This window comes from Acanthopagrus latus, chromosome 18, assembly GCF_904848185.1.
Source record: "Acanthopagrus latus isolate v.2019 chromosome 18, fAcaLat1.1, whole genome shotgun sequence".
NCBI classification, from domain to species: domain Eukaryota; kingdom Metazoa; phylum Chordata; class Actinopteri; order Spariformes; family Sparidae; genus Acanthopagrus; species Acanthopagrus latus.
Genome location: NC_051056.1, coordinates 4,032,210 through 4,155,029, shown reverse-complemented (window position 1 = coordinate 4,155,029; position 122,820 = coordinate 4,032,210). Strand labels below are relative to the sequence as shown.

The 122,820-nt window shown below is 40.2% G+C and overlaps 5 protein-coding genes and 1 long non-coding RNA gene across 8 annotated transcripts in view; 3 read left to right on the top strand and 3 right to left on the bottom strand.

Moving 5' to 3' along the window:
• Positions 1–11,010: 11,010 nt before the first annotated feature.
• Positions 11,011–12,262, bottom strand: LOC119007692 (insertion element IS630 uncharacterized 39 kDa protein-like). Its single transcript, XM_037077545.1, has 2 exons — positions 11,731–12,262; positions 11,011–11,623 (listed from the first exon to the last, which is right to left on the bottom strand). Exons 1-2 carry the CDS (start codon positions 11,803–11,805, stop codon positions 11,063–11,065), a joined length of 636 nt encoding a protein of 211 aa, XP_036933440.1. The 5' UTR covers positions 11,806–12,262; the 3' UTR covers positions 11,011–11,062.
• Positions 12,263–21,647: 9,385 nt separating this feature from the next.
• On the bottom strand, positions 21,648–69,778 carry slc36a1 (solute carrier family 36 member 1). The gene is made up of 12 exons (XM_037076641.1): positions 69,595–69,778; positions 63,191–63,327; positions 60,586–60,700; positions 60,389–60,479; positions 58,731–58,819; positions 55,963–56,052; positions 55,148–55,232; positions 53,118–53,345; positions 48,305–48,403; positions 47,405–47,571; positions 44,398–44,567; positions 21,648–24,104 (listed from the first exon to the last, which is right to left on the bottom strand). The coding sequence occupies exons 2-12, from the start codon at positions 63,225–63,227 to the stop codon at positions 23,830–23,832; spliced, it is 1,446 nt and encodes a 481-aa protein (XP_036932536.1). The 5' UTR covers positions 63,228–63,327; positions 69,595–69,778; the 3' UTR covers positions 21,648–23,829.
• A 1,001-nt stretch (positions 69,779–70,779) lies between these two features.
• On the top strand, positions 70,780–74,057 carry atox1 (antioxidant 1 copper chaperone). Its single transcript, XM_037076642.1, has 4 exons — positions 70,780–70,938; positions 71,438–71,513; positions 72,842–72,990; positions 73,223–74,057. The coding sequence occupies exons 1-3, from the start codon at positions 70,933–70,935 to the stop codon at positions 72,964–72,966; spliced, it is 207 nt and encodes a 68-aa protein (XP_036932537.1). The 5' UTR covers positions 70,780–70,932; the 3' UTR covers positions 72,967–72,990; positions 73,223–74,057.
• A 7,746-nt stretch (positions 74,058–81,803) lies between these two features.
• LOC119007188 lies at positions 81,804–82,342 on the bottom strand. Its single transcript, XR_005071058.1, has 2 exons — positions 82,127–82,342; positions 81,804–81,950 (listed from the first exon to the last, which is right to left on the bottom strand). It is a non-coding gene; the product is annotated as an uncharacterized LOC119007188 (long non-coding RNA).
• Positions 82,343–92,808: 10,466 nt separating this feature from the next.
• On the top strand, positions 92,809–112,117 carry sparc (secreted protein, acidic, cysteine-rich (osteonectin)). The gene is made up of 10 exons (XM_037078087.1): positions 92,809–92,947; positions 102,819–102,884; positions 103,337–103,390; positions 104,730–104,829; positions 106,305–106,426; positions 106,678–106,798; positions 108,835–108,968; positions 109,750–109,898; positions 110,433–110,581; positions 111,661–112,117. The coding sequence occupies exons 2-10, from the start codon at positions 102,828–102,830 to the stop codon at positions 111,687–111,689; spliced, it is 915 nt and encodes a 304-aa protein (XP_036933982.1). The 5' UTR covers positions 92,809–92,947; positions 102,819–102,827; the 3' UTR covers positions 111,690–112,117.
• Positions 112,118–115,722: 3,605 nt separating this feature from the next.
• Positions 115,723–122,820, top strand: part of g3bp1 (GTPase activating protein (SH3 domain) binding protein 1) — a 9,314-nt gene continuing 2,216 nt past the window's right edge. Inside the window, exons 1-9 of one of the 3 annotated variants that reach the window (XM_037077603.1) lie at positions 115,723–115,879; positions 119,073–119,189; positions 119,382–119,463; positions 120,351–120,524; positions 120,628–120,718; positions 121,275–121,368; positions 121,552–121,801; positions 121,936–122,040; positions 122,448–122,565. In XM_037077603.1, coding sequence (XP_036933498.1) covers positions 119,095–119,189; positions 119,382–119,463; positions 120,351–120,524; positions 120,628–120,718; positions 121,275–121,368; positions 121,552–121,801; positions 121,936–122,040; positions 122,448–122,565 — 1,009 coding nt within the window. In that variant the 5' untranslated portion in view covers positions 115,723–115,879; positions 119,073–119,094. Of the gene's footprint in view, positions 115,880–116,166; positions 116,350–119,072; positions 119,190–119,381; positions 119,464–120,350; positions 120,525–120,627; positions 120,719–121,274; positions 121,369–121,551; positions 121,802–121,935; positions 122,041–122,447; positions 122,566–122,820 lie in introns of those variants that run through there. The other 2 variants (XM_037077605.1, XM_037077604.1) reach the window with 2 other exon arrangements.

Here is a 122,820-nt window from a genome sequence, read left to right as displayed (position 1 = left end):
CATCACTGTGTTTCACACTCCTGCACAGTGGAAGATGAATGTTGCATATGAATGAATAAGCGGGGTGTTGCTGCTGTGATAATCTGCCTGTGCTTCAGTCCCATTTGAATGATTTTGTGTGTGTGTGTGAGAGAGAGAGAGAAAGAGAGTGTAAGTCTTTGTTTCATTTTTGTGCCAAATTGTTGCCGGTTCCAAACCCAGGGAAGTGTCTTTAAAGTGAAATGCTCTTTCATGGTTCAGGACCCAGTAGACATCAACTGGATAATCTGCAGGTCAAACATTTAGACATCCAATCAGAATTTGTTAAATAGATAGCTTAACTTAGCATTAAGACAGTGGAAACTAAAGTAAACTGATCTCTAATTTCTAAGTGGCAGCTGCGTGGCTGCCAGACATGACAGATCAATCTAAACATCTGACTCTTGGCAAGAAGGAGAATAATCGTTTTTCCCAAAGTGTAGATCGATACCACTCCCACGTCTGTATGTGAAGGCTCGTACAGACGTACGTGAAGGCTCGTTTACAGATTGTTGTTGTGAAAAGAAAAATATGTGTGTAAGTACGTTGGCGTGAAATACAACATGCTTATCATTGAGCTTTAGAGGTGCTTCTAAGCTCATTCATCAAGCTAGCTGTAACCCCCTGATAAATTAAGCTAATCTCCTCATCTCAAGAATTCTGTTTCAATATCACTTTATTGCTTTATTGTTATATCAACTTTGTCAATCCTTGCAAGTACTTTAGCAAAGTAAAGACGTTCTGCCATTAGATCTTGATTATTTTTTCTTTTATTTCTTTCAAAAATATATGTAATATTGTAGAGGGCAAATGATTTATAAATATAAGCAAAATAATATATTTGTCTTCTAGCTGGAGGCACTTTGATAAATAAAAATGACTGTGGGTTATATAGGTCATTATGAAACGCTGGGCTAAAATCTAAGTATCTTTGTTAACCCAGGGCTAAATGTGTAACATATAAACTTTTAATTAATTAATTAATTAATTAATTACCATATTTCTGTGTGTAGCAGATTCTACATACTGAAATAGACTCATTGAAATAATGTTAAAACAAAAGGTAAAATGTAGTAACAGTAATCCTGTTTTGAAAGAAATTGAAAATTTGCTGGGCTTTGACCTGCTTATTAAAAACCGTGTCTACTGGTTGTGAAGTGTAAATCCTCCAACTCTCAAATGGATGAAAAACAAGTGGACGTCACACAGATTCACTTAAAAAACTAATTTTCCTGATCAGTTCATCTTCCTTCAAGAGTTAAAAAGTTAAATAAATTAAAGAATAAAAGAATTAGTCTGAAGAGTAAAATCTTGCCTCCCCAGTGGAGATGGAGGTTAATTTACATCTATATGAGCTGGAGTGAGTAAATCAACCCCATGTGTCGGCTACAAGGAAAACCTGGTGAGAACAGCAGCAGATTTAACTGGCCTACTGAGGGCTTTAAAAAATACAGTACCGGCATTTTTACTTGTAGTGGTGTAAATCAAAGGTTTCTTTTTCTTTGTCCTCTAAGCGCTAAAAATAAATGCAATTACCTGAGCTTGTCGTTGTCTGTGTGTTTGGAAAAAAAAAAGAATATATAAAAAATAAAGTGTCTGTGTCTCTGGCTGAAGACCAGCTGGTCGCATTGGTAGCCAACAGTGAATGAGAATGTACCCGTTTTCCTTTCATACGCCGTTTTGCACATCGCCGTGGAAGATGTTTCCTCTGAATGTCTGTAATGTTGATGAGACAAAAGAAACCAACCATGCCCTGGAAAACATGTCTTAATAAAAGAACGTTCACTGTGAACTGCCGCCTCTGTCTGTCACTTGATTTACCGCGATTCCAACTTCTGTTCAGTCTCTATTTACTGTAACACTGATCATGAGGAACAGCATTATTTTGTTGATCAATATTTAATGTTGTTGCAGGTTGAAAGAATGTTTAGGTTTTTTTTGTTTTGTTTTGTTTTTTGTTATCAAAGAAAAACTCCCAGAAATCCCACAACTTCCTTTTAGCTTACTTTGGATGTGTTTGAAAACACACATTGCTGATGTGATTTTATGCTAAAAAGCAAATTGTGTAAGTGTCAAACTGTTCCTTTAACTGGGCTGAATAACATAAAAATCCCACAACACGTTTGTCATTACTTTAATTAAAAGCTTTAATTAAATGTCAACAGTTAAAAAAAAAAAATCTTTGTTTTAATTATTCATTTTAAAAGGAATTGAATCAAAATCAATGCCAGTGCCTTCCTGTACTAGTTAAATGAGACATTCATTTTTTATTGAATTTAAGTGTTTTTTAACAATATTTTTAATAATAATATAACAATATCCATCCATCATCTGTACACCGCTTAATCCTCTGCAGGGTCGCAGGGGGGCTGGAGCCTATCCCAGCTGATTTAGGGCGAAGGCAGGGGACACCCTGGACAGGTGAAAACCCACGCTTGCACAGGGAGAACATACAAACTCCACACAGAAAGATCCCAGGCGTCCCAACCGGGACGCGAACCGGGGATCTTCTAGCTGTGAGGCGGCAGTGCTAACCACTGGGCCACTGTGCAGCCCATATAACAATATTTAATTGAAAAAACTTCTTTTTCCAATAGTTTCCAGGTTATATGGCCCCTTGACTCAAAATGAATGCCAAATGTCTTCCTTTACTAGTTGAATGAGACGCATCTCTTTTCACTGGATTTTAATGCTTTTTCAGTTAACCCATAATAAGCTAAAAAGGAGGCAATGTGTCAGTTTGTCCTGCCCACCAAACCAAAAGCATTTGTCCGATTGCTAGATTGCTAGAGGCACATGTGTGTTACCAAAACAAATTTTCCTTCAAGCTGATGTTTGAATTATGAAGGTGAAGGACATTCAGGGATGCAATTAGAGCTAAATATCAAAATGGGGAAGTGTATTTTTATAAAAAAAACACTAAGTGATACAAAGATCAATACCCAGTGTCTGTGCATTAAGTGCAGAGCTGGAGTCAGACAATTAAACTTGCCTTTAAATTGTTACTGGACAGAGTTAGATGTGTATATTTTTGATCCGTGCAGAGTTAGCTGTTTACTGCTGTCAGTCTTCAGACTGGTGTTTTAGTGTTTTTATCATATGTCTTCCTCCATATCTAACCTATATGCCAGTCTCAGACCCAGCAATGGCCAAAAACAGTAATTTTATGGGTAGTCTTGATGGAAAATGATAAGATATGTTGATGACTAATGCTTTGTTCATTTCTATGATGCTGCCAAGGGTAGCATCATGGGACTGGACCGAAAACATCACTGCACAAAAACTAAAGTTTAGAACTTTTTTCACAGTTAATTTGGGTACATGGCATATTGGGTTATGCCACTGGATATTGCATTATGCCATGCAATTATATACTGTAAATGCCAATCAATATCTGCTATTAGTCCCTCCATACCTAGACAAACTCGTGTAACTATTACTGAGCACTCTCCTACCTGTTTAATGGAGATAAGTAAATTACCCAAAAATGTTGAACTATATTTTTAGCATAGTGCATATTCACATTTCAGTTTTATTAATTATTATTATTATTATATATTAATTGATATAATGTCACAAGAAAGAAGCTGCAACCTATCACAGTTGATAAAGTAAGAAACAAAATATAGAAACAATAATGCTATGCAGGGTCAAGGTCTGAACAAGTGAGTCTTGGGTCTTGAGTCTTTTGTGGAAGATGATGAGTGACTCGGCTGTCCTGACATTGGTCAGGAGTTCGTTCCACCACTGAGGCGCCAGAACAGAGAAGAGCTATTTGCTCTCAATGGTGTGCACCAGCTGGCCAGCTGATGTAATGGAGCAAAGTGCTCTCACTGGGGCGTGTGGTCTGACCAGTGTTCAGAGGTAGACGGGTGCAGTTCTGTTTATGGCCTTGAATGTTCTTGAATTGGATGCTGGCCGCAACAGGAAGCCAGTGGAGATCACAGAAGAGAGGGGTTACATGAGAGAATTTGAGTAGACTGAAAAAGAGGGGTGCTGCAGAATTCTGGATATGCTGCAACGGTTTAGTCGCAAAGGCTGGGAGTCCAGCCAATAGCGAGTTGCAGTAGTCCAGGCAGGAAGTGACAAGTGCTTGAACCAGGAGTTGTGTTGAGTCTGTTGTGAGGAAAGACCAGATCCTGCAGATGATGTAGATCTGGATGATCTGCAGGATCTGGCCACAGCAGTGATGTTTGGGGTGCAGGATAATCGGTCATAGAGGATTAGCAGCAGCAACGTCTGCCAAACATTCTGGTGTGCGTGTTGCAAAGTGGGTGTCGGAGTAAAAGGGAAAAGAGAAGACTAGTTGGGTATGCAGATCTGCATAACAGTGGTAAAAGAATCCATGCGATGTGATTGCAGAGCCTAGTGATCTAGTGTATAGTGAAAACAGAAGTGGTCCTGGTACTGAGCCTTGAGGGACACCAGTTTCCAGAAAGCAGGGTTTGGACAAGGAGCCATTCCATGTGACCTGAGAGGTACTTTTTGTCAGGTATGATATGAACCAGGTTAGAGCGGAGCCAGTGATGCCAAGTTCAGCCAGAGTGGAGAGGATGAGGACGATAGGTCCAAGAGAATAAGGACTGAGGAGCAGGATGAGGCTCTGGTGGAGCGGAGGGACTCTGTCACTGTGAGGAGGGCTGTCACAGTGGAGTGACAGTCCTGAGGTCTGACTGATTGGGGTCAAGGAGGTCGTTTTGTTAAAGATAGGAGGACAGTTGGTTGTGGATGCCGCACTGTTGCTGCGGTAACAGGAGTTAGATCTGATGGGGCTTCATGCCAGTTTATGGAGTTGTCGCTGCGAGCAAAGCCGCCAGTGTGTCTCCAAACTGTTTACACTGGAAGGAGAGGAGGATGGAAAAACAGGAGACTGAGGAGCATTTGGGAGAGGAAGGAGGAGGAAAAAAAGGAGGAGCGGGAAGGGAGATAAAACGACAGGAGTGATGGGATGAAGGGCTTAAGATAAGAAAAGAGAGGTGATGGGAAAGTAGAGCTGAGGGAAAAAGATAAGATTTCATCTACCTACTTTCCGCAGGAGTTATACACTTGATTTACATTCAAATGTAACTTGAATTAGTTTGAAAAACTCAAGTCACAAACCAAATAATAACAAATTTCAGTGACAAGGTGGAAAAATTACATGTATGTTTCTATAATCAGAATCAGAATCAGAAAAAGCTTTATTGCCAAGTACGATTTTACACATACGAGGAATTTGTTGTGGTGATGTTGGTGCATGCATCAAATAACTATTAAGTGAAAATATAACAAATTAACAATATAAACTATTTTAAAAAGTAGAAAATATAACTATACAATATAAATATATATACACAATCTGTTTTTTGGGTAAAAGGATAAAAGGAGCATACCAGCTGGCAGTGAACAATTACAAGAATGATGTGCAAATGAAAATGTGCAAATGAATAGGAAGTTCAAGCTGAGCGTTAATGTAACGCATAAAGTTATGGTGCTGTCAGTGTGACAGTAGAGTCAGTGGTAGAGGTGGAGTGTGAGGAGTGTCAGGGGGGATTCAGGCCTTGTTGATAAGGCTGACAGCAGACGGGAAGAAACTAGCGTGAGGTTTTGGTCCTGATGGACCGCAGCCTCCTGCCAGAGGGGAGTGTCTCAAAGAGTTTGTGACCAGGATGGGAGGGATCAGCAACAATCTTTCCTGCACGCCTCAGGGTCCTGGAGGTTTACAGGTCCTGAAGAGACGGGAGGTTGCGGCCAATCACCTTCGCTGCTGACCGGATGACACGCTGCAGCCTGCCCTTGTCCTTGGCGGTGGCAGCAGCGTACCAGATGTTACGCTGTGTAATAATGTGAGGAAGGTTACAGTTGTCTCTTTAATTCAGACAGGTTTGTTGCTTTGTTTTATCATTGACTGTTGAAGTCACATGTTTCATGTACATCATCAGGGGTGTCGCTAGGAGTGCAAAACATTCTAACCCAGTGGAATCCCCAGGGAAATTTTTAAAACTGGGCTGTTAAAGGTGCAATTTCCAAGTAGTTTGAGAAGGAAAAGAAGGCCAATCGTTGGGGTCCTCATTGTCATATTTTAATCACAAATAAAGCTAATTTTCCTTCACCATAGGACTACTGAGTAATGTTGACATTTAAGATATTATAGCCTCTAATAAGACCTGTGCTGTGTGCATAGGTTATTAGAGCAGGTAGAACAGTCCCTACTATAATCCCTTCACTTCATTGTCTGTCTGCATTAGGCCTACAGTAGGCGTTGTATGGCCAATTAACAGAGACTACACACCCAGACTACACCAACCACCACAATTCCGATTTAATTTTCCACAGAGGGCAAAATTAGAAATTAAAATTAGAATAATTAACACATGCACCTACCCGGTGTCAAGGTGACCATACAGCGGTTGAATTCCTGGCAGGACTGCTCAATCAGTGCAAGCAAGCTATCCCTGCTCCTCCTCAGGGGTTGGGGGAGATGATGTTTCATTCTCCACATCTTCTTGCTCTGGCTGCAAGTTTTTGTTTCCAAAGAACCTCCATATATCTAGAATAACTAACTGCTGTATATGCTGCTATTGTACTAAACAGTAGGCTAATGGACAGGCTCTGGTACTATCAGTGACACATAGAGGGGGAAAGAATAACACTGATGTTGAATTTGCAACAGATGATTCTGACTCTGCCCATATATGGGCATATGCCATAAGGAAGGCCAGGTCAGCTTCTGCACAATTTGAGCTGGTGATAATGTTGCGTTTGTGACTGCTGGACGTTCAATATGCAACCACACAAAAAACCTCTGGGGCTATTTTCATCATTAGGCAATTACATTTGATTTGTTTATTTTTTTCTTTCTTAAGGCACAGATATCTGGGGCTATTCCCAAACATCCAGGGCAATAGCCCCGAATGCCCAGGTCTAACGACGCGCCTGTACATCATAATGATGTGAATCTGTTTGCGATGCACTCTGTGCCATTTTCTTTATCGATACACAAATGTTCAGACATAGGCGCTGTAGAGGCGAAAGAACAGTTCATAGTGATAAATACAGTTAAAAAATGTTAAAAAACTCATGTTTTATGAATTTGGTACATGCTGATAAAAAAGTGTACTTTCCCTTTAAGACAATATACATGCGCTAGATATTACGTTGATTTTGATAACGCTGAGTCAGTGCTTGAGAGCTATGGAAGCAAACGGTTTTCTTACCTTCTTTTCAGTGATTAGTAATTAGTTACAACATTACAACACGTGTATTAGCCAGCCACGTTCATGTAAGTCAGTGGAATTATAATTTTGAAACAGGGTAATAAACAGAGAATTTTGATATTTTTCTTTATTACAACAACATTTTTGAAGTGGACTTTTGTTGAACTGCATAGCTGGGCTGGCTGCGGACACTGCCTGTGGAACATAACTTCTTGCTAGCAATAGACAACCAATTGCAAGCCATTGCAATATCTCAATACAATTCAAACATCTATAGATGCATTTCCACGGTAACGGACACGTTTCCATGGTTCAGGCGCATTTCCATGGTCACTGATGGGTTTCCATAGTTACTGATGAGTTCCTATGGTTACCTCCTCGTCTCCACAGTAACGTGCATTTCAATTGTTGCTGACAGGTTGCCATGGTTACTGACGCTTTTCCATGTTCATCAATATATTTCCATGGTAACATGTGCGTTTCCCTGGTTACCAACGCATTTTACACGTTTACAGACACATCTCCATGGTTACAGATGGGTTTCCATGGTAACAGATACATATCCAGGTGACAGACTCATTTCTACGGTAACAGACTTGTTTCCGAGTTATCAATATTCTTGTATGACACATAATAGAAACTTTATTTTTTAATAGGTGAATGTATATTATTTGAATGTAGCTCATTTGCAAAACAGAATTTTCTAAAAAAAGAGGTAAGGATGGATATATTTCCATGGTTACTAATGTGTTCCCATGGTTACCTACTCGTCTCCACGGTAAAATGTGCAAGCCATGGATGTCATCATACAGAGAGGAGGTGGAACAGCTACCTGGGGCAAAGTCAACAACCTGTTCCTGAATATGGACAAAACCGAAGAGATGGTTGTTGACTTCAGGAGAACACAGAGGGACCACAAGCTACTGGACATCCACGGCTCCCCGTTGGAGTTTGTGAAGAACACCAAATTCCTTGGTGTCCACCTGGCAGAGAACACAACCTGGTCCCTAAACACTGGCTCCACCGTGAAGAAATCCCAGCAGCGTCTCCATGTCCTGAGAAGGCTCCCACCTCTCACCCCCTATTCTCATCACTTTCTGCAGAGGGACTATAGAGAGCATCCTGGGTAGCTGGTTTGGGAACTGCACCCAAGTGGACCGCAAGAACCTGCAGCGAGTGGTGAGGACGGCTAAACAGATCATCGGAGTCACTCTCCCCTCCATCTCAGACATTTACACCACACGCTGCATCCACAATGCAACCAGCATTGTGGAAGACCCCACCCACCCCTCACATAGACTCTTCTGCCCCTTTCCATCTGGCAGAAGGTACTATAGCATACGGTCTGTCACTACCAGACTACAAAACAGCTTCTTCCCCAAGGCCACACGACTCCTCGACGCTCAGGGGCTGATCTGATCACCTCTGTTGCCCTGCTGTATGCTGACCTGCGTCACCTTTTTGTATTTGTCTGTTGCACTATTGCACCTCATGTAAATAACAGTAATAATCATACAGTTGCTTTTCAAGTATTTTTGCACTACACTATGTGTTATATGTAGCATTTGATATTGTTGTTGTTGTTCTATGTTGTCTGTTTGCACAAAGCTTCTTGGGAAACATTATTTCATTCCACTGTGTACTGTGTATATGGCTCGAATGACAATTAAACCCCTCTTGAATCTCTTGAATCTTGAATATTCATTTAGTTTATGACACATCTGTTATGTTCATGATATATTCATATGTTCACTATGCAGGATACAAAAAGTATGGAAGAAACGACGACATGTGCATGCAGTTGTGAAATCACTATGTGGGAGGATGAACTTTGCAAACCCCCAGACAGATATGGGCACAATGAGTGTCCAAAAAAGACATAAACAAAGTCATTAAGAAGAGGGAAGAGATGAGAACGCTCCGACTTTTTCTCCAGTTAATCTTTGTTGAATACACGACTTTAATAAATCTTTCTAAAAGAAGAGATACAGTGAGGAGTTTCTCAAACTTGACCATAAAAGTTGAACTTGTTAAATAAAAAGATTTCATCTAAATATTCCTGCTGCTGTTACGCATTCATATATTTCACCTTTTCAACAATATATGAATGCACTGTATAATGTATGTTATTCTCTTTGCTTCCAGAGCAGAGACACATTTTAATGTCAGGATCTTTGACTTTTCATGCAGACATTTCTCAGCTGAAATATTAAAAGCATCTGTGTGCGGGAGTAAAGTTTTCTAAACTTTAAGAAGTACAGTTTTAAAAATGCAAAGTTATCTTTGTCTGACCTCTATCAGGAAGTTAAATCTGTGAATCCCCCTCACAAATTATCATTAGATTATAGATCTGAACAGGGACCAAGCTGTCATTGATACATGTAAAAAAAAAAAAAGATTTAAAATATTCCAATTTCCCTCCAAGAGGTTTATGTAATTTTTCCTTTTTTTCAAAGAATTACCATTGAAAATCTTCAAGATGATTTCGTTTTAGTTGTCATAGCTTTTAATGGTACTATAATGACACAATCTTTTGATGTTATTCAAAATTTACATTTTGCAGATCAAATGACTCAGTCTTGTCAGTACTTTTTGCTATCTACTTCACATTGTAGACTAACAGATGCATTTATTTAGGTTTTGATCGCGGACACACAAACAGAGCCCTGCATTATGAACAAGAGTGATTTCAGTGAGATACATCAGCTGATACAGCACACTACAACAAGGTGAAGGTGGCAGCCACAGATCAGTCATTCTCTGGTAACGTGCAGAATCACACTGCAGGACAATATGAATCCTTGCAGGCAGCACTTGTTGTGATGCTGTTGCAGCCAGCGGGGTGAGAGGAAACAAACAGCGGAGATTAAAATAAAGAGGAGCAGGTGGAGGCCGAGAGGTGAGAGAGGAACGCAGAAGAGGTGAGGGGATAATGGCTACGGAGTAAGACTACAGGAGTGACAGGGGAGGCAGGAGGTGTGAGGGGGGTGACTCAAACATGGAGGAGGAGGAGGAGGGACAAGAAGTACAGGGTGAGAGCAAAGGTTATGAAGGAGAGGTGATAATCAAATGAGGCGTGGCTGAGTTGAGGGGAGAGGAGGAGATTATGAAGTTAGTCTCACTGAGTTTGTCAGGTTTTTTTGATGAGTGGAAGTGAAGCATTTTCTTTTAAAATATGAAGTTTAAGGCTGCATTACAGTTTTTTTCAATTGCTTAAGCACGATTTTGAATATAGGGCCCGGTTTTTCAAAACACTACACACAATTAGCCCAACCATACACACAATTAGCAGAACACCTCACATCCTTTGCAAAATGAAACACTCTTGTAAAAACTATACAATACTTTATAAAAATGATATTTTGTTACCATATGAAAACATACACATGTTTCATATGACTTAATTCTGTCTGAACCAGTTACACACTGATGCGCTTATCCTAAAACACTATTAGCAATTCTACTCCTCAGTTAATTGAGTAATGTAAGTGAAGTACACAGAGAAAAGTGCAAATATACAATACTAAAAATTCACCAAATACAACACAAGACCAGTGCTGAAGAGTGATGAAAATATCATTTATTTATCTAAAGCAGTCAAAATTTCAACAAAAGATGTCCATGCTACAACGGTACTGTGCGTAACACCAAAATAAAAATAGAAATAAAAAAATTACACGCCCAATCCAAAAAAAAAAAAAAAAAAAAAAAACATTAAAAAATTTGGGGGGGGGGGGGGGAGGGACAAAAAAGAAAAGAAAATACAGCAGGGAAAGTATTAGGGATTATCTCTTCGCCGAGCTGGATCAGGCCAGAGAATTTCATCAACATCACAGGCGATATCTTCATCATAACCGCCGTGCATGTCGAACCCATCCTTGAATGGCTATGGCGTCAATTAGGTCAAAGGCCTCCTCCGTGGCCTCAATGAGGGGCACTTGAGCCTGGGGCTGCAGATCATACACCTTCCACCGCCATGTTGAGAAGAACTCCTCGATTGGATTTAGAAATGGAGAGTATGGTGGAAGGTATAGCACAGAAAATTGAGGATTTTGCTGAAACCAGTTATGGACCTGTGCAGAGCAGTGGAATGATACATTGTCCCAGATGACAATGTATTGCATCTGTTGTATTTGGTTCACTGTGAGGATGTTGTGCAGTTGGTCCAGAAATGTCAGAATGTGAGCTGTGTTATAAGGGCCCATACTGGCATGACGGAGGAGGACCCCATTCTGTGTAATGGCAGCGCAGAGGGTGATGTTACCCCCACGCTGTCCTGGGACGTCGATTATAGCCCTGTGGCCAATGATGTTTCTGCCTCTCCTTCTTGATTTTGAGAGGTTAAACTCTGCCTCATCGATGTAGATAAACTCATGTGGGATTTCTTCAGCATCCATCTGTAAAACTCTCTGTAATACAGTGAAAGACAAGACTGTGTAGTTTAGCATGGATCTAATACACAGTAAATTTAGCTTGCAGTGTGTAACATCACAGTGCTAAAGTGAACAATACATACCTCCACATATGCATGCCGCAGTTGTTTGACCCTCTCCGAATTCCGCTCAAAAGGCACTCGATACTGTTGTTTCATTTGAAGTTGATTTTTTTTCAGGATGCGTGCCAGTGTTGAGAGAGAGACCTGATGAACTTTACTGAAAATGCCATCGTCGCCAATGATGTTGACTTGAATTTCTCTGAGAAATATTTTATCATTGGCCAGAACCTGATGTTTATTATTGCTCTTTCTTGTTCTTGTGTGAAAATAGGCCCCCTCCCTCCTTGTCGCTCTCGCCCCTGAATCCTATGTGGAAAGAAATACATAGGATCTCACAGGAACCAGTATGAGCAGTGCTGATATGGTACATACTAAGCAGTTGATAACTTTTGTAGAAAGATTTATTTTTACCTGTTTTCTTGTCGAAATGTCCTGATCACAGATGCCACTGTATATCTGCTAAGATTTGGCTGAACTCTCAGTCCAGCCTCCCTCAGCATCAGTCTGTGGTTCACCACATGGTCAACTAATGTTGCCCGAATTTCATTAGATAAATTTGGACCTCTCCTTCTCAGGGCATGCATTCCTGCTTCTGGTCTTCCTCTGCCTCTGCCTCTTCCTCTTCCTCTTCCTCTTCCTCGTCCGCGTCCTCTACCTCCACCTCCGCCTTGACATCTGGCATGGCCTCTGCCTTCACCTTCTTCTGCCTCTCTTTGAATTCCTCCTCTCATTCTGACTCTTCCTCATCTTACTCATTCCATTGTGGTAGAAGACAGGTGAACTCACCTGCTGCCTTTTTGTAGTGCTTGAACCTGATTGGTGTGTCTACAATTAAGCAATTATGTGTTGGTGCACCTGAGTGTTGTGTTTAACCAATTAGATAATGAGTGTGGTCACTAGAAAGTCAGTGCTTTGGAATTTGCAAGGAAGTGACATCATGATATGCATCTGTGTCTAATGTATACAAATGTGTTTAGTGTTTTGCAAATTACTGTGTGCAGTCATTTGCAAAAAGTGTGAAGCTGACATTGTGCTTATAGTTGTGCTAATCTGGTCCGGAGTTTTGCTCCTTGAATGTAAGGTTTCTATAATTGTGTACAACTTTTGATTTTAGTGTTAATGCAATCCAAAAAAACTGTAATAGGCCAACTTTGCTCAACCAACTGGTAAGCAGGAGACATACTTAACCTTAACAAAAAGGTCTTTGAGCTTCTTTCTTGTTCTGATGCTTTCCATCTCTCCCCTACACTTGCATTCATGTCACACCACAGCTGTTGTTCAAACCATCTGCCCCTTCAAGTGGTTGCCAGCTTGTTGTAGTCAACGTCACAAATGACAGCAAGCTAACATTAGGGCAGTACAGTATCTTAGGCATATACTGACACTGAAGTGTAATGTAATAGCAAATAACGCGCCACAAACTGGCAGCTACGAAGACGTGCGTGCTGCTGACGAAAACACGGATACTTTGTCATACCATCAGTGTTTGATTATTGTCAGAACCTTGGTAGAAGCTAAAACCAACCACCAACATTTTGCCACCGTGATAAACAACACAATCATTTTGGACCTGACAAACAAGTGCCATGTTCCAACATCCATACTTCCTACTTACTATACTTAGTTTGAGTATGTAGGGTGTTCCAATATCGATCGTGGCAAAAAGAAGTGTACATAAGGACCCGGATGTTGCCCTCATAACGGCAAAAACATTGAGTGTGCAACAATGTACACTTTACGCACTCAGCGGCCACCATCTTGTCTATGTAGCGGAAGAAGCGGAGCCAAGCAGAGGTGCTTTTTTTAAAATAGCTACTGAGACAACAGCACCTGCAGCGCAGCCTATTGCAGGATTGTATGATTGTAATTGTTAAAAAGTGAAGCCGTAGATGTCTTTCGTGGCAGCTGTCACGATCGTAATTTCCGGTAAGGGCACCACGGAGTATTACATTTGGAACAACACTCACCGGCTGAAATCTGCGTACTGAGTAAGTGCGGATAGTGTACTGTATGTTTAAGTGTACTCATGGAAGTATGAATTTAGGAACACAGTGATGGTAAAATTTGGGAATGCACAATATATATGGGACCGTTATTGGAAAATGCTGGCTACTGTTAGCTATTTAGATCGGTTAGCGATGGAGCTCAGTTGCTCTATTAGCTGACTAAAGTACCGGTCAGTAAGTAAGTTTGTTCGCGTTCTAGTGATTCATTTACTTATGACTAGTCCTCAGGGTTAGTGTATGAGAAAAAAACTAAAGGAGGAAAGAAATAAGCTTAGGTTGAACTGGTTTTCAGTCAGTCAGTCAGTCAGCCTGAAGCCTGGACGGAGCTGGTCTTCGCCTGGTGAAAGTGCTCTGTTTCTTCTAGTTCATAGTAATAAACAAACTGATGCTCCACAAAGTTCAGAAGTTGTAGATGTGTTCAGCTGCAATGGAGTCCCACCACATGTCTCTATACAGTAATGACTCATATTCACACTGACCGACTTTCACGCCTGACTTCCATTAAATTACAGAGACATCACACTGATGCCTAATGAATAGAGTTGAACCACAACCATTGTTTCTCAATGAAAACCACTGTTTTCCTTTGTTTATATGTGGCGGACCCTGCCACTTTTCTAGCTTTGAATGGTTTTCTGGGGACCTTATTTTCCACTGAAAACAGCTTGTTTCATCACTTATGGAAGAAATAAATATTTCAGAGTTTGTATTATTACCTCACTTTGAATGTCTTCACCCAAACTACACCGTGCTCCTTTAAGGATAGCTGCTCCAGCACCTGTGCCAATCAAATCCTTCCAGTGACATGATCTGGGGCCCTCCTGTGGGTCAGAGAGATATTGATTGGCTTAACATGATCAATCGATTGATCATGACCTAACAGTCTTTAACTCTAACCTCAGTCTGACTGACTGCTTGCATCACAATGCAGCAAGTCTCTCACAGAACCTAAAGCTCTGACAGAATTGATTGGACGTGTCATTTCCAAGCCAGCACAATATTGTGATTTTGTACAATTAACCATTGATGTACTAATTACACAAAAAAAAAAGAAAAAAAAAACACACACATGTTAAGCTCTCCCTGTGGTCAGGAGCCCTAAGCAGGCACTTGTGCAATGGAGCAAGTGATTAAGGATTAACACTGTTGATACAGTTTCCAGAATGATAAATTGTGTGTTTTACCAAAATCATAACTTGATGCAAAGAGAAAAGAAAAAAAAAATAAAAGAAGACAATAAAATTGTGCCCTTGGGCAGAAGATAGGAAAGCAGACGAATGAAGAAGGAGAAGAGAATATGTAAGAAAAGAAGAGTTGATCTGAGATTAGAGTAGAGGAGGTGACAGAGTCTCAGGATTGATTGACAATTTCTCTCGGATGGAATGACGGAGAACTGTGTCATTGCTTTCATAATATATTCAATTTATTCATGCATCCTGAGAGGAACATCTTAAATTGGAAGTGAGTATCACATTTTGTGTTCTCCTTCGTTTTTTCATTCAGTCATCTCCTCAGTTTCCTCCTCCTGTCATCTTCCTTTCTCACTTCTCCGTCTCTTTTTAAACAAAAATAAATAATCCAAAGACAGACTTGCTTTACATCTGCCTGCAGAATAAGACACAGGTGTCACACATCCTTCTGGAATCCATCCTGTTCTGGAAAGATCCATTAGCCTTATCCATTATCCTTGTATTTAAAAAAAAAAAAACATATTGAAAATTGATTCCACAGCACTGAAATTAAAACATGTCACACCTCTGAGGTCTGAGTTCAGCGCGAGAGATATGACCCCCGTGATGAAAAGCACCTCTCAGGTCTGCAGGTCAGATTAATACTGGAGTCATTGGAGAGTTCAATGAATTGGCCTCCACACGGCTGGAGCTGGAGAACCCTTGGTTGAAGGGCCCTCACCTGTCGGTACGAACAACAACCGACCTCGCCGCAAACCCGCCGACTTCATGTGCTCAATCGTTCGTTTTCTCTGGCATTAAATTCAGCAGAGAGCAGGGCAGCAGGCTGATTAGTGCCTGCTCCTCCTCATCATGTGAGGGCCTTTACATGTTATCTGTGGCTACAGGCAGCTCATGAAGCTTTTGATTAGATGTCAACTAAAGCAAACCTTCAAGACATATAATCACAGTAACTAATCTGATGATGACGTATTCTGAACGTTCTGTACTTGTTGCTTCAACCTGATCAACGCCGGGTGGAACGGACTCCAGATTTGATTAGCACACTTGATGCCTCCAAAAGTGCCTCTTCCTCTTCATTTGTGGGTAGGTCTCATTCACAATTCACATCCACAAGTCCTACTTCCACCAATTACTGACAAAAGGGTAGCAACAGTGCCGGTAACGTTGCTTGATACTAATGGCATCCCTTCATCCCGAGGACGATAGAAGATGAGTTTGGGATGAATGGAGATCTTCCCCAGGAAGCCTGCGAGGGGAGTTTCTTTCCTCTTTGTATGTTTAACCATTGCTTGAGCATGCATGAGCATACAAAGTGACACTAAAAATACATAGTTGTTGTGCCAGTGTCATAAAGTACGAGGTCGTGTGACGGCTAACGCACTTAACTGGGAAAGGAAGCTGAGGCCAGTCGTCTCTATCGGCTAGAAACAAACTGGTGTCAGTGATTCAATAAAATCATTGTCAGGCCTACCGTGAGGCCTTTTCCGGTTGGTACGAATTTCCTGACCCATTCAGACACACATAGCTCAACATGTCCAATGGTTAATCAGCAGAGAGAAGACTGGTTCCGGTACTTTCACGTAACAGATCCATGTAATAACGCAACAGCTGAATAATTACTGGAGAAACTCCTGATGCCGAAAATGTTCATAGCGTTCAATCATCACTGTTTGGCTGCTGCTTTTCAATTAGAGGCTGACTGGCTGTTTTGCTCGTGGCAAGCCACCAACCAAAGAGAAGATCATCCTCTTAAACAGAAAATTCTCATTATTCTCTCCTTGGCTCGGCTCTCTCACAGTTTTGAAATGGAAAACATCTTTCTAAAGACGAGAAATAAGAGCAGAGAATCCTTTAAGCCCATAGTCCACAGGGAGGCTCTGCTTATCTCCCTGTTCTCAGTGAACGGTGGTGCAGCTGCACATCCCCGACAGCGTCAAGGAAGCCGCCGACTCTCCAAAACTTCAAAATGTTTTATGCTTCATCCAGGACAGCTCTAACAGGCAAGAGCTGCACTCGTTCACACAGTCATCAGTTCAGTTTGACAGGCCTCAGGTGAAACACCACGACAGGTCTGTTCTGAGATGTATTTTAAATGTTTGTGTTTTATCACAAATTATTCCAAATAGTTTGTATGAATAAATAAAGCACATACTTGAACCAGGCTAAATTTAGCTGAGAAGTGAACATTTAATCAAGGATTCATTTGAGTGTTTCCGACTGCTACAAGGTATTACACAGAACAAGGAATTTACCATCTTGTGTACAGTTCATGGCACAATGAAAGTCGGGTTAAAAAATGACTTGACTCTCTCTATTCACTGCCAGACAAAGATTTTTTTCCTGATAAGAAGGTCCCATGGGCTCCAGGGGAAGAGGCGTGACAATGAGGAGGGACAAGTTGTTTGATCCTGCTTGAGTTGTGTGATGAATCACACACACGTTGTTTGTCGATTTAAAGGATAATATCTCAAGTGATAAAGTGTCGGTTTGTCAGAATTAAAGTAAAATATCATGTCTTTTTTTTTTAGTAAAGCGCTCAGTGAACTACATCGTCTTGCACAACACACGTCACCAACAGCAACATGGCTGCCAACTCAGTACTAAAAAAGATGAAAATCACAGTAAATCTGCTCATATTGACTACTGCAGTTGAGTTGGTCAGGTCTGCGAGCTGCTTATACACAGGAGCGGCTCTGCGATGTTTAAGATTTAGAGACCTTTCAACCTTTGATAGCAACGGCACCAGTTACAGGTCGTCACACGGCGCCACAGTCTGACTATGATTTGCTGCAACGGTTCAGTTTTTTAAGTACTTGCATATTCTGGAACTGAAAATATAAACAAAAACAAACATCTACTATCTCGTCCCATCAGAATAAAAGCTTTTCAGACTGACTCTATACACTATACACCACACGTGGCATAAAGCTGCCACTGCTCCACACCAACATCATTGCTACCACTTGCTATTTACTAAAATAGCTAAAATGAATACTGGTAACTCTGCTTTACTGGACAAATGCGACTGAGCGGTCATGAGCACCGAAACATGACAGACACAAATGAATCGAATGTGTCGAATCACGTCTGTATTCCTTGCCGCGTCAGATGAGAGTCAATAGGACTCAGTTTGCTACAAATTAGGAAGAGCTGAATAGGTGTCATCAAGGTGTTTTCTTGGCTCTTGAGCAGACGATAACAAGGTATAAAAGAGGAGTAATTTGAGCAGGAAAAAGAGCTGGAAACTATTTGTCCTTCTATTGATCCTCTGCTGCCCAAGCGTCTGATTCTGACAGGATAATGAACCCCTGCAGCAAGAACTCAGTGGAAACATGAACCTATAAAACAATGCCTGTTCATTCAGTCTGTATGATACTCTCAACAGCGCAAGGCTAAATGCAGGCATGTACTCGGTCTATAATAACAAGCTCATCTAAAATGCATGGTGCTCTTTTCGGAATACATCGGTCTACATTAGAGACTCCCCTGTTCCCACTCGGGTTAATGTAATTCCATCTCTGGCTGACCGTAAGTGCAGCGTGGAGCTTTATGTTGAAAAATTAGCCCCAGGAGATGTTTTTCTCCCCTTCCCAATCCAATCGGCCTCCCTCTCATTTGTATCAATTAGGCAGCAAACAGGATTACTCGGACTGCTTGTGCAGCGAATGCTGAAAAGCGTTTGTACTACAGGGACACGGAGAAGAAGACTACGAAGCCTCAGAGCTCCAAGGTCCTTTGATTGGCTTGTATTTACATTCTAAGGAGTGCTGATACGCCGATTTACAAGCTTGAAGACTAACAGCTAGAGCTGATAACAGTCTGCCCTTAAGTGGTGAGCTGCTATTGTTATTGAGAGCATTAAAGATCCATACACATTTTTACTCAAAACACTTAAACTGCTACCAGAAATTTACAAATGTACACACTTCACAGACATGTTCAAGTTTTATCAGAGCTTCACATTTAAAACAAAAATGAATTATTTTCCATACACAACCGTCAAGAATCCAGTCCGAAACGCTCATTTTCTAAGAGAAAATCCATTAAATTTGTGGCTGGTTGAAATAATTGGAAAAACTGAAATCAGCAGCAAGTTGAAGTGACCATTTAATTCACAGTGGCCTTCCTCCAGTCCATTAAACCAGCGTGTTAACCTCGGGGATGTTATTAAAATCAGTGTCGTCATGAATTCATCCTGCAGCATTAAGATTGCTAACATCACGTCCATTGTGATTGAGAGAGTTTTAAAAACATGAATATGATTTTCAGCTCACGCATAAATAAGTGCAAGTGGTCTTTTCTTTCTATCTGAAGTGGGTAAAATGTGACATGGTTTTAATGGTGAGGCAACTCAAAAGGTCACTGAAGAACTTGATATATTCCCTCAAGTTTATAGCTACACGCACAGCAATTAGACCCTGAAATGCTTATGCTATATATTTATATATATATACGAATATATAGCTGGGTGAGATCCATGTATGAAGCAATACCAATAAAGAAATGTGAAACAATTATGTTAATATCAGGTATAAACTCACTGAAATTGGATTTAGATGTGTAGAGAAGACATGACAGTTAAAAAAAACAAAAAAAAAACAAACCATAAATGCCCCTCTTTAAGACCCTGTTGTCATGGCAGCGTGGGCATAACTACAACAGTGGAAGAGGGGATGTGAAGCAGACCCGATGCAGCCACTGATGTGCGACTTCTTGGTGCCAGAACTGCAATAAAGCCAGTAATAAAGAATATAAGACAACAGAGACTGACTGCACCGCGTCTTTATTCATTACCAAATGTGAGGCTGGAAATGTGCTCATCAGGGCGAATGCAGAGTGAGACCTTCAACTGGCGCCGTTAATTAACTTTTACATGTCAGTTTATGTTTCAAGGTCACTTGCCCCCTGCTTCTGTAGCTTGAGGCAAATAAACGACCCTGAAGCAGAAACGTAAAGTATCCATATTTATGTGTCTTCTTATTCGGTGAGAATCTACGAAGAGCTGTCTGATTACTGATGGTTCTGATTACAGACCGATCTGTAGCTGAGCTTTACTTTAACCTCACTGTGTCCTTGTATAGCTTGACAGCAGTGGGAATACGAATGGAGATAGAGCTGATTTATATTAACGGGTGGAACAGCTGCCAAACCAAACTGAAGCACAGGAAGAGCTGGGGCAGGAATTCCATCAGTTCTGATGTACCAGCCCTTTTTTCATCAGGAAAACAACCATATAAGTCAACAGTGAAAGCTGCTTATTACGAATCAGAATCGATGTCATTAGGTGGCCTCTAACCTCTGTAGTTATAGGAACAGAAGGAAGACGTCGGGCAAAGTTGCATGAAGAGCGAAAAACACTGTTGTTCATGACGAGCATCAAATCAAAACTAAATAGTGATCATGTCAGTAACATAACTTAAATTACGTATGTAACACTGGTATGATCTTAATGGAATTATCTGATGTAGTTATCCTAACCCAAACTGCAATGTTTTCCTGTATCTAACCAACAGTTAGTGTACAATGAAGATCTGCAAACAGTGGTCCTGTTGTTTTGGGAGACGCTGGCAGTCAACCTATTGAATGATTTGGAATAGGATGCATTGGATGTTGGATTTCTGTGCGTCTTTAAATTGAGTGATTTATGGACAGGTGTGCTGACAGGGTTAGGAAGTAACAGATTACTTCTAAATGGGTTTATGTAGTCAGATTACAAATAAAGGCAACTATAATCAGGCTAAATTACAAATTAAAAAATAGTTACATGACTAAATTTTTGAGTTTAACGAATATGAACATGCCAGATATGTTATTCTATATCACAGTAAGTTATTCCTCTCAGGTTGTAGAGTTTTTATTACTTTTTTTCCCCCAATAATAATCAAAGATTTGCTTGGTTCCGTGTTGTCTATGGAACATCATCCCATATGTTGTAGAATACACACGGTACACTTGTAGCTTTTGCCATTAATGTTTTTGCAAGAATAATTTGATTTGACCAAAATGTAAATGCTGAATGATTTTTTATACGCTGAGAAAAGTTTTGATATGCTTTAATAAAAAAACTGAACATTTAGGATATGTTCAGTGTTTGATGTCAAGGGAATCCTAACGTATTTAGATTATTACATCAGAGTAGTTTGTTTCTTTTTCAACTCGAAGAATTACGTAACTAATTTTTAAAATTTGTTGCTATGAAGAGTTATACCGATTATAACGATGACGTCCGGCTTTTAAAAAGAAAATAAATCAACTGATTTTTACTGTTGGTCCTTGTTAAAAGTGTAATTTGTCAAATATGGCCAGAACTCAAAGGTAGCTAAAAAATAAAGAGGGGGCTACCTTTAGTCAGTTAGCTTAACTAGCTGTCGCGTAAGTAGCCCTATTAACTGACTGGAGCTTGCTGGGCTGAGGCATCTGTTAACTGGAAAGTCAACCATTACATCCTGGACATCTGTGCACTGGACTTGGAATGAACTCAGCCTTCAAAACTTGGAAGTCAGTTTGAAGACAGGTTAGAGTACAGAGGTGATTTACAACGTATAAATATCTAGAGCTTACACATCGTTCTCCAAGCAAAATAAGTTGTCATGCTCTGGTATAACTTCTCAGTGGCTTGAAGGAAATGTATCCCCAAAGACTAAAGACAAGCTGATCAAAAGCTTTTTGTATTTCATGTACCCATCAGAGAAAAAGAAAGTTTTAGCAACCACCTTAAAAAGACAGTAGAACACATGTGAATACTGTAAATGTTATTTATTCTGAGCAAGAAATATAGAAATGAAAGACTGCTGACATTAAAACCTGGTGAAGGTGATTTATCAATTAAAAATCCCAAACATTTGTTGGTTTCAGCATGTCCAATCTGAGGATTTGGAGCCTATTTTAGCTGTTATATATAACAATAGCTTAACCAGGGGAAGATGGTTTGGGCTTGTTCTGGTGAACTAAACTACTGTTAATTTGAATAATGAAGAACTGATAAAGTGACAAGTTAAAATTATTATTAGATGCAGCCGGAAAAGAGAAATTAGTCTTCTTTGGGTAGCTGCATCATCATCATCATCATCATCATCATCATTGTTCGCCTTTCAAAGTATCCAGTGATAAATTCAGAGAGAATCTCACCCAAACTGTTTGAGCAGATAACTTCCATCCACAGGAGATGGAGAATAATGGGCGTTCCGTCATGTAAAACTAGATCAAAACATTTTTGCGTGACATGTACATGTGCAACAAATGGGTATATACATAAAAGCAACTTCAAACCAACACCTGTTACAAATCCTTTACACATAAGGCTCATAACTTTGTATCAATGTACACTGACAAATACCTCCATTTCTTTTGACAGATGAAAAGCTTTGTTCTACTGCCACATCAACACTGAAGACATACAACAGTACAGAAGCTTTAGAGTGAACTTACAGTACAATTGTTGGTATTTGTCTGTTTACTGAAGTGGATGGGGTTTATCTGATGGATAGAATACCTACAGCTTGTAACTGAAACTTGTGTCTTATATTACTTTACATATTACATTATAATACATGCAGAGCCTCCCTGTGATTAAACAAACAAAAAAAAAAAATGTCAAGGTTAGTTGTAAGTCTTAAAAATGCATGCTGTTGAATAAAAAAACTATTAAATTTAATTTAGTACATACATTTAAACATAAAAACACATTTCAAAAAAGAATCAGATCAAAAAATAAAAGTTTTAAAGACAAGAGGAAGATGTTAAAAGAGCTCTTACACAAACAGAACAACTACATTTCTTAAGTTGGATATATTAGATTAGAGGGTTGAGTATCAGATTGATTTGACTGATTCTTGCTGTGCTTGTCAATCACCGTTCTTACAAAATCCTGAAATGGTAGTTGTAGTCCCTTTATGCTACTCACAAAAAAGAACATACCATTATATAAATGGATGCCAATGTAGCGCCTGATATGAGTTGTGTGCAGGATTACAGCAGGAAAGAAAAGCCAGTCCCATTCACGTTTTAAATAACCTGAACACAACACTACTAAAATAATACGCTTCATGAAGATCTGTATTATTGTAATTATAACAGAAGAAGAAAGTCTTGTAATTATGAGAGACTGACGACATACCTACACGAGAAGGACCTGCACTTCTGTACTTTCAACCATTATACATTTCTATCTGGTGATGTAGACAGGTGGGCAGCAGGTCGATAAATGATACTGAAAAGCACAGTTCGTAAAGAACCCATAGTTCTTGTCAATCTGAAACAAATCATTTGGATACTCATCCCTTTTATGTTCTAGATTAGTCATTACAGCTACATGATTTAAAGTGTATGTGATGTGTTGTCTATGACAGAATAGTGCCACTTCAATGAATAAGGCATTAAAACAAAGTGCAAGAAAAGATGTATTTACTTTTTGTCCTTTTTTTTGTGGTGCGTGGTTAATCTCTAAAAGCTCTAAATGTAAAAAGTTTGAAAGACCAAATCGTACCAGTTTGTGAGGTAGTTTGATTTTTGACTGAAATATTAAACACCAATATATTCAGACTGTCGAAAATTACCTCTAAAAACCTGCTAAAATCTGTTGAATCTATCTCATTGCTAAAGGAATGATCTAGCTTTTATCATAATTCTGTTGTCATTAGATTGCACTCCATGGCTGAACTTGGATGAAATGGTACTGCTAGTAGTCATGTATGTCAGATACAACAGGACACGGCAGCGGAGACATAATGAACCACAACACCAAGCACCACGAATCCTTACAGCTTCAAAATGCTTAAACACGTGTCGGATGAATCCTTAAATGTCTGCCGAATCCAGCAAATTGACAGCAGCAAATCAAAGACGAAAAAAATAAAAATGTGCCCACAAATGGTTTCTAAGATGGCCTGGGTGTGTTACTTCCAAACAGTCATTTTGCTCCTTCACTGGACCATGTATGTGGAGAACGTCTCTTCGTGTTTGAGCGCATTACGGGCGATAATCTGCTCGATGGCGATGTAGGTTCCTGTCAGGAACCCCACAATTCCAATCAGGCTGATGATGATGTTCTTGAGCGTCGCAAGCGGCGACAGGCCCTCCGAGTGAAACGTTACAATCTGGAGGAGAGGGGGAAAGATCAGTGCCAGGAAGCTGCTGCTGAGTGAGCCGACCAATGAGATGACAAGGTCCAGCTCAGGGATCAGGATAGCAAGAGCACCTGGAGGACGAAGACAGAGAAAGACGAAGCTTAGTGATTGAAGAAAACTCACTGAATGTGACTTTATAATGTTCATTGCTGGTTCTTTTTTCTTTTTTTGTTTTGCATTATGTTTTTATCAGACCCTCACCTTTAGGAAGTTCAGGAGTTTACTGAGCTTAATACAGGGCTTCATGATTATTTGAAATTAGGAATGTTAATTCATCACTGTTAAGAACTGAACCCATTAAATTTATTTTTTAATAATACTAACATACAGTTATTTCATGTGTCAGCAATCACAGATGGTCACAAATACATCAAAAAGTATCTTGTCACAAATCCCATATACTTGCTTATGAAATACATAATACTGATAAGAGAAAATGTATTGGATTAAAATAATAATTAATTAAAAGTTATATGCATGAAAAACAAAAGAAAATATTTTATAAAAATAACATGATTTAGCCACCCATTAGCCTGGGCTGGATTTGTTGGGACACTTTAAAGATGACAGATGGGAAATTAACATAACTTTTTGTTCACTTTATATGTTCTTTTAACTCCTGATTAACAATACTTTTTTTAAAAAATATAATTTTGCAAAGTATGTAGATCATGTTAATGGTAGAAACAGTTTTCTAATGGAAAAATGTGCAAAATGTTTCATGTATTTTATGATTAAAGGAAGGGAAGGCAATTGTGGAGAAAATTAGTTCATCGTTGAATCTCATTTCCAGGTCTTGAAACACAGATGCTTTGGGTGGGCTCGGTTTCCAAGAAATGTTATATGGCCATCCAAAAGCCACTTATATGGAAGCCAACAGAGTCCCACTTAAACATTTTGATTGCACATGATAACACTCTCTTTTGCACAACATCCCAACATTTTATACTCAGGGTTTTACTATTGGATGCTCATCCACGCATCTAACATGTACAACATGCTGATGAAATAGACAACAGGAAGTAATCTCCTTTATACAGCCGAGCGGTGTCCTTGCTTTTGACAACTGAGCCTTTCAAGGATGCCCCTATACTACCCAATCATGATACCACCACCTGTTACCAATTAACCTGTTTACCTATGGAATGTTTACTGTTTACCTATGAAAAGACAGGTGTTTTTGGAGCATTACACAACTTAAGTTGGCTACATCACCGCTGATATTGTCTCTGTACTGATTTCAGCTGAGTATTTGTCAAAAAGGATGAGCAAAGTATCATATTCTGATTTATTTATGTTTTATAGTGCCCTTACGAACCATGGTACATTTTCCCATTTCAAAATCCGCTGGTGACCCTCGCTCCCGACACTTTCTTGTGTTTTAAGTGCCACCTTGGCCTCTTTACTTGACATTTTTCTTTTGCTTTTGTTGACTGAAATATTTTACTATGACCACCTCTTTTGCCCTTCCATAACACTGTCACGCAAAAATGATCAAGTGTTATAGAAAAGCTAGAAGAGGAAATGATTGAAGAGGAAAAAAAGAAAAGACCTGTTTCTTCAATATCATCAGCACAGATCTGGTCAGAAAATTAGACCTACTGTATAAAACAAGACAGAGCGAGGGATGGATGAGTGATGAGGTAAATCCTACAAAGGAACATCTGGAGGATGAGAGGAGTACAAAAAGATGTATGGGGTCAATGCGAGGGAAAAACAAGGGAGAGAACGTCAAATTGAGAAGGAGAGAACAGAAACCTGCTGTGAGAAAAAAAACCTAAAACGTGCCTGTTGGTTTTGTTTTCATGTGTTGGCGGGAGCACTCGCCACACTGCTACGGTCACCTGGAACCTGTGTCACCTTCCCCCGTTGCCGTGGAGACGGGCGTAAACAGTGACAGGCAGCTGTGCTTGGACAAAACGAGCTCTTGACGCCACGTTGCATTAGGACAACTGAGGTGCGTGTCTGTCCCTGCTGACACACTCCATGGCAAGGGTTACACCTTCAGATGGGCACACGGGCAATTGTTACATGCATGGATGCACTGGAAAATAGTCCTGCTTGCTTTGCTACGCAGACGCAACCCCCACCCCCACCCCCCAAACACACACACACACACACACACACACACACACACACACACACTTCATCTCTTGCTCAGTCTGTTGGCATCTTCTCCGCAGTGAGCGGAGAGGACGAGTCGGGTGTTCTCTCAGTGCGTCAGACACCCATTACCAGCGGCTGATAAAAGACTCTTTGAACCTTAATCAATCGCGCGCTGCTGCGTGTTCACAAAGTCTGTCAAATTAACCTATGGGGTGATGGCAAGGTCGAGCTTTAATGTGACAAGTACGGCGAAAGCACCTCGCCGCCACACGCTCGTGGGGAGTAAACCTGTCACTTCTGGGAAAAGGCCCTCGCTGTTGAAGGGTGCTCTTCAAACTACATTTGAAGGTTTCCGAGCCGTCAAACAAGGCAGGCATGGCTGTGGAGGAGGGCGGGGAAGGGGATGAGTCCAGGAGGGGCAGGGAATACCTTAAGAACGCTCTGAGCTTTCATAGCAAATAAACCGCAAGGCTGTAGTTAAAAGGATATCTGGTGTCCCCTGAGATGGAGGAGGAACGAGGATCATCTGGCGGCATCAAAGAGTGTAGAGAGGAACGCTCTGAGCACACTAATTTGGTCGTACAACCTCCAATCTTACAGAAACAAAGAGAAAATAGAACACTTTCTTCCCATCAGCCTGCTGGGCTTTTGTACGTGTGCACAGAAAAGGAATTTGACTGAAGTTTTTCATTCTCTCAATGTACTTACACAGGAATGGGCATAAAGCTAAGCACGGATTTGGCAAATAAAGGTGAAGCGTTGAAGAGAATAAAGTAGAGCTGCAACTAATGGTTTGTTTTTATTGACTAACCTGCTGATTGTTTTCATGACAAATCAATTAATCACTGAATCTATAAAATGTCAGAAAAATTGTGAGAGACCAAAAGGACATTTTCAAATATATTGTCATTTTCCTAACCAAATGAAGGAGCTTAAACTTACAAAAACAACTGAAAAGAACATTAAAAAAAACATGAAAAGACTCCATACAACTCATACAGCGTGATCAAAGTCTGCAGCAGCCCTGAGATCCAAAATTGATTGGAAAAATATATTATGTATAATATCTTTAGCTTAGCAGCTACAGTGAAGATTAGTGCTTAAAACAGGTTGTAAATAACCGCTTTTCAAATTTTTTTTTGGAATCTCAGGCACCTGAGTTTTTGCATGCTACAAAGAACGAAGCAAGCTCCAATTAATCAATAAATTTGTGATTGTCAGTACAGAAATCAATATCCATCTTGATGTTTTACAAATCACTGAGTCAAGACAGGTGGAAGTCTCATCAAAAATCAGGGTTTTCTAGGAAAATGAGAACAACAGTAACCCAATTTACAAAAGCCTTCAAAACAACAAACTATTAAGCAACTAAAAACTCCCAAGTTTTATCTTTACACCCCCTGGCATTGGCAGTCACACTGGGCAGGCCAGACCAGTTCAAATAAGCAGCTATAAGAAGAAAATGAGTACGGGAAGGCGGGTGTCTGTCAGCGGGCTGTTTGTGAACTGAGCCCACAACTTTTACATCCACTGGGAGAGATAGCTCCTCAGCCAGGTGGAGTCAATTACCACCAGAGCCATAAAGCTAGTGGCAGCGACAGGTGATGCTCTGAGGGTGGATCAAACACTAGTAGGCAGGGGGATGGTTTCCTTTTCTCCACAGTCACCTGGATGTACTAGACACTGTCCTACTGTATTCATTCCTTCAGCTTCCCATCAGCAGGAGAGAGCCACAGGATGCAGATACCTCCATCTTAGGGGGAACAGGAGCAAACTTTCATCTGGCACAGCCAGAGCTGGATGATGTTCTGCTCATTAAAGATGGGCAGAACACACTTTTAGGCTGTTTTCACTGGGACCAACCGCAAGTGAACAGTCAAGGTCTGCATATGTTAATGTTAATTAGCTAGTGGTGGATCTAATCAGCGTGGAGCCGCCAGCAGCAGCAGCAGCAGCAGCAGCAGCAGCAGCAGCAGCAGCAGCAGCAGCAGCAGCAGCAGCAGCAGCTGGATTAAGTCTTTTAAAGCTCAAATCGAGCAAAGTCATAATAGCGGTGAGTAAAACAAATAAATCTTTATATTTACGATAGCATATAATCAGCCCTCAGTGCCTGTCAATACCTTAATCAATGAGAAAGAACTATTAAGAAGAGGTAGATCCTGTGGTGGCCTGTTAATAAATGACAATGTTAACAACTGACATATGTAAACCCTCTGCTTTTATTCCTTGAAGGTAAATCTATTATGTCGCAAACGTTACAAAATATTTTTTAATGATCCATGTAGGTGGTGTTTATCTCAGCAAGCTATAAAACACTGAAGAAAACCCTGAATATTTTGAAAATGTATCTGAATTACATGTAACATGTAGCTCCGGAAAGGACATATGGATGTCTGGTGTGAGTGGAGTCGTGTGAGATGCCAAAAACACTGCACAGTGGGTAATAACATTTACAGGACTTGGACTACAGTTATGCCACTCATATCACACAGTAATCAAAAGGATATGTGAGCTTCGGTGTATTTGCTTAGCAATCACAGTGTATTGTTGCAAGTAACTGCTTCGCTGGATGACGTTTAATCCTTTGTTTTTGAGCATTTGTGTTAGTCGTGGAAGTGAAAGAGTAGTCTGAATACAGCCTTTCCGTAGCAAAGATGGATATCAGAATGTACAATAAGTGTAACTGGTTAAAAACTTTATGCTTCCCGACACAGCTGATGGAGAAGCCAAGGTAATCTATATCATTGCCCTCTGACTCAGTGATGGTGAGGCTTCTTTCTTCCCTTTTGTAGAGAGAAGAATTTGTTTGCCTGAGACAATTTTAAACAAAAATGTGCTGCTGTGTAGCAAACCATGACAGTAACTAGAAGGTGGGACGGAACTCTTTGAACACATTGCCAGTGTTTTAGTCGTCTTTCACTAATGATCATACCACCACAGGACAGTTTGCAGGTCCATTCCATCAATGACAAATCCATAAACCAAGAAGCTGGAAGTCAAAGTTAGAAACTAAATATGCTGATTTGCAGTTTCTCTGTAGGAGCTGCACTGCCAGCAGAGTATATTATTCAACCAAACAGCCATGAAACCTAACGATCATTAACTTGGCATCAAACACACCTCCACTGTCTATTTGTCTGCATAATTGCCCTCTCCTTCCCTCTATTTCAATATCAACATAACCTCTGGCTCACCTCCCTCTCACCCACAACTTCATCACCCTGTTGAGTCAGCAATCAACTTTACTCCCCACCCACTGACCAAGGTGGAAAAACTCTTCACCTAAGAGTTTGACGTTGGCAATGTTGGTCCACCAATTGGGTTCAAATTTAATATCATGGGTGGATTGCTATGAAATTCAGATGAAACGGATGGATCCTGATGACTTGGTGATCCCCTGAATAGTAGTTTGACCACTGGATGGCCTCAACTGTGTGTTATGCAAATGTTAACATACAAACATAAGATTTAGATCATGTTAAAGGGACAGTTCGTGTTTGAGTCAGCAATCAACTTTGTTCCCTTCCGTAATCACTGATCAGTGCAGCCTCAGTTTGGAGAAGTAGAGAGCCGCTCCAGCCCAGACGCTCAGCTGTGTACTGCAGTGAACGGGCTCCAGAGAAAAAGCAAAATAAACCACCTAAAACAAGGCTCATGCTAAAAAATCTACAACAGTTCAAGTGTATGTTGTGTAGTACGTTGTGTCTTTTGGCACTACATTTTCTCAACCGTAGAACCTCCGTATCCCTACGCATCAGTGCAACTGGGCTTGCGCTAGCAGCAAAATACAGTGCGAGGCCCAGTTGCTGGACAAGAGCTTTACTTTCGATAAAAACAAAACTTAACAATTTTAGACAGACACAGACCGTAGAAGCTTCTACGGTTAAGAAAATGTAGTGCCAAAAGAAAGGGCGGTCTTCCGGCAATGTAAAGCGGTGTGAATTTTCCCTATACAACGTACACTTGAACTGTTATAGATTTTTTTTGGTGACCCTTGTTTTAGATGGCTAAATTTCGCTTTTTCTCTGGACCCTGTCCACTGCAGTACAAAGCTGAGCGTCTGGGCTGGAGCAACTCTCTACTTCTCTCTACTGAATCAATTATCAAAACAATTGGCGATTAATTTAATAGTTGATAACTTATCTACTAATCATTGCAGCTCTTTTCATAGCACCACAGTAAAAAAAAACATCTTATATGGGAATTTTTCACCTCTTTCTGACATTTTACAAAACGATCTAGACTAATTGATTGGTCTATAAAATTGCAGAAAATAGTAAATAAAATGTTTTGATTAGTGTTTCCAAAAATCAAAGATGACATCCACAAATGTCTTGATTTGGCAATAACAAATCAATGTACTGTCACTGAGGAGGAAAGAAACCATAAAATGTTCACATTTCAGAGGCTGTGATCAGAGACTTTTACTTTTATTCTTAAATAATAAACTAAACCGACTGATTGATTTGATTGATTATCAAAATAGTTGGCGATTAATTCAACAGTTGACAACAGTAAGGAATCAATGAAACGTTACAGCGCTACCCGTCAAAACCAACAATTACAACAATGTTCTGGGATTTGAGAAACTTTCTTTGTACTTTGTTGTAAGAGGAAAGTCAAGTGTTGTGTTGAATGTACCTCAATTCTAAGAACAGTCCCTTGTGTACACCCCAAGCCAATATGAGTCATCATGGCTCCAGCACAAAATAAAAATAATTTTCACTTGACTAAGAAACATTTTATGTTGGCCTCAGGAGAGGGTACATCCAGTGGGGGCTTGTAGAAAGGTATAAATATTTCCCTCCTTTGCAATTACAAGCTTTTGTTGGAGGGGGTTGGCTGTCCATGGTAAACTATTCCTACCTGATCCTCAACAAATGGCTAAAATTTCTCAGGAAATTACATAGATTATTTCAGCCCTTGGGATATATTGTAAGAACAGTCAAAACCTTTGGCCAAGTGGAAAACGGGGATGTGCACTCATCACAGTTTCCAATTCAATTTATCGTGGCTTGTGGTTGCTTGAAATTACAAAACCACAAGGTAAGAGAAGCTGTCATTACAACTTTTACCTACGAGTGTGTGTGTGTGTGTGTGTGTGTGTGAGGATTCATTTAATCAGTCTGCTGGAGGGTATGTAATCAATTCGGACTATGATGTTTATTTATTTAATTTCCATTTAACATTTATTTAATTTATTCAAGGCAGTTACAGCCCTGAGTTACATAAAGGGAGAGAAAACACAACACAGATATCAAAGTGATACTTCAAGTGGTTTGATATTTGTTTGTGATTCGTTAAAAAAGTGAATAGCAGTTAGAGTGAAAGTATATGCAGTTACTGACTGAATCTCTGTGGTTTAGAGTTTAGTTCCACTGCTAGCTTTTTGTTCATACAGATATCACAACAGTTGCTGTGTTCTGATTGCTTTACAACCATACTGGAGCTAAATTCAATTGGTGATGATTGCTAAAGCTAATCATCTCCTGCTGCAGCTTCACGTCCAAAGATATCCACTGGCATCTAGCTGGAGGCTTTTGTCTGATGCATTAGTGGAGTTAGAAGCAATATTGCTCTTGTGCTATTGATTGATACACTGTGCTGGCATCCGGGTGTTCTCATTCCCCTTACAATAAAACAGCTACACCTTTTGTTTGCTGTTACATGAGGAGCATACAATACCTTTTTCCCCTGCTGTCATGCCCTATAGAAAACCATTTGTGCCACTGCAAACACAAGTTGACCGGACACAACTGCTCAGTGAAAGTATCCTCAACCTTTTAAAAATCTTTAGCAGTAGTACTTGTGAGCCTCTCCACTTCAAATGTTCAGACTTTTACTCCCTTGCTGAAACTCTACTTTACTTGAAAAAAGGTATCTGGTCAGAAGTCATTCTTATCAGAATTATCTTTAACACTTTCCTGAATTGTCTGATCTGACCAAAATCACATCACCAACCAGAGTTTATTTCACTTTCTTTACACTTATTATAGCCATTTACAACAGATTTGGCTGCATTTTGGTCTTTACTTGGTATTAAAAAACACCTTTTGCAAAGATTCATAGACTTCTGTTCTTCTGATCTTGCATTATTTCCTATATGACTCCCTGCATGTGCTTTCAAGACAAACATTAGTTTGGAAAACCAGACAGAATCGTCGAGTATTCCTACTGGTGAAAGATCTTTTAATGTGTGACCCCCTGTGGCTGATTAGTCATCGGTGTGCAAACCCCAACAATATTCCTGATTACAAAAGAGACAGTTGTTGAACCGTGATCAGTACAGGGGTCTAACAACTTTGAAAGCTGTGGGACCTGGCCAACAATATAAACATCTGCCCAAAATACAGTTTCTACCTTGTTAAGATTTCTCGTTGTGTTTGTGCTTCAATTTATTGTTTGAAACCCTAAAGTTACAGGCCCCTCTGTGAATAAAACTTAATTCTGTGTCATTTCAGATTTTTTAGCATTATTTTTACCAGGCTAAAGCACAGAAGTTATGAGTGTCTCTAAAATTAGCAAAACAACATGGAAAGGTTAACGGAACAACTTAGATAATCAGAGGTACTACGCTGTGTTTTTGCCAACTTTAGCTAAACTAATCGTTAAAAACTTGATTATAAGAAAAATAATCCCTCAGCTGAGCAGTGGTGTGTTTTTCTCATGACTGACAGTGATTTCATCAAGTGCATGAAAACAGCTGCACAACAAGCCCAGGATTACTTTCACACAAAATGATCCAAAGTTAAACCAAACCAAGCAGAGCACGCTCTGTTAGCACATATGTTATTTTGCTGTTGCAGTCATTGGAAAATGTTAAATCACCACAAACACCACAAGGAACACAAAGCTAACATTAAATGTCAAGTAGAAAACAAGGGCCTGCTTCTTTATTACACTACTTTAACAGTCTATGAAGATTGTGAAATACCCAGGCATAGAAAAACACACCTCTCAGTGGTGATCCTAACAGAGATCTGTACTGCAACATATGTCTAGATTTCATGTGTGAGTGTGGTAATCAGGACCAAAAGAGAGTGCAGTGTAATGTGTGAACATACATGATTGTAAGGAGGGGACATCATGGCCTTCAGTGTGAAATTACAACAGTGTTTACTTTTGGTAGCAAAGACGTCAGTCGTGGAAAATGGTTGCTCTAAATTGTATGGCTGTGAGGGACATATGATAAATAAGGAGGCAGCAGCTTGTTTAGAGTCTAGTTTCATGAATAAATCCATATCAATCTATTCTGATACTGTACATTTGAAATAACTAATGTACCTCTTTGAGCAAAATAGGAAGCAGGCCGGAGGGCGAGCAATCATGTTTCCTGGATAAGATGGAAAATTCATATCAGATTATGAGGACAGACTGGTCACATCCATGAGTGGGCAGCGTAGAGGGGGGTAGATTAAAATTTCTGCTTTAAATTTTACAAACTGATAATCTGAGCAAGACAGGGAAATGACAATGTTCTCTTGTCACTCAAAAGTTAACCAATACATGTCCATTCAACCTGCAATTTGTTGTATAGCGGTGCTGAAAAACAAACATGTCCCTCATTCCATAAGGTTGGGACAAGAATAAATGAAAAACATCACACACATCAAGGAAAAAGACAGACAGACATATTAAAATGACGAAGGAAAGGGCATAAACAATCAAATGCGTCAAAGGAAGCAGTACATACAGTGATACAAAGGTTAAAAAAAGGACAAAGGCATATTTTGATACACAACACAAAACCACAAAAAAAAATGTTATGGCAGCACAGCATGATGAGCTGCCATTCTTTCTTTGGTGCATTGTACAACAACAAAATGCTGTCGAGGGACCTTTCCAGCCTGCCATGCCATTTGTTGAAAATGTAACATTTCATTGTGTGATACCTGCAGGATGTCACAAACCAAACAAAGAAGACATACTGAAGACATTCGACTGATAACAAATCTCCAAGTGTAAAGCCCTTCCAGATGCCACTGGAGGCTACATTTCAAATCGTTTGATTGGACAAACGAGAGGAAAAGTCATTCAAGTCATCCCAAATCTGGGATGCATAAATGTTGTCAGCTTGTTAGTATACAAACTTGAATGATTCATCCTTTCAGGAAAAAAAAAAAAAAAAAAAAATAGGTTGACGGTCAAGTCCCTGTGTAAATAAAGTTTTCAGGAGATGAAAAACAATAATCTGTTGATTATGCAAGGCCAGATGTGATGGTTGAGCAATGGAAAGGCCATCAGTGCTGGACACATATTTTGATCAAGAATCAGACTGAATCATGAACTTAAAAACAAAAGTCAAACTGAATCGTGAATCTGGAGCATCATGATATCATGACAACCCTAACTGCCCATAACTTTGATAGGGGACTTTGAATATCTGCAGTGAATTGCAAATAGTAGTAGTAATCAACAGACTTACAAATACAAGAAAAACGAATGCTAAAATGGGTCCCCAAATATACCGACTGTAACAGCCATTATTACACCCAAGTCAATACAATAAAAAAAAAACTGCATACATACCTGAGAGAAAAAAAAAACTACTTATTAAAATATAGCAGCTTTTCTGCAGTTTGTCTTTATCAAGTCTATATTTAGCAAGAAAAATACCACACAACAACAAACAAACAATCAAAAAAGACAACAAATATCCATATCCCAAAGATGAAAAGCAAATACTTAACGTACAAATATTTCGACAGTTGACTATTCGGGGCCAGTCCTTATAGTTATATTGAGATATGACAAGTTTTTTTCTTTTCCTGGTCATTTTCTGAACTTACCAGACTGTCCTACTTGTTCTAATATTTGCCTTTTTTTTTAACAAAAACACATTTTTTCATGACCCATAATTAATTTTTTTCAGAACAATTCTGATATTATAAGCAGTACTTTTTATACAAAATCATTTTCATGCTAATGTTAGCTTAGACATCTCTGGATGGGCCGCAAACAAAAAACAACTTAAGGTTGTGCCAAGAAAGTGGACGGTTTAACAAAAGGCCTTCCTGTTCTTCTCATTTTAAGAGGTTGAAGGAGAATCTAAATTGGATAAAAGACAAAAGCCTCTTTCTTTGAAAAACAAACACAGGGATACTGCAATGAACATGATCACAAAAAGACCCGAGCACTGTGGGCAAAGAGGCTCCCAGTGGACACTTTATCTCCCCACCAAACTAGGCTGTGGATAAACAAGCAACAGATTCAGAGAAGAGACTGTTGTCCTTTCCTGGCCTGACATCACACTGACCTGTCTATATTTAAGAGCCCTTGGATGCTACTCCTCGTTTTTGAGGGGGCCTGAAAGTGCAAGAAAAACTTTAATAAGAACAGCACTTCTACAGAGAGTTGACCTGTGCATCCTGCTCAGGGAACTTTTTGTCCTGTTTTGTTTAAAAAGAAAAAGCGAAATGGAGGACATGCAGGCTGCAGAAAGAAGTCTGATACTCCTCGATACAAATGGTAATTGTCTTCATTTCACAAGGACGAAGGTATTTAGGTAACATTTGGACACTCATCTTGTTTGACAATCTGCTGACTCTTCTGTGTATAACCTCTAGCTGCTAATATGCAAACTCACCAAACTTGGAAAATCCTATCATGCCAGGATGCTAAGCTACACACAGCATGCTCATATTTTCAAACTCAGCCAGTCTGTGAAACTTTATATTAAGGGATATCAAAACGGTGTTGTTATATTTGTCCTTGCACTTCAAATGTATTGATTCCTGTGTTTAGAGACAACTTGCCACCAGTGACCGCTGTGAAACCCAATTAAATGTGTCTGTTCTTCTCTGGATTACATGCTTTGTGATTGAGACCAATGACATAGAATTTTGTCTTTAAGGGGTATTGAAGTGTATTGAGAGGCGGCCTGGTGTACTAACTGAAGCAACGTGCCCTCATTAATGCAGTTCCATGACTTTTTTCTTCATGCAGTACGTTTTCTCCCCGAAGGTCTGGTTAGATATCAACACTTGTGGGTGGCTTAATGGTGCAGAGGAGGGATATGAATTTAAAGTATGTACAAAGGAGGACAACAAAAGAACATTTGATGGGTCAGGGAGATGGCCTATACAAGAAGGAAAACAATCAAGACTGCATGGAGTCCCTTGGTTTGCAGACAGGAGCAAATGAGATTTGTCAGACTTATTAGATATTGTCAAATGACATCCTTCATCAATCACAGGGCGGCCACATAGACACGGACAATTTTTCCAATCACATCTACAGGCAATTTGGAGTCAGTTATAGCAACACGCAACAAATGAAATGCACCATTGTGTTGAGTAAAATCACAGATTGCTGTTGTTAATGATCATTTGAACATGGTAGGAAACATCTAGGATGATCTAACCACACAACTCAACAAAATTTGAAACAAAAGGTCCATTTGCTTTGAGACCACTCAATGGTGGAAATCTTACATATTTTGTCTTTAAGATGCTGAGGATTAATATAGATTTACTGCATTAATTCTTGATTCAGTTACTATTCAAACATACATTAAATATGTTTTAATGTATCAGCCTTAACACACTGAAACTAAAGTACAAGAATATGTTTTGCTCCAGGTCACCTTCTGGCGTCATTAGAATTTTTAGGCCCTACAAAATTAGGTCACATGTGAAAACTGATCTAGACACAGAGAGTGAGAAAACACAATGACAAGAACTATGAGGGAGAGAAGGCTGACAACAGAAAACAGGCTGAAGAGGAGTGGAAATGAAGAAGGTGGAGTTGGAGGGTGAGGTTGACCTTCCCCACCCCGCAGGAGGTCTGTGCTAAAGACAGAAATCCTCAGGCAGACCTGTCTGCTCACAGTCCGGCTACTCTGGCTGTGCTTCTTTTAGCTTGGCTGACACAGTAACTGTGCCGTGGTTTGGATGTTTGGGGACTGAGGTTGTCATTAAGAGATAAGGATGCTTTAGAAACGTGACTTGCACATTCAGCTGCTGTGCTCTGATTTGTTTCTCAGATGTGACCTTTAGGGCTGATTGTTCCTCCTGTCACTTGCATGTAATCAGGTAAGACTCCTGCATTCAAGACTTGTTACCGTATCCTACAGTGGGTGCTGTGATAATGAGGCAGGCTGAGAAAAAGGTATGCAATGTGTCACACAGCAGTTTGAGTCAGTGTTCAACTCCTGCCCTGAGACATTTATATACTCTGAGGTAAATACAGGTACAGGTGCATAGGTTTAGGGTTTGTATACACTGTAAGGCTAAAAGTGTGTGGACATTTCCTCATATTGTTCATTCCTGATTTCAAATAGCTCCAATACAGGGAAATCTTCTTGCATACAATCTTGCATCAATCCATGAATGACATAAAAATCATAACTATAAATGTAATTCTGAGTAGCAGAATTTTGTTTTGTCTGCTTTGTTACCAAGTAATCAAATCAGGACCTAACATTTGCTTTACCATGTTGGACAACACTGATGTAGGCTTTCAACTTTGTGTCAGCAGCTTGTGTTTGGTGAGAAATATGCCTGGTTACCAAACCTGGCCCTCGTAGGGTACTGTACAAACTCCTGTACTGCAGAAGAACAAATCACATTGAATAAATCAGTGCCTAAATGTTGCGACCTGAGAATGCATCTGGGTTAGAGAGCAACTTAGGGTAGCTTGTTTAAGTTATGGCAATGTTCAACCCATGGCACTCATAAGTGTAGTTAATGGTAAACTTGCCGTAGACAAAGTCCATCCATTGTCTGGAACCGCTTTATCCCTTTTAGGGGGTCGCAGGGGTTGCTGGAGCCAATCCCAGCTGTATCTGGCCGAGGGCAGAATACACCCCAGACAAGTTGCCAGCTCATCACAGAGCAACGCAGACACTTGGAGAACATGCAAACTCCACACAGAAAGGTCCAGGAATCGCACCCAGGACCTTCTTGCTGTGAGGTAACAGTGTTAACCACCATGCCGGTCCCGTAGACATAATGCACTACAATATTTGTGATGCATAGTGCAAACTGGCTGAGAGGACTGCCTCAGCAGAAGAAGCACCATGTGAAACACAAAATGTATCTAAAATAAATAAATATCCATACATATAATCTATAGTGGTTTTAGTTTTAGCTTTTCTGGAAGTGCTTTCTAAAATAGACCTTAAATATGTTCAACACATCACCAAACATCTGATCTTTGCGTGTCACTGCTACTAACAGACACAAGAAGATTCAGATGAGCTGAAACAGTCGCAGAAAGCAAAGGCCAAACACCAGACATAAAGGTGAACGTGTGCACACGTCATGTTTCTGAGAGGGTATAAAATATGACAGCACAACAGTCCATGCATTCCCAGTGGCATGCCACCTTTGTGCAACAGTGCTCCAGGATGAAGTATTAAAAAAAAATTTAGAGCGGAAAAGGCTCACGCGACATCCTCATGTCCTCTCTTGTTCCCATCAACAGCTTAACAACACACGCTAGCTGCTCAGCTTGGGCCTGTGGCAAAGTGACTCAGACAAAGGAGGCACTTCTGAAAATGAAATGACCAGTGCAGCCAATATAAAGCTGCCACACAGGCAAGATTATTTGGTTTTGTGCCTTTTTTCTCAGCTAGGCTGTTTGAGTGAATATGAATTGTGTATTTAAATCTCCATTATGGAGAGGGCAACATGGACAGCAAGAATTGTCTAGGCTTGGCTTGGATTTCCTATTTCTGTCCTTAATGTGGGGAGGATTTTGTGTGATTATAGCATCCTCTAAATCATTCTGATGACATTATATTTTGTTTGAAGAAAAAATATCTGTGGTGGGGAAAATTGATGCAGTCTGTGACGTGAACAACCCATTTATCTGTTTCCTCAATTAAGACCCCAGGGGGTGAAGAGGTGGGGTGGGTGGTTTATTGGCATGAACTGTTTTCTGCTACAAGGCAATGCAGCTTTATCTATACAGCACATTTCAAACACAAAAGAAATTGCAAGTGCTTGACGTAGGAAGAGAAAAGCAGTGTCTAATGTGTTATCATTGGGAGTTGTCAAATCATATACATATGTGCTTTGATGATAAGTAAAATTACTTTAATTTGAAAGTTTAGCTAGCACTGAAATCCCACTGTGAATCAACACCACTGATTTTGGTTAGCTCATTTAACAAAAGCTTTAGGTTCAAAGTGTTTTGAAGGGAGTTTTTACTCGGCCATATCATTTGTGATTTAGGGCAACATAAATAACATGGGCTCACAGGTAAATATTGAAATATTTACTTAAAGCTGCATTGTATCAATATTTCTATATGAACAATAAGTCAAATGACTATTAGAGGGTTTTAGTATTTTCAGCTCATTATTCGGAGTTCATTCAAGCTAATTTTTGGTTCAGTCTCAGTGCTCTCATCAGCAGGAGGTAGGTGTGCTAAAAAGTTCTAAAATCTCTCTTCACACTACCTGCCCAGCACCACTATTGGTCAAGAAAACCTGATATAAGGTGCTCATTAGCTCAGTTGGTAGAGTGGGCGTCCCATGTGCAGAGGCTTTGTCCGGGGTTCAGAGTCCAACCTGAGGCCCTTTGCTGCATGTCACCCCCCCATCCTGTTTCCTGTCATCTCTGAAGCTGTCCTATCAATAAAACCATAAAAAGGCCAATGAAAAAAAATAATCCTATGTAGCTTTACCAGAGGATGTACACTTTATATTTACTAAATGATCAAATGGCAATCAAAGGACTTGGTTTTGGGCTGCTCTTGTCCCACTCTGTAACATGACTTTATAATGGCACTTACACCTGCAAGAAACAAGGCAAAGCCATGTAGCATTCCTCCAGCTGCCACTCAGAGGCTCTCTGATCCAGAACAACAGTAACAGCAGCAGTAAGCTCCTCCACCTCTCAGCCTATCGCCGCTAAATTAGAATAGAGTGCTCACTTCAAAAGAAATTTCCCTGCATTGAAATGAACTGACCTTTGTCGAGCTGGAGAACAAGTCAAAGCGCAGCAAAGCGCAGCTAAGCAGAGTGAACGTCTTTGCTCAGGGCCATCCTCTCTTTTAACTCTTATCTGACTATATGAGCTGAAACTGAAACCAATGAGGGTGAGAGACGAGGACTTGATGTGACACATCAAGGTTCATTTTACAGTTCTGCCACTTGAAAGACCTCCTGAGTAAAACAGCGAGAACAGAACAAGTTTGGGACATCAGTCAATACTGCACTTTCAGTGACATTTTCCACCATCGTTTGAAAGATATTTTGACTTCACAGACAACAAGATCATGTGGCTAACTGATTTCAAAGACATTTGAAAATGTTAAACAGCACACAGCATAAACAAATATGTTCAATAGAAACTCAAATTAACTAATGACATAAATTCCTCCTCAAACTGAAGACTGAGACATTTAAATCATTGCCACCTCTTTCAATGTCCACAAAACATTTCTCTTCACAGCAAAACAGTGTTGCAGCATTCCAACTGAAGTAGCTGGGGACTTTTTTGAAAACATAGGTGAAAAAAAAAGAAAAAAGAAAAAGAGTCCATACAGCTTTTCCGGTGTATTCCCAGTCTCTGGAATCCTTGGGATCCCAAATAAATTTGAAAAGATTTGAAATTTACACCAGTTTTGAGCTGAAATATTTACTTTGGCCGCCAAGCTAAAGGTTTTAACAGATTGGTTGCATGAGCTTGACAAAGCATCGATGGTCTAAATAAAACATTTAAAAGATGTTTTAAAAATGGCTCCATACAGCTTGTCCAGTGTAATCCTAGTCCTGCAAGCCCAGAAGCAAATTGTTTTTCAGAGACTTTATTTAGACACTTAATGTAAGGTTGAGCTCGTGCACCCACATCAGACAGGGTGCGCGCTAATTACTTTAGCTTAGCAGCTACAGTGATGACTTCATCTTAAAAAAACAGTGTAGATAATGTCCTTTCAAATCTATTCTTATTACTTACTTGTGGCTTTTGGAAACTTGGATAACAGCGGATGATCTGTATGGGGCCTTCAGGCAAATGTTAAGGCTCTGCTACTCTTCTAAACACTGACACAAGTCTCTCTGGCTTCTTAATTTCTATACGTTACTGTCATGTCTTTGCTAGAGCTGCAACGATTACTCGGGTAACATGAGTAATTCACTTACAAAAAATGGTCAAAGCAAAATCTCTGCCTCGAGGCTTCGTTTAATTCCTTTTTCATTTTTCCACATGGACTTTTATTGCGGACAAACACCACTACGCTTAGAATTGGGTCAGTGCAATGGCGGAGAGCCAAGAAACCGTCCATAGAAGTCAGAGAATGTTTGGGATCATTTCACACTTAAAAAAGGAGATAACAAAGTGCAATGTGTATACTGCAAAGCAGAACTGGTGTACCACCACAGCACATCAACAATAATTCAACATCATTTGTTCATCCTGATGTCGGTATGACTAGATACCAGGTTAAGATGTGGAAACTAATTTGTGTTAAATTGCAGGATGGTAACAGCCTACACCAAATAATTCCTTTCCACACACACACTCATATCGTCTCTCTCACTCTCCCTCACGCATGCATGCACATAAACAAACACACACCTTTACTTCTGGTGTTAGGAATAGTTGGAATACATACCTTTATGTTTTTCCAGGAATAAAAGCCAATTGCTAAGTCTATTTAACAGGCCTGTCATTTTCAGTATGCATCAGTTTATATTTTTGTTTAATAATGCAAAATTATTTTTCATTAGATTACTTGATTAATCGATGGGATAATCGGTAGGATACTCGATTCTAAAAATATTCAATAGCTGCAGCCCTAGTCCTTGCAACATGCAGATGATTAAAACTTGTCTTTTCTCCATTTCTTTGCACACTCAAATAACCTTGCGATGCAGACCAAGAGAAGCGAGCTCACATCGCTAAAACACTGCACTAGTAGTTTAACAAAGACAAAAGCTTCTCCCTGTGGACGACAAAGAACCAACATCTGTTCTCGATTCAAAGACTGCGACTCTCAGAGGCATTCTCTTCAACATTTACTCTATGCATACGCAGTCGGCGCTGCGTCAATCTCATCTCATATTCTGATTCAAAAACCAAAAGCAATCTCCTACTCGCAGACACGCATGTAGGAGCAACATGATTCCTCCTCCAGTCCTCTGTCACTCGCCTCCTTCATTCAAGCATGCATCAGTGGGATACCACTGGAAGTCTTTTTTTGTTCCTGCACCAGCTCCTCATTCACAACACACAGTCCGCTCTGCGCCCGAGTTGCCATGCAAATGACCTGAAGACATGAAGGGGTACATGTATGCATTTATTCCCTTTTATTAGCTTATCAACATGCATGTGCAGAGACCTATACAGCGTGGCAGATGTAATCTGCATAATACTCTACAGGCTACCAATCACAGCTAATAAAGAAAATGAAAATCCTGGGGCTAAGAGGCACTGTGGTTCTCTAACTGAATAAGTGTGCTGTGGCTTGAGGTTTCATTCCATGTGAAGTGCAGTGGGGAGGGAATGGCAATGAGGCCGGACATTTCTTGTTCCCAATTATAATCCCACTAATATACCAAATATATAGCCACAAATGTGGTACTGAAAAGCCTCAGTTATAAAAAGACTAAGCAAGCACGCTGTAGTGCTGAAAAAACAGCCTCGGTAACACTCTCAACTTGAGACGGCCACATTTATCTGCTATATTATGAACCCTTCGCATCTCCCTCCAGACTGATGTGATTTAAATAGCGGCCTAAACCTCCCATCATTTAATGGAGGCTTTTATGCAAAGCACTTAATAGCACTACAAGTGGTTATGACACATTACACCTACCAAGAATTAAACTTATTGTATACTGTTGGCTGTGGAGTTTGCAAATTGAACTATACCTATGAGGCTATGCATGACTTAATCACAGGGTAAAAAAAAAAATCATGATTAAAGATGGAAGAAACCTTAAAACTACCATAATTATTACACAGAAAATTGCCTCTAATGCAGCTAATACAAATTAGATATGAGAACTTTTAACACAATAATGTGATGCTTTAAAATTTAAGTAAGAACAATTGTAGGAGCGCAGTGAATTCTAACCTATTCTATAGTACCTAATGAAAGTATCAGTGTGCTATTGACAATATAACACAATGCTACTGACTTGATATACTGCTTGTATTCTTTGTTAACACAATAAAAGGCACTTAAGCTCCCATTCTCCTCATTATTTGTAGATTAGTCATCGATTCCAGTGTTGCTGCAAACTTAATTGCTTCTTCAGTTCTTTGTATTTGAAGGCCTTGTTAAGTCTTTTCTTTTTCTAAAGAACAACTGTGAACCCCTCACTCATTTTACAACTCTGGTTAGCATCCTGTCAGTTTTCCAATCACAATCCATCCATCTAAAGTTAAATTGGCATCATCAATCACCGGTTTCAACAGAATGTAATCAAAGCAACAAACAGGTTTTTAAAACCAGGCAGACTCGATCGAACCATCTATGGGTTCTTCTGTTAGATGCACCTTGTAATAGCGTATCTCCCATAATCCATTTATTCTCTGCCACTTCTCCAAGGATGGGTTTCTTTGTGGCTGTAGGAAACCCAAAAGTCACTACAGCAATTACTTTCACTGGGCCATCCTGAGGTGTTCCCAGACGAGGTAGGATGCATAACCAGCAACATTTTAAGGGAGAGACTCCCAGCGCTTTGAAAGGAGAAGTCTGTAACACCAGAGATAGTGTATTATGACACAAGTCACACCCCCTACATCTAAAATCTACTTAGCCCAGACACCCTGTAAAAGGAACTCAGTTCGGTAGCTTATATCCATTACCTTATTCTTTGAGGGTTACGGTTTCAATTAACTAGTCTAGAGTGTCAACTTCGGACTCAGCTGTCTCTCTATCATGGCAGTCACGTACAATACACTGTTTATGTTGATCTGATGCTCTGTCCCTTCCTCATTCACAAGACTTAATAAGACCCCAAAAGAACTAAACTCTTCCCCTTGGGACAGACACTCTAATCAACTTTTCCATGTATGTGCCTCTGACATTGGGTTGCTGACTCTGAATCTTAACCTCATGATACTGGGTTGCAAACCACCCCAGTCTGTGCTAGAGGACATGGACTGATGAAGCCAAGAGATTCTGCATCAGCAAAAAGCAGAGATGCATTCATATGACTGCTGGAGTGGACAATCTCCACTACTGAACTGCTTCTACAGTTGCTGTTTAGTTTATTAGCTATTGAATTGAAAAAGCAAAGTAAGTCTAGGTATTTCACCATTGGTGGATTTTTGGATTATTTTGTTGGTTTTAACTTACATGTGAAGATGACCAAGATGGTGCGCAGCAGCAGGTCGACAGCTCGCTCCCACCTCGGTGACACGCGAGCCACGACTGGCGGTATGAGGATCTCTGCTGGAACGTAGAACTGGAGGGCGAACGTGATGAAAATGCCAAAACAGTACAGCAGCTTCACAGCCTGGTACGTCCTGGAAACAGTGATCAGAGTCACAAAAATAAAAAAGACTATAACAGACAGAATGTAAAGTGTCGTCCATGAAAAAAAAAACACATGACTAATACTTGTTACAATTATCAACACAAGACCAATTTTCATGTTCACGATGCATCAGAAAAACACATTACAAGATTAATCAATTGGTAGTCCTTGTACAACAAACGGCTAAAACTCACTGTCTACAGGTAATTATATTCTTTGAGTTTTCAACCTCAGTGAACAGCCAATCTATTCCACTAATTAGCTGCTTTAGTCCTATCAGGGGAGACATTTCAAAAAGCATCTGTCTCCAATCCCCATGATGATAGTAACATGTAATACAAAAACAAAATCCACTGGAGTATTTGGTTTTAGTACCTTGATTATCCCTAAAAAAAGAGATGAGCTCACAGCAGGAATAAAATGAGGTCCCGTGCCTGAGCCTTTTCCTCAGAAGGAAGATGAATGATGTTAATCACAAATTAGACCAAATGACACACGCCATAAATTTGTCAGTAAAGTTATTTTCCTCTGTGAAATTTTTTTGACTATTTTTGATTTCGCCATTATATTTCACAATATTTACTTGGTGTCATTATTTTCAGCACAACCTCACATGTGTGACTGTACAGTTATTTTTTTATTTTGACATACTGTATTAACACAATGGACCCAAAATCACAAAAAAAACATAAAATCTGAGTAGAAAAAGTTAGATATTTTTTACTGTGAAAACCACAAATATGTTTAATAAACAATTTTTTGTTATTTGTAATGCAAATATAAATTGTTGTTTGCCAAATATGTGCATACATTTTAAAAATTTACAAGGTTATATGTAACTATTTACAATGAAATGCAGGCAATGCTCAGGTCTGCCTGAGCTCCTTCCAGCTGAATGAAGAGCTGCACTGCCTGCTCCACATTCAGCATCTCCTCATTGTTTTGACTCATTAAACAAAAAACCGACTCCAATACAAACTAAACACACTACACCAAACACTACATAACACACTAACTACACACTCCAAACACGCTAAATGTCACAAATCTATCAACTCTCAATATGGCTGGCTGTCTCTAAACCGACCTTCGTTTCCTGTCATTCATCCACTTACGTCCCTCCCACAACTACCCCTGTTCCTCAACAACCAAACTTGCTGCTTGGACACTTTCGTGACAAAAGCCTGTTTTTACCGTTTCTTCCTGCACCAGACACAAAGCAAATGTGACGGCAATGTTCGCGAAAAAGCGTGGCGGATATTATTTACCCTAAGTCTGGTTTTGGACCTGCTGGTGTAATCGACTCGGGAGGTGGGCCGCGGGATTGGGCAAGCAGCTAGCTACACATAAACATCCACAGATTCTGATTCTACTTTGTTGTCCGTGCGTCTCAGGATCGCCACAGACTGGAACAGACTCGGCCCGGACTCGTTTATTAACGGTATTGTTGTAGTCCAAACAAATCCGACGTCGCACACCCTTGAACCACGCAGCAGCCATGTTGAAACTCTCAGGTCAGTCTGATCCTGATCCGCAGAAATATTTGAGGAACACACACACACGCACAGACACACAGACCGAGATTCCCTTCTTTTATGGAGAGATGAGAACAAGCAGGCTTCAAGTTTCACTTAATGTTGGCTTTATTGTTTTTGTGTCATTACTATTAAATCATTGCATGTCCTCGAGGCATTCAATCAATTGATTGTTCACCTCAAATTAAAAAAGGATTTCAAGGACCTATAGGAACCTTGATGTGAGCCTGAAGATAGAAATTGAGTTTTGAAGAACTTGACTAGATTCTTTTATATTCTGGGTCAGTTTTGGATTAGTCCAGCAACTACATCACATAGTTTGTTTTTTGACTATAACAATTAAGAGTCTTAAATATGACAGAGCTACATGACCGGAGACTATTTAACATCGACTGCTGCGTGTTAAATAAAAAGTTAAACTGAATGATGAAATCAGAATATTCTATAGGCAAATTAACAAACTGTGTGTTTCCAGTTCTTGTGAACACGTTCTCCCACCATTTTCACATTTGCAAATAAACTGACCAATAGTTCCATTGTTCTGTTTTATTGGTTTCCTTTAAATTTTGTGTGTATATTTACATGACAAGAGTCTCGATTATCTTGAAAAACAGGACTTGCTATTTTTTCTAAATTTACATGAAATCAAAATCTAGTACAAGCTTTTTAGGTGTGTTGTATGTTTTTGGATAGTATCTGAATCTTTCTCAACAAAGGATCAGGTTAAATTTAAAGCCTTTTTATCTGCATGTTGAAAAACACATAAAACAGAGACTCCCACATAAAAATGGCCAGGTACCAAAAATGTAGCCGCGTTTCCACCAAGCACATTACATAATAGAATGGTTTATTTTCATATTCATTGGCAATAGTTGGAGAGACCCACAGAACCACTCCATTTCATCCTGTTTTTGTCAGATGAAGGCTCAAGTGTGCTTGGCTGGTATCATAAAAGTGAAGTTAAAACACTGCAGACTACTGGATGGTCAGAGAGAATCAGAGCAACCAGAGTTGTCTCATCATCTGCACTCTGATGTGGGATTTCCAAACCTCTCCTGTTTTTGTCAGCAGTCTTGTCTTGCTCAAACAAAGCTTGTCTCTTTGTGATAATAAACAACCACACACCGGGAAAGAAGAACACTAAATGTTTGATGTTCCCAATTGTGTGTGTCAAATGTAAAGTGAGTCAGGGACGGTCGGGGGCAGAAAAGTGTCAGTGAAGGGTTCAATCTGAAAGTGTTGGGTGGAAACTTGTGATATTTGTGATCCAGGGATGCTGATGTTCTCTTACCAGCAGTTTGGCAGGTTTAGAGTGATGCTCCCTCCTATGTGCTCTCCGAAGCACATGTATCCAATAGTACCCAGGCTGATGTAGAGGAAGGTGACGATGCCCATCCCCAAATACAGAACAGGAATGAAACTCTGAGGCCTCTGCATCTTATTCTCCAGGGGAAGAACCTGCCGACCCACAGAGACATAACCACTGTAACTAGGACAACGGACATTTGAACAACATCAGAGGGCTTCAAAAGGAAAATGTCTTGACTATGTTCCTGACTGAGTTTTCATTTTAAAATGCCACTTTCTCTCAGGCTGTGATGTCTTGATTCTGACTTATGAACATGTTATTATGACGGCTTAATTTGTATTGACATTTTAGCAACAGACCGAGGCTCTCTTGGAATGCACTACATTTACTGTTAAGTATGATGTTAACTTAACAGCCAAGGGAACCACTAATTATCATGTGATAACTGTACTGCATAACCACTGGAACAATAAACACTCTCACTGATGGGGGATGTACTGCGAATTGGGCAATGCTTGGTTTGGGTAAATTATGTTTTCAAACAGGAAATCGTAATGCAGACAACTAGTAACACACAATATGTTTTTAAATCTAAACAGTACACTAACATATGTTTTTGAAAACATTTCAGTAAAGGATCACAGTTCCTGTTTGATCAGCACTGCCAGAGAGACAGAGGGGTGGCAAATTGAAATCAAATCATATTGTGGAAAAATGGGAGATAATGAGAATATTTCTAATACCAGGTGTTGGTGCAAAGAGTCCTGATCAATTGTTTTAAATGCATCCAGACACATTTAATATGTGTGCAAGCTGTAAATGGGGTTTAACTGTTTATATGTCAATTTGTTTGACCCTTGTTTTGATCAGTCAGTCACATACCACTCCAATTCCTTCGAAGGCAAAGATGGCCGTCCCAAAGAATAGAGGGTAGTCTTTAGCTCTGCCGACCTTTGGTAGGTTGATGGGGTATGTGATGTTCTGGGGAGGAGAAGAGAGAAAAGACCTGAAAATTTCTTCCTTCTGCACAAACTGTGTCAGTTAATTTGATGTTATGATCCCAAGCTTTGTTGAATGGTCATCTTTAAATAGGCAATTTATTATTGCTGAGTACTGTTCCACATCTATCAAATCACATTTACAGTCAAGAGGTGCATTTGAATAATTTGTAATCAAATTAAGTAACATTACTTTGCGGTGAGAGGACATCATTCCTTGGCCGTGTTACACTCGTCTATCAGCTGAAAGCTGCAAATCACATTAGCTAGCTTGTAATATAATAACTGAATATGATTGGAGTCTTTGATATGTTGCTGTGAAATAAGCAGGATGATTTAAAGAGAGCTGTTATAACTGCAAAATCAACTCTCCCTGGGATGATGAAAGGCAGTGTAAGTCATCAAATCACACCTCTTTTGCACACTGTAAGACAATCCCATATTCATAAAAGGTCTTCTTGTAACAACGACCTTGTTTAAACCTGATATTCACACGTGTCCTGAGTGACTGCTCGTGATCAGATCTCACTTTCTCACTCTATATTCCAAAACAGACTTACTTCTCTAGGAAAAACATATACAATGTTTTTTACACAAAAGGAAAGAACTTGATGTACAATATTTCCTGAATTTACAAGAATGCAGAGGTAATTCTGAATTTGTCAGAGAAAACATTTCACAATGTTTAGAAAATGTCTCCAAACTCAGTTTTGGGATTTTTTAAGAGTGTCTGGCGACTTTGTCTATGGGAGACAAAAAGTAGCCTATATCGACTGCCGTTTAGTATATTTGTAAAACTCGTCATCTGCAAATAAATGTCATCTTTCATAAATTTTGTGTAAAAGCTTAAAACAGTTGAAACAGTGTGTATTCAAACAGCTGTTAAATGTTGGCAGTTAATTTGCACTTCAGTTACTAATTCAATGGATTACTCAGGACAGATGGTAATACAAGATCTGTACAAGGCCAATGACTTAAATGTAGCTGCTGGGGAAGGATCAGCAGAGTAAGCTGGACTTACAGAAACTGGCAATATCTTTGTTGCAATCAGGAAACCACTTTATGATTTCCCTTTGGAGGACCATATCTTGTATTACTCTTTAAGTGAAGGTCAACAGGATGAGCCAAAACCTTAAAGCCATGAAGTGGAGTCATCAAATTTGAAATTGGAGGAAGCCCTTAAGAACTGCATTAATATCATTATACTTTCTGGGGTTAAAGGCAAAAAGGGCACCAAATCAAACTAGAAAAGACTGTTATTTTATTATTGTTATTTATTTATTTATTTTTACTTTTGTAGCTTTTATGCTCTAGCTTTACCCAAATTCCTTGCTCAGGTGATTCATCAGCGGCAGAAACACCTTACGGCCCACATACAGACATCTCTTAGTGCTGAGTCTTTGGACGGTTCCTGATGCAAGAAATTGCTTTTTTCAAGGCAAGGCCATTTGTCCAGGAACACGACTGCTATATCTCTATAAAAGGGCAGAATCTGCACGATGAAATACTCTATAACCTGAAAACAGGTAATCTGGAGACTCTGTCACTATCAGTTGTACTGTTATCCATAACAGCACCAGAAACCAATCAGCTCAGTGGAAACAGAGAGACAGATTGTAACACATAAAGAAGATAGTTTGGGGGTTAACTGGTTGCCTCTAGATTATAGATGCTTCGATCTATATAGGTAACTAGGTGTTTAGATGCTTTTTAGCTATGTAATCAGATTTGTCCCGTTTGAGGAGTGTCCTGATTTAGATTTTGCAAAGTATGTATGTTTTCTATGGATATGCTTTAATTGTGGGCAGAAAAACACTATAATCATCACTTTTCTGTTTGTTAATGTATGAAAGTTGAATAAGCAGGCAAGTGGATATGTCACTTCCACCTACCGTATTCATTAAAATCATTTCTTTGTATCATTTTGAGAACATGTAGACAAAATTGTTTCTTGAGTCTGTTAGGATTCTCTTCCGATTCTCTTCCGATTTCAAAGTAGACATATTGCAAGAGAGGCATCAAGTAGAACTTTTAAAAAAAAAAATAAAATAAACAATGTTCCTACTAAATTGTTTACATGGCTAAGGGGAATGAATAACCCACCATTACTCCTGCTTGCATGTAGCTGCACATATTCTGATTAACATGCCCTGCCATGTTGTTTATTATGTGAAGGGATATTTTTCTAATCTTTCCACTTATGGTAGACTGAAAGTCTGAACACAACCTCTCTCTTTCATTAATTCAAAAACTTCTTAAGAACGATCAGGACATCACTCACAGCCGATTGAGCTGGAGCGAGGCTGCCGTCAAGGTTGCCCTCTCAGCCCAGCTCTTTTCGCCCTATTTATCGAGCCCTTGGCACAGTCAATCAGGGATGACCCGGTAATAAAAGGAGTGGTGGTCGGAGGCATGGAGCAAAAGATTTGCCTATATGCAGATGACGTTTTACTGCTTATAACAGAGCCAGAGACTAGCATTCCTAGGTTGATGTCTACACTAAAAGAATTTGGGTCTTATTCCGGATATAAGTTAAATGTGCAAAAAACTCAAATTTTAAGATATAATTATTCTCCTCAAAAAGACATACTGGATAGATTTGATCTTAAATGGAACTCAAAAGAGATTAAATATCTGGGGATCCGAATACCTAAGGATTTATCCAAAATATACGAAAGCAATTTTGGTCCCGTAAGTAAAAACATCAAGTTAGATATCGACAGATGGTCTCAATTGCCCCTAGACATGCACAATAGGATAGAAACGATAAAGATGAACCTACTTCCCCGACTCTTATATCTCTTTCAATCCCTCCCAGTAATGATTACACAAATGCAATTTAACGAATGGGATAAGTGGATCTCTAGATTCATATGGGCAGGTAGAAGACCAAGGATCCAATTCAAAACACTGCAATTGGCTAAAGAGAAAGGGGGCAGATCACTCCCATGCCTGGTAGACTATTATAAGGCAGCGCAATTAAGACCACTGGCATGCTGCTGCAACCCAAATTATACAGCAAAATGGAAGGATTTGGAAATTTCACAATTAGACGTACCATTACAATCTATACTGGGCAGTAAAACACTGTATGAGCAGCATTCTGGTGGCCTGAACCAATGGTCTAAAGTTTGTTTTCGCATTTGGTTTAAGGAATGTGGGTCACCATCACTTCAAAGACAATCTAAGTTACTGAGATGGGTTGCCTTTGACCCCGACTTCAAGCCGGCAAGGATTGACGGAAGGTTTATACATTGGTATAGAAGAGGAATCACCTCTTACTGCTCAATTACATCCAAGGGAGAATTTGACAGTTTTCAGAAAATTTCGGATACATATGGGCTGGAAAAAATAGATTTCTTTAGGTATCTTCAAACTAGGTCTTATTATAACGATCAGGTAAAACCACTTGAGGAAAGTGAGACCAACTTAATTGACATATTTATTGACATGTACAAAAAAAAGGATAATAGGAAACTTGTTTCAAAGTTGTACTCCTGTATTCAATCTAATAAGATACACTCAACAGATAAGATTAGATTAAAATGGGAGAAAGAATCTCAAACTGTCATCACAGAAGAAGAGTGGTTGAATATTTGCTCTGTGCAGTCAACTTCCACTAGTTCAGGTCTCTGGAGAGATTTTTGTTGGCGGAATCTGGTTAGATATTTCATAACCCCTAAGTTAAAATGTGTGCAAACAGGGGAGACGGCCGGGGGACTGTGTTGGAGGAACTGCGGTGAACAGCTAGCAGACCATTTTCATATATTTTGGGGCTGCCCAGCTATTCAGCCATACTGGCAAAAGATTACACAAGTAATACAAAACATTTTTGGTGGTGGAATTAACAGCTCTTTTTCTACAATCTACCTAGGTAACATTGCACCCCATATATTGGGGCCAGACAAATATCTTTTAAAAGTATTATTAGCAGCCAGTAAGAAAACTGTAACTCGAAGTTGGCTGCGGGCCGCGCCTCCGGCAGAGTCTGACTGGATCAATATTGTGACCAATATTCAAAATATGGAAAGAATGACTTTCTCGTTGAATCTACAGACCGATAAATATTTGCACTATTGGAAAAAATGGATTGTGTACATGTCCACAAGAGATGCTCATTGAGCTGTCATTATATTTGTAACTCCACCAGTATAGTGTCTGAATGGATGTATAGGTGACCAACTGTTTGTTCTATGTATTTCTGTATATTGTCTATGCGCTGTTTATAAAAATAAAGTACAAAAAAAAAAAAAAAAAAAAGAACGATCAGTGTTTGTGACTCACATATTCCAAAACCTATTGATCCAAGTGTAATGCTCAAAAGCAAGTGTGTTTCTCGTTCTGAACATTAATGTGGGCTTTTCTTTTGCTCCTGTATTGAGACCCATACTGTGAATGCGCTGCATACATGTCTAAAGAGGGCTACTAAAACTTGAGTTAAATTGATATATCCCACATGTTTTAATCAGGAAATGCTGCTTTTGGAATAATTCCTAATATCCAATCTCAACATGCTGTTTAATGACCCGTATAAAATTCTGAATGTTGTTATTGTAGCTGTAACCTTCTGTTAAATCCAGTTCATCGTGTGCATAAAAATATAGTCAGAGTGAGAAAAGGCTGAGATAGAAGAAGTGTAAATGAAAGGAAGGAAACAAACAGACCACATAGAGAGATGAGAGTGATCCGGTGTTTACCGTGATTGAGTAGAAGTAGATAAGGACCAAGCTGGCAGTCATGACCAGGTTTGCCACCAGAGAAAGCGGAGCCAGGTACTTCAGGTTGGGGGTGAAGACCAGCAGGATGACGGCGGGCAGGAAGCAGAGCATGTAGAGACGGGAGTCAAAGCTCGGCACGAGCACCTGGGTCTGGTTGGTGTGGTTTATTTGGCAGCTGAAGGTGGTGGCGTTGGCTGCTTCTACCACCTGGTGAAGGAGGAAAGAGTCAGTTTGTAAATTTAAAAAGGAAGGAAACTGATTATGAAAATGTTTTGAGGAAGTCTTTACAATTCTCCCGTTCACAAGTGTATTCAGAAGTAGTTCCTGTAACTGATAAAACAACCAAAGAAGTAGGGAATCTATACTCATTTTTTTTTTCGAGGTTTACTTGAGAAATCTTGGACTATAAACATCAACATAGTCATTGATTACATTTGTGTTGAATTACTTCTCAATCACTCATGTAAGCATTTCATGAACACCTATTTGTTTACAATATTATCAATAGCTTTTATAAAAATAAAAAAACTAAACAACAAGACCGCAAACAACATAACCAGAAATGTACTCTTCTGCACAGTATAGTTGTTGGGCAGCTGGGGAAACGAGACCAAAGTAGACAGACCTCACCATCTAGTGGTAAGAAACTGCACTACAATTATTAAGTCCACAACCACACTTTCACTGACAGAATTTAGGGCCCAAACTAAGTACAATGCATGAGATGTTCAATTTTTTGACAGTGAGAGCTGTTCAAAAGGTATTTAAACTAATGCCAACACACAACATTCAAACTATATTGTACTGAGGTCGAACAGGTTTCAGCACTGAGGTTTTGGTGCTGGCATGCTGGTGACCAGCATCCCAGCTTGACAAAATAATTTCCCAGTCTGGGATCAATTAAGTAATTCTATTCTATTCTATTCTATTCTTGATCAACCTCCATTGCTACAGAACAGTCTTAAGTTGTTAACCAATTTCTTATTCCCTGAACAAGGCTTTCTTTGTACAACTGTGAAATGTACATCATTTTTCAGTTGTGGGTTACCTTACCTTTTTTTAAGTTCAACACTTATCTTTGTTCCATTTCAAGCTATTCAATGGACTTGAACTGCTTGAATTTCAATTTTAAAAAATTGAAAAATTGGGGTTGTTCCTAAACTTTTGACCGGTAGTATATGACACAATAGCTTTTGCGCAAATGAAAAATACTGTTTGTCACCTCAAATTTAAGATAACAAAGGTAACAAGAATTTCATAATGTCATTAAGCGGAAGCAAAATTTCACATGAACAAACTCAAATGAAGTTCCGCTAAATAATCTAGAGCTGTTTTTGGGTTTGCTTCTATCTCTGACTCATGCAGAAGAAATATATCTGATGCTTTACCAGTGCAACATTTGTTGTATGTTGTGTGAGTTCAGTTAAATGTATTCTGTTGCTGGTGGGTGTAAATCCTTACTGTTCCCTCCACAACTAGTAAACCATTTATTTGTATCCAGTGTGCTATGTGTTAACTTTGAGTGTACATTTGATCCTACTCATTCTCTTAGTGAGCATGAGTACATAGATAGAAATGCTCTTATGTAACTATGGGAACTGCCAGGTGAACTAAAATAACCTGCGTGTGTATCCTTACTGAGGTAATTCCATAAGTCCATAATCACAGTAAACAGCACCAGGTTCACACACTTAGTGCTCGGCCTCCACATTTACTCTATAGTCTATTCAGAGCTGTGCAGGTAAAAGGTCAAAAGACACAGTAGCCTGTACACAATGTTGACACAACAAACAACCTGTCCATGGTTTGATAAGGAGTGGCCAACTATTAGACTACCAGAGAAATCTTATCATAGTGCTTCAAATCATATTTTTTCTAATTTCAAGTTTATTCATTCTGTATGTGTGTGTGTGTATATGTGTGTGTGTGTGTGTGTGTGTGTGTGTGTGTGTGTGTGTGTGTGTGTGTGTGTGTGTGTGTGTGTGAGTGAGAGAGAGAGAGGTTATGACCTGCTTGATGTTGTCACTGAGGAAGACAAAGTAGACGCAGCAGAAGCCAAGCTGGGTGATGATTAGAAACAAGTTCACCGTCTGTCTGAAGGAGACACAGAGAGACAACAGAGAGAGAGGTCAGATAAAGGTTAAGAATGCACATACATCACTCTTTATTCATACAGTAGGGTCATGAAGTAACATGAACATGACTAATTCAGCTTTCTGACAGAAAACTAATGCATTTGTATAGTATTTTCTGCTCATTTTCAGCACCTTTAAATGTGTATAATTTCATGCCAAAAAGCTTCAGGATGCTTCACTTGATGTATCTGTATATTTCTGAATGTTTTTTTCAAAAAAGTTGAGAAATTCTGAATTATATGATTGCCTGTAGACATATTTCTCATTTATGCTGTTCAGCTGAATGCTGTGCATTGATTATTACACTCTCTATATTACAACATCAATTAAGTTTACCAATCATCTCAAATTCCACAACATTTTTTACCAAATTGAAGCAACATTTCCAGAAACATTCTTAAAAATAATTATGACATTCTTCTAAAAATATAAGACTTTATAGCATAACATATATTTCCTTACAGTGAAGCCTTTGAAATACTATTTACATCCCAATGAAAAAGCCTCACTGATCTGGAGCACCAGAATATGTTAGCCTTTATAAAGTGAGAAAACTTGCTGAATCTAATTCTTTTCATAATATGTGGATGATACAACCATATTAGGTTTACTTGACCAGAAGATAAGACATCATTTCATCCTTTTCTAATGGTGACCTTTAAACTAAGTAGGCAACATGTTTGTCTTACTTTCCCCACTGTGAGTGTCTCCTCAGCCATGAAACGTTCTCCATCCCGTACTGCACGGCCTCCCCATAGGTCAGAGATGGCCTGCTCAACCTAGACGGGAACACAGTGTCATGTAAGTTTGTTTAGATTCAATTCTCTCTTTGGGAGAATAGCCATTGCAACTGCAGACACACCACTATTTGGATAATATGTATGTCTTAATATCTATTATATTAATATTTTCCAATTTTTCAGCACCATCATGTTTCAGCACCATCATGCTCAATTATCATCAATCGTCAGACTCACAAACACTGCACGCTGCCTAAAAACACCTGCAAAAAGCCTAAAATGTAAATTCAGGTTATATATTGTAGATAATACAATTGTATTGGCTTGACTGAGAATAAGTTCAGATAAGAAAAACAATACAATAAACCAGTTGCTCCTAACCAAAACAACAACAAAAATTTCCAAATTCCAAAATTGAAAACATTTTGGGTGTTTTATTCAGATTCTTCTCAAATGCCAGACAAGGCTGTTTAGCAGAGAGTAAAGGCTTTATGAGTGTAGAAACTATGGTGTAGTATACCATAGTGTTCTGGTCTTTACTTTGCCTTAATCCTATGAGATTTCTATCAAGCGAATATCATAGATAATTTAGTTTTCTTCACAAAATTGAATGAAACACTGATGTAGGCCTACTGAATATTTTTATGAAATCATTTTCTTACACCACTTAAACTCAAAAAGGCCTCTAGACCCTTGTGAAGTTTTGGTGACCCCAGAATGCCCGATTACTGGGGCCACGTAAAATGAGTCATTGTGCTACTACATCACCGATGTAGCGATTCTGCTCAATTGGGACGAAGTTGACATCGGTAGGTTGGGGGAGCTAGCTAAAATAGAAGTGAAAATGAAGGTTTTTTTCATCAATATGTAATGGGATGGATAACTATATATTTGTAGCTAGTAAATGCAAGTCGTGGTTGCTGCATGTTAATGAACGAACAAGAGGAAGTGATGACTCTTCAATAAAGAAACCTCAGAAACAGAGAAGAAAGGCTCATGGGAAAATACTTCTCTTCCTCTTTTTCTTTGACTGATATGTCACTTTTCTTATAGTATTATATTTCTGTGGCTTGGAGCAAGAGCTCTTCATTCATGTTCTCTGTCTGCTTAATCCTCTTTAGCATGGCAGGGCGGAGCTGGTGTCGATCCCTGCATAAACAGGGCAAAGGGCGGGAGACACCATGGACAAGTCGGTTGGACCGCATGAGGCAGCTTTACTACAACACACACACCAATGGAAATCTGATAACCTGTTAAAGTGCACACAAGTGTGTTAATCACAGCTGTAAAACAGATAATGGATCATATTCTTGGGATTTATAGCCTTGTTGGTTCAATTACATAATCAGCTTGAAACTGGACAAGTGATGTTTACAGCAATAATCTGGCTGGTGGAGCTCATGGCAGGTCACAGTTAAATTATGTTGGTGGAGTTGAAGATAGCCTCAGTGTGGGTATGCTCCAAAACTCGCTGTCCATATGCTGTTAATAACACAGTCGGAAAGGGTGCAGAGCTGCACTTAAATAGAGTGTAATCTGTCAGCCAGCGACAACAAACAATTCCGTGTTGGCACAGTGTAAAGCTTCGGTTTCACAGCACACACAGCGACAGATTATCTGGCATAAACACGCCAAAGAGGACCTGCTGTGAGGAAACGGAGGTAGAGACAACAAATTATCTTCAGGCTTTGTTTTGGAAACAAACAAGTGCAGCGGAAGAAAAAGTAATTTACACCCGCATGGACAAGGACTTTCAATAGAGCACTATTTAGCTCAGCTTGTTTTTTTTCTCTGTCAAGTTCAGTAAAAAAGTATTCTACTTTTCCCAAAAGCAATTCAAACACGGGAAGATCCTGCCCACAGAGAAGAGGAACTTTTTCATTAAGCAGAAGGTTTATGGTCGTGCGACATGAAGATGTATAGAGGTTGTTCTACAGCGATTAAGCCTTTCAATATCTCTGTTTGGGTTGCAGGCAATGCTATTAATCAATGAGCCAGACTCATTATGGTATTACTGGATTAACAAGAATTGTTTATTAGTGTAACAATCTATTTGGTAAATAATGAATTCACTCTATTAGACATTTTGATTTTATTTTAATTTTGTCCGGAATTAAAAGCACTTATATATAATGTTTCATCAGTGGTGCCGTGGTTCTAGCATGTAGCCCTGAATATAATGTTTAAAGTTAACTTTGGCATTTTTCAACCCTATTGTCTCTTTTTTTTAGTGTCCATTTGACTACCACGGGACAAAACACTTTGAGACTCTGCCAAGATGTGTTCAAAATTCAAAATTCAAATTATCTGCACAAAGTTTTTCATTTTTCTCGTGAGCTGGAAAAAGAATACAGATCTGGTTCTGCAATTGTCTTTTGAGTCTGACCCTAATGGTCATTTTGAGGTTTTTGGCAGCAGGAAAGTACAACACAGTCCAACTGGATATGGACAGGTGTACTATGCACTTACTGTCGGGGTATTTGTCTCTTTAAAAACACGGCAAACTGACCAAATTTTTCATACACAGACAGGCATCAATTGAACTGTATCTGACCAAACATTTCCAGACAATTCCAAAACAGGACAGAGAGGCAAACATCCATGTTTGCTGTGTGTGCATGTAAAAAAAAGTCCTACTGTTTATTCTGTGAGGTGGAGCTGACTAGCTGATTAGTAAGTTGATAGTGCATATCATGGTTTTCAAGTGTTTTACTTACTTTCCACTGAGGTGGTGGGAACATTTTACCAGCACCCTCATACAGTGGACGGCGATGACACCCATACACAGCAGGCTGACTGGTCCAAGCTGCACAGAGAAACACAGATAGGTCCAAAAGTCAGAGAATCCACTTATCTAATATTTTCTATGACTGAGGAAAATGAAAGATAAAAAGACACATTTCATGATCCCACAAAGTTACAAAATAATACTGAAACATTCTGCTTAACATAAGGATGTCCTTTGAGTTAAATTTAAGACAGTCCAGTGTAATTACAGACTCATATTGTCCAAATTAGTGCAAAAATTGATCTAAATGAGTAGGATCAATGATTGTCCCCATATTTATGCATTTATGTGACTTGTCTCTGTGTTATCAGTGCTTAAAGGGATATTCCGGGGTAACTTTAATCCATGGTCTAACACACCATGACACCAAGTAAGACCCCCCTCGAGAGATCAAGTTTGCAGACTGCTAGTTTGTGTAGTTTTAGCAACTTCCGAAATGAACGCATGATAACTATACATTGCAGTATATGCCTCCAACAAGAAACCGCCATCAAAAAGCCACAAATAATGCTCAGAACAGCACCAAACTTCAGCAACAGTACAAATAGTGTCTCAGCACATAGTTCAAGGCATCCAACAGCAGCTAGCTTAGCCGGATTGCTATGGTAAAGTGAACACAACTCACCACTCTCCTGCTGCAGCTTCCTGTTGTGGGGAAGTCCCTGCGAGTCGATTACCGAGTCACCTCTTACATTATGTCAAACTGAATATTATTGGCTTTTTTTCTGACAGGTCTAAAATATTGTGATGGGCAATTTTCACAGTTTCCTAAACCTTCATACAATAAATGATTAACTGATTAAGAGATAAGAAATAATTAATTTCTCTGTCCAAATCAAATATTGGGCATTTGCAAATGTTTCACATTATATTGAACTTAGGAAACGGAAACATGGATTTTATATGTTAAAAATCTGCTCTAAACAGATTGAATGAATTTTACTTTTTGTTAACCCTTTTTTCTTAAGTTCTTAAGTTTATTACTTCACTTGGGTTTTACTTCATCAATCAGCTGAAAACATTCAAGAAACTAAAACAAGTCCACTTGCCTACAATACAGCACTAAGAATGACCTGGATGACTGAGATCCTTCGTCAGCATATTAGCTTCATCATTATCACTTCAGCCTCTGTCTAAAGTTATCAGCCAAATAAGCAATACATCCGTTACGTCAACATGAAGGCTTTCATTTTTCAACATTCAAACATTATGCAAATCATTTTTACAGCCTGTCTCACTAAATCCACTACAATGTTTCACTTTAATGCAACAAGTAAATGATTTCACACCACAACCACAGCTGCATGACTCTGTTAACAAGTGTTGGCGCTTGGGGGAGAAAAACAACATCAAGAAGGCAAAATAGCAGCCCTAATTATTACGAGCATACAACCACACTGTACTTCAAACACAAAACGAAAGTGTACAAAATGCTGACTGTGCATTGCTTCATCATCTGTAACACCACCAGCCTGACCACATCTGCTCTATATCATGAGTACTTGACAGGAACAGAATCTAATTTCATGTTTCCAGAACATGTCAGGTGACCTGATGTGATCGGGTAGTATATCTTTGTGTACTCACCACCAGGCCTGCATTCTTGACAGCCAGGGGCAGACCGAGCAGCCCTGTACCGATGTTCCCTTTCAACAAGTGGATCAGAGTCTGACAGAAACTGGGAGGACAAGCAAAATCAAACAGGTTTCATGAGATTTTCTGACCATTTAGCTGTCCCTGTTGTGACAGACTTTTGAGTCCATATAAAATTTTATAATACTCACGAGGTCCCCGTCTGTTCTCCAATCCTCTCATAATTACGTTGTGGTCTGGAAGGTCCAGGTGGAGAGGGACAAAGAGCATCCATTTCTGATGGATTTTGGTCTGAAAACAAAGAACCTGAGGCAAAGAAGAGAGGGTAGAAAAAAAGAGAAAAATATAAGAGCCTTATATAAGAAACAGAACTAAAATCAAAAGCCGGAAAAGTCACGTGAGATGTCGCGTGGCTAGTTGTTCTCGGAAGACAGCAGTGGTCCACCTTAACGCTCCTCTAGGTTACGTTGCATTCGGAGATTGATACTTCTTGGTTGCCATGATGGAAGCTAGCAGAACAAGCTACTGCTAAGGTGAGTTGTTCAAAAACCTTCTTTTTAGCAAATGCTGTTTAGACGAACAATGTTCTCAATGCTCGTGTTCATGTGTAGAGACCCTGGTGATACTACGAGCAAAGTTTCACATTGTGTCGAACCTTCTTAGTGTTTTTAAACTAGCAATTTTGATGCTATCACTAATTTGCCTCTAGCACTCCCATTTAAAATGAGTTTGCCCCAAAAACGAAACTACTGTAAATCTTAAATGTGCCTCTTTCATCATAATTATGCTTTTACACAAAGGTTTGACTTACATACATTCACAAAAAGTACTATAAGTAACACTTGTAGGTCTTTAAAATCACTTCATTTCTTCCAGAATACATTAATCGGCTTTTCTTTCTGCCAGGCTACACTGCACATAAAAAAAATAATTATTGTGACTTTTAAGGCAGGGAACACACTGGCCCAACTGCTGGACGTCTGAAGCATTTGGGGAGTCTCGGACAAGGTCAGAAACAAATATGTTTGGTGTGTTCAGCTGTGTCGGAAGCTTTCGGAGTTGCTCGGATGTTGTCTGCGCCGATTCAACATGTGAAGTCTGAGGAAGTGGGCTGTCAGCCATCTGAGCCATTGGATTCTCTGATTGGTTGTATGCTAACTGTATGACCATTCTGATTGGCGCTGTGCCAGCGAATCAGCGCGATGTGTAAGAGGGGCGGAATACTGTGTGCACTTTGTTTTTCAATGCACTCCGTTCCATCATTCCCAATTTTCATGTAGCACCACCTGCTTATTGCATGTCGTGCATGTGCAGAACGTACACACTACTATGCAGCTGTCAGCACGTCGAAGAGGTGTGTTCAATGCAACTTTTCTGCCGAACAGGTCAGACAAGAGGCAACAGAGTGGTCGAATAAAGGCAGTTGGCTGTTGGTTTCAGTCTGGACGGTGTGTGGGGGCCTTTAAAGTCACAGTGATGTCCACTCAAGAGGAGATTCCTGCATAACTATCTCCTGTAAACCAGCAGACTGTGATAAACACACAATCATTTAATTTGGCTGGTCATCATTTTCCAATACACCAAAATGCCTCAGACTGAAGCTACATCCAGAAAATGACCTCTGCTTGTCGATCGACGTGTTTAATTATGAGACATGTCACTGTTTAACCACATAGACTGCTGAGCTTCTGTGGAGTCTCATGACTCTCATTACCCTTTTACAAGCAGAAAAAACTAGTCAGTGCAGAAGAGCACAGTATGTTTTGTCACATCAGCGGAGTGAATTTCTACTCATGGCGTGAAAACTAATACTGAAGTGAAACTGATGCTTGTCTTTAAAAGTCACGGCCCTATGCTCCTCTTAGCTTGACTCTCTTAGGCAAGACAGTGGTCCTGACACCTTGAAGGCTCAAGAAAACTCAGACTACAGATATGCAAACTACTGTCATGATAAAGCAGTGTTTCAGAGGAGAAAAATTAGAAAATAGCACAGGGATACCTACCCTCTGTCCTTAAACCATCTATTCTAGTTAGGAAAAACTTCCCAGATTAAAAACAAATGTATTAGGGGTGAAAGAAACACAGAGGAGAGATACCTCTCCCAGGGCAGACATGCAACAGATGTCCCAAACACAGAACAGAACAACAAAATATATATAATATGTTTTTTCTGGTCACCATTATTAGCTTCAGCCTATGGCATTTTACATTGCACAAATTATCATCACTGCTGGCAAACTTTTCCTGTACACATAGTTTAACAAATTATGCAGAGTATGTATCAATAATTTTTCCTACTCACCGCTGATTTTATTCATATGATTTTATTCCCAACAGAACATCATGGTCCAATTTCAGCCTGCATTCCTGTTTTCCAGCCTAACACATCAACAGATCAACTGATGTTGCCGTATAGAGAGCAAGAAATTTGCGGAGTAGTGACCGAAATGATCGGCTTGTCTGTGGACTCATTAGGAACCTCACCCCAAAGATAAACACTGCCAGAATCTTGTCTGATCTGAGTGGATATAAACTGGTCATGTGACTTGCTACAGGATCTTGAAGTTAGTTTAAACTATTGCCACTGTACCTTTATCACATGCTGAGTATTTCAATTGTTGTTGTGACCACTTGAAAGCTGCTTTGATGATTCACTGTCTACCTGCCAACTGGGATTACATATAATCCCACTGTGTCTATGTGTATCATACTGTATGGACCATACACACAAACAACAATCTCAATCCAGGAAGTGAAGTCAATGTTATATTGACAAAAACTGCACGTAATTCCTACCTTCGCCTCGGCTGTCTACATCACTGGAGGCCATCATGTTGGGTCAGGTGGTTTAGTGGTCGGCCGGGTGTTGTCTCTCCCGACCTCGCAGATCCTAACACTGGGAGATCAGGAAATCCAGCATCGACAGCAACTCACTACAAAACAAAAAAAGTCATTCAGAGTCAGAATCAGGAGCAGTAGGGAACCATGATGAGTAACTTCACAGTGAAAGGAAGTTACAGTGAAGGATCATGTGCTTTCAATAACACGCTTTCCCTATCAGTCAAACATAACCTTTTTCAATTTCATCACCATGAAATAATGTTTGCCATGTGCAGAAGATGCCATATCCACTGCCCTTTGCTCAGTCTTAATACACCTTAAAGTCGGTGTAAAGCAAATTCAGCCATTTTCTTCTAAACACATTAAATAAGTCAGAAATGTATTTCTTTAAAACGTTTTTTCACCATTCCTGTTCGGCTCCTGGACTGTGGTCAGGAAGCACAGGGGAGATGATTTCCTCAGAGGCCGAGGTTTGTGTTTACTTTCGGGGTGAACCACTTTCACGTGTTAAGCTGGTCAGGAAATAATACCAGGGAGCTTTGCTGTATCTGGAGGAGCCGTCGCCTTTATTCACAGCCAAACTGCAGCCTATATTGTACACTTTACTGCCGTCGCTATGACTGATACTCCTTTCGCTTCTCCTTCCTCTCCCATTCATTCACTGTCCGCACATATGCACGCTCCCTCACTCTCGCTCGCCCACTCACACCTTACGCACCTTGCGCACACCCACACCTTCACGCACTGCCCTATTCCTGAAAGGGGCTATGCCACTCTTACAACAATGGCAACTGCAGATGTAGGAGACCCATCGACAGAACTTGAACCCCCTCCTCTTTCACTGGGGTCGCCGGTATGAAAGCATTTTGGATTTCCAGTGAATTATGTTGACAGCATTTGCGTTGTCAACAAGAAAGCCACAGTTTGCAAACTCTGTAGAAACTACATGGCAGGATATTTCGTTTAAGTTTCCAAGTGACTGAAGATCTAAGTTACTGTTATTATGCTGTTTTGATTTGACAATGTAGTGTGGTACATTGCAAAGATATTATAGATCAGATATTATATTGCATAAAAGTGAAAGCACAGGGAAAATCGAGAATCAAATCAAACCGTGATCTTAGAATCGAAAATGTAATCGAATCGAATATTTGGAGAATCGTGACACCCCTTTGGGCTTGGGTACAACACTTTGCAAATGGATATTGGTACTCCTCACAATCAGACCCCAGATGGTATGGATTGGCAGTCCTACCTTTTTGTTGGTGCTAAACACCATCTAGCACAAGATACAGAAGTATCTGCTGCCATACCACCAGACTACAGAGCAGCTTCATTCCTCAGGCTGCGAGACTCCTGACCTCATCCCCATCACTCCAATTTTGTTTTTGCATCTCTTTTAAGTGAGAAATGAATGAACAATTTTATATGGTGGTGTTTTGGACAGCCTGAGCTCCTCTGTAGTCTGATGGTATGGCAGTGGATACTTCTGTATCTCTTGTCATTTTGCGATTATGAGGCAAACATTGCATCAATGACAAGCAATGCTCATATGTGAAAGTGTAGTGATCAACTTTGTCATCTCAAGGGCTGGAAGGCTAATGTGACGGTCTTTGAGCAAGACACTTAACTCCAGCACACTGAAACATGCTGTTACATAAGAACAGCAGGAGGGCCGAAAGATCAAGCAGGGTGTGTGGGAACTCTGTGCTGCCGCTTCCTCTAATCACACAAGGATTTGTACAAAGGCTTTGCTGTCCATCTGTCTATTCATCTGAGGCCAGCAAAACAATTCTATGTCACAATTTTTCAAGAACTAAATTTGTTTGTTTTTCGTAACCTTAGTAAGCAAACTTCCTTAGAATTCAAAGGCCCTTTCACACAGGAGAAGACGCATTATCAATAACAATGCAGCAGTGGTTCGCCTATCCTACACCGATGGTGATTCACAAGAATCATCTGCGCCTTAAAGATGAACCGCTGTGTAATTCACACAGAGAGCCAGCGCCATGGCTCCTGAAGAGGCGTGACGGTACAGGTCATGATGATGACGTTGGTGCATTTTCAAGGTGTTTCCTCAGTGTCCCGCCTGTCAATCTAAACCCACAGACAGTTTAGAATCATATGGATGCTGTTAAAATGTGTAGTGATCGAGATCCTGACCCACCACACATCCTGTAAAGTGACAAAGATAAGTTTTTTTGCGCTAAATTGCATAAGTACATAATTGCCATCAGTAAACTAGACACTCCGGGGACGAAGGCTGTTTCCTGGGGGGAAAGTTCCCTGAAGTCTTGGTCCGGAGGGCTGACATTCGCAGTGATTCAGCTTCATCACAAACACTTGGTGAGTTAAAGTTTTTTGCCAGGGACAGACACTGTTTTTCGGGCAGAGATGAGACAAAGAGTCGACAGGACAGGCGGGAGGACAGACAGAAGGACAAATGCTTCTCCACGTATGTCTGCAGTGTTTTTTTCCTCATATAAGTTGCTAAAGACAGTTACAGTTACTATGTTACTTTTGTTTGGTCACGTAGCATTGCTTTGTGGGAAATTTCTCTTTATTAAGTTGAGTGAAGGACCTGTGCAGTTATCACTGTATTATCGACACGCCCTCAATACGGGAAGCTGACTTATCCATTCACAGTGAGTCATAGTGCTGCAGAGCTGTCCTGGTCCAGCAGTGTTCATTTTGGCAGCCATTTTAGATGCGTTCTTACTCTGTAGATGAAAATGCTTGTTAGCTATAGTCACAAGTCATATATATCCTCGATAGTCTTGGTCAAGTTTAAGTCAACGAAAAGCCATATGTCATAGTCAAAAATGATTTCTCTCTATAAGCTCATTAGACTAATAAGCCTCTGCATGATAAAAAGTAGCTTCACGTTTGAAGATTTCTTTTTCAAACAAATCATGTCTGTTGAGGCTGAAGTGAATCTTGTACTTACAAATATTACCATTAATATCACACTACTGGTGAAAGAATTAGTCGATTAATATTCCTACCTGGTTACAGCGCTAAGAAGTCATACATATACCTGCTGTGTTATCTCTGAAACAGCACTTGGATAGTTTCTGCAATGTCATGCTCAGATTGCCATTTTGTAAATTAAGTAAAAACAGGTCCAGCTTAATAACAAGCTGTGTGTCCCAATATAGAAACAAACAATTTTGCAGGCTAAAACGTCACAGCAGCAATACATCACACATCTCCCCATATGTTTTACGTGAACATAATGATATGTTATGATATGATATATGATAAAGCAATTAATCTGGTAAACCAAAACTTTTACGTCCCTTGAAAAGTTATTAAGTTAATTGTGAAACTTTGCTTGTTGCACTCACAAGTCAACATTAACCTGGAGGACAGGCTCATTCTTTCATCATGTATTCCCCAAAACTGAGAACTTTTTGTGTGAAAAACTGGCCTCCAGCCAGGCAGATCCAAAGTGGTTGGCTAGTTATTTTTTTGCCACAAGCTAACATAGCCCAACATTGACCTGACACTAGCACATTTATGCTTAATTAAAATCAGAAAAATCATTTTAGCCAGCTCGCTGAGGCAACAATAGTAGGGTGAAACACCTCCAGCTGTCAGTTCAGGTTGTTTCTGTTCTCAACATTCCGTCTCGAGCCACAGGTCATCTCTCAGTCTCCTTTTACTGCACTGTGTTTTCACTTAAGCTGAATCATTAATTAAGTGTATCCATAGATAGTGTCATTCCTTTTTTCCGACCAAAAGCCATCATGTCGTGGTCACTAACTCCCTGCAGCTTGGGACAGCATCATCCATCCATGACAGGTATGTTCTGTTTATGTTTTGACAGACAAAATATGTACAAATGTGAGAAAAAAAATTTGAATGTCTGATATCCAGTCACGTCTCCTCTCCTCAACAAAAACAAAACATGCATTTTGTCATAGTTTTCAGAATCAAATACGAATTTTTAGCTTGTCATCGTCTCATCACGAAAAAAAGGTTGTTGACATTTTTTGTCATGCCATTTGTGTGAAAGATATAGAGGTGGAATGTGGGGATAGTTTCATTCCACCTCTGATCCACCAGCAGAGGTAGTAGTGTCTTCACTCATCAAATAACACTTCAACCAACAAAGCAACGTTACAAGACCAGCAACAGTAATGTGGTGGCAGGTCTTGTCTTCAGCATCTTATATATGGACAAGAAATATCTCATTTGTACATGGAAAAGTGTCTGTCATCCTGTCTGTCCTATCAAACACTGTCACATTTCTGCAAGAAAAACAGCATCTGTCACACATAGACAGGCAGCTCCCGCAGTTGAATGCTGATGATTATGTGATGCGATTCAGAGCAAAAAACTTCAACTCTCTATGTTTTTGTCACCCACCACTATTGTGTAGTTGTAGTTACTGTCTCTGGCAACTTGTATTGAAAAAAAATCCCAGCAACAGTTGGCCCCGCTGGTCGAGACATCGGTGAACTTTCCCCCAGAAAACAGGATCCCTCCTAGCAAGTGAGAGCCAGACAAGGTCCACTATTTACCGATTATTTCATGTAATTTATAGCAAAAAACATAACTTTGTCACTGTCCACGATCCATGGCGGGACAGGACCTCAATCACAGCACTTCATAACAGCATCTATATGCTTATAAACAGTAAGCAGATGCAGATTTACAAAGTCAAAAGAACACTCAGATCTCAACATAATGATGTGTACCACCATGTCTTATTTGGTGTGCTGTACAAAATGACACACTTGGAGTGGCTTTAAGTCCCGCTGCTTGGTTTAATGTGAACAAACAATGGTGGCGTGATGGCGAGCCTTTGTTGCAGCAATAATGCAGAGTCTCTGTCTTGTTACAATTATAAACACTTGTTTATCAAATCTATCACAGTAAAATATAAAATTCTGGTATGAGAAAATATATTTAATGAAAATACAACTTGTAATCTAAAAAAAACACAAAAAGACATGCCACACAAACTAATATTATTACATCTACACATTAAGCGGTCTCAATATGGGTTGGATTTAGTTATCATTAATTGGAGTGCCGCAATTAAAATAAAAAAAAGTTATTTTTGTGTCTTATTTATATTATCATTCAAGTAAATCACTGTTTACCTGAACTCTGGTTTTGCATCAAAAATAGCAAAAGTTTGTTCTGATGGTAAACGTCGAACATATTTCATGTATCATTGCTGATTAATAAATGGTATTCAACTGTGAAGGCAGCACAAAAAAGAAAAAGAAACTGCTTAAAATTTGCATCCCTAATCGTGATACAAAAATGATCATACATATAAATTGAGAATCATATCAGAATTGCAATATCTGTCAAAATAATGAGAGCCCATGATGGTGCTTTAATGTCACTAACATTGTCCAAACCCCTAAATATCCAATTAACCATGACATAAAACAGAAAAAAGCAGGAAATATGTCTGTTAAATATATCTGGTGAATGACTGGCTTGTTAGATGGCTTCTGTTCAACCATATGTATCTATAAGAGCATGTGGCCCACAAAACTCCAATAATCAAAGTTGGAAAAAGCATACTTTCTGGTGTTTACTATGCGGCAATGTACAAGAGTTTCCTTCATTTTAAAACGAAAATAGGTATGTTCAGGCTACAAAAACTAGTCAAGGTGCAAATAGCGACCTTTACATTCAAAGGTCTGAATGCTAGTATTAAAACAGATAGCGGCCACTGTTTACAGATGATAAGCTCCCAAACAACAGCATTCCGTGTTTGTCCAGGGTGGGGTCAAAAAAGTGTTTTCACCCTTCTTCTTTAATACTTTAATATTTTACTTAAAAGCAGAAGTGTGTCCTTTGAATGACAGCACAACAACACACACACACACACACACACACACACACACGCGCGCGACCGGATGAGCCTGGCCAGGAGACAGCGTCTGTCTCAATGGACAGGATGATAAAACAGACAACCCGGGAGAGAACATCACTCATGATAGGATCTAGCCAGGAAACGACAACCTTCAAATCAGATTATGATTAATTGTGCTGTGCTAAGATAGCAGTTAGACAGGGCTGTGCAAAAATGGTTTAGATGCTATTTGCTTCCGACGGAGAGACACGTAAGAGAGGGGACCGAAATTGCAAGAAATGGAGAGCTAAAATGGGAGTACCATTAGTTTAGAAATGTTAGCAAGAAGCTACACACTAATAATAACGTGTTACTTGGATGGAATCATAGCAGTTTGTGTTGTTTCAGCTCTATGAAGCAGCTATGCTAAGTATACATGTCATAAACCTTGGTTAGCCAACGTTAGCTAACTGATGCCATCTTTGTTGTGTCCGTAAACACCCAGCAAACAGGCTGTTCAAACCGACCAATAACTTACCTCTGTTAAACCGTGTCTTCTCCGTTCCTGGTCTCTTTTACAAGAGGCTAACCTCGCCGCAGACCTCTTATTTTCATATCGTTGTCATATCTAGTTGAATGCAGCGCAGTGACACTGCACCGATTGAAGGCAGAGCAGGAGTCGGCTCGGCTCCTCTCGTCACAGAACCAGCGGTGTGGTCATGTGACCTGGCCGAAGCCGAAGTGTATCGTGGCGTCAGACCAACTGTTGCCATAGATACGGATTATAAAGTTATAACAGTATTTATTATATCGTTATATTTCACCAAGTTTAAGTCGTTTTTATGAAAGAAAAAAAAAGAAAAGAAAACACCTTTTAATCTTGTTGGGAGGATGTAAACACATCTTTGTGAATTTTGACTCTTTGTGAATCCTTGTCTTAAGTAATAGCAGTAAAGCAAAAATACTGACTGACTGAAATTGAATTTCTATTTTAGACTTTACGATAAAAAGTAATTTTAATATTTCTTCAAAAAAAAAAAAAAAACCCAGCGTCACTACTGAAAGCGTCTTTATTTTGAAAAATGTTGCGGATAGGAAGCGCTTGCTTTGTTACCCGGAGCGGGGCGGGCGGGGCGACCAGACTGCTTTTCTTTTTAAAGGTTATCCACACAGTTTCACTCACGCTCTTCTGTTGCTGTTACACTTCAGAAAAACAAATTAGAGGGAAAATACCCATCACAAAGGGGTTCAAAATGCGCAATAGAAAGAGGCACATCCGGTCAAGTCACACGGGTGACAGTTCGCGGTGCCCCAGGTTAGCCCAAATAAAAGAAAGTGAAACTGTTTTTCATTTAATATATATCATAAAACAGCGCAAAATGTATTTTCATACAAGCAAATGCCGATTTGTCTACTTGACTAGAAAAAATGTCAACTTACACATTTTTTCTCTCTTCCTCTGGTTAATATTATCACATCACTAACTAAATATCACAAAGGGGTTTAAAATGTACAATACAAAGAGGAACACTACCTCGGTGATAATTTGCTGAGCGTCAAGTTAGCCAAAATAAAAGCAAAAGGGAAAGGAATTAACATTTAACTAGCAAGCCATATCATGAAACAACGAAAATGTAATATTCTTTACTCTAAAATATTCATCAGTTTTTATACTTGCCTCAAAAAACTTTGCCACAACAGATATTTTTTCCAAACCGGAAATCCGGTTGATCCGTCGATCAGAGCTAGCTTGACAGCGACCAGCAGAGCTAAAGCAGGTAGAGATCATTTCTGGGGGTTTCACATTTTTTTGCATCATTTTCGAGTCGGCCGGAGGCGAAAGTCCACAGCCGGGTTGCGCCACAACGTTTCAAACATGCCCGTGAGTAACACCCGGTATTTTTGCTGTATGAAGAGGTTAGAAAAGCATTTAGCCAGCGAGCTAGTTCAAATTAGCTTTTAAAATTGCTGTAGTTGGTTGCAACAGTGAGCGTTGTAAGTTAACACTCGCTTCCATTGATACCACGGATAGGCCAGACCGATCGATCGTGTTTGACTTGATTGAGCAATGGCCTGAATTGATCAGCATATACATTTAGCAGTAATTACTCATTTCAGTGCTGTAAGAAAGTGCAACGTCAATCATGCTAACGTTAGGTCTAACGTCACAGGAGTTGTGCTCAAGCTGGTATCGACATGTTAACGCCACCGTTGCTCATATTAAAACATCTGATCTCACAGAATATGACCATGAGTTATTATTTTTGTTATATTCTGCTGTGATACAACTAATGTTGAATATTAAGCAGGAAGTCACTCATCCCACAAGTAACAAGTGACGCAGTAAGATAACAGCACATTATTTGATATGTCTCCAACAGAAACACGAGTTTGAGGTGGCGATGACGTGTGAGGGTTGTTCAGGAGCAGTGACCAGAGTCCTCAACAAGCTGGCAGGTGAGACTGAGAGGAGTCACCTGTCTGTGTTCTCTTCAAGATTATGTAAAGGGAGAAAAGCCACACAGAGTTGATTAGCTGTTTCTCTGGCTATTGATTTGTAAATATACCAAGGTGCACTTTATGCCTTTTCCAGTACAGCACTGGATGTTCTCCAGTCATGCCATCCTTTGATACTGATTATACCAACTGACATTATCCTTTAACAAAAAAAAAAACAAAAATTTTTTCCTTTAGGTCTCTTAAAGCTGAACTACTTCAAACAGTTTGCCTGCTTAACAAGAGCAAGTGTAAGCAAACACTGCATAGTAAGTTAACTGGCATATTGGTGTTTATAGCTGACCATTTGTTGCACAGATGATCAGCTATCAACATGTTCTTGCTGATCTTGAAAACCCAAATTATGATTAGTTTAATTCTAATTTTTACTTTTAAAACCAGCTGCAGCTGTTGCATAATCTTGGTACCAGAGGGGGCAGAAGTCCAAGCATTTACATGTTAACTCAACGTGAAGTACAGAAACTTGTTTAAGAGAAGACTCTGGTAAACATACTGATTCAATTTCTTTTACTTGAGTAAAAGTAAATAAGTACAGGTGTTACAAGCCTTTTTTTGAAAATGTTAGGAGAAAGTTCAAATGTAGGGAGGAACAGTCAGAAGATGTCAGAAAAATAAAAAGTACAGATACCTGAAAAATCTTCTTAAGAACAAAAAAAAAGTATTTGTATTTTGTTGATTCTCACTTCTGCTTGACAGACATAAAGTGAAATTTTTCATCAGCAAAACATCTAATGCAAGTGTGCACCTACAAAAGTCTACAATATTACATTTACCTTTTATTAGATAGGATATAATGTTAGATGACTGGAGACAAAGTTAAAGCAACTCTCTGCTGTCCTTTTACAGGATCCAGTAAAAGTAAAAGTTCAGTTTAATAGCTTTCGAAGGCGGCTTTTATTGCACACACCCCCATGACCTCTTGGCTCTGAATGTCAAGTCAGCCGACATGTCACATGATGCAGTGGCAAAAACTTTCATTTTGCCTGGAAGTGACAGTTCTGTTTTCTAGCTCAGACCAGACTCATAGTCAGAGTCGATAGGTGGCATTACAACGAAAACACTGTTTTTTTGTTAAACACACTGCTCTGAAATAAACACTTTCCTTCAGATGCTCTCATACTGTCAGATCTCATCAAATCATGATGTAGTTAGTGGATTTAATTTTGTTGGAGAACTGGAGCCGTTGAGTGTTTTTAAACAGGATCTTCTTTCCCTGCTGTTGCTTCTTGGAATCAAATAAGGTGCGTCTTTGTCCTCTGTGCACTCAGGTGTGACATTCGAGATCGACCTGCCTCAGAAGCTGGTGTGGATCGAGTCCGACAAAGACGTGGAAGTTCTCATGCAGACACTGCAGAAATGTGGAAAGGAGGTCAAGTACAACGGCACTAAATGAAGGAATCTGGTTTACATAGAACAGGTAACGTGATGGGGATGAAGTCCACATTGGATAGTTTGTTTTCCACAGATTTATTTTGATGATTTCCATAAACCTGCTGTGAATCTATAGGGTCTTTCTGACCACCACAAACTGGAAAATTCCAAGTGCTTGCTGTTACTTTTTTGATATAAACCACATGTTACTGATCTGCAACACCTCGGTGTCAACACCAAGTCCTGATAGTCACGGCAATTTTGTGTGTTTTCTTTAGGAATTCATTGCTGCTGGTGCAAAGTGAAGATTTATCCTGAATTAGAAGCTCTTTGCCTGTCTGGAAGAGTCTGATGGATCCTAGTGACCACCCTCCCCTCTTAGATGCCAACGGCTCACACGCACAAAACTCCCCTTGGATGCAGATCTTCTCTCAGTGATTTAACGGGGTGAATGACAACAAACCCAAAGATCATAATGTTAGCACTGTATCAGTCATCCTCATATTGTGATTTCTTCCAACAAGGTGGCCTGTATTTCCTGTTTGGATGTTTTTTGAAATCTTAGCCATCCTACATCTTTAATTTCCGGGACGTGGCAGTCATTTAGTTTTGCTTTCAGTTATCTTTATTTGATAAACAATATACAAGGACAAGGCGGGGCTGTACAGTCACATGAAATGATCTGGAATGTAAACTCCAGCTGTAAAATTAAAAACATAATTTCATGCAACTGGATATTTTAAGCCTAGCTGCCATTTTCATGTTATTACATTTGCAACTGTTTTTGCTTTTAGTGTAAAAGGCCAAAGCTCAAAGCTGCAGGACAAGACACTCTTAGAATACATTCCCTGTGTTGTAAAACTTACTGCAAACTATTGGCTGTGTTTGCCTGAACTACGATGACTCAGTATTATTGAATTTGTTGGATTTGACATAATGAAACATTGTATGAACGTGTGTAGACCTGCTCCAAGGAGGAGCCTCAGTCTGTCTCCCTTCCCTTCAGGGACCATCCGCTGGACTCGTTTTTGTAAAATTCCTTCCTATTAAATTCACAGTTTACACTACAGTAATCCATTAAAGCCACAGGTCAAATGTATTGATTGATTCGTACTAACAGATGTCTGTGTTTTGTCTTTAACAAGCCACTTGGTGAAATTCTCTCTGTCTCTGCTCTTTGGGAGAAAGATAATCACCCTGTCTTGGGCTTTTGTATGTGTCTTGATATGTTATGTATGCACGAAGGAAAAAAAACCTGTTCCACCTCAGTGGTCTCACTTTACTGTTTTAATCTCATTTCCTAAAGCTTTACTATAATATTTAGGTTTAGGTACAGATACTAATCTGATCTTTGTAGCATTTACTTAAATTAATGCAGAGCAGTGAAAAGTACAATATTTGCCTCTAAAATCTTGTGGAGTGGAAGTATAAAACAGCAGACAATGGAAATACTCAATACCTCAAATGTACGTAAGTACAATACTTGAGTACATATTCTTATTTACATGTGTTCTGCACGACATCAGATATGAACATTTGCTGTAGTATTCACATTGCTTTCTTGACAGCACTCTGCACTATTTTGTCCGGCCTAAAATGTAGGCATAAGAAAAGCCATAAAATGAGCTCTTTCTCACTCACAATTTTGTAAAAATGTCATTTTACCTATAAATAACTATAAATAAACACCCTCACTGCACTTCAGTAAGAACACACCCTATTTTTATACTCTCATCTATAAACACTCTGTGTAGGTAGTCATCTTTGTTACCACAAACCCAGCTGTAATGTTAGAAACTATGCTAATCAAAAGGTAACCTTCCACTGTGTGTTGCAGACTGCACCTCTGTGGTCAAGTCAGTGTCAGTGAAAGTGAAAATGTTCAAGTTGCATAATAGCTCAGCGCTTTGACCACCGGGAGGCGCTGTGTGACCAAGATGTGCCATCTTTCTTGAGGGCTTTGAATTGTTCAGCTGCAACTTCTACTTTTCCTGAAGAGCTTTAGGACAGGGTGGGAAGTAAAAAAAAGGGAAATATATTGTCATGGATTTGGTTGCAATCAAACATTTATTGGTACAGTTTTTCTTCATATTTGTGATCCTCATAAATCCAAACTGTGCTGTGACTTGGAAACACATGGGTGCCACTGCCAGCATGACCAGGAGCAAATGAAGTATTGAATATTCAGACAGGAGGGAGCAGGGAGAGGAGAACACTGTGAAGAAACTGTGATCATCATGGGATGCAAACTGAACTCCTCCTTCACTGGTCACATCAGACTGAAAGGCAGCTGTTTTACTTCTTCACCACATTTGAATATGTAATATACGGTTTGGATGTTTTTAAGAAAGGGTGTTCACAAACTTAGAAATAACAAATTGAAAAATTAAAGGTGTTATCATTTGCCTTTGCATTACAGTTTCATGATGTTCCTAATCATTTTTTTAAAAAATCTATATATTTCATGGATCTTCTGTAGGATGATATATTAAAATCTGAATTTAAAGATGCTACACTAAACATTTGAGATTATTCCCCCATCTGTCTGTCTGTCAGGCTGCAATCACAGACAGACCCACAGCCGTCCTCACAGCCGGTTCAACCCTTGCGCCGTCACTGTGAACGACCCCCAGCAGGACGGTCACCAGCGAGGCGTAGAAGAGGGTGCCGCAGCAGATGTAGAAGGTCCAGCCGAGGTGCTGCAGCAGCTCCGGGTCCTGCTGCTCGACGGACACCAAGAAGGCGACCAGGGCGCCAGTGCAGAGAGCAACTGCAGATGACAGTAAGTATTTAATGAAATGCCCCGTCAGATAAAAAGGAACAGCTCGGCCTAACATTTAAAATCAGTATTTGCAGTTGATTTTTAGGAGCTGCCTGGTGCATGACAGTTTGTATACGGACGTGCTGAATGATATTTATCTGTGGACAGGTTTAAATTGTGCTTTGTACCAGAGATGATGTTGAGGACCACAGCAGCGATGGCCTTCTTCCCTCTGTTCAGTGCAGGTCTGACTATGAGCACAGCAGACAGAGACAGCAGACTGGAGGCAGCCAGAAACACCCAGGACACACTGTAGGTGCCTGTAAGAAGACGATTTAAAATGGTATGCTGAGTGATTGTGCTTTAAGTATCTGTTCATGTGCACGTCCAAACCCCTTTATTATGTCTTCCAGGTGAACATCTATCCTGTCTTTCATCTGTCTTCTGTTGCGGCCTGTCAGCATTGGTCGGCCATTTTGTTTTTTCAGCTGAGCAGTGTGTAACTTTAGCTTTTAGCCAATCAGACAGCTTACAGCAACATGCCGGTATGACATTCAGCAGGCTATGGCATATGACAGGATGGTAGCACGTTAGCTTGGTAGCATGCAGTTAACACAAGGTTAAAAATGTTACGTTTAGCATGTTAAATCATAATTTTTCATGCTAGCATGATGAAACTTATGTTAGTAGTCAAGTTACTGTAATGAGGTTCAGAGTATTTGAGTATTTCCATTTTTACTTCATTCTTCTACTCCAGTACATTTTGGAATGGAATATTGTACTTAGAAGTTACTGTCATTGATGGAATGAAACTAAGTATAGAAAAGTATACACTTTGTACTTGAGTACAATTTTGAGGTATTTTCTGCTTTGAGTATTTCTGTTTTCTGCTTCTTTATACGCCCACTCCACCACATTTTGGATGGCAACATTTTACTCACATTTATTTGATAGTCACTAGCTATTTGTAGGAAAATCATCCAGGCTGATTATCAGTCGACTCATATTATACAGTAGGCTATACATGTAAGTGTATGTGTGATATCACTTCTACTTGAACTTTTAACACTTAAGTATTAAGTGTACTATTCATGTATTTGACTTGTATCTTTAGCAAAGTAATATTTTATCACAATATCTGTACTTTTAATGTAGTATGACTTCGGTCACTTTGCTTTATCAGATAATAAAAACAATATATAACCAGCTTATAGTGTAATATATCATGTCAAGCTACCTGGTAGTAAAGCTGATTGAACCTGTTTGATTGTTTACAGTCACTGCTCTCCGTCACAGTACATCCATAATATGATCTCCATAAACAAAAGATGACATGATGTATGATGGATACTCACCCAGCCAGGCTGGAAACGTCATGCAGCTGGACAAGCCGTCGTAGACGCTGCAGAGGGCAAAGAGTCCCTCACTGGCCCCCTGAGTCAGAACCAGCCACTGTGGCGAACAGAGACTCATTGTGTACAACACAAACTCCACAGATAACAGGGTTGTCAGCACAGTCACTGGGTTCCGCATATTACCCTCCCATGCACACAAATACTGTCTGTCTTCAACTATCTGATAGTTTTAATTCTTCTTTGCTTGAAGAAGCTGCTGTTGTCTTCAGTTAGCACAGTTCTCTTTAGGTTTGAAATGACACGAAATGTCACTAAGTCCTCTGAGGACGGCACATAATCCACAGGAAGCTGTTGTTCTTTTCATAAGCAGGTGTGCCTGTGTCTTACTCTACACTGAGAAATACAATTCATATATTCATCTTCTTCTTCTTGACAACTGATGTACAACATGTTACTGGGTGCCGATTTTCCCAGACGGTTTCTGTTGTTCCACAGTTGATACAATTAATCTAATATACTGAAGCAAATACAATCTGTTTGCTTCTGCTGCAGGGCTAATGTTGACCGTGCTCAGTCAAGTTATCAACGTGCTTTTGTTGCACATGTTGAATGCGTCACTCACTGTCCTTTTGAATGAGCTGTCAGCAGGTTTGAACTTTCCATACAGTGCAAACAGAGCAGGACAAATCATACATGAGCTTCTGTCAAATCTGTGTACCCTCTGAATTTTTAAGCATATCCCGGAGAAGTTATTTTTATTGACCTTAACCAAACATAATATTTTGCCTTTGTATGGGCCATATTGGTGCCTGCATACTTTTGGGTCTTGTTTGGTCTTGGACTGTTTGTTATGGTTTGGGCTCGACAAGACAGTTCAGGAAATATTAGGTGGATTTTCAATGGAGGGATTACAATCTTCCAAAGATGAACTGAAAAAACATGTTCATTTAATGTAAAATAGATAACATATAGATCAAGTGTGACAGTTGTCATTGTCTTGTCCCATACTGTGAAACTATATTTAACATTATATAGTTACGCTAACCTGGAAGATCATCATGGTTACTTCCATTAATAGCCAGTGGGATTTTTGAATTGGATTTTGGGTTATCGCAAAAGTGTACACATTTTGATCTACAAGATTATCTTCACAGATGAACACCACTTTTGTGATTTTCGAAGCGTAAATCAAATCTTTAGCATTAAAAAGCTATTGTAGGCTATAAACAGACTGCATCACACTCACATGACTTATACATCACCACCGCTAAGCACCTTAATACACAATTTCTATTCACGTTCTCTATAAGCTGGTCAATGTACAAGTTTTAAATTAAGAGAATAGTTTGTAACTAAATGGTGCCTGTAGAGACGGACTAGTGAGTAGATGAGTCTCTGCTTTCACTGTGATGCCATTTAATGTCCCCGACAACCTCTGTAGTCTCATTTAGACACTTATTAACAACCACTGTTTTTAACACACGTAAGACCTTTATAATTAAATTATGGGATGTTGAATGATGTATTTTATGTTGTAGAACAAACCATGTAATTATCTACAGCCTGCATTAACAACACACCTTATTTCAGGCATTAAACTTTTCAAGAGACTCAAACAAATTTCCGGGTTATTGGACTACAAACTACACCCCTCTATCAGACACAGGTAAGATAATAGTGTTAATTAACAGTATACTCTCCAGCTGAGCAGCCACCTTGAATTTTGAGGTCGGGTTTGGTGAGGTGCGTCATGATGTTACGGTAGCTTAATGGGAGAGAGATCTCTCCAGTTTCAATATGTGGAGGCTGTTCATCTGTGGGTGTTATGTTCAGAAATCCACACACTTTTGGCAATACATTGTAGATGATGATTAGCTGCAGACATTGCAGGACATCTGAGCTCTACCTTGTCAGATTTTATTCAGCTTTCATTGGTCTAAACTGGACTGTCATCCTCAGCTATATTAGGCTTATTAAAGCACTAAAAACTCTCTCTTGCACACACTCTGTCCTCAGCTGACCACTAACAGGTAATATATGTCTATGTGTGCATCCCATGGGATGGGGTGAGGGTGGGATGGGGTGTAGTGAGGGCTGTCAGATCCTGTCCAGTATGCCAAAACAAACACACCCATCACCAGGAGGTTACAGCCAGTCGGGGGAAATGTGCAGTTTGACTGACGAGAGCAAACAGTGAGCCGAGCCTGCGGCTTCACATCTCTCTGGGAGTCTCTGCCGTATATTTCCTCTCTGTTTGGTGAAACTTTATCATCATGTTCTGGATGGAAATTCATGTAAACCTCCACCCATAATTCACATCATAAATGTATACTGTTAATAGATTTACATCCTGCACAGAATGTCTAAGTTTATTTTATTTGTGCAGGGGTGAAAGTGCATTTACAGTCTATTTCTGATCAAAAAGACGCATCAATAAATTGGGATCGTAAGACTAAAAGTTAAAAATGGGAAGAATCTCTTGCAAGTCAAAACTTTTCACTTCTACTGCAGCAGTGATGTGAATTTGTCATCGGAAACAATTTTGGTGTTTGCTGTATGACTGACCTCCTCTTCAGATAACTTTGCCTGGTCTGATCTGGTTGCTTACTTTTGCAAGCGTGAAACTACTGTATATAAATTCAATGAGAGTTGGCTAGAGTTTTATCAACCTCAGAAACGACCGCATGAAAAACAGTACACTGCAGCAAATGGATCCAAATATAAACTGCCACCAAAAAGCCACAAATAATGCTCAGAACAGCACCAAACTTCAGCAACAGTACAAATAGGGTCTCAGCACATAGTCCGGGGCATCTAACCTCCGCTAGCTTAGCTGGATTTCTATTGTGAAGCTAAAAACAGATTTCAACTCTCCCCCATCAGCTTCTGGGTCAGGGAAGTCCCTACGCAACGATTACCGAGTGTGGTTAGAAATGCTCGATTCAGTTCTTTTCCCTGTCCGCTCTTGATAATGACTGTTATAAACCGGCAGGTAAGACACATATGAACTTTGATTGAGTTTCCATGGAGTCATAATCATACATTTTCATCCATGAACCGCGGAACTCTACTGACAAGGATCCATTTACTGCAGTGTATTGTTCTTGTGTGGTCGTTTCTGAGGTTGATAAAACGCACTCACTTACACCGGAATATCCCTTTAAGCCAAAACATGCTATTACCCTAACCCTAACCAAGTGATATTTGTCCTGTAGGAAGGCTGGCAAGCCAGATATCACTGTCTGAGATAACGTTTCAACATTTGCAAGCTTGAAACCAGAAGATATTTTGAACAAGGCATTTAGACATTTCAAGCCATGTTTTTGATAACAACTTCAATTATTTTAATCCAATTATGATCTCTTTCTATCCCTAACCAAGTGATTTCATTCCTACACAGGTAAGTGAGAAAGCTGGCAAGCCAGAGACTGTGATCCAGACATTTCCACATTGAAAGCATGAAGCCACTGGATATATTTAACCAGACCACGGGACATTTCCAGACATGTTTGTGACAACAAATTCAGGCATATTTTAAGCCAAAACATGACCTTTTCCAAACCCTAAAAGAAATGTTTGTCATTTTCGGGGATGAGAAGGCTGGCAAGACAGAAACCACTGCTTGAGATGATATTTACACATTTTCAAGCGTAAAACCACTGGATATTTTAAACAAGGCATTTTCCACAAGTTTGTGATAACAAATTCAGCTGATTTAAGACAAAACAAAATCGATTTCCAAACCCAAAACAATTGTTTTTTTGTGCCTGAACCTAACCAGATCATAACAGAGTTGTGACAACAAAAACTTTAAAATTGAAGCCAAAGAAATAAAAAGGTGCAACATGTTGGTGTTTTTCAGAAACACAGACACTGTCAACATTATTCTTGCAACTGGGTTGCAAACTCCATGTCCCGATAAAAATTATGAGTGTATTTTGTCTCGTCAAAATAAATCTAGCAAACAAGTAGGTGGGGGCCCTGATAAAGCAAATCAAGCACAGTTAACACAAATAAAAGATGTGTGATTGTATCACAGTCATGGACACACTTTAAGACTCCAACTCTGTAGTCACACGTGGCATGAACAACCAATGTTGGGACATGTTTGAAAACCAACAACACAAAGCCACGTGGCATTGATGGTTGCCCGGTTTAGCTTCCTTGTTTTGGCGAGGACGAAGACGATTCGAGTTTAGATTTGCAAAACTGAAAGAGTACCTGAATCTGACTCAGATAGCTCAGAAAGATCATACCAGAATGTGATATGGATTATCTAGAAGTCCTGCTATCAACGTGATCTTTTCTTCTTTTATTCGTCACCTGGAATGAGATGCATGTAATGTACACACACACATAAACACAGGACAAGAAGGAGACAGAACAAACACATGAAAGCAGACATAAACAGACCCGGCTGAACATGTACATACATGCACATGAACACAAACACTTATACATGTACTGTATGTGCTTTTATCTGATGGAGGAGTGGAGGCAGTGGAAGCAGAATCTGCTGGAGTAGCCAAGACGACATCGTAACAAGCTTGTAACGACCAAACAAGCAAAGATTAATTACACTAATAAGTAGAGCCTATAATGTCAGGTTTGGCCCTGGGCGCTGATATCACACAGTCCTGATTGATGAATGCTTGGTCAACAACTCTGAGCCTGCTAAATGGTGTGAACGTGATTCCCTTTTTACGGAAGTTTAAGTTCATTACAGTTCTCTGAACCCTGGACTCAAATATTGTGACATTTAATGTTCAGTTGGCCTTTTCAACAGTCCTGAAGCTAGCGGGAGTCGGCTGTTATGCCTGTCGGGCTTCTGCTGAAGGAGATTACATTTCAGGTAGCTATTTAGCCTTTTACAGAGAAGCGTGCATGAACCTGCAAAGCAGAAGCCAAAAAAAGACCAGAAAGACACATTTCAATCATCAGCGTTGTTCCCCCATTTTTCATTACTCCATAAATATATTTTTAGTGTTTAACGTGTAGGAAAAAGTTCTCAATTCCTTAAACTTGAGGTCAAATCCTAGAAAAAGGAAATATAAGCTCATAAATACCTGAATCATTCCATTCATTGTACACACTGCTTCAAATAATCTCAGTCCTTTCATTCTCAAAGTTTAATGTCTCAGTTTTCCTTAATTGTGCAATAACTGGCATTTACTCTATGTCAACCTTAAATTAAAGCCTATAGGATTTATGTTAGAGCTGACTGAAGAGCATTAAGGGCTTCGCTTTGTTGAGCTGTTTATCCTTTAATGTTAATCCCATCATATTTCCCTGTATTATACACTTCATGTATAAAGACGTTTTGATTCATAAAATGAAGGGCTTCTGTTTTCTTTTAAGTATGAAGAAAAGTTCTGAAAGTTGTTTCTGTCTGGCAGGAAGTGGTTGTATTCTCAGACTAATGAGACGAAGCAGAAATCCACCACTCCATCCACTCCAGTGTAAAAATAAGATTGATGTTTTCTGACTTTTACTGCACAGCCTGCAGACACGGCCTCTGATGTGTCCAGCAATGTGTGTGTGTGTGTGTGTGTGTGTGTGTGTGTGTGTGTGTGTGTGTGTGTGTGTGTGTGTGTGTGTGTGTATGTGTATGTGTCTGCTGTCGGTACACTGTGTCCGAGCTCACTGGTCTACACGTCACCAAACTCTTTGCAGCTGCTGACGTCTGCTGCTTTGATTCAGCGCAGAGATTTATCCTCTGCTTCAGCCCAGAAAATCATCTAAATCCACACTGCCTTTTTTTTTTAAATCCAGTTCTTCATTTAATCTGTGTTACTAATGATTTATTTATGGCTGCAGCTTTCCATCAAACAGAAATTTTTCAAAAGCATTCAACCGAAGTTCAACCCTGAATTTAGGATTTCCACTAGCAGCTGAAATAAAGCTACATAAAGAATCTTTGACTGCACAGCATAAGAGTTTATGTGAAGCTGTGTTTACCTAACAGGGCTTTAGAAGAATCAGCTGACTGGAAAACAGCTGATCAGTTTTATCAGTTATGATTGTGATGTTTCTCTACACATTTCCAACTGCCTCTAAGCTTTGAGAGATTTGAAAAAATAAATAGATAAACGTACGCCGATGACCATCAGTCCATTCGAACTGTGTGCTTTCATCTGTTGTATCTGCGGATGATAAAATCAAACCACATGCAGGAACAAAATGTTCTTTCATCACCTGTCCAGATTTTGTCTGACCACAGTATGATCTGTCTTCACGTTCCTCCTCTGGATGTGATTGTGGCTGATTTCAGACACCTATTGTGGACGACTGCGTGTCCTTTACAAATCCCTACAAACTGAGCCTGAAGTCCTGGCGGTCAGGCAGTGAGCTCATGGGCTGTGCTCTGTGTCAGTGTAATTACAGCCTGTAACCCTCCATCAGGGTTTTGTTTCTGTGTGGCGGCTCAGCTAGACTGTTTTCAGGAACGACTAAATCACAGACCTCCCTCAAACGCACAAGCAGTTCGTCACGTTTTAGGCATTCAGCCGTCCAATAGTGACAGTATGACAGCAGTTAGACTCAGGCTCTTATAACCGATGCATGTACTTATTGCTGTACTTTTACTCTCATGATTTAACTGTACAGAACACACAAGTATGCTTAAATCCTAGTCACACAAGTTGCTTTGTAAATTAATGTGCAAAAAGCACTTTCATGTTCTTGAATATCACGAAACTTAAACACCCAGTAATTAATTACTTAATAACATTAACTACAACAAACATTTTTAAAAAGCCTAAGTACTGAGTCTTTCTGGGGGCCTCTGGGGCATGTTTAACTGGTAAGAGACCTTCATCAGACCCAGAAACTTTGCTTCAGCTGCTGCCCCTGCAGTCTAATTAGGATAAGCGGTGGAACATAGATGGATGGAGGGATACTTAGGAAGCATTTATTTTTCCTCAAGCAGAAAAGTACAGTTTGTGTTTACTATCACAAAGACCTGGGGTTTTAGCAGTAGTGGTACCTGTGGTTAGGTTGCATGCTAATAAACACAACTGGCTATGTTTGCATGTGTGAAGCTCAGTTGGGATTAACAACCTGCAAGGTGACAGTAATGTGACAGGCTGAGACATCACTCTTTCAAATCTATGAGAATTACTTTTGAAAAAGCAATTCTACATTACACTGTTCATAAATGTTCATGCCGGAAAAATAAAGAAAGCTGCAGTTCCTCCAATGGCCACTTGAAGCCAACTCCAAAACCGACTCAGTCCAGCGTAAGACCAATAGCGACTCGCCAGACAACATGACCACTGGTCCTGTCAGTCACACTCTCAGTTTGGTTAGTTTTAGACAAGAAAACTATTTGGTCTGTTTTCAGAAAACTACATGGTTTGAATTATCTTCCATTAGTAAAATATCAGAGGAAATAAAGAGAATCGGTCATCTTCCAGTTTCTGTGATTAGCAGAGTTAACATAGTTAAAATGTCTGTGTTGCCTAAGTTTTTTATATTCATTTAAAAATCTTCTGAATACTCCACCACAATCCTTTTTTTTAAAAAAGTCCTGTCTTTCTTTATATGGAACAACCCCACAACCCCACAAATTCGTATGTCAGTGTTACATTTGCCATATGAGTCTGGTGGCCTGAAGCTTCCCAACATTCATTATTAAATTTCTGTCATCTCAGCTTACCCAGTTTAAACAATGGTTTCCAAATATTTCATGTTCATGGAAAATAATAGAATCCCTAGATATTTATCCATACAGTTTGGAACATTTACCATACATTGAGTTCAAAGTAGTGGATTAAGTTTCCAAGAATCCTGTTATTCTAAACTTCCTCAGAATTTGGAAATTGTCTCATAAACTGTTAAACTATAAGATTTCTCTTTCTCCTTTTTCTCCAATTTGGAAGAACCCAAGTATGACATGCTGTATGGATGACACTTTCAAATTATGGTATGATAAAGGTATCCAAGACTTTTGTCATCTGTTTGATGGGACATTTCTTTCATTTGCTCAGCTGCAACAGAGATATGGATTACCTCCTTTACCACCCTTTCAAATAAGACGTGCATTAAATATTGAAAATGGCTCTATTCAAGAACCCACTCCATCAGAAATTGATGCTATATTAAACAGTAAGAAGCAGGAACGTTATTTCTAAATTACATTATGTCTTTATTGATTGTTCTCTCGTGAATACTGATAATGTAAGACAAAAGTGTTAACAAGATCTTCATATGGAAATTCAGAAAGAGGTTTGGTCTTACGTTTGTAGGCAAGTTCATAAATGCTCTTACAATTTAAGGCATAAACTAGCTTTATTTAAGATGATACATGGGATTTGTTACATTCCAGAGAAACTACATAAAATGAACCGTGAGATGTCTTTTCTCTGCTGGCCTTGTAAAAAACCATAAGGAACAGATTTTCATATGTTTTGGTCATGTGACTCACTCTCCTTTTTTTGGAATTCTGTTATCCAGTTAATATCTCAGTGTTTACATGTATCCATTCCATTGTCACCTTGTTCATGTCTTTTGGGAACTAGTATGTTTGACAAGTGGAATAAACATTAAAGTAGGTACATAGATCTTGCTATGTTGGCAGCCAGGAAATGTATAACTTTAAAATGGAAAGAATCTGAACCCCCAGTAATAGTGCACTGGTGGAATGAACTTTCAAGCTACCACAGACTGGACAGAATATATTACATTACATTACATTATATTACATTATTCTGGGACAACATAAGGCATAGCAATAATGGTATGATCCGAATGTAATAATTTGTGTTGTTTTATTGTGGTAGTTTTTTGTTTATTGTCAGAGGGTTATTTCCCACTCTTATATCTGATATATATATATATATATATATATATATATATATATATATATATATATATATATATATATATATATATATATATATATATATATATATATACATTTGGACATGAGCAGCGATCCCCTGGATGAAAAGTTCTTTGTTTGCTTAACCCAACTGTCCATGCTGCTCCTTGTGGCTCACTGCTACTTCAGTCGACTTCCTCCTCTGCAGCTGTAATAATTACTTATGCCACTAGAGGTTGCTGCCTAACTTATATAACAACTCACTGTTGGTCATAATAAGATGCTTGCCCAGACAATCTCTGGATGATTTTCTGGTGAGGAAAGAAAACAAATGCACATTTTAATTAAGTTTCTGTGACGCAAAAAACAAACAAACAAACAAAAAGTTTGGGTCTCTCTCTCTGGCTCATTTACCTGTTTTGTTTCTAGTGGTCAGCAGCTCTATTAAAAATGTCTGGATGGACAAAATGTCAGGTTTTAAAATAGACACATAAAACACATCATCAAACCCACAGCCAGTGTAGTCTAATGTTGGTCAGCCGCAAGCAAACATGAGAGCAGATTCGCTCACAGTCCACAGTGCAGGTTCAGCTGCCCCGTACCGGCGATGTGACCCTTGATTTGTAGTTCATAGCTGCCTCAAGACTTCATTTAAAAAAATAAAACATGTACAGCAATTAACTTCTGTTTCAGAGAAAGTAAGAGGGAATCTTTCAGCTAATAATAACTTTCATTTGGTCCTTAAGATGTTTTTCTCAATTTAGTTTCATTCTTGAGGGCACTGTGAAGTTTTCTGTTTCTAATTTAACTTCTAGTTGGTCGACCGAAGAGAGGCGCTGCACAAAAACATGTCATTTACACCTTGAAATGTGTTCATATGAGCAAAAATTCCTTAAAAAGACCCATAATTTATTCTGCATGTGTGTTTATACTTTGTGCTTCTGCTGTTGTGCATAAAGCAGGAGGAGGAGGAGGAGGATGAGGAGGAGGCCCAGTTTGACTGAAGGCAAAACATCTATCAAAGTGAAAAGGCTCCCTGTCCCTCAGCGTACAGTAGTAATCATTTTAAGAGCCGCTGTGACTTTATAGAGGAAATGGTGGTGGAAAAAGTAGCTTTGATGTTTGTTATTGGTTTGAAAGATTCAGAGCCCTCTGCTGCCTTCAGCCGCTGCCTTCCCTCCTCTCCCTCGCTCTTATTTAGACAGTAAAACTCACACTGCGAGAGCCGACGTTTACTGCTCTGTTTACACACAGGTGAGCCTGAAGAAATTCAATGTTTTAAAGTTAATTTAAGCAAAAACGTCGTGGAAATGTTTCCAATTGCACCGTCCATTGAGCCTCCTTGAGATTTGCTTGCTTCAGTTACATATGAACTTCCAGTGAATGAGAATAGAAGCACACTTAACTGGTAGTCTATCATTATCTAGGAAAATTAGTCATGTACTGTAGAGTCGACTCTAATTAGAATAAGTTCAAGTGAATATACTTTGGTCACATGCAGATGCGATGCCAAATTATACATTTTGAGCTAAGCTGAATAAATTCATGAAATAATTGTACTTTTAGCAGGTTAATTTATGAGGAAAATTGTATAATTTCGATCATAATTGGTGGACCTGGAACCAACGCTGACAATATGTGGCTATTTTTTGCATCCAGTTTTTCTGTGAAATGTCTTTAATCTTTAACTTTATCTTTAAATTTGTTGTCCTCAAAGGGAAATATAGTCCAGCAGCAGGAGAAACAAAGAGCACAGACTTAAACAGAAGATGCACAAGATTCTGGTAAATGTTCAAAGGACAAGGCAGGAAGAGGTGAAAGGCAGAAAACAGCAGCTAATAAACAGTGTGGCTAATTAGAGAGAATAGGTGACAGATGTGCAGGCAGATACTGATCAGGTGAGGAAGGAGCGCTTTGAACAGCCGACTGTTTGACAAAAGAAGAAAAAAAGGTAGAAAAAGAAGTAGAAAAAGATGAAGAAAAGGGCCAGGTTTACATTTAACAATTACATGTAAACATGGATAGTGTCTTGACACTTGAATAGATCACAGCAAGCATTAATGTTATCAATAACACCTGTACTTCTCCTGTGACAAGTTAAGAAGTTATCTGGGGAAAATGTATTATTTCTTATTATTGGCAGTATTGAAGAGGTCTATATTTAAAGACCCCACATTAGAGAAATAAGAAAGCAGGTCTGGGTGCTGTATAAGCACTCCATCCACTGAGAAATGCACAAATTGAACTTTTACTTAAGCTGTCACTTCTTCTGTAAGGATGTGATGCCACAGCTATACAGTCCACGGCCGTGGTTCAAAAACACTGACAGAGCTGAAATAAAAACACTTTGGATGGTGCCTGCTCAGGCCTGTGAGGGCTGACCAATCAGAGCAGACTGGGCTTTGAGACAGAAGCGTTTAGACAGAGGGTAAATAGAGGTGCTGCAGCAACATGTTTTAATGTTTAAACAATTTTGTAGCATGGAAGAAAACCTGGAGTCACCGCCCACTTACTGTCACATGAAAGACTTATTATGAGAATTTAACATTTTAGTGGCACAAGAGGTGTTACCAAAAGTCATTTAGAGCACTGTTTGAGGCTGTTTGATAAGACTCTTCTTAAGTTTTGTTTTTAATTCTCGAACACCAGTGTTTATCTCTGTGCTACAACTGCATGATGTAGCACACCATATTATGGTCTTTCGCATCTCAGCGGGTTTAAACCTGCAGAGCTGCAGATGGATAATTTAGCAGCAATTAAGTAAACATAATAGCAGTTCTTTACCTCTTCATCTTTATAAGACATGTTCAGTCAGATACAGAGGGACAACTGCCACGTATACAGAGAGAGAGAGGGCAGAGTGGGTGAGAGAGGTGAGAGAGAGAAGGGTGTGAGAGGGGAGGAGAGGAGAGGAGAGGAGAGGAGAGGAGAGGAGAGGAGAGGGGAAAATAAAAGACAGCAGACAGAAAAAGTAGACAAACTGAGGAAAAGGGGAGGAAGGGTGACAGAGAGGATAAGTGATGTGGGAGGGGGATAGAGAGAGTCTCACGGTGTAACGATGACCCTCCCCCCTCCTCCCTTCCTCCCCTCCTCCCCTCTCCATCCTCAGCTGGACGGTGGCTTCCAGGCAGAATGGAAAACGCCACGTTGCATTGCAGCTTTTTCCTCTCTCCCTCCTCCCATCCAGCTGTTGCTCACATCATCTCTGTTCCACTCTGTGGGAACAGACAGGAGCAATCTACCACCAACCCCCCCCCCCCCCCCCCCAAAAAAAAAGAAAAGAAAGCAGAACAAACCCAGACTGAGTTTTGACATGTAGGAGCGTGAGGGATGGATTGGGGCTCGGTTGCTTCTGTCTGTCAGTGGACGGCAGGTGTGTGAATCTGAATCATGAGTCTGGTCAGTGATGAGGTAAATGTTCCACAGGCTGAGAGTTTGCTGTGAATTCTCCAGAGGACAAAAAAGGTTTTCACTGAGTCGCAGCTTCAGAGCTTTAACATGTTTATGAGTAATATGATAGAAATGCAGGACTTTGGTCATCATGCCTGGGGAATATACAAACATGTAAAACATACAAATCATTCAGTCAAGGGGAGCACAAGCTCTTGCCATCATGAGGCAAACAACCACTAATATAACCTCACCTACAATCTGTTTCCTTTTAACCCTCTGCTTGCTTACATACAGCTTACCATCCTGATCTGTTTTAATGTAAGCACTGTGGGACAGACATCGCCTGTTCTAAGCTCTCGGCTAGGACTTGACCCAGGGCTAGCTTAAACCGTTTTTACACACAGATTGTTAACACAGGGTTAACTGAAGTGAACCCAGGCTAGCTGTACAGTAGTACTGCATCACAAGTTTGTTTACATGCTCAGATAACAATGCCAACATGCAAGTCTAACGTTTATGATGTTGATCTCCTCAAGCTGCAACAGAGAACCTTGTTTTTTGTTGTTGTTTTTCACACAATATTTCTTTATTTACATTGAACAAAACAAATGCAGCTCCAGTGTGGGATTTTGTATAGCATCCCATGTACCGCTAGTAAAACACAACAGCACTTCATCTAATGTGACATTTTACAACTACATGGGGATGTTCTTTTTTTAAAAAAAAAAAAGAAAACACACAAAAAAAAAACAATGGCAATAACAATCATTTCCTTTCCCTGTCAGAAGGTAAGGATCTCTTCAATTTGCAGACTTGCTGGTTGTTTTTGTTGTTCTTTGACTTAGCTGCTCACTGCTGCTATAGCTGCTTTCTAAATCTCGTGGATGTGGCTTACACACATAACATTTCGTTTTAACGTCACACCCCTTTTATAGCTACTAAATAAGGAGTTGGAATAAAGAGACTGAGTGGGAAATGAATGCCTAAACCAAATGTCGTGGCAACCCAACCAACAGGCCTAGCTGTTCTGACGTTTCACTCAGACCACAAATGTCAACCTCATGGTGGACGAACCAACAGGCTGCTGACTGTAAGTGTGACTAAAAGATGATGTAATGAGAACAAAATGATAAGAAGGATCTAATGTGACTGTGGATCAAAGTACAGTTGGTGAAGAAGGTGAACAGGATTTAAAAAAATAAAAATAAACAGTTCAGTTTCACTAAGTTCGGGGTGCGACTTTGGTGGAAATGACCTTTGGTTTTTGATTTAGAGAAAGATCTCATTTTAAATTAACATTGTATAAAATTATTATTATTATTATTATTATTATTATTATTATTATTATCGTTGTTGTTGTTGTTGTTGTTATTATTACCTTCTTTCTTTCTTTTTTCTATTTAAATGACTCACTCTACATTTTGTCTAATTTAATTAATTTACTCACTTATTAAATATGATATAAGATACTGTACCCTCTTTCACGCCATAGTTTTATACCCTACAAATCTTTTGTGTGTCTCTTTGTCATTAGTTCCTCTGGCTCGTCTTGTGCCATGTTATATACATATGTGTGTCTACATTCGTCACAGGTACTGCACCTAAAAATTATATAAATATAAAGATAAAAAAAATAAATTAACATTAGGATTAGACAGATGCTATGTCATCAATATTTGCTAATTTCATCAACTCATAATTCTCTAGCAAATTCAGGCTAGTGATTTGTTAAGGAATAACCCACACAGTCTCCAAAGCTAGCTACTATATACTGTAAATCCCCTTTTGCTCATAGTATCAATTAGCTCACTCAAATTACATTTTAAAATCCAATCTGACACTAAAATGAAAAAATAACTAATAACTATAACTAACCCTTTTAGTTATGCCTATTTGCATTGCAGCTACATTCAGCAACCTGTTCACCAGCCTGTGTAACATTAACTTACTCGGAGTGACTATTTAAGAACACATTTGTTAATCTAGAAAAATACATAATTCATGTAAAAATTAGGTGATTACCCATTGTTTGACTTTATGCTTCAGCAAGTTTGTTATCTTCTCCTGAGCTGGTGATGGCACGGTGCATCCGACTCAGCCTCTGATTGGTTGGTAATCATCGCCTTTCGTTGGTTTGGTTAGATTTAGGCTGATGATTGGTTAGGGTCTGTTCAAGCCAATCACAGGCAGAATAGGGCCCCTATGGCGAGCAGCGGTTGTAGAAATATATTAGAGGGGGAAAAAATAACATGGGGTTTTTCATGATTCTCACCGTGTGAAATAGGAGGATCAGCCAGAGACTGTTTGAGGATCCATGTGTGAGACTTGGCAGCTTTGACAAAGATCATAAAAAATAACATTTACAGAGAACTTTTCCCAAAACCATCAACATATAAATAAATATTTAATTTCACCTTGGTGATAATGTCATGTAACATGAGGAATTAGAATAAAAACAAACATTTGAGGAGATAGTTGAGTTAAAAAAGAATAAATACTTGTGAGGGTTCTGTTACCAGTTACCAGTCTGCAGCATAACAAATAGTATAAATGTTAGTAAGTCATTAGGTATTTTTAGTGAAAATGTAGACAGTGTGTTCAGTCCACTGAGAGGATTGTCCTCAAGAGTCTGAGCAGCTCCATGACTGCTGTCCTGTGTGTCAGCTGACCTTTGACCTCTAACCTCCCTGAGGAGGAGACTGAAGTGAAAATATAGAAGTGTGACAGAGGGTGTGTCTTCGGGTCAAGAAGGAGACATCAAAGTCAAATTCTCCTTAAATAAGTCTCAAGTAATGTCCTCTGTTACAAGTTTAAATTCAGCTGATTGACTCTCACTGACACTTTATGTTCTCAGGCAGTAGATTAATGTCATTAAGGGACAGAGGACAAGGCGGTGAATAGACCAGATCAAGTCTAATGCTTCAAGTCAGTGTTAAATTATTCACTATTCAACCAAGAACACAATCTTAGAAAAACATTAACAGATGCTTTTGATGTTTACATTCCCCTTATCTTTATGTGTAATAAGAATAAAATATACGCATGGGGTTTACATACAGGTCTGCATACATTTAATGTAATCCACAAAATATATGAATTTATTTTTAAAAAAAGTTTGCTGTAAATGACAGCCTTTATTGAACTTATGTATTAAATTGAATGGAACATGTCCATGTAATTAAAATACTAGTGTGAAGGCAGAGAGAGACTCACATGCAAGCGTGGCCATCCTACCCACCGCAGCAAACAAGAGAGAAACTCAGATTATATATTTGATATCAGTTAACTGTTAACAGTTTACAGTAAATGGTACAGTCATGTTTGAAACATTCTCAGTAAAATCCCTGAAAAGACCAAAAGACCACTCTCTGTTTCCAAGAAGCAGGAAGCTCTGCACGTCCATGTGACATACGCTCTGTCTGCATGGACATCAAGAAACCTTTTTTTCTCCAGACTGGGTTAAAGCAGGAGCAGAGAGTTAACATGAAGCCCCACCTCCCAGAGGCAGGGAGGGGGCAATGGGAGGCTTGAGTGAAGGGAGGAGGGGGCTGCATCCAAACTGGGACGTCCCACTGGAAATGTCAACGGTGTGAAGCGGTGAGGTATTCAGATCGTCCCGGGCCCCGCACACTGCTGACTTCTCTTCTGGTGTCCCTGCTCTGCAAAGCTAAAGGTAAGAGCTCTCACTCTGCTCGATATCTCCTGACTGTTTATCACGTGACGCTGGTCTGGAGTCAGAAGACTTTAGTCTGTGAGATCTGTTGGTGGAGAGAGCAGCAAAGCTCTGCAGGAACTTACTGACTACTTTAGTTTTACAGTCTTTTTGTGCTGAAGTAAAAGTTTGCTGAAGTTGAACTTTTCAATGCAGATCTACAGTAAATTCACATTTCTTTGTCAGCTGCAAAAAATCTACTTAAATATGCTGCTTATTTTTCTGCCAGCATGACTGAAGTAAACAAAGTGGCAAAAACTTTTCTAATCAAACTTTCCCTCACAAAAGTGTTACCTGCAATAATCTCAAAAACTCAATCCAGTATTGTATATTTCACACTTCACTATCTGCAGCAGGTTCTCCACCAACTGCATGTAACGCTGTCAGTGGTACATTCTCAATTTTCCACCCACCTTCCCACTATTTAAACTGATTTTAAAATGACTAACATCTGGTTTAAAAGGTATACGCTGTGGCCTCAAACCTCCGCGAACAATCTCCTCTGTGATTACTGCTCAAACAGCTGTGAGGAAAATAACTCCCTACAGGTGAAAGAGCTGTGATTATGAGGATTCATTCTCTGTGGAGGTATTGTGTGCCACATCGGCAACAGGAGGAGAGGGAGGAGGAGGAGGGGACTGTGGCTGAGAGCTCAGGGGAGGAGGGGGATGCAGACACAGGCTGATATCCTGCTTAATTTAAAGGGAAAAAAAGAAACTTAGGGTCAATATTCTACTGTCAAATAATCAGTTTTTAAACCAATTCTGTGTCAGGGTTTGGAGTCTCTTTAGTTTTTGGAGAATTCTTTTTTTTTTAATGGAAAGTAACAGGCCAGAAACAAAGAAAACTAGGAAAAGAGAAAGAAAGAAAGGAGAGCAGAGGAGGAGGAGAAGGAGGAGGAGTGGGGGTGGATGGGATTCCAACAGCGGCCCGATGGGAGCATTTCTCCGACAAATATGTCTCCCTTTCTCCCTCTCCTCATCCCTCTGTGACTCCCCCTCCCAGATTACTCCTGTGTAAAGGAATGCGAGTTGCCATAGCGATCAGTTACCAGCTGTTTAAAATGCTCTATTCGTTAGTTCAGATGCCTTCAAGTGTCAGGTCGTCACCCACGGGGAGAGGGATTAGCAGAAAGAGGCCAGAATTCTTGCATACTTTGCGTAATTGTTGGGCTGTTTTTACTTTGGCTTTTAGTTTCAATGGAGAGAAATATGAATTCTACAGAGCACAATGTGTCAGCAGTTTGTGTTTCGCCCTTTCCTGTTTCAATGTGCCAGTTTCCCCGTGCACAAAGCTAGCTCTGTAAAAAAATAGTTTTCTCTGTTTGGTTTGGAACAGCTTGACTGTACTGCACCAAACTCTAAACCTCAATGTCATCTAACATCTTTGGCATGAAGTGGAAGACTGACTTCATCAACCAGCATAAGTGTTGGACCTCACTAATGATGTTGAGGCCGACTGGGTGCAAGTTGCCTTTAAGGGTTGCTTCAGTCCAATTTTGAGGTTATACATCAACCCAGGCATCAGAATACATTTCGGTATGAAGATTTCTGAAAATGTGGAAACTTTTACGTTTCTTCAGGTTAGATTTTCCATTCTGTGTTGTGACAACACTGTGCTTACAGTCTGGTCAGGTGTAAGGACGAAACCCACTTGGTTGAGGTTTGGAAAAGATCACGTTACCGGCTTAAAATACCACAATTTGTGTCTGCAAATATGGCTAGAAATGTCCCAAAGTCTTAAAAATATTCAGTGGCTTCACGCTTACAAATGTTGAAAAGCAGTCTTGTACAGTTGTCTCTGGCCTGGTAGTCTTCATGCCTATTATATGTCCACACGCCTCATAAAAAAATATTCAGTGGTTTCAGTCTTGCCAATGCTGATTCTAACCAATCACTTGGGTTAAGTCAAATCATTTAAGTACATTAATAAGTAAATAACTGGACTGGCTGGAGATCATGTTTTGGTCTGCTTTTGTCAGCTGGAAAATGTCACAACATCTTGTGTGAAATCTTTAGTGGTTTCATGCTAACAAATATTTACTTGTCGTCTCCGACAGTGATCTCCCACTTGCCAGCCTTCCTGCCCTCCTGAGAAGGGCAACTATTTCATTTTTGTGGCTTAAAGCAACCGGTTTGATCTCTTCAGACACAGCTGCAAAATGTCCCATTTTATTAGATACATCCAGTGGTATGACGCTTAAAAACATTGGGCTCCATACAGATTCCTCCTGGCAGGAAAACACTTTCCACTCCCCAATCTCACCGTCGCTGTCTTTCAATTCTAAACGAAGTCCTTGTTTCCGCGTTTGTCACACCTGTCGAGGATTTTTCCAAGCCACCTTTTGGGGGACTGAGGGACACTGTGTCTGCTTTAGTATGCATGAAGTAGAGACAGAGCGTCTCTGGCTGCCTAATTGTTGAGGTGGCAAGTCTGGACCGAAGTGGGAGGAGGAGGACGGAGGGGAGGGGAGAGGAGGGGACGGGTAGAGGCGTTGGAGCTGAGGATGCAGGAAAATACCAGGCCAGTTTGGCAATCTCGAGAAAAACTCTAATCCCCCGACAGGAGGGAGGGATTGTGCTGCTGTCGGGCTCGACGTGGAGAAGAAAAACCTGGAGTTTACTGTCAGCAAGGAGAAACAAAGAGACGAAAAGAGAAAGACAGGAAGACAGAGAGAGAGAGACAACGAATACAAAGAGACGAAGAAGAGAAGACAGATTATGAAGTGTTCATTTATGGAAGTAACTCATTGAGTATCTTTCTCTAGGTAGCGCTTTTTCCTTTGTCTATTCAGTCATTCCAGCTCTAGTGCTGTTCATGTCAAACCAGCCTGACTTGCTGGCTTGCTGCCACAGTGACCATAAAGTCGGTGCCTTCTGGCCTCTTACAGTGTTCATTAAACAAGAAGACTGAGACAGGTCGCTGCAGATGACAGAAGTAATATCAACGGAGGATCTTCATCGAGGAGACTTCCACTGATAACATCTGAAAACAAGGATTTTCGGTTACTGAGCCTTTATCTTTCCAAAGAGGCAGAGAGAAAGCAGTTCCAGAGTATTAACAGAAACAACTGTGACAAAGAGAAGGCACAATGTATCTGACTTTTATTTTGCAGAGACAATATTTTCAGCCTCAAACCACAATCGAGAACTGGAAGAGGTGAAAAAACATTACCTTTCTGAAGAAACCGGCGCAGAACAAAGTGTCCTTCATTAAATTTTGTGGAAATACACAAACAGAGGATCAGTCCTGATGAAGGGAAAGGGGGAGGAGGGAGTCAAAGAGGTCAGGTGACAAGAAAAACTCAGGTTACATATATCCTGACTTTTCTCCTCGTCTTGTTTGTGCTCTTTGTGCTCAGAGTTTCCTGAGCGATCGGGGTGACTGGCGGTTCTCTCTGAAACTGCTCTTTGTCCAGGAAATCCTCAAGGAGTTCCCCTCCGTGATCTCTAGAGAGACACTGAGTTTGTCAGGTGTCTTGTTGCCAGGTGCAATAATCCTTGCCTTTAGTTTTGTTTCAGGCAGGTGATGTTAAAAACAAGACAGACAACAAGCAGTTAAGCAAAATATAAATACACTAAATTCAACCAATAAAAGACAGTTGGTACAGCTGTAAAACCTTGGACATATCTGTGGTTTGTAGAAACCTTCTAACATTATATCCTGCAGACTGGGCTTCTTTTTAAGCCATAACGACAAACAACAGTGTGATTTCGTTTCCCCAGACGTGTTGCTGCACGAGTAAACGCTGATAAGACTCCAAACTGATACCTCTTGTTTTTCCCCCAATACTCAACCACCATGAAGTCTGAAGTGTAATCGGAGCTGAAAAGTGACCACTGAGGGACTAAAACCCTGCTGTTACCTGACGAACTCAGACATCAACCCAAAAATTGCATATAGCTGAAGACGATACTGGTTCCTGTCCTGTTCAATGACATATAGTCTGGTTAGGGTTTGGGAACAAAAACAGCTTGATGAGGGTTAGGAAAGATCATGATTATGATTAAAACGTCTGGTTCTGTCTCCACAAACACAGCTGGAAAATATCCTGATGTCTTGTTAAAAACATCTCAGTGGTTTCTGTCTTGACTACCTAAGACACAGTCACAGTGACAGAAGTTGAAACACAGTCTTGAACAGTGGTCTCTCACTTAGCAGACATCTTCATCGGCAGTTATGCCACTGCCGTCCCCTCCTGACATGCAAGTCAGCCCACGTGCATTTAATATGAACATGATATGACAAGCATGAAGGAAGACAATCAATCCTCAGATCTTCATCTTATGCAGCAGTGATATGATCCCATACCTCCTGATGCATTAAAACAACATTTCATAAACCTGAGATTTTCAAGGTATTTCATCAACTAGGATCTTCCTCCTTCACATAATCCACTCTGTCTGCAGAGTTTAATATCAGCAGAGGAAATCACTGTTCATTCTCAGAGGGGCTTTTTTTAACTTCGTATTTGCCTCGCCAGCTCTTTGCATGCCAGTGTTGTTTGTCAGCACTGTTTGGTGGCCGACAGGCTGCTACAGGTTGTTTTTCCAGCCCTCCAAATCTGCCTGTTATATCACCAGGGAGACGAAGCAAGAATCCCTCCCTTTAAAGAGCATCTGAAGCAGAAAGAGACTGAGAAGACAGATATTAGTGAGTGAGTGAGGCAGATGTCTGTATTAGCAGTGGTTCCAGCACAGGTTGTTTTCCTCCGTAGTGAGTTTACACTTGCTTACCTAACTAACCTCCCAAATTAAATACATTGAGGAGAAAAAGGGCCCCTTTATGAGCCTGAAGTTTCCCTTTTAGCCTCGGCCCTGTTTGATTATGAGAGCAGCTTTCCAAATAAAATAATTTGTTTTGCTGTTACGTCAGTCCGTCCGGCCTCCTCCTTCCTGCCGAGCGGAGCCGAGCGGCTCTCTGACCAAACAGGAATATGTTAAAGCGGACATATGATGGGAACACCGCGTCCCTCCAAATCAAATACTCACCCCACACCTTCTGGAGATGAGACCGTTTTTTTTATTTTCTCCCTTAAGCTCTCGCTCTCAGCGTGTGTCAGAAGTTCTTTTTTATGAAACTTCCTGTCAGCAGCAACACCTTTTTTTCCCCCTTTTAACTCAGCTTGACAGAGAAGTTTCCTTGTGTGCAGGTTATTTAGAGACGTCACTGTCTGCGTCCACTGCCAGCGTTTCTGTATTTTTCCACATCCAAGCCTGCTCATGACTTCTCATCTCTGGACCTTCATGAACAGTGGTCGCCATTGTTAAAGTCCAGGCTTGACTCTGAAATAAGCACTGAGGGATATTTGGAACAAAACAATCCAACAGTATAATGTTATAATGATTCTTCTCCAAAATGATTCTCTCTCGCTTAAAGGAGCAGTTCTTGTTCTACCCTCACCTTCCTGCAATCACGATCTTGTTGTCTTCTACCATCTATGGTAGTAGACACCCACATCAAAACAGACGGGCAGATCTGTGATGTATTTTTTTAGATGAGCAAAGCTTAGAAAAAATTAAAAGAATAGCTGCTGTATTACCCACAATATGTTTATAAGTTTGTAGTTGAAAGTTTACAACAGGACGATAAAAATACCATACAATTGATTTGTGGTTGCTGAAAGAGGAAGTGCAACAGCAATATAAAATATATCAGGACACGCAAACAAACAAAAACAAATCTTCTTTCAGCCGTGATATGTTTTTTCCAAGTGGTGACAAGACTTAAAGGGACACAGAGCACAACACAACACAACACAACACAACACAACACAACACATTACGCTACAGCTCAACCAAGAAGGACGCCATTAATGTTCACAAGCACCAGCCTCTTGTCCATGAGCAGATGAGCAGACAATGATGTCGAGTTGTATCAAATGCATGTTTTTGTTCTTCGATAACAATCGAGTTCTCTCTCTAAAGAGGGCAGACATCTTAACAGATATCTCCCAGATAACTCACATCAAAACCAACTAAAGGGTGAACTATCCCTTTAAAGATTTTTATTAAACAACACTCAGTATTAATGTCTGATACAGGAAATGCAATATTCATTTGGACACTCCCGCGTAAGTCTACAGTGTCAGCTAATCCTTGTAGTTGCTGTGATAAAGTGTATCACTGCAAGCGGACATGACTCGCCTGTCAGATTGGAAACTTGTACAAACTTGCTCCAAAGAAAGAATGCTACATCGTCTACAGCTGCCCCACTCCTCATTTCACTACATTCAGTCACTTCTGAACGTGCTTGCTGACTATTCTGAGACTGTCAAGCATTAAAAAAAAAAAAACACGCCTGCAGGCGAGCAATTCATATTTCTTTGTTGTCCAAATGACAGAACGTTCTCGAGTCGCTCGAGGGCTCGTCAAACAACAGACGTCAACACCCTCCACTTCTGCATGTCGGCCGAGTGCAAACTTTCCCCTTTTCACTGCATCTGTCCAAACATGTTGCCCTATTCAGTGGCATCGTGTCGAGAGGCCTTCCTGCGTTCTTTAGGACACCTGGCAACCAGCCAAGCGAAGTGTTCCTCCACCCCCAAAATGTCAAGCTCACTTTCCCTCAAAGCGATTTTTTTGACAGCCGTGGCATTCATGTTCTCAACTCATAACTGATGCTCATGTTGGAAGGAAAAAGTGGGCAATTTTTTTTCCCAAAGTTTAATTTTAATAGTTCAATTTTATTGCTGATTTAAACCTGCTGCCGTCTTATCCGAGGTGCAGGAATTCCAACCATCCCCAACGCTGTTTAGCAAATCTTATTATCCCTGCTGATCTCCTGCAGCATCCGGTATATTGTACAAACTGTGTCAGCTCACATCAGTCCTATCGCCCCTGCATGAGGAATTTTCCACCCTGCAAAGGTCTGGCCAGTTCTTCTTGATATCAAGCCAGAAAATCAGAACATAAAGGAAACGGGATGAATGAAATAACAGTAAAAACTTTGATCTCAACAGTCGGCCTCCTGAGACACTTAAACTCACCCGTATCTATACCATACGTCCTTTGATGGCAGCAGGACAGAGATGGTTTCTGGATGTCTGGCACAGACGGCTCACTTCATGGAGGTGCTGAGGGAGATAACTAATGGAGAGAGGAGAGAGGAAGACCAAGCAATGCCATGCTCCATTACCAAACAAAGAAGCCCTTTTTTAGTCCTTCAGATGAGACGTGATGAAGGAAGAGAGGCAGGGACGGAGAGATCGCTCTCAGTCCAAATGAATGGATGCTCAGACAATCAGATGGAGAGGGGAGGAGGGAAGATAGACAGATAGGAGACTCATCGAGACTCTGCTCTCACGGCAGCCAGATATCACAGGAAATTTGTTTCTTTAGAGTTAAAAACATGTTTTCCATGATATTAGACGAAAATTGTCTAATATCGCATCTAGACTTTTTAGTTTTGGTTTTCATGCATGGTAAAACAAAAAAAACATGACCAACATCTCCCCAAAACAGAACTCGATCATGCAAAAAGTAGATAGAACTTTTTATCTACAAACATGGATCGCACTGCTTTGAGCTGAATGTAGTTAGGCATAACAATGCTAGCATTGAAGAAATTGGAGTTCCGAGTTGGTCATAAATTAAAGTGCTGGAACAAAAGATTCAGTCATTATCTCCTCCTCCTCATGCTGATGGAAAGTGGAGTGAAGTTTTGTAGTGCTCAAAACTTTTCTGGAGCTTCACACACTAATCTTCCCTCTCTTTTAGCTCAGTTTAATGACTCCTTAGAGAAATATCTGACTCTTCTGCTGCTAAATGCTCCACTAAGTCTCTAACTGTGTCAGTGGTGTAGTTGTGTAGTTGTTTCACTGGACCTGGGGACAAACTTCATGTCCTTTACAAGATGAATCATTAGATGACTTATAGCCCAGTGATGGCAGATTGATTTGAAAAGAGGTTATCATATCCTTTTTAAAGATGAAATCTTCACTGTTGCTGCTGCGCTTAAAGCTTAGCTGTCTGAAGTGTCTGCACAGGCTCTACAGCGTGTCAAGGTTGTAAATAACTTCTTTCCAAATCAATTTGGGCTCTTGGGGCCTCTGGAGACTTGGATTACACCGGATGAGCTGTATGGAGCCATTTTCTGTTTTCATTTTTCACGCTGCAACACTGTTTTAATGTGAAGCTCTAGAAATGTTTTGTGGACTATGAAACAGACAGTCCCATTAGGAACTGAACCTTCCTCCACCTTCAGCCTACTAGAATCTCACATCACGGTCAGATTGGTACAGATTTCTCATCAGATTATAAATGTAAATATGTGTTTAAGATGTATTAAAAGTATGTTTTCCAAATGGAGGCCTGGTGGAAATATGAAGAGTGAAAAAGCCTGAGTTGCTGGAAAAATGCTGATGCATACAGGAGCTGCTTACAGCACAGCGATAAGTTGACCCAGTCTGTTTTTGTGCAATCAGCTACTGTTCTTGCTCTGATTTACGCTCCAGAACGAGTGAAAATCCCTTTCAGCGGCTGAGATGATGTTCTGGGAGCCACAGCCACAGACAATTTCATCCCGACGTGCCAGTAAACACAGCACACACTGAGGGTTTTGTTTGGGAACTGGAAAGCTTCCATTAGTCTGTCGAGGGAGTTGTGTTACATGTTGTGTCCAGATGCTTTTGTTGTCTGCAGGGACTCATGAGAGCAAGGCCGGTTATTGTTGAGACGTTATCACCTCGGATTCAGATTCTCACTGGTCTCATTGATCCTGGCTCATTAGCTTGTATGCATTAAAAAACTCCTACTCATACATTCAGCAGTAGCTGATTCTTTCTTTCTTTCTTTTCTAAAAACTACTACATTATTATATACTACCTCTACTAAGAAGAAGGGGTAAGTTACAAAGTAATTTAAAAAAAACAAAACATTTTAAATAACTTAGTTTAGTGATTCAGTTTCACTTATCACTGTCGTCTTCTGTGAAGCTTTGATGGTTATAAACTACGAGGCTGATCAATTATTTTCCAGAAGTTGATAAGAAATTAATATCTTAAGATTTTGTACATTGACATGATCAATACATTTGTTATAATTCAGAATTGTGTTGTTTATTGTTTTTTAAACCTAAAAACCAAAGGCTGAGTTTAGTATCCAGGTGTTCCTCAAAGAACCCTTGTAGGTGCAGAGAATCCTAATTTGTTTTCCCTTTAAGACAAAACACGCTCAATAAAATCAACTCACGTGTTAAAGTTAGGGACAATATTCAGCAGCTGAGATTCAGTTAAAGGGAACCCAGGCACCAGAATAAGTGTTTGAAAAATATGTTTCTGCAAACCTGAAAAATCTCCTGTTTTTAAGTTCCAGTATTTAACTTAATAAAATAACAAAATAACTCAGAAAATGCCTCAGTGATGTCATGTAACCGCTTATCCCTTTCCATGGGGTCACAGGGTGTTGCTGCTGGAGCCAATCCCAGCCTTGTCTCAGGGCGAGGGCAGGGTACTCCCTGGATAAGTCGCCAGCTCATCGCAGGGCCCTCACTGATGAGCAATGTGGGGTTCAGTATCTTGCTCAAAGACACTTCAACATGCAGCCCAGCCTTGCCCAGACCCGGGATTTGAACTAGCAACCTTTTGATCACTAGTCGACCTGCTCTACCCGCTGAGCTACAGCCGCCCTCAATGGTTTCTAAAATTAGCAAATGGCGGTCGCTTGGCCATGGATGTGCATATCAATTGCACTCAATCAAGAATATTCTATGAAAATGACAACAAAGGAAACATAAACTAGATACGAGTTGATGTGTCTTTGCTCAATATAATAATCATTACTGCTTGAGAGAATATGATTGGCTCACGTGTCGCTCTGTTTCCTCTCCACAGACTTTGAAGATGAGGGTGTGGATCGTCTTTGTGCTGTGCCTGGCTGGCCACGCCATGGCTGCTCCTGTAAGTTATACTGTGTGTGTGTGTGTGTGTGTGTGTGTGTGTATGTGTGTGTGTGTGTGTGTGTGTGTGTGGTCTACTTTATGATGCTGTTCCTCTCTTTGTGTGTGTTTCCTCCTTTCTCCTTTCCTGTCTGATCATCGGTTCACGTGAGAGAGTTTCCATGTTTGCTTTGTGTGTGTGTGTGTCCCTGATAACTGTGTTTCTTTACCCGACTGCCGCTCCTGTGTGTATCTCCATTAGGGCGTGTGTGATCTTATTGCATGTGTGTGCTGAAGAAAACGTTGCTTTCCTTCATCAAAGTGCTCCCCTGAGTTTTCACGTGCATCAAGATTCAAAGGCTGTGTGCTGTCTGCCTCTAACTTCCTACACTCTAGTTGTTTTTTTGTTGTTTTTTTCCACAAGTGTGTGTTCATGTACTGGAGTTATAATGGTTTAATGTGTGTGTGTCCCAGACTGAGGAGGAGGTCATCGTGGAAGAGCCAGTGACTGAGGAGCCAGTTGTTGAGGTAAATCCAGATGTTCATCCTGTTTAGACAACACAAATATTTCCCTACAAGCCTTGAAACATCTGCAGTTAGGCACACTAAAGACCTTGAATAATTAATCAGTCAAAGAACAATTACAGAAATGCAAGAACAGAGATCTTTGGGGGTCACAATTGACTTGGTGTGTGAAATGATTTTAAAAATAGGCCAAAGTAAGAGTATTTGCAAGGCTCTGTTTCATCTGTAGGCACTGATTCTGGACGACTACAAATACTTCCCCTCACGTCTGAGTTTGATTTGGCGTCTGTGTTGTGTTTCCTGTCCAAGCAGCTGCTCACAGAGATGATCTGGTCTGGGATGGAGCTTTGGGTTTCTCAAAGAAGTTCAGTAGTATTTACTCACGTGACAGCGTTGGCTTCTCGTGTGAGCCCCCAGAAGCCTAAACAGAACGGAGTCATCAGAGAATAATTGAAAACTAAATGCGAGCAGTGGAGGTTGAATAAAACAGAAAGCGCTGTTTATCACACCATTTGTAAGGAGAGCGGGATGGTGTGTTTTGCAGGTGACGTGGAGCGTTTGTGTCTGGTGTTTGTTTGTTTCACCTGGGCTTGTTGAGTCAATGGTGGACATCCTGAGGTTGGATATTTGGCAAAATCTCATAATTCTGCTCATTAAATTCCACCCAGATCTGTTTATTACCTCGGAGGCTTCTGACCATTCTTTCTCAAAAAACAGACGGGGATGAAAACATGAAATCCTTCCAGCTCCCTCCACGATTTTTGCCTTAATCGGAGACAAACATCCGTTTATTGAGAAAGAGTTCACTCCTTTGTCCTCCTTTGTCCTGTTCTAAAGACAACTAACAGAATATCCCCGTATAAAACGGCTGGACCAAGCATTCATGTGAACGTTTTATCATTTCCTGCTCCAGAGGTCCAGCGGGACCAGAGATCCCACAGCTGTTAATTTTAGCCTGCCAGCCAGTCGGGAAGCCATTACGTTCTTCATGGCTTCACCACATGTGGACCCAGCTGCTTGTTATTGTTGGATATTATGGTCTTGCTGCTCCCAGACTCTGTTTGGCCTGCAGGGAGGAACCTTCTTTAGTGGTGATGTTTCAACTTCTTTTTTTCAGGAAAGCCAGGGTTCGGTTTAAGTGGACGGCATGCAAAAAATAGACTGTTGCACGGACATCGTCTGCAAGGCCAAAATGAGAGAGAGAGAGAGAGAGAGAGAGAAAAAAAAAAACTCTTTAATTCTCTGATCACTTTTGATCCCATGTGATAAGAAATTCCTCTGCATGTGACTCATGAAGCTTAAGCGGCTTACCGTCTGACCTCTGACCTCTGTTGTTCTCCAGGAGATCGAGGTGGGGGCCAACCCAGTGCAGGTCGAGGTCGGAGAGTTTGACGAGGCCATTGAGATCGTTGAAGATGTTGTTGAAGAAGTCGCTGCTGAGAGTAAGTTCACAAAAACACACAAAGGAACTTGTGATAACACTGCAGTGACTCACTTCTGTTCCCAGAAGGTTTGTCTTTATCTAACCATAACCACTGCATGTCTAATGCTGTTCCAAATCTTATCCTCAGAGGAAAGGTGGAGCCAAAAATGAAAATTCAGTCTTTATCGTTTCACTTCAGTGAAGTTTTGTTGGCCACAAAATATTTCTGGAGCAGCACGGCGTCGCAGCATTCTCCTGAACAGCTGAAGGAGCTGGGGACCTGTTTTGAATCGAAAAAAAAAAAGATACTTTGATACTTTGTTCACAAGTTGGTTGGACAGACAAACACGAGTCCACCTGAATGATCTTCACATTTTTCTAATCCTATATGTATGTATTTGTCATATCCATTAGTCTAATGAACATGTTTTACTCTTGCTTCTTATTGTCAATGCTCTCTTTTTTTATGTATATTTTTTGTGTCACTTTCTCTATTTTGTGACCTTTCTGTTGTGGAAGGAGCAACCATCTTCATTAAAACTTAAGTCGAGACCTGTGAAAAATGTTGTATCTATGACATCACGGTGCAGTAATGCACACACTGTCACTCAAACGACAATCTGAACCCAGAGCTCCGTAAATCCTCCAGATTTAGAAGTGTCTTTGACTGCAGATTTAAAATGTGTCAGGTTTGTGCGACTCCTCTGACAATATTTGATTTAGCTGTTGGGCTGCTCTGCCCTCCAGCTACAGAATCTGCATTTCAACGTTTGGTGAAGCCTCGGTCTCAGCAAATCAAACAGCCATAATAACAGACTGCTTCATCCTGCGAGCAGACGGCTGTAATTACGCGTTCCACCCAGCTTAAAGAGGCAGTGACGGAGCCGCAGGCAGCACCAGCGGCACGAAAACAGGCCAAGTGTACAAAGTGTACAGACTGAGATGTTTAGGTTTACTCAACTGATTTACATCAGCCAGAAGAAGCAAATACCAGAAGACGTGTCCCCCTCTTCAGCTGTATCTACTCATGCAGATAGAGTTATAGTATAGTGTAATATAATAAATCTAAAAACTACAGAATGAAATATACAACTGTTTGGATTTTGCAGTCAGAGATATTTGCACACATTTCAGGCCAATATAAAGCTCTACAGTCTCTTAGCTGAAAGTTCCCCTTAAAGTGCAGAAACTAAGCTACAACGCCCCTCTGCTCGGCGCCACACGTCCAACAGTTTGCTTTGTGTCTTTAACTTCAATATCAGCACTTTTCCACAACTTCTGCTGTTTTTCCATGAGCCGCATTTCAGGACGACAGTTTCCTTCTTTACCCAAACGGCGGCCAAAGTCAGACACACACTCGTTGATGACAGCTTTCCTTGGCCATTCAGTCATTAATCCTCTGAAATATGAATGATTTCATTTGAGTTTTCTGCACCGAAGAACTGGAAAGTGTTTGCGAGCCTGAATCAGCTCACGGCGTCTGTCTCTTCGCAGATCCCTGCCTGAACCACCACTGCAAGAAGGGCAAAGTGTGCGAGGTGGATGAGAGCAACACCCCCATGTGTGTGTGCCAGGACCCCACCACCTGCCCCGCTGCTGAGGGAGAGTTCGAGCACGTGAGTGTTATAAAAAAACAATCAGCCGGACGTCTCTTTAAGCTTCGCGTTGAAACTCAAACCCTGATATCAATACATCTGTGGCAGGTACCGGCTGATAATATTGGCCAACTGATCTATGGGTTTCAGTTTAAAGCAGAGGCACTAATCTCTGTCCTCAGAGCTCAGAACTAAATATGCACCAGGCTCGTATAATACAGCCGATAAGAAGCTCAGAGCTGTGAGAACTCACCTGGGTTTCTCCTTCTCAGGTTTGCGGCACCGACAACAAGACCTACGACACCTCCTGCCACTTCTTCGCCACCAAGTGCACCCTGGAGGGAACCAAGAAGGGCCACAAGCTGCACCTCGACTACATCGGAGCCTGCAAAAGTGAGCACTCGCACTCTGCTCCGAACGCTCAGTCGGAGACTCGCGGCAAATGATTCCACTGCCTGTGACTCAGTGCTCAAAGGTTTTAGATGGAGATGGAGTCTGAAAATGAAATGAATAGTCCAGCTGTAATTCAAGCCGGGAGTCTCATGAAATGAGTCATGCCTCATAAAAGGCAGTTTGGTAGAAGACGCATCGTCTCACAGCACCTCTCCAGTGTTCGATCAGAACTATCCCGACGCAGAACTGATCTACAAACTGAAACCAGTAAGAGGTCAGCAAAATAATCACATTAAAACTGTGATTATTACATCTGAGCGAGTTATTCTAAGCAGTCTTGAGCCATTGAGTAAATATGTTTTTTGGAGAGTGTGCTGCCTTCACTCTGGACACGCCCGTCCTCCCTGGGGACAGATGTTAATGTTGGCTGTGGGGAAAATGCCTCTTTAATCAAATGATACGCAAAAATCTGCACTTCAGAACTGGAAAGGCCATTATATGTTTGCTTTTATTTTCACAGTTTTGAGGTTGAGGTGTAAACACATCCTGGAGTGTTTTCACTGGTTATGAACCAGTCTCAATTCAATGCTGCTACAGTCATGATGCCTCTATATGATCTATATGTTTATAGTTATTCACTGGGTCAGATTCTGACTTTTTCTTGTTGGATAAATTCAAATGATTTTTTATGGTGCAGAACTGCTTGCTTGCTTTCAAAACAAATGCTCACGTGAGCAGAAGTGAGCGTTACAGCAGGAGGGCGGAGGTGCTCATAGCACTTTTGTCCACAGGGGCCTCCAGAATCAACAACATGAAAGTTCCTTGTAACAGCTTTAATGTAGGCTGCAGAGAGAAATGCCTCTTTCGCCACTTCACTCTTAAAAGAGGCAGGAAAAAAAAAAAACTCATCTCATAAGTAAAACCGTTACAGAAATTAAACAACTGAAATATTTAGACTGTCACCACGAGTTGCTGGACACACATAATTTGTGTACATCACTGAATAGTAGAACATGAATCCCGTGCTAAGGACAGGCTTCCTGGACAGACTCTAACAAAGAAAGAAAGAAGAAAGTGAAATAAGTACATCACTTAATTTGTGTGCTTCAGCTGGATTTGATCTCCTTATCTTCAGCCTCCGTTTATGATTTATGTTGTTTTTTTATGTAGTTCTGTCCTACATTTCGTTGTGACATCATGTGGTTTGTGTTAGTTCACTCTGGAGGATCAGGCTGCGGCTGCAGTGTTTAGTTCCCTCTCGTTCGCGTGATAATCTGAGCTGAGCTCGGCTGCTCGCGCTCAGCGTCGACACTCTGTGACCAATGGGCTGCAGCTCAGCCACGGGAGGATCTGTCCAAACACGCCAGCTACATTTTCTTCCACTGTTCCAACTGACACATCACACACACACGCACACTCTGTAAGGAGATGAGTCAGGCCAGAAGGGTTCAAATGGAGATCAAGGTGTTGTTCAGTACAGCAGAACAACACAGGATGCAGGTTTTGATTTGGGGACACGTGACTGGTGGAACATTTTGATGCAGATTACTTGTTGCTGGATGTCGTTGCACTTTCATTTTGCATGAAAGCTTAAGATGAGCTTTTTCACAGTGCAGTGGGTGTAATAGTACTTTAAGTGTCACACAATGTGGGAATTTGACGATGAGTTACGCTTTGTAATGAATGGTTAAAGCAACAATCTAAAGTCGATAATTCTATTAACAAAAAAGTCAGTTTGGGGAGTTGCTGTTTTGTTGAAATATTTCCTGCTGGACAAGAGGTCACTTATATCTGCTTTATTTTGGAGGAGAAAAAAAAATATATTATACCACCTATCATCAGTTGTCAGGTATCATTAAATGCCATAAATGCTGGTTTTGCACGCCTCAGGTGAACTATGAATCCCACATCAAACTAAACAATGCAGTCAATCAAGATGTCATGATTCCTCTTGCGTGGACGTGCAGGTGTGAGGTTGTTCTGTCATCCTGAATTAAAGCTAAAGTCCGTTGTTATTTCTTGTTTCCTCCTCGCAGTGATCGAGCCCTGCATGGACAGCGAGCTGAAGGAGTTCCCCCTGCGTATGAGGGACTGGCTGAAGAACGTTCTGGTGACTCTGTACGAGCGCGACGAGGACAACAACCTGCTGACCGAGAAGCAGAAGCTCAGGGTGAGTCGTCACTGTGGTGAAAGACTGTACAAGGTTTAAGGTTTAACTGTGGATCGGTATGTTTGATACGTCATCAGGGCTTAAAGTAACTCAGGTGTACACAACTTTGTCGTTCCTCTTGGGAACACGGAAACACTAGGAGAGCTTGTGTACCTCCCAGAGGTTTAGGATCTGCTCTTGTTAATGCTGCACATTTTTAAGCTACACTTGAGCTGGGGAAACATTTTACAACACAGAGCGGCTAATTCCCTCTGAACAATCGTACATTTAACAGACAGCAAAGTGAGCTTTAAATGTGCTCTGTCAAACAGTAGATGTTGTGTTTAAAGCTGTGAGGGAGGGACCAGCCTCACAGGCTGCCTTATAAAGGTATGAGAGGCACATTCACACACAAAAGGAAGTTCTTTAGAGGAGAAATAAAATATTCATGTCACAAATCACAAGTTTACAAGAGGATTACGTGAAACAAGAGAGGAGGGAAGGAGCTGAAAAACACTGGGGACAGGGCAGAGCTAACAAGGTGATGTGAGACAGATGTGGGGGGAACATCAGGCAGGGGAACAACACAGGTGAGCAGGAAGACAGAAGGAGACGGGAAGTGGAAAGCATCAAATGACACACGCGGATGTAATCTACAAAATAAAACAGGAAATAACTGAACCAAAGACCCCAAAGAGTCACACTGAGTAAATGTTCAAATGAGTGAGAAAAAAGACAGAGAGAGGTTGTCAAGTTAACATCTTTATGACACAATGTGGACTGTGTCCGCGTGATCTTTCAGGTGAAGAAGATCTACGAGAACGAGAAGAGGCTGCAGGCTGGCGAGCACTCTCTGGACCTGCTGGCTCACGACTTCGAGAAGAACTACAACATGTACATCTTCCCCGTCCACTGGCAGTTCGGCCAGCTCGACCAGCACCCCGTCGACGGGTACGTAGACACAGAATTATTCTGCTTCCACAGCTACTTTGAAATATATGTAGAAAGTTGGGAGTTATTTTGGACCAGATCCAATTTATATTCCACCATTTAAGGTCTTTAAACTAAAATACCCGTGCGGCTCAGGCAGTGGTCGAGCTCCTGGCAGACCGAGAGCTGGATTGGTTTCCTGTGTGGATGATGCAGCTTGTGATCTCACTCCACAGCAGCTGCAGACAGAAGCTGATGGATCCAACAGCTTCAACAGCTGCTCCTTCACTTTATAACTAGTTATTACTGAACAGTGATGATGTGGCAATAGCATTACTACAAAACTAATTACAATGTGCATGGAAATAATGCAAGTTTTTACCATTGTGAGGACAGTAAAAGAGTTAACAAAGGTGTGATGGCAGTCGGTGGTTGGATGATCATGGAATAATTATTTCATGCTCGCAGGGAAAGAAGCCTATTTTATAGATATTTACAGAGTTTTAGAAAAGTTTCTGTCCTCATCCTTTTGTCTTTGTGTGTGTTTGCCTGCAGATACCTGACCCACACAGAGCTCTCCCCCCTGCGCGCTCCTCTCATCCCCATGGAGCACTGCACCACCCGCTTCTTCGAGGAGTGCGACGCCGACAGCGACAAATACATCGCCCTGGAGGAGTGGGCCGCATGCTTCGGCATCAAGGAGCGTGAGTATCAACCGTATAGATGAAGATAATCACCCCAAAACATTTTTAAAAATATGTCTGCTTACATTAATTGACAACTATTTTGGTCGCTGATGAGTCAGTTTGATCAGTTCAAAACAAAAGTCAAAAACAACAAAAATCAAAATTCTCCTTTCCCAGCTTGTTAAATGTGAATATCTTCTGGTTTTTCTCCTCCTCTATGGCAGTGAACAGAACAGCTCTGGTGTGTGGACCTAAAATAACTGATTAATCTACAATGAAAACAAACATTCGTTGCAGCCTTAATACAATCACTATCTTTGGAAACTAATCTTGAAATGAAATGCCAGTCTTGTACCTTAAGCAAAAATGAAGCTTGCAGCACTTAAATACCATTAAAACAGTCCCAGATGAGCTGTAAGTACCTCACATACTTTTCACTATTTTAGCTGTCAAGATTTCTAGAAAATAAGAGAGAGAGAGAAAATAAGAGAGGTTCATTATTTGGTTCTAAATAATCATTCATTTTGTCTAAAAAATGTCAAAAAAAAGTGAACAAATATCCCAAGGTTACTCCTTCAAATGGGTTATTTTGTCAAAAAACTGAAAGATATTCAATATTCTATGATAAAAATGGAGAAAGACCTTGATAATTTTTGGATTTTTTTTACCCAATAAATGACTTGAGTAACTGTTTAATAATCATAATTGTATGTCTATGTTTTGTTAAATCTTTAATACAGCACTGTTTAGGTTCTTAGAACTCCACAGTCTGAACCACTAGCTGCACGGCTAACTGAGCTAACATGCTCGTTCATTAGGAGCAGATAGTGGTTACCATGCTGACTCCTATGTTGCTCGATTATGAATTCTACAGGTTTGACGTTCTGATCAACATGGTGTTTACACCGTTAGTACAGGAGGTTTAGACTGAGGCTAGCTGGTTAGCATGCTAACTTGAGTAGATATCTGCAACACAGTGCACCAAACTCATAATGTCACGTTCTTCATATTATTTCAGCTATATTTAAAACTTTTTTCTAACATACCATGTCTTTAATCTGTGCTGATGATGTTTTCGTGTGTATGTGTGTTTTCAGAGGACGTGGACAACGACCTCATCATCTAAGCTCCTCAGCAGCAGCAGCAGCAGTATGACAACTCCTAGTCGCTACTAACGGGACGAGGTGCTGATCCCTAAGTTAAAAAAAAAAAAAAAAAAGTCACAGTAAAGGTGCTAATTGCAAAATATTTTTTGGGGATTTTTTTTTTTTTTAAATAATGAGCTTTCCTACCTATACCACTAAAAAAAAGGTTACAAAAGAGAAAAGTGCACAGTCTGTACTAACATCACATCTCTTGTTTGTTGAAGAAAACACCCAGTATAGAAAACTAAAGACCTCTGATGTAAATGTATGTTGTTGACGGTATTATATATATGCTATGATTTGTTCAGGGTTTTAATTGGAGACCAATTTGCAACGTTTTCATGAGGAGACAAAACTGTAAAGTGGAAAATAAAGTTTCTAAATAAATGCTCCCTCCGCTTGCTTTCTACATCAGTTAGTTTTTGCACTCTTTTGGTGGCTTTGGTGACTCATTTTTGTCATTTTGTGTATTTTGGTTTTTTTTGACTACTACTTTAAAAGTTGTTCATTTTTATTTTCCATACAGAGTCAGTGTCCCGGACGAGGACACGCGTGTACTGATATATGAAACAATAAAGAGGATATATTGTTTGGACCTTGAACGAGAGGAAAAATCTCGCAGGCTGAGAGTTTTTCTCATAATTAACATGTTTCTACTGACACTGAGAGCACGACACAACTCTTTCCATCAATAAAAGATTATGAAAAGATTTGGAAATCTCTGCATGCATTCATATCTGCGTTTCTTTTCCTCTGCTCGGGAATTTTTGTTGAGATGATCTGACGTGGGATCAGCGAGGCTCAATGAGTCATTTTGTTTACAAGCAAGACTTAACAAGGTTTCATAGTTGACAGAGAACGTCACATTTTTATCAGTCTCGGAGTTGAAATATCAGAAGTCTCTCGTCTCATCTTTTTTTTTTTTTTTTTTCTAAATCAAATGTTTCTGAATGCTGTCTTTGTGCAGCAGTAAACCTTTTTCTCGTGAGTCCAGTTGGAGACCAAACAAGCCCCTTCTGTCTGTTTTCTTCTTTGGTTCTTTACTCAAGTGTGCTAAAACCTGGTGTTCTTTGTCTATGAGGGTGATAAGCAACATGTTGAGTTTTCTCTGCTGTCATGCCTGTGATGCCTGAAATGCGGATGTTGCAAAGCTCACAGAGCGGTCACCAAAGTGTATGAAGATGCTTTTGTGGTTTACTACCGCTAAATCTAAATTGAGGACTTCAGTTTTGTTTGTTTGTTCAGGCAGCACATCAGCTGCCTCAAGAAAATAACTATTAATATACAATGTGAGGCAAAAATGAACACGTTAATGGGAATTCCGATTGTGTGTTAGCATCAAGCCAATGGACCAAGTGCTTGTTTCCTAAAATCAAGTCAGGAATCAGGAAGAAAAAACGATATGATGTTCAGAAATCTCCGTTCGAACTAAAATCAGTCATCAAGTTCACAGCAGAGTTAAAGTATTGTTAAAGGATTACTATGCAGGATTTTCCTCAAAAACTAGATATTGACTCCCACTCAGCATTTATGAGAAGTGTGCAGTGATGTCTCTATCTGCTTTTATTTTCATGTTTTCATGTTCTGCTTACTTTGTTGTGTTTTCTTACATTTCTGGGCGTAAAGAATTCTGGAGAATGGCTTAACTCCACAATCTGAGAGTGAGACTCAACAAATATCCAAGATGTCTCATTTTGGAATGACTTGTTTACACGGACCGTCAAATCCTACATAATTTGCCTTGAAGATGTTGGCTTCCAGTGCTGAAACGCCTCACAACATAACAGGCTTGAATTTTTTTATTTTATCTGCTCTTAAAAAGCTCTTCTTTTAAACTTTTTTCAGTAATTATGAGAACATTTGCCCGTTGTTGAGGTACCAGAGAAAGACTCCATAAGCCTAATAGACGGACTAAATAAAATAAAACTGTTTCTAATCAGGCAGAAAGTGAAGACATCCGTGTGGATGTGCTATAAAATAAATTCATAATATAATAAGGATAACAAAACAAGGAGATCAAGCCTAATCTGGCTGAAATAAGCTGCTGGTTCTGTGCTGGAGTTCAAACAGGTGCTTTTATGCATTTTCCAACACAAAAATACACTCAAAGTGCGTTTAAAACACTGGAAGATACTACAATACTTTGTGGCTTTAAAATCAGCCAAACACTGAAAAAAGATGAGACCGCCCACATGAAAAAGATTTAGAGAATCATAAATGTCACACAGCGAACCCTTTGTCGGCTTTGTATATAAACATACAGTATTTATGTATTTATTCTCACAAGGCCTACCGCAGCCTAAAGAAAACATGAAGGAGCCATAAAATAAGGCAAAGTGAACCACAAGAACCTTCAGTAAAAACAAAGCATGTACTGTAAATAATGAGGTCTGTGCTCGGAGCTGCTCGTGGTCCCCTGGGAGACCGGAGAGGGAGATCTGAGCACCCTGTTACCATCCCCACCCGTTCATCCAGACTCCAGTGTCAAGAATGTGAAACAACAGCCGAGCCTCGTCCACAAAGCCGGAGTCCCTCCTCTCAGCTGAGGGGGAGAGGGAGAGGGGGGAGAGGGGGGAGAGGGCGGCTGTGCCACTGTAATCTGATACAGTTTTTTTTTCTAAGATAAGTGATTCTTCCAGTTGCTTCTGGAAGTGTTTAGTACTCCGTTCTGCAGGGATCAGTGACCATGAAGAGACACATTTCACTCCATGATTTGTATTTCATGCAATTCAGTCAAACACAAACACACCACATTTATTACAGGCACATTATTTTCTGATCAGAGGATGTTTTCAAAATCACAGGTCAGATATTTTAAAGACAACTGGATGTGGATTTTTTTACTTTCATCACACATTCACTGACTTCTTTTGTTTCTATTGTTTTGGCTGAATTCAGAAAATGTTACAATATTGATCTCCTCATCTATTCTAGAGTAAAAATATGCTAATTATGCAGGGCCCTAGTTTGTATACAGTCAGTTGATGGATGCTGTGGGCCATTTTTTGTTTTACAGCAAAATAGTGTTGCAATAAACTGAAGTAGATGGGGTCTTGTATAAATACATTTTTTTTAAAAAAACATCAACAAATGCATAAAATGGCTCCATACAGCTCGTCCAACACAATTCAAGTCTCCTTTTTTAAACGGAAATCTTCACTGTAGCTGCTAATCTAAAAGCCTGAAGTGGGTTATGAAGAGGTTATGATTCCCAGCTAAGTGGGAGAGGTTATAAGTCCCCAGCTACCCAGTTGTAAGGGAGAAGTTTGCAAACCTCACAGTTGCAAATGATGACTGAATTTTCTTGTTTGGGTGAATAGTCCCTTTAACATGTGACTGTTTTCATGTCGGTGCACGCAGATGGGGAAGAAAACACTTGTCAGAATCAGATCAAACATTTCATGCAGCTGGCATTTCAACACTGTCCAGAAAAATGAATTAAAATGGGCCCATAACAAGATGACATGCTGATATAAACCATGGGATCTGGTTGAGAGCTTAAGGAAACCCAGTAAGTGGACCTCGAATGTGAACATATTGTGCCTTTTTCCCTTTTTTTTGCATTGAGCCTTTAATTTAAAATTTGCCAATATACAGTAGACGAACGAATGTATGACGAATGTACATTGAATTTTCTCTTCTCCTTTCTGACACAAATCTCAGTGAAAACAATAGCACAGACTCAGTGTCTTATACTTTAATAAATAATTAGCATAATTTGATGAGTCATTCGCTTTAATTAAATCAGTTAATCCACCGAATAAACTTTTGTCGCCCCCAGGCGGTGAAATGTCTTTGGTGCACCGTCAGCTTTGACACAAAAAAAACGGTAGACGCCAGCCGGTAAAACCATCACATCTTCAACCATCACTGCAACGTGATTGGCCATACTAAGAAAACCAGGTAGCGACAGAACCTTTTGTGACTGGCTATGATGAGGTGCCCCTGCAGTAGCGCTTATACGATTGGTGGATGCGTCACATTCTTTCAATTTGATTGGCCAGATGACTCGTGAGGGGTGGGATGTCAAGTTAGGTTGCAGAGCTGAAACCGGTAACCGAGCACTCCAGCACGTTGTGAAGCCGCTAGTGTTTCAGGCTGCCGCTAAGGTGATTCAAAGAAATCACTTGTTTCTAAATCATCGATTTATTTTTTGATAATTGACCCGCTGGTGAGTTCTTCTCTTTGATTAAACTCTCAGAAATACGTTTTCAGACGTCATTGTTCGTTTCATGTGTCGTGTTCGGTACAGTAATTGGGTCGCGTTTCGGGGCTCCGTCTACCGCTTGGTGAGGAGAGGGTGGCTGTTAGCAACCTTAGGCGTTAGCACAGCGTTTTTTCCTAATTACTTGAAGGCAATTAATACTTCTCTTATTTATCAATAAATTACCAGCAGGTGATAATGTGTTATGTTGAAATGGCGGGTGTGCCCGTCGCCACCGCTGCCTGGCTTCATTCTGGATTTCCAAGACGTATCCACCGCCCATGTGTAGCCCACTTCCAGCTCTCATCCAGTCGTGACTCCCTCCCTCCCTCACTTTCCTAACCGCCTTACTCATCGGTTTTCCATAATGTCCCATGTCTGCTCTTTAGGTTTTCCCGCATTTCCATGTAGCTAGCCGGCTTCGCTCGTCAAGAACGGTAAGAGTAGCCGGTGAGCGGCCGGGACACGTGTTGGGGCTGCTCCCAAGGCTGAGACCGAGCTAACTCACCTAGCCCGTGTCTGCCCTAGTGTAGGGGGCCGTGTACTGGTCCGGCTATCGTGGTTTGGCTCTGTCGTGTTCCACCCAGGGTGCCATTTGGGCCAAAATGGCCCAAAGTCCCGCCGACATGTCGAGCCGCCATGGCTGATAAGTGTGTGTAGGCCGGTCGATACGGCGAATGGCACCGTCACCGCAGGCACGGCGTGGCCTTTGTCTGCATGCCATGCTCGCACTTTTTTTCCTTTTTTTTTTTTTTTTTTAAACACAAGCTGCTTTCTGATACGGCTGCTACAGTGCAGCATGACCTTATATGTACTCATTCTTCAAATAACCAGGGATCCATTGAAACCAAAGCCTCCTGATGTTAGCTGCTAACACTGGATCAGTCTGAGCACACCTTGAGGTCGTTGGCCGCCTCACATCAATGATTGGGTCTGCTCGTGTTTGCCGGTTGTGTGTTGGTTGCTCAGATTGCCAGAACAACAGATGGCTGTAGGTTGTGTGGACAGGTGTGGCAGTCCATTAAAGAGAGCTCTTGTTCCCCTGGCTCATGGACCACGCCGGTGTATTTCCATGTTTTAACGTCCTTATCATTAATGACATGTACTTTAACCTGTTTGACGATATTCTTTGTGCTGTACTGGTGAGTGGTAAAGGTTGGGGATATTTTACATATTTCATTTGTGTTAGTAAATCCCACAAAATGATCAAGACCAGTTGAAAATTGACCCGGCATTTCTGTCTTACACTTTCATTGCTTCGGCGTTTGCCAGAAACCACAGCACTCAGTCATTGCTAGAAATAACTGAAGCTTGTTTTGTATTTATTTATTTATTCATTTTATCAAGGTACATATTGAAGATTTTCTTTTTCTGCATTTGATTTGCATCATTGGAGACAGTGGCTGGGGGCTGAGTACACAGTCTTTGACAAAGTCAGACATTGCAGACAGTTACAGAAACTTGGTGTATCACCCATCAGACTGATCCTTCCTTTCCATTAGCTACCCTCCAGGTAATCAGCTAGAAAGACTGGAGACCTAGCTTGACAAACGAGTAGGTGAATTCCTGCATTTTAACAGAAACAGGATTATCAAGTTGACGATTTACAGGAAAAGGAGAACAAGGGTCTGTTTAAGCATGGTGCAGCCTTTTAAGTTTTTCGTAAAATGATTTGTGGAGTGCCATTTGCTTCAGCATTGTCGCACATTTCCTGTGAAAGTGGGCAGCTAGGTAGGGCAACCCCCCATTTCCAATCAGGACGGTGTAGCAACAGGGAATAGAGTACCAAGGTGGATTAGCCACAGTTAGCGATTACTTCAGCAACAAAGCCCAAATATTTGTCCATCAGGAACGTCCATAAATCATCTCGCTACCCTAACTGGCATCCATTGTTCTCAGAGGTTGAGTATGGCCACAGTTCAAAGGTGCTCATTGGAAGGCTGCTATTTAGCCATAGTTAGCGGTTACATAAACAGCAAGAAAAGCCACCTGTCTGGAGTTGAGACAGAAAAGACTTTCTCTATTAAATATAATCAAATTTCTGGGGCTCTTGTTGTTTTTAGATGTGCATGCAGCGTCATAGACATAAAGAAAGCTTCTAGTGGAGGAAAAATTAGAACATGATATATTATGATGCTTGAACATCACTTCGATCTTAAGTGACTTCAAATCAGCTGGAGTTGATTTGCATCGGTTTATTTGTCAAGTAGAAAAAAGGCGGCAGAGGACTCTGCACTGATGAAGTGTCATTTGAGTGCAATGACTGTGCAATTTTAGATTTTTAACCGCTTGGTATGAAAACAAACAGCTAATGTCTGAGTTTGTCTTCAATGCCTTGGGCAGACTGTTTTCATGTCAGTGCACCCAGATGGGGCAGAAAGCGCTCGTCAGGATCAGATCAAACATTTCATGCAGCTGGCATTTCAACACAGTCCAGAAAAATGAATTAAATTGGGCCCATAACACGATGAGAGGCTGATATGTTTCGCTGATGTGAAATCTGAGGTCATGTTTACCTGATTTACACTTCAAACTGTCGCTGAGATCACAGCTCTCCAATCAGGACGGCAGGGTGATTCATCGTCACAGGAATGTACAGTCTCAGAAGTGTTTTGGCTTCTGTGAAATGCAAAGTGATGCATGTGTGATAGTCTGGGCCAAAGTTACTTCAAAGTAATGAAAAAGACAGACTGCTGTCCATCTTGCTGGTTTCCATAACAGTTGTCATTGTGTCCTGTAATCCACGCATAGCTTTGCCACGTGGAAGTTCAAACTTTGCAGGAACAAGACAAGTGCATCATATTTACTTCCACCTCTTGACTATAAAGAAACATTCATTGTTAGGACAGAATTTGGGGTATTTGATTACAGTGCAGAAAAAAGCAACAAATCATCACATTTCCAGTCTGGGCTGTGTGAAGACTCTTCATCTACAAACTGTTGTACCAGCAGTTATATCCCTACATGTCTGTCTTTTTAATGTAATCATTTGGGAAATCATCAGTTAAATTCTGAACAAAACTTGAAACAAAATTGATCAATACCAGATAACTAAGGCTGAACATAAAATCACATTACGTCTTACCTCCGAGTCACTAGAGGGTCAAAATTCATGTCAAGGAGAACACCACTTTCTCTAACCCTTTCCTCCTCCTCGCAGAGATTTCCAGTTGACCAAAGAAATGGTGATGGAGAAGCCAAGTGCCCAGCTGGTCGGGCGAGAGTTTGTCCGACAGTATTATACACTCCTGAACCAGGCCCCTGACTACCTGCATAGGTACGACCATCACCTGTCTGTCGTGTGATTACTGAAGTGTGAATTTGTTGCACTTCTGCTGAGTAAAGACAAATGCACTTTGGTGGTTTTAATTCTGCAAATAATACATAACACTGATTTGCATATATCAGCACCTCATTTGTTTAAATTGTCCTCTGTGGAACAAATTAACCTTTGTGTTCTTGTGCTCAGGTTTTATGGAAAGAACTCTTCCTACGTGCACGGCGGTCTGGACAGCAACGGCAAACCAGTTGAGGCCGTTTATGGGCAATCTGTAAGTGCGCTTCATCCAGCAGATAACAGCTCTCAAAAAGGTTATTTCCATAGAGCAGCACTGCACTCAACACCCACGTAACCAACACTGAGTGGGAAAAAAAGACTACAGTGCTGAGAGGAAAGTTGTTGTTAGAGCTGTTTTATCCAAAAAGGACAGCTAAGGTTGTCTGCAAGGAGGTATTCAAGAAGCTGTTAATGGGTTTCTTGGACAGATGATTTTTATTTTCTGTTGTAAGCTGCGGATGGTGTACTTAAGTTAATTTCTTTTAAAGCAGTTTGTTTTGTAAGCCCAGAGAGTCAACTCAGGTGAACCACCTGAATATCAAATTCTCTTCTCTTACATGAGAAATGCTGTAAGGAGTAAGAATGTGAAAGGAAGCAGCTGCGGCAGGGATCACTTACATGCAAGCATGCAAGTTTAAATGGAGATGTATGGAAAAAAGGGTGTGTGTATCAAAGGGAAAAAATTGGTCATAAGGTTATAAATTAAGAAGCGGATTGATAGACTTGTGTCATGACTTTGTAGCAGTAGAGACGGATAGGCTTAGCTGACAAAAAATTAACTTACTGCAACAGTCTTATGTCACCCTTTACCTGCAGTGGCCAGTCAGATCTGTTCAGGCTTACAATCCTAGTAAGCGGCTTGTAACCTCACACTTTACACGTCATGCAGAAATATCTAATTTTTGTTATTTCCAGAGCAATAAAATCACACCTGAAAGACAGAAGTAACAAAGCAACAAACAGAACAAGTGAGCAAAATATCAAAACAAAGGGAGAAGCAAACATGCATTAGAAAATGTCTTTTGTTTGACAATCAATAGTCGATGGTAAATGTATTCCATTGATCATATGAAAATGAAATGTTGCACTCCTCTTCTCCAGGAGATCCATAAGAGGGTGATGGCTCTGAGCTTCCGTGACTGTCACACCAAGATCAGGCACGTTGATGCTCACGCCACCCTGAACGAGGGTGTGGTGGTGCAAGTGATGGGTGAGCTGTCCAACAACATGCAGCCCATGAGGAAGTTCATGCAGACTTTTGTGCTGGCACCTGAGGTTTGTTCTTCACTTCTGCCAGTAATTGTCAATGTGTATGTGGAAGCTTGATCAATGTGTTTTGTTGCAGCAGAAGTTGATGTACTGTTTGTTTATCCTTCAGGGTACTGTTGCAAACAAATTCTACGTCCACAACGATGTGTTTCGTTACCAAGACGAGGTTTTCGGCGATTCTGATTCTGAGCCTCCAGAAGGTGAGAAAAACTTTTTTTTTTTTTTAAAGTTGTTATTTAAAATTATTTTTGCATCACCAGCTTTCAGTTTTACTGTTTCTCATGGCTGCCTTTTCATCTTCTCTATAAACACGGTCATTTAGATCTTGGTTTTATTTTGCTTAAAATAAATTGAGTTGGAGGCAAGTTTCTCAGTAGTTGCCCTGCTCATATCAGCGCTGTGGCTTCATAATTCAGCTACTTTGATCGTGTTTCTTTGAACTGTTGCGTCTTTATGACAGTTGAACATATTTAAGAAACTGAACATGAGAAAAAAGCATGAGATCTGAAAGACTACATCACGGTAGATATATTGTTCAGAAGAATGACAGATTTTTTTTTCTGCAGAAGTATAGGTAATGTACACAAATGCACATTTTGTTTGAGTTTAATTTTCAGATGAAATGTGGCTTGGGGAAAATAGATTGGAGCAACATGAGTCAGTTCTTATAGAGCAGGGACGGTGATGCATTGAGATGTGTTTGATTATGGAGCAGGTTTAGTGGGACTTGTGAACATGTTTTTGTTTGTGACTCAGAGTCTGAGGATGAGGTGGAGGAGATCGAGGAGAGGGTCCCCTCCCCTGATGTCGCTGCTGAGGAGTCTGCTCCCTTCTACGACCCTGTAACTTGGTAAGTATCAGAGGCTTGTGGTTCCTGGAGTCCAGCTTAAACCCTTTTCCCTTCAAATTTACACATTATGCAATACCAAAGTAATTAAAAACACATTATAAATCATTCTCATTTGCATCTACAATACATGCACATTGTCGGATGGTGCAGTCAGCGTAACTCTCTCGTTCTTGTCCCTTCCAGCTCAGAGCCGACGGTTCCCGGTGATGAGGAGGAAGTGGCAGCAGTGAGTCCAGAACCGGAACCAGAGGTGGAGAAGGAGGTCGAGGCTGCGATTGTGGAGCTGAAGCCTGAGACGATGCTGGACACACAAACGGACACAAACACAACCGAAGACCAGACAGACGGCAAGAGCCCTGTCACTGCCCCACCCACAGCAGAACCTGCCCCTGTGCCCGCTGAACCCACCCCCACCGCTCCAGAAGAAAACAGGGTAGGTCTGAACACGAAGGCTTTTTATCGCTCCTGCTTACACAGATGAATTGGCTTCAACGAGGCACAGATGTAACACTGGAATTTATAACAACTTGTTATGAGATAAATATCTCCATTGTTGTCATCCCACAGCCGTTCTCCTGGGCATCAGTCACCAGTAAGAACCTCCCACCCAGCGGGGCTGTCCCAGTCTCAGGAATCCCACCACACGTCGTCAAAGCCCCTCCCACAGCACCGGTAGGTTTGCTGGTTCGACTCATAAGATTAATCTCCCAGCTAAGTTTGAAAAGTTACTCCAGTGTTCAAGTACCTCACGACAGAATTTTGATATATTGGGTTTTCAATTCTTAAAGATTGTTTTTCTAGGAAAACAAATTTTAGATTTATCCTGTTTAAAGATGGTGGAGGTCTCATTTTGACAAATGCCTGAGAGCAGATGAATCTGCACAAAGTAGAGAAGTTGTAGTTGTTTCCCTGAGTTCAGATAAAGGCAGCACAACACAAATGCCTCCTGCAGGCTGGACCTTCATGATGATAATCAGACATGTTGTTCTTTATGTGCCTGAAGTGAAGTCATGACTCCACCATCAGAAAACCTGCTTGGTCTTTCTCTCCTTACAAGAGCATGTTGTTGACTGTTTCAGCCCAGAGTGGAGGTGAAGCCCGAGTCCCAGACAACAACACAGAGACCACAGAGAGACCAGAGGCCGAGGGAACAGAGGCCTGGAGGTCCTCCACCGGTACACAGAGGACCCAGACCAGGTACATCCCCATGATGCAACAACTGATGCGCGCTGTTGAAGATGGCACTGCCAGCTACAGTCAGGATGAATAACTCACATTCTGCTAACATAAAAACATATGTATCAGTGGAAGTAAAGAACACCCGTCTTTCTGTCTCGAGCTTACACCTGCATTTTGAGAACTAGCAAAACTGCAATGGCTTGTGGGAGAATATGTTTTTTTGGCACACGAGCATGCACTGACAACCTTAAAAACCACACACAGGATGGGGCT

Excerpts from the sequence above, each read along its gene's own strand:
- LOC119007692 (XM_037077545.1), bottom strand. The coding sequence starts at position 11,805 with ATGAAACAACAGTATCGAGTGCCTTTTGAGCGGAATTCGGAGAGGGTC. Across the intron at positions 11,624-11,730 it reads TGCGGCATGCATATGTGGAG|AGAGTTTTACAGATGGATGC; the intron begins GTATGTATTGTT and ends ACTGTATTACAG.
- slc36a1 (XM_037076641.1), bottom strand. The coding sequence starts at position 63,227 with ATGATGGCCTCCAGTGATGTAGACAGCCGAGGCGAAG. Across the intron at positions 60,480-60,585 it reads GGAGAACAGACGGGGACCTC|TTTCTGTCAGACTCTGATCC; the intron begins GTGAGTATTATA and ends TTGTCCTCCCAG. Across the intron at positions 55,233-55,962 it reads AGACACTCACAGTGGGGAAA|ACAGACGGTGAACTTGTTTC; the intron begins GTAAGACAAACA and ends TGTCTCCTTCAG.
- atox1 (XM_037076642.1), top strand. Across the intron at positions 71,514-72,841 it reads AGTCCTCAACAAGCTGGCAG|GTGTGACATTCGAGATCGAC; the intron begins GTGAGACTGAGA and ends CTGTGCACTCAG.
- sparc (XM_037078087.1), top strand. The coding sequence starts at position 102,828 with ATGAGGGTGTGGATCGTCTTTGTGCTGTGCCTGGCTGGCCACGCCATG. Across the intron at positions 103,391-104,729 it reads CTGAGGAGCCAGTTGTTGAG|GAGATCGAGGTGGGGGCCAA; the intron begins GTAAATCCAGAT and ends GTTGTTCTCCAG. Across the intron at positions 110,582-111,660 it reads ATGCTTCGGCATCAAGGAGC|AGGACGTGGACAACGACCTC; the intron begins GTGAGTATCAAC and ends GTGTGTTTTCAG.